The sequence below is a fragment of the Toxotes jaculatrix genome, chromosome 7, assembly GCF_017976425.1.
Source record: "Toxotes jaculatrix isolate fToxJac2 chromosome 7, fToxJac2.pri, whole genome shotgun sequence".
Lineage (NCBI taxonomy): Eukaryota > Metazoa > Chordata > Actinopteri > Toxotidae > Toxotes > Toxotes jaculatrix.
In genome coordinates this window covers 26665684-26775918 of record NC_054400.1, presented here as the reverse complement: position 1 = coordinate 26775918, position 110235 = coordinate 26665684, and the positions used below count along the sequence as shown (strand labels likewise).

The window sequence follows — 110235 nt, the reverse complement described above, 5'->3', positions numbered from 1 at the left end:
TTCTTTCTCTAGAGCCGGTGAAGGAGCTGGAGTGACTAACATCTGCACCCACATCAACAGCAAACAAACCACAACACAACTGCATCATTCACTGTCCCAGTTCCATACCACATACTAAATCTAAGCAGGTTTGTTGAATGCACAGTGGAGTGTTCACACTGAAGAAAAAAAAAAAAAAAGTATACTCAAAGATGTCATTCTGTGAATCTGCTTGGCTTTTTGGTGGACAATGAAATGCAAAGAGAAACTTTTAGAGAAAGGGATTGCACACAATAACAAAAGTTATTGTACTAGGACTGCAAATAATATCAGTAAACATTTTAAAAACAAAATGTACCTTTTATATACATATACATTTTTTGCTCAGGCATATTTTGCTTTCCTTTTGTTAAGTTTAATTATCAGTTTCATTCCAAATTTGCATTTTGATTGACATCTGTTGATGATCGTCTTATATCATTTGTTATTAGTAGAAAATGGTAAAATAGATTGATTATTTGTATATTATCTGCTAAACAATATATTACTGAATGCTGGATTTTGTAGCTGAGACCGTTTATCTCTATTTAAGTTTAAACTATCTGACAACAGATACTGTAAACTGTTAGTATGTTGTATGGAACTGAGACACACCTCATATGTCCACACACACACTTTTAAACGAAAGCAAGAAGTTAATGCCTTTTTGCTGGAGCTTGGCAAGATGCGTTCTGGGAAATGTAGGAAATCCCTTTAGAAGAGAAGTACTGTAGACGTAGGAGATGAGGCAGACTGAGGGAGTCTTGCATGATCAGCTACTTTAATACTGAGACTGTAAGCTAAGCTTAACTTTCTGCCTCAAACTAACAAAATCTCATCTGGCTCTGTGAGACTGGAGAGAACGTGGCAACAAGATAAATCACAACTCAAATCACAAAACATCTACTGAAACAGTACAGAACTACGACCTTTTGACTGATGTCTAACGATGGTCAGAAGTGGATCTGACAGTGCTGGAGGGTGGATTTTTCCTTCAAGTTGTCCGACTGGCCAACAGCTGCCCTGCTGCCTCACTGATCTCTGCTTCCAATTTGAAGGAAGAAATTCTCCAGCTGTCAGATTTTTAGAAACAAACATCTTCACAGCATCTACCAGTCACAGAGCTCTGGAGGACTGACTGCCGATGCCTGAAACTATAATCTGCTCTGATATACGTAGGCTGATTTACACACAAACAATATTTGTTATATGCAACTTGCTTGATACACATGATTGACTTCAATATCAGATTGTCTTTTGTGAACTGTTGATGTATTGCTGAGCTTTCACATCATGGTAAAGGGGGGGGGGGGGGGGGGGGCGGGTGTTAACCTTTGCAGCTGCTGATTGGGTAGAAGGTGTCTGTGGAGGATTTCTTGAAAGACCCCCCCCCTGTCGGTCAGAAGGGGGAAGATAGGGGCCTTGTTTAACCACAGTGACACACACTACAGGGGCCAGACACAAGACCACAGAGTAGGGCTATGCAACAAGACAAAACCCATTTGTCCATCCATTCTGTAGCTTTACATGCTGGTCTCTTCAGATTCAGGCTTCAGCATGAGTGTGACCAAATGTTTTATAGAAAATGCTTTGAAAAAAAAAACCATGCAGACGAAAAAGACTGAAAATACATAAAGGCACAAAGTGTAAACGAGAAGCAGAATATTTAGGACTACAGCAACTTTATACATATATTTGCATGCATAACATTTAGCCACTTTGAAAATGTCAAATGGAAATCCCACGGCTCTAAATGGGAGGAGCTGTTTCCTGTAATAAAAGGGGTTTTCAGAAAGCAACCCTGAATACTGTCAAAGTGATTCTTTTTGTTAAAGAGGGGAACACGTTCTTCTGCAGATCGATCACATCCATTATTTTAAAGTTACGTCACACTAAGGCAGAGAAATCCTCAAAGTTCCTGTACCTTCTTAGACTACGTGGCCTCTGTATAGTGTCAAATGAACCTGTGTCCAGGTCCGGACCAGTGGACCACCAAACACGAGAAGCGATCCAGTCTCTTTCTTTCTGCATCCTATTGGCAGTGTAGATGTGGCTTTTTCTTGAGGAAATACAAATGTTTGCATGTTCTAACAATGTATGTGCATGTAGAAAACTTAGTACTTTTAGATACTATGTGTTATTTTGTTGTTGATTTTTAATATTTGATATAAACTGTGGGGTTTGTTGAAAAAAACTAATTTCTATTAAAAACAGTATTGAACATTGTTGATAGTTCCACCCCATGCAGCAGAGCTGGAACATTCCTTTATTTGGGTCTTGGGATTCAGTGAAATGTTTGTTTGCCTGATTTTCTGTTTCTTGGCCAGACTTTGAATTCTACAGTTGTTTCTACATTAAACATTTTGTATGAAGCAAAGTTCCTTGAAATAAAAAAGAATGAAATTAAACTGTCTCTGATGAGCTGAATGATTTGAGTGTTTGGATACAGCTGTGTTAAAGGGCTGACATTTAATCTGCTGGGTGAGTGTGTGAGTACACTTTGTTGTTTATTTTACGTGTTTTTTTTTCCACCAATCTTCCTTCAATAACCCTTAATAACAAAGTGAAAATATGATTTTAGAAATTTTGTATTGTACGATTTTGTAGAAGCCTCTTTTGCAGCAGTTCCATCTTTGAGTCTTCTTGGTTAAATCTCTACAAGCTCTGCACACCTGGATATGGATCCTCTCAGGCTCCAACTGTTTGGATGGGAAGTGCCACACTTTCAGATTCATGGTACTGTTTGTTTCCCATACATCCTGGATCTATTTAATGGAATGCTCTTACTGTGCTTTTTACTTTAATTACACGGTGTCATCATTTTTATGTTGATTTATCTATATTTTAACATGTTTTCACAGATATAAGTAGAATTGTGTGATTAATTGCAGCCGTGAGAGAAAAGCAGAGGTGCTACTGAGCCCGCCGAGGAGCAGATCCCTAAAGAAGGGTAGCAGTGAATGAGAGAAGAAGAAAAACCAGAGAGTAGAGGTTAGAGTAGAGCCAGAGAGCAGAGGTTAGAGAAGGAAATCAAAAGCAGACCAGGTAAAAAGCAGGGCAGCAAAAAAAAAAAAAAAAAAAAGGCAGAATCAGTTGTGATCAACAGCCTGTCAGCACTGTCAGTGGACTCTGAATTACAAGGCTCTGGTCCAGATCTGTAAGAAACTTGTTCCTCAAGGTTAGAGTGTGAAAAACAGAAAATAAGAAATCCTTTAGAATCAGTTGTACATTTGTTACATATGTGCAGACATATGAGGACATGTAGTGTTGGGTCTCAGAGGACAATGGTGCTACATTTAAGACAACAAGTGAGTTTATAATGTTCCAGACATACTGCAAGCATACAGTGCAGTATATGTGTAGATAGAAGACACACATATGTGGTTACGTTCCACAAACATACGTGTTTGTGGAATGTAACCTATGCGTTCCAAGTGAGCCTGCATGGGTAGCACCATTTGAGTGGATGTGTCTAGCACACAGGAACTGTGTGAGGCTGGGACAATGTTCGCCAGGTGACCACATGTAGGAGGAAGACACACACACACACGCACAAAAAATACAAGGTTTATTAATGTGTTCTGTATATAATGTTTTATCAACCCACTTCTACTGTGTGCAGGGCAACAGAGAAGAGGCGGAAGACAAAGTAGTAACACTGTAATTTAAAATAAGTGTTCAGTCAACAACTGACAAAATTCAAGATGCATGATTTCAAAATTAGGCAGCAATTAACCTAAACCAGAGCAGTGAAGAAAGAACAGGACAGTTGTGAGTGTGTAATATGTGTGGGCTCTGAAAATGACAGTTGCAGATACAGTGCTGGGAGTACAAGCTGTCTATTTGGGTGTTTCGCTATATATCAGTGTGCCATACACAGAAGCCAGTTCCCTCTTTGTTTCAACACAGTGTCACCCTCCAAACAAGAGTCCAGCTGCAGTTTGGAATCGAAAAAAAAAATCTTTTTAAAAATGTTGAGAAAATATAAAAAGGAAGCCTTTAAAAAACGATCCCATAGAAACATTTTTGGAGCAAAGATTGCATCGTTTCAAGGATGTGATGTTTGAAATGTGAAGTTGATTGTGAATATTTCACAAAAATGTTCTCATACCTACAAAAACAAAAAAAGTTCAACAAAACTTAAAAAAAAACTGTTACAGGAGCTTAACTGAAAATCAGGGAAATTATTACAAAAATGTTTTGTTGTCAATTTCCAAGAATATTTTATTTTAAATGTTTTAGGAACTTGGTTGGTTTTTCATGCTTTAGGAATAAAGCACGAAATAAAATAATTAAATAATATAATTATTATTTAATCGTTCAGATTTTAATGTTGGAATAAAATCTATTTTTCCTCATGCTGGATGTGAACACATTTGCTTCCTTACTGCTGCAAGTTTTCTGCAAATATTAATAAAGATACAACTGGAGAAAAAAGTCAACCAGCAGACAGTCTTCCTGTGGGCGGGGCCAGAGTGCACCAGGTGAGAATCACTAAATAATTAGGTCAGGTGTCAAGAGAGACAATGGTTAGAACTGAAGTGTACATATAGTTATATAGTAATAAAATAAAAGCATGGACATTATACTGACAACATGTTTTTTTTTTTTTTTTTAGTAGCACAATATATTCTTTTTTTCATATATATTATTTATATTTACAAATGTGAACGTGCACAAAGCCTATCGTATTATCTTTGTCTCACTTGCAGTTGTCAGCATCACATTCCTAGTCCGGTTTTTGTTTTGAAACGTGACCGGAAGGAGCTTCGTGAAGTCTTGCCAGCTTGACTCTAGCGAATAACATCAGTGGTCAGATCATCAGACCGCAGAGCTGTCGATAATCAATAATGATCAGCAGTGTTTGCGAGAAAAAGGTCCTATGAATGTTTGTCTGCTGTCGTCATTTTTTTGTTGCTGTTGTCCAGAGGAACTATGTTGTCAGTCCGCAAAGTGCACTTTGTGCTGGTGTATTTGGACGTACTTGGATGTACTGTGGACGTGATGCCCTCACACACATGGAGTTTTCAGCGGTCAGGTAAGATTCAGACTCCTAAAAAAAAAAAAAGTTTATTTAGAATGAAAATAGTTGTAAAACACTTTTCTCAACTGTGATATCCTGGGATATCACAGGAATAGTCATGTGATGCTCACTGAAACACATAAACATAATAAATCTACAGAATTCCCTGCAAATGTGTTAGACTACTATTATGTGTTTGCAGGGAAAATTTCTGCTGTAACTCAAATTATTATTTCTTTTATTTTGTTCATTTAAACATAAAACAAGTTCACAATATCAGAAGATACAACTGCAAAGAGGGTTTTTTTTTATTTTACAGCTTGCCATGCTGTTCACTTCACTGTTTGCTTATCAAAGCTCTTATTCAGTCGTTTGAATTATTGAATAGTCAAATCATGTGTTGTCAATGTCTTTATTTTTAAACTTAATCAACTTTTCCTGTTTCCTGTTGAACTCATCTTTCCTCACTCGCCCCTTTTCTGCATCGCGGATATTTCCTGAGCTGAATCTAATCTCAGTCCATGTCTGTGTGGGTCTGTATCATCTAGTTTTCTTGTTTGAAATCTTTATGAATTATGAAGATGAATTTGCAGCCGCTGCCCCTGAATCATGATGCTGAATTGTAATACCAGGTTCTTCCACTGAGAGCAGCTGTTGCAGTACAAAAACAGCTGCTCCTGTAAAACCTGCTGTAAAAGTCCATTTGATAAGTAGACAAAGGACAGCCAGGCTACAGAAACAGGAGCAGCTCTGCCTGCAATTAGTGAAGCTTTCCACAGACATCATTTTGTAATCCAACATCTCAGTGAGATGACTGTGTGAGGAGAGGAGGTCTGCAGTCATGAAGGAACAATGTGAATCACAAAGTGATTCACATAACCCAACACCTCATTCTTACAATGACATGCAGAGCACACATTTCTGTCCATATGTTGAAGAATATTTCTTTAATGTTGAACAACAGCCTCATTCATTTGTCATGTTGTGATCGGTGGATGGAACATTCCTATCATAGTTATACAGGATATGATGTGAGTGTGATTGAAAACTGGACTGGACTGGTTGCATATCTTAACTTGTTTTAGCAACGCAACAGTTACTGAGTTTAAATTCAGTGTGATCTGTGTCTTCTGATGCCACTTGTGCTTTGTCCTCATCCTGTTACTGAAAAAATGTATCTAAAGCATTTCTTTTTTCATGCACCATGCATGTGCTTGAGTGAACATAGCCAGAGTTGACTGAATTAACTCTCATCAGTTGCTCTGGGTATACTCTGGGTTTCCCATCCCAGAGTTTGTTTAGACCTGCTCTCCTGAACAGGCTTCGGACTGGTTTTATATCGGTATGTACCATGGTTAGCCAATGTTATAATTAGCTTGCTGATAAATGAAATGGTAGCACTGCTCCTCATCACCAGCAGTTGGTCCACCTCTGCCCTCAGAACCTACTGTACTGTAGAAATCTGCAGTGAGACTGTCAGGACCGGCTGACACATCTGCTATTAAAGGAGGAATAAAAGCGTTCCTCCCGAGGGAATTCCTTCTTTTGATGTGTGACATGCAGACAGTGTGGGGTTGTCAGCTCTGTTGTATCTCGTGTAGCGTTTGAATGGCACGCCGGGCAGAAAGCTGATCTGTGGGCTCTGCATTCTCCTCTCATGTCGCATCAAAGGGCCTGCCGACCAGCTCACTGACAGCCAGTCTGAGTGATGATGAACAGACAGCCAGTAATTAATGTCACTCGCATTTTATAGCTGAGCCATGAGCGAAGGGAGCAGCTCTGTGTGTATCTGTCAGCTGATTGGGTGTTTGGACAAATGAGAATCGCAAATAAAAAGTGCTTCATGAAGCCAGGACAGTTTGGACTGAGGGGAAAACTGCTCTGTATTTACACTGTTTTCAGTTTCAGTGGGATATTTTGGTAATTAATGGGAGGCACTGCTGTAATGAGGTGGAGATACACATGTATCAAGAATACACAGTTTGACTAATCAACTGTCTGAAGATTGAGATCAGTTGATTAAATGAGTCAAGTCTGGTGTGCTGCCACTTGGTTGCAACAAAAACCTGCAGCCACACGGCCCTTTGTGGAACAGTTTGGACACCTCTGCCCTAACCCAAGTGGAGACAAGATATCAATAAACAAAAAAAGACAGCACAATGAAGAGGACCTACACTCTACCACAGGCTTTTGACCTCATTTTGAGCCCTGTGGAGGAGAGATATGAGGAAGAACCTTCAGTAGAAGAGGAGGGAGTGTCAGAGGAAGAGAACATCACTGAAAATGATGAAGACTTTGCTCCAACTGATGAGGAGGAATCAAGTGATGAAGAAGAGCCTGCTGAAAATTAAGATATTTTCCAGTCCAAAGCTGGAAATGTTCTCTGGTCCTCCATTCCTCCAAGTGACCGACGGCGTATGTTGGATGCAGAGAGGGAAAGGATCCCCCAAGGGCCAACAAGGTATGCTGTTTCTCGTGCTGATAGCATAAAGTCTACATTTGAGTTCTTTATGCCAGAGGAAATTGAAAAGATAGTGCTGGAAATGACCAACAAGGACGGGTGTCGTGCATATGGTGACAGTTGGAAGAAGATGGATGAAACACATCTACAGCGATACCTAGGTCTTTTCATTCTTGCTGGTGTTTACCGGTCCAGTAAAGAGGCTACGTCCAGCCTATGGCATACGCAGTCTGGGAGGGCTTTCGGGCGACCATGCCACTGAAGACATTCCACATCATCTCAAGTGTAATTTGTTTTGATGATCATGACACCAGACCAGAGCGCCATGCCAGAGACAAAGTGGCTGCCATCTGAAAGGTATGGGATAAGTGGGCGTGTCGTCTGCAGCTCATGTACAATCCCGGCACTGATGTGACAGTGGATGAGCGCCTGGTCCCATTCAGAGGTCGATGCGGATTCAAGCAATATATGCAGAGTAAACCTGGCAAGTACGGCATCAAAATCTGGGTTGCCTGTGATGCCCAGACCAGCTACGCCTGGAACATGCAAATGTACACAGGCAAACCTGTGGACGGCCAGCCAGAGAAAAATCAGGGTTCTCGAGGTGACTTCGGAGACACGCCATCACATGCGATAATTTTTTCACATCCTATGCCCTTGGCCAGGAGCTGCTAAGGAGGAAGCTGGCCATGGTGGGAACCGTGAGGAAGAACAAACCAGAGCTTCCCCCTGCACTGCTGGCAACAAGAGGGAGGGCCAAATTCTCTTTCCAATTTTGTGTTCACTGACACACATGCTCTTGTCTCCTACTGCCCCAAAAAGAGAAAGAATATGCTTCTCATGAGCACTCTGCATCAGGACACTGCAGTTAGCACCACAGAGGACAAAAAGCACCAGATCATCCTTGATTATAACAAGAACAAAGGGGGAGTCAACAACCTTGACAAGGTATTGCACTTTTTTCATGTAATATTTATTCATTCAGGTCAATGCATTTCATTCTTGTGTAAGAAAATAAGAATTAATTTTTGACTGATTTGTTGTTTATTACTTTTGCTGCAGGTCACCAGCGTATACAGCTGTAAACGGATGACAGCCCATTGGCCCCTGACGGTATTCTACAACATGCTTGATGTGTCTGCATACAACTCCTTGGTGCTGTGGAGAGAGATGGACCCAAGCTGGAATCAGGGGAAATGCCACAAGAGGAGGCTGTTCCTTGAGGAACTCGGAAGAGAACTTGTGACACCTCTCATGAGACGACGCCAGGCACTGCCAGCGTCTGCCAGCTTGGTCATGGAAGTCCAGCAGGATGCATTGACCTCTGCAGCTTCTCCCCCTCACCCAACTGCTCCTCTGCACCAATCACCCAAAAGGAAGAGGTGCCAGTTCTGCATGAGTGACAACAAAACCAGCACCAGGTGCCAAAAATACAATGCATATATTTGCAAAAAGCATATCTTTGTAGCCTGCCACTCATGCAAATGAAGACTGACACACACACACACTGACTGTTGCATGGTGCAGATACCAGATAAGTGAACATGGATGAGGACACCAGCATCAGGAGTCTTATCTTACTGTTTGATCCTCATAAGCCTTTGAGACAGGTTGTGTGAAATTGATTAGGGCCATAAATATCCACAGTAAATCTTGTGGAATTTCCCTAGATTTAGTGACAAAATGACCAACCCACACTGCAGTGCCTTGGCCCCAATGCAAGGTGGGCAAAAACCTTCAAAAATATTATTTTTTTAATTAAGACAGAAAAAGGGGTAGCTCGCATAGCTCTAGGTTCCCCTTAGGTAATCCTTCGCTGAGGTGAAAGGTATATCACTTTACTGTACAAACACAGTGGGTCAGTGTGAGAGAGTGACAGTTTTGGCGGTGGGGGAAAAAAAATCCCCTTCTGTGTCCATATGTCTCCAGCAAGACTAACAGTCTACAGCCATCTTCTAACAAATCTGTAAGGCTGTACTTTGGCACAGTGGTGCTTTGAGCTATTTGCTAACATCAGCATACCAAAATGCTCACAATAACGTCAACACGTATAATGTTTACCATGTTCAACCGTTTAGCATGTTAGCATGCTAACATTTTCTCGCTGGCAATGGACAAGGAATGTAGTTAATTGGAATGTCATTAGTTTTGCAGGTATTTGGTAAATGTTGAGACATTTCACTCAATGTTTGTTAAAAAAAAATGTTAACCTCACGGTGACAGCAGAGGTAATATCAGAGGACTATCAAAGTCACTACGATTTATTTTCTGGGGAACTTGAATGTTTCTAGAAAATTTTATGGCAATCCATTCAATAGTTGTTGAGATATTTCAGTGTGGGCCACTGACAGACCCACACTACCATCCCTAGAGCCACGCTGGTGGTATGATCGGTCCATCCATTCATCCGTTTTCCACCGCTTACCCAGAGTTGGGTTGCTGTGGCAGCAGGTTAAGCAAGTAGTCCAGACATCTATCTCCCCAGCAGTGTTTTCCAGTTCCTTCTGTGGGACACCTGGGGTCTCTCCAGCATGTTCTGGGTCTACCCCGGGGCCCCCAAACAGTTGGACATGCCTAAATAACCTCCAGTGGGAGACACCCAGAAGGCATCCTGATCAGATGCCTCAACCACTTCATGCCTCAACCACCTTTTATTACAAAGGAGCAGTAGCTCTGCTCCATGCTCCTTCCAGATTTCTGAGCTTGCTTGTATTTGCTGTATCATTTCTCCAGTCACTATCCAAAGTTCATTACCATAGGTGAGAGTAGGAACGTAGATCAGCTGGTAAACTGAAAGCTTTAGCCTTTAGGCTCAGCTTCCTCTTCACCACAAAAGGTGAAGTAAAGTGGTGATGGTATGGTTAAAATTATGTTTTCCAAGCTGAAGTCATACTGTATCTTCGAATAGTCATTTATCTCCCAAATGAACTCAACACTTATGAGCTTATAAGAATCTAAATGATCTCTGCCTTGTCCTTTAATCAACCCAAAACATTTACTTTTACACTTTTCCATCAGCAGACAAAGTCTAAATACAAAGTCTATAATCATCTTCAGCAGCTCTCAAAATAAGAGGATATCCTGTCTTTGCTGTGGGGACACCTGTATATGTTCAACATGAATGATCTGTATTTAGTGATGTGCTTAGTTGCAGCTTTTAGAAACCTGAGCTGATAGCAGCAGGAGGGCTTTATGCTGCTTCCTTGCTTCCATGTCTCTGTGGCCTTGATCTTTGTGACTGATGGCTCTTCTGATGCTGGGCAGTGTCGGCCTCTGTGGATGTTTGGCTCTGAGCAGCTTGTATGCGGCAGGAGGTCCTGGCACCTCCAGGCCAACCAAAAGTCAAGCCCTGCCTGGAAAACACGTCTTAACACTCTGATCTACGATGACCTTGGTGATGAGACAGCATAAATTACTGCCATATAAATTAGTGTTGGTTGTCAGGAAAATGAAATGTGAAAAAGATTATCCTGGTTTGGTTTGATGGATTTTACTCAGCTGTCCCATTTACCTTTAAATTTACCTTTGTCCCATTTAAAGAAATGCTAAACCACCTACAAATACTCATTAACAAAGGTTTCATCAAGGTTGGATTACTAAGTGGGCAAAGCCAGCAACTGCCCTTAGACTCCAGATCTTAGGGGGCAACTGGGTCCTTCTTTTTTATGTAATCTTATAACCCTGTTTATAGGTGTTATTTAGAGTCTGTCCATATCAAGTGTCAAAATCTAGTTCTAAAACCTAAATAAATTAAATTTTTTTATAGTGCTTATAAAGTGCATATTCCACCCAATCACAAGAATATCTGTGTTGTGCATGTTGTGTTAGTCTGATTAATTAGTATATACTTTTGGTAACATGATGAGACAGACATTCATTTGGTAAAATGCAACATGCAAGAATGATATATTCTAAAATAATAGAGGCCTAAAAATAGATTTTAAACTCAGAGCCTGTACACATGATGTGGCCTATACATCAGTACAGGTGTAATGTGTTTTATGTGTTTAGTGCTGCATACAATATTAACAAACACAACTGGAATTGATTAAATTACCACAAACTAATTCCACAAGGTGAACCTGGAACTTTCAGGAGACTCCAGGGCAATTTCCTGTTTGGTAATCCAGCCTTGAATGTAATTAGCCAGAACCTGGAGGCTCCTGGAGCCTAACAGCAGTGTATTTTAACCTAACTTTGTCGTGTGCAAATAATTTTTAACAGAGAGCAACTGAGTATCAATTTTGGTCAAGAAAATTGCCAGTATGTTGGTTTGTGACTTATAGCCATCAGCTATCAGCCCTCATACTTCTCTCATACCAAAACCTAGGAGATACTGGTCTCAGATGTTATAAACAAAAGAATCTTTGGTTCCTTGTAAGACGTTTTGATGAGCAGCTACCAAGAGTGGTAACACTAAAATTCTCTTATTTCTTTAAAATATCACAAATGAACTGGAGTCTTAGTCTAAGCAGTGGAGGTCTCTTTTCTTGTTGGTCATGTCAGGATCAGTCAGAGTTTAAATGTGACACATTCCTTCCACACAGGAATGTGCTCCTTCCTACTGTAGGTTACCTGTGATCCTATCAGACAGTACAGACCCTGAACAGACTGACCCTGTCACTCACACTGACCCCAGCACTGCACTGTATACACTGTGCACCACTGCAGTCGCTCTGAGCTGTGAGCTGTGAGCTCTGGGAGTATTGAGGGCCTGTTTTAAAATGACAAAAATGAACCATTTTCATGCAGCAGTTGTTCCGTGCTGATCATTTCCAACTTTTCAGACGAGTAAATTCTTTCTGATGCACATCTAGTCAGAATCTCTGTTTCTTGTTGTGGTAGTGTGAGCCCAGAGGTTTGAGTGATGCATTGTTTTTATACATTTATATTTTTATGCACAAATGCTATGCAATTAAGAACTCAATGCAGACTGTTAGAGTATTTTTTGCATGTAATTGCCAGAGCAACACAGTATCATAATCCTGTCAGTCTTTAATTTGACATCAGAGGAACTATCTGAATATGTTTTCTCTGTATGCACATGTGGATTTACCTTCAAAAGCTGCCTAAACGACCAACAGTTTTGGAACAGCTCCTGAGGGACTGATTACAGGAATGTTGCTGACAGCTCTACAACAGAATATGCTCTTTCTGTGCTGAGCATCTGTCTCATGCCTGCTGCGAACACTGTACGTAGCCATATATTTAAAACAGTTCTGAGATAGCTGAAGACTGACACTATGGATTAAATGCACAAAGGTATATGTAGATTCCTAACTAAACCTCTGTATGTACAAAGGCAGAAAAGCCGTGTATCTGCATGGCTCTGGTTGTTAAGTTGTTAAGTGTGATAATGCCAGCAGCTTTAGACATTATGTGTAGCTATTACACACAACTGTGGCTAAATATCACAGACATACTATTAATTCATCACATCTGAAAACCTTTGTCTTTGAAATATAGTTTGTTAGGGTGTAAAATTAAACTGGGTATAAATTACATTTAAACTGAGCACACAAAAGTAATTAATCAATTTTAAATAAGATGGACCTTGGAATGATCTGATTTTCTGCTTTATTTAGTCATAAAATGTGATTTGATCTTCATCTAAATCATAAGTACAGACAAACAATACACTTAATTACTTAAGTAATTAGAGTCATTAAAACACACAAACAATTATAATCTCTTGTGTGTTTATTAAACACACAGATAAAATTTTCACGGTGCTGGTGGAAACAGTAAGTGAAATAGTAGCTGTGGACCTGAACCACATTCAGGAGGAATTCTGGACCAGTCTTCCTCACAGAGCTGCTTCAGCTCAGACAGATTCTTAGCAGGTTTGGTGTGTACGTCTCTCTGAGCTCATTCCACAGCAACAGTTAAGGTCCTGGTCTTCAGCTGGTGACAGTCACCCTTGGGCTGTCCAGGTCCAGAGGAAGCAAAACCCCAGATCATTATGCTCCCCCCCATTGTACCTCATTGTTTAGAGGATGTTTTCATGTTAGTATGCAGTGCTCTTTGTGGCTGGACCACAACAGTAAGGCCAGCCTCACAAACGTCTGTGACTGACTGAGTGATGAAGTTACACCAACTTAGTCCCTGCCTGTTCTGTCATCTGACAACAGAAACAGAAAAACATGTCAATGAGAGAAGCTTTATAGTGAATTCAGCTGCATTAACCCTGTAAAACCTGACATAAAAAAACAGTCAGAAAATTCAAATTATTTGGAACTGAGATGTTTATTAAAGCTTTTTGGTGATTATTATACTCCCATTATTATACTTTTTGCTCATGACAATGTTAACTTTAGATACAAAAACAAACATGCCCAATTTGCCCATAACATTCAGACAATATAGAGCATGTCAGGAAATTTTTCTCTTAGTTTTTTTTTTTTTTATATATATAACTTTCTGCAGCCTTTTTATTTCTTTTCGTGGTAGGCTGTGGAACCTGTGGGTTCACATTTCCCACAGGTTCAATGCCAACAAAAGAGGAAATCAGGTTCACTGCTTTGTTGTCATACCATCTTACAGTGTCAAGATTCACTCTGATGGCAGAATACATGTATCAGGTCATATACAACAGGTTTTTACGGAAAGTATTGATCAGTTTGATGAAATAGAGGTCTCAGAAACCCTCGTATCAAATATGATACAAATGGCTTTATAGGGTTAAATGACTCTATATGTGAGCACAGAGAGTTAGACCCTCACTTCTAGGGAGAGTAGCCTCAGAACTACACTATCTCCATTTATAGACAGTTTGTCTGGACTGATGAACATTGAACTCTGAGATCACTTTGTAACCTTCTCAACATTCATGCAAATCAACAGTTCTTGACTCTGACTCTTCTGAGATCTTTCTTATAAGGCATGGTTCACATCAGCTGATGCTCCTTACGTAACTGACTCCTGACTCCAGTCTGTTTATGTTGATGTCATTAGTCCAAAGGTTCACATACCACACCATTGAGTGTTTGAATGATGTTATTTAGTATGGACAACAACAATACAATGGTTTGTGTGTTATCAGTAACAATAGATTGTGTTTTTTAAGTAAATAAATAAATGCAGATAATTTAAAAAGGGTCACTTACTTTTTCTTGCCACTGTGTCTGTGTCACAGTCTGGGTGCAGGGACTTTTAGGTTGCTCGGTTCAAAAGTAACCAGACACTGTAGTAACAGCAGAGACTGTAGTAACAGCAGAGACTGTACCTTTATTGTTGGTTTCTGTGGTGATTGGATATTAGATAGTTTGTGTGGTAAATATTTGAAATGTCAGAAGTGAGAATATGAATCAAATGAGTTTCTCCAGAGTGTCAGAATATCGGTCCTGTGTTTGGTGATCTGTTGCAAGCATCCTGCATCTGCTTATGGAAAGTGATTTAAAATGTTAAACAGATGAACATGAATAGAAAGTGCATGTGTTCCTTCATTATGTAACATAGGTTGTGTGGGTTAAGCCTAACACTGTAGAGGTGTAACATACTGCTCTCTCCTTCGTGTCTCAATATTATTCTTCTGGAAGGGGAAATGAGGAAATATTTTGGGGTCAGTTTCACTGAGGGCAGAGAATGTGGAGAATTTGAAAGTGTATGAATAAAGATCATTGATCTGAGTGAATACAGCAGTGAGGGCTGGACCATACACACAGTGCCAAACAATCCTATTAATGGAATCTTTCAATATCTTTGAGTTATTAATAATCAAATCTGCAAAATACTGACCATTTACAAAGCTGACAAAATGCACCAGGCTGTTGAAATTCCTGTTTGTAACTCTGATACTTCATGTTCTGCTCACAGAGTAAGTTTGTTAAACTCTGTAACTCTGATCCCTATCACAAATACCTTTACCTTAACAAAGATTCATGTGTACAAGATGTTTTCCTCCAGCACTGATGAGATGATATAGGATTATTAAACGTTGGAGTGATGTCGTCTCCCTGTGGCCCTACATTTATGTGGAGCCACAGTTAGAGGTGGATTAAAGCAGCAAAGGAGCTGCTTGTTGATGCATGTCAGTGCATTGATTTTGTTTTGGGTTGTGAGTGATGCCAAAATGTGGTTGACCACAGAACGGTCCTGAATGAGGCAGAACAGCTGCAGCTGCTGTGCAGCTTTCATTATATGGCCAGTGGACAAGGTGTCTTCAGAACTGTACTGTCCTCTTAGTGGTACAAACAGAAGCCAGTCTAACATCAGACTTCAGTTGGATTCTGGCTGGAGACCTCTGCAGCATGTTGGACTCCTCTTTTGCTCCCATGCTTCGTCTCTGTATCTACTTTACGCTCCCACTAGCTAATAATAAAAATATCTTGAAAATAACGAGATGCATTTCATTCATACATGGAAACTTCTCACGCCAAACCCACTGATCTAATGCTGGCTCCTGATCACTGGCAGACAGGTTGTACTGAGCAGCTCCCAGCTACAAATATGAAACAGAGCACTTTGCTGGAATCCTCACCATGCTGCCGGACTGTAGATGAATCAAAGTTAAACAAAAGAGTAACACTGAGGACAGAAGGGTATCCCTCCATGTGTTCAGTCTGAACATCCTCCAACACAAGGGTTGTGTGCGTGCTGCAGTGTTGCTGTCTGGCAGCTCCAGACACACTGTAGCCATGAAGCTGTCAGTGTGTAAATGGGCTCCTGAGACTGAGTTAAGTCCAAACTTACCTCTTATCTTCTCTCAACACATGGAGTCAAGATGAAAGTCTCTCTGCTTTCACCTGCACACATCAAGTCAGTGTGTCTGTCTGTTTTCCATCTGTGTTCCTGTCTCCTTCTCTCACAGTGAGCAGTAACTGGACTTCTCAAACATTTTCATGACTCTGGCCCCTAAACTTGATCTCTTATTTATTTCATATAGTGCATCTGCTAACTGATTTGCTAACAAATTAAACAGTGGGTGTTCTTCCAGTACCAGTGGGTGGATGTATGATTATGCTGCATCTTTCTTAATTTCTTCAGATCCCATTCAAGTTTTATACGTAGTGTCTCCTCTTGTGAACCATGGACATTAGTTTACTGTGGTTAGTCACAGAAGGCAAACAGTATGGTATAACATACCAACAACCAGTACCTTCATATAAAAATGGATGCCTCCACAGCACTTCACTCAGCCTTATCCCACATGGACTTAACAGGCAGCTGTGTGGTAGACTGCAGCTCATGGTCCATAGTTCAAGCTTTTAGTGCATTCTCAGAGCCCAGTCATGTGTGACTGGCATCTCAGTGGTGGAGGAATTATGAGAAGGACAAAGAGTGAGTGACAGAGTGATGAAGTTACTGTATAAATCATTCTCTGGGGAAAAAAGACATGCATAGTCATGACATATCAGTGAAGACATTTTTTACTATGCTCCTTCGTCAGATGAGAATTGTATTCTGGTGTGTGATGACTGTTTCCTGAATCTGAAAATCTTCTTAATCTTAGTATTTGGTTTGTCCCCCTTTTGCTTTAATGACCGCACTCAAGCTGCGTGGACTCTGGAAGTTTGTGCTAAACCTGATGACCCATGTTATTCCAGTATGATTTTACAGTTTCTTGTAGTGCCACAGAATGTTTGGCTTTCTCTGTCGTAATGCGTGTCTCATAAATGTTCGGTGGGGCTGAGGTTAGAAGATTGTGGAAAGAAATGACAGTCAGGACTCCTGGTCTTCTTTGGTTTTCAGATGGTTCTTTCAAAGCTTTGAGGTGTGTTCAAGCTCATTGTCCTGCAGCAGTATGAATCCTTCTCCACAAAGATGCAAACCAGAGGGTGTAGCATGTCTCTGAAGGATGAAGTGGTGCTTCTTCTTGGTGAAAGGAACAACAGAGGGTCCAGATACCTGCCCCAGCTGTATGCCACACACCTGTCTATAAAAATGTAGCAGTGAGACTGCCTATTAGCAAAAACAGAGACTGTATCTCCCTGGTATTGGCTCATCACTGGTTACCAGTGAAATATGGAATTGATTTTAAGATTTTTAATTTTTAAAGTTTTAAAGCTCTGCTTTACAGAGCTACAGTGGCTTTGCAAAGCTATATTTAAACAGGGTAGTGCTTTTAGCTAAATGCTAATATCAGTATGTTAACATGGTCACAATGATAATGCTAACATGATAATATTCAGTATTTGCTATGTTCTTATTTTAGTGTATTGACATGCTTTTGTGTGTTAATCATAGACTGTATAAGACATGGACATAGCACCCGTGACATCACCCATTGTTTTCGGGGAGTCGGTTTTGTGACCAAACCAAGGAGGGAGTTGTAGGTTTCAGCAGTGAGGATCACTTCCGCGTTCAAAAAGCGGCAGTTCCTCGGCTGCCGCTGGGGGCTGGCTCCAGAAGTGAGCAATTCTCCATTGACCCCCATGTTAAAATAGCCAACTTTACAGCCTAAAAAAACATGTTTACAGCCTGGTGTATTTTTTGTTTTTGGTCTCTTTTGATAGTTTCCACCTCCGTGAACACTGTGAGGGGGGTGAATTTTTTTGTACCACAACCGTTTTAGTGTTATTTAGGCTTAATAAATTGGGGCGTGGATACATTCAGTGACAGCCCATAGACAGGCACTGACAGTTAGCTCGTTGCTAAAGCATCGGCTGGGCTAGGCTGCTACGTCCAGAGGCCTCCGGCTACCTCCATCGGGTGGACAGGGGCTGCAGTGTCCGTGTTTGTTTGCCAATGTTCGGATAGGTTTTTGTGACAGTATGGCTTGTTGTAGTGTAGACTGTACTTAATGACCGTCTAAGGAGTTTGTGTTGCAGTTTTTTCGGTAAGTAAATTTATCACTATTTTTACCTGGATGTTTGCGCTAATTAGCATGTATTAGCATATTTCGACGCTGGCTTATGACTTAATTGCCGATTTCTGGTCGCTTCTGATACAGATAGAGGACCGGAGCAGTCCGTTTATTGCGGGAATACTAGGCTACAATTTTATTTCGTCTTATTTTTCTGTTTAAAAAGTCCGACATTGCATGGACAGAGCAGCTCCATCAGTAAGCGGCTGCTGTAACTGTAAGTGGATAGTGGGTGGAGGCAGCGGTGAAAACCGGTAAATATTAAATATTAAACATTTTAATATATTATTATCATCATTATTTTTATCGTTTTCATTAATAATAATGTCAATAATAATAATAATAATAATAATATCGTTTTTAACTTTTTAATATATTTTATCAATATGAAATGATAATGATTCTTTCAGTTAAATAATAGGCTAGAAATAAATTTCCCCCCACAACTCCACCAAACCCTGCAGCTCCATCTAAAACCTCTCTATCTGAAACAGTCATGTTTAAAACACAGCAGCCACATTATGATCTCTGTTTTATGCTGTGTCGTGGTTACACGGGGTCGAGCTAGTCGGGTCGGACTCGGGGACTGTGGTGTGATGGATGTAGCTGCGTGTAGCTGCCGCTTAGCTTTTTAGCCTAGCTGATTAGCTGATTAGCTGATTAGCCTTAGGCTAGCTCTGTGGCTCCGAGCTAAGTGGCCGGGTTCTCGTCCGGCTGACCCGTAGAGTGACCGCCTCTTTGCCAAATATGGAAAGTACACTCCCACTAAAATCCAAGGTGGTGCAGCTCAAATGCCGGCAGAGAACCCGGCCACTTAGCTGGGAGCAACCAAGCTAGCCTAAGGCTAATCAGCTAGGCTAACAAGCTAAGCAGCAGTTACACGCAGCCACATCCACCACACGACAGTCCCCGAGTCCGACCCGAATAGCTCGATCCCGTGTAACCGTGACACACAGCATACAACAGAGATCATAATGTTGCTGCTGTGTTTTAAACATGACTGTTTTAGATAGAGAGGTTTTAGGTGGAGCTGCAGGGTTTGGTGGTGTTGTGAGGGGAAATTTATTTCTAGCCTGTTATTTAACTGTGAAACAATCATTATTATTTCATATTGATAAAATATATTAAAACGTTATATGTATAACATATATTAAAACATTATTATTAATGATAACATCAGAATAATGATAATAATAATATATTAAAATGTTTAATATTTAATATTTACCAGCTTCCACTGCTACCTCCACCCACTATCCACCTACAGTCACAGCAGCACACAAACGCCGCTTACTGACGGAGCTGCTCTGTCCATGCAATCTCGGACTTTTTAAACAGAAAAATGAGACGAAATAAAATTGTAGCCTAGTATTTCCGCAATAAACGGATTCTGAGAGCATGGACATTGTCATTACTCTCGCAGGTTTGGTCATAAACCAAGGCTCTGTTCCAGTCTGTCTCTCAGATGAAGATATATGTCACTGAAAAGGTGAAAACTTTGACCTGCTGGTAGAACTAGATGGTCAGCTGGATTCATTCTCTGAGGACCATGAATAAGCACATTTCATGACAGTCCATCAAATAGTTGATAAGATATTTTAGTTCAGGACTGAATTGGTGGACTGACAGACGATGCCATCCCTAGAACCACAACGTGGCTGTTTCTAAAAACCCGTACAGCATGTCAAAATACATATGTATAATGGTTTTCACAGGTACAGGTTTTAATAAGACTTAAAATGTGTCTTCTGTTCATTTGTATTTTGTGCAGATCAGCTGCTGCAGTGCAGTATGGGTAGTCCTTTTGGCATGAAGTTGTGGCCAGACCACATCTTACGGCAGGTGCTAAGAGTTCCAATTCTGGGGACTTTATTTAGCTGACATCAGAACAGTAATGCAAAGTACCACAAATTGATGTTATGAGCACAGTGCTCTTCTTCATGTTTAGACCTGTTAGGGACCAAACAGTCAAAGGACAAGAAGGCGCAGGTTTACTTTCCAAAAAGATGGGTTTGATTTCACCCAAAGAAACATGTCAAAAATCCAAGTGAATGAAAAGAAGCAACTAACTGCACCTTTGAAACAAGTCACCCAGACAGACCTTTATATTTATTTAAATAATTTTACATAACAAGACCTTGTCTCAACTAACTAACCTCATCAAATGAGACTGGAGGAGACATATATATATTTAATGACTGATCAGACTACTAAAGACAAGAAAGGGAAAACAACATACACAGTAACAAGAAGTCAATACAAAGAAACCCCCCCATGCTGATGCAACTCATGGTCTGGTCCATTTCTTGGGCCTCTGTATTTAACCAGGCTCTACCCTGTGCCACCTCTTTTGGCCAAACCAGGAAGGAGGAGTGACACGGCAGACAAGGTAACTCAGAGACAAAGAACTGAATTAATACAACTTATCTACAATGAACTTTGTAAACCTTATGTACACACCTCATTTACAAAACAGTGTAGTGTCAAAATGTAGAAATAAACACAATTTTAAACCAAAAAACTGTGGTTGTGTTTTATGTAACTTAATGACTGCAAAGAAAACTGTGGTACCTTGGTAATGATTTGGGTGTGGAACCATAAACCTGGATTTGTGTGGTGAGACTGGATGAATATTAGTATATTTCTATTTCAGCTGTGTGACTGTGGCAACCTTATTCTCTGCAGTTATTTTGACTAGTCGTTGTAGGAATAGCACAGGTTTAAGTCATCACATTAACAATGGTTATGTTCCATTCAAGTGTCCCGGTGGACCAGTATGAACAATACAAGGACTTTGAATCTTAAGCAGCTAAATGGAATTCAGCCATCATTCATTTCAGTATATATACCTGTACTTTTTCTGCTGTCACATAATAAGTTATCTTCTGTGAAAAAGGCCTTTTGGCAACTTTTAATCTCTAGTGGGCAAAAGAAGCAGAAATACTTTTTCTGGACTCCTGAAAAATCTATGTTTAACATTTGCTCGTCTTTAATCTGTAGTTTAGTTTCCACTAACTCTTGAAAATTCTTGGTCTTCAGCTTGTTGGAAGCTCAGCTCAGTTGGACACTTTCTAATTCACAGTACTGCTTTGGTTTTTCAACAGAGAAAGTGGATTTGTTGCAGCATTTGTCCCAGATTGTGGTCAGAGCCACCAACGTGTCCTTATCGATGGACAGTCAGAGGTGTCCAACTCTCCAGATTGGCCTTTATGCCAGTCTGATGATGACCACACAACAGGCCTTTGGACCAAGGTACTTTATGATTTCATCTTATCAGATGGAAGAATTTGTTTTTACATGTCTCACGTTACAGTGGCTTGAGTGTCTTTGGGTTTTTGACTGCTAGTTGGACAGAAGAAGCAATTTCAAGACATTGCTTTGGGATATTGGAAATTTCCTATGTTTTTTTAGATCAAACAGTTAATCGAATAATCAAGCAATGACCTGGCAGATTACTAAACATAAAAGTTGTAGCCTTAAAGGTGTTAACAGGTGTATCTCTAAACTGAGCCAGGCTAAGACAGGGTGAGCATGGCCTGATTCTAGCTTTGCATTCAACACTCACTCACGATACTGAACTACTTGTGGTTTTCAGAAAGAAAGAGAAAAAGCTTATTTCCTAAAATGTTGAGCTGTCCCTTTATGACATACAGTACACTCAGATTCACAGAGATCCCAGAATTATTGTTCAAAGCCACGAGTGTCTGTTGATTCAAGTCTTTTCAAATGATACTGTTGTTTTTTTTTGTTTTTATCTGTACAGAACATGTGCTTCTACATAGTGTGTGAGTGTACATGTCTTTCTGAGTGTGTCTTTCCCTCAGGTTTTCTGATGAGTTCAGTCTTCTGCTGGAGTTACGCAGCTCTCAGAAGGAGGAGAGCAGTGTGGTGACCCTGTTAAACTCCTATCATCACATCCACCTGCAGCTTCGCCTCGGCCCACGTTCACTCACCTTCATCTCCACCCAGCATAGAGAGTATGAGTACGTCAGACCTCCACTTTAACAATCCTCAGCTACACTATGATTAAAGACAGCATGTACACTCTGCACCAGAGAATATGGCTAAACAGCTGCTGCAGAACCTTGCTCAGCTACTTTCCATGTTCCCACATCTCAGTAACGACGGCCAAGCCCTCATCTGTCCTCCCTCAATCAAATATAGGTTCCCAGTGGAGTCTCTGTGTGATGGTCAGTGGCACCAGCTATCACTGAGTGTCTCCCCACTTTGGCTGGAGGTGTATGTGGACTGTTCTCTGGTGGAGAGGGTGAACTGGGCCTATCCTTGGCAGGGTATCTCCACTGATGGCCTGCTGATGATCGGAGGCAGCCTGGAGGACATGGAGACACCCTTTGAAGTGAGGAAATGTGCATCAGCTTAATGTAATGGCTGTGCTTGACCACATATTTCAGTGTTTGTTTGGTAGTAAATGATGGTTGTGTAGAAGAGGATGAATTGATTTCACGGACCTCCACTGCCACTTGGTGGCAGTAGAGGAAGCTTGATTGTATTATGTGCTTTCCTCGATTAATTTCTAATCATTACTTTAATGTCATTAAGGAAAACTGACAAATGGCGTGTTTTCTTTAAGTGATTTATATGTTGAAAGATTAAAGTCTTTCTGAAGGACATTTCAAACTTCAGTTAAAGTAGTGATACCACACTGTAGAAATACTTGATGACAAGTAAAAGTCCTGGGGGGTGTTACTGTTGGGGTTTCCCGCACCTGAGGTTTACCTGTGCTTCACCTATCACCATCTCTTCCCGTTGGTTTCCTCAGGGTGCTGTGAGACAAATGACATTTGTGATGGGGGATCCAGACGCTGCCAGAGACCACTGTACTCTCCATCAGCCTGTCTGCAACCAACCAGCCCCAAGTGCACTCTGGGTAAGTACTGAGCATTGAGTTTGTCCCTGGGATTCAAATGAGAGTTTTACTGTCCCAAATGTTTTCAGATTAGATTCAGATTGAAGATATGATGGAAACAGGTAGCCTAATAAAGGATACCATGGGTTGCATTATGGGAAATGCAAGATCTAGTGCTGAAGGAGTTTATTTTTAAATAGTCAGTTTGTTAAATTAAGTCACTTTAGGTTTGACCTTCAAGCAAAGTGGTTTGTTTCCAGCCTGTCTGACCATCTGATTGTGTGTTCATCGCTGTCAGACATTACATGAAAAATAAAAAGGTACTATGCTCTATGAGAGACACAGATGCAATAAAGTGGCCTTTGCTTTAACTGTGCAAGTTACAGTCAGCTGTAGCTTTTAGTTTGTTGTGCATTTTAAATCAGTCTAAGGGATCATCAGGCCTTTTTTTTTTCAGTTTGGGTCGGTGCTGTTTGAATTTGCTGGGATCTTTTGTTTGTCTTAAGAAGGCTGGTGCTCAAACACTGAGACCTTCATTCACAGCAATGCTTCCTCTCCCTCTTTGCTCATTTAGGACGTGGACTCCGGCACGGGGCCTCATGAGTCGTCTAACAGTGCAGAGGAGTCAGCAGATAAGGAGTCCATACATCTGGTGGTGAGTAGCTTGTGCACCGTTGACAAGCAGTTGATGAAATGGTTTAATGTTTTAATAACACTGATTTAGAGCAGAGTCTGGTTGCCCTGTCTGAGTAATGGCCCCCGTGGGGACAGTGGTGCTGTTTGCTCTCATTCTGTGCTTCCACAGTAGATCTCAGAAGTGAGAAGTGACATATAGAGGGAACAACAAATGAATGGCTTTAAGTGTGTTCTGGGAAGTTCATTATAACACAAGTAACACACGTCTTACTGGCTTGTAGTTTGTCCTTATGAAGCTCTGACTTTATATTTCCCAGTGGGAAAGGTCAATATTTCACTCGCAGCACGGAAACAGGGCCTGTATCAGCGCTCAGTACATCACAGCAGTGTGTCGTGTGTGTGTGTGTGTGTGTCCATGTGCAGTTTCTGAGGGATGTGTTGGCTCTGATAAACACCCCTTCAGGGAGGATTATGGTTTGGCCCCTGTGTTCATTCATTACCACTTCTTCTCGCTGCTTCCTCAGTGCTGCTACTATCCACCCTCAAACCATATTCGCCAACTTTCCATGCTTCGACAGAGGGTGTACTTTTCAGGGCGGTGGGACCCTGAAGGTTAGTGGTTCGGAGGATGGCTGTGTGGTTTGGGAAAATCCAAAGGAAAGTGGATGATTAAAGATCTGCTCGCGCCGATCTATTTTTTTGCCTTAACTACAATTTGTACTGGCTTTAAAACATCACTGTTCCATCTAAAGGAGAATGAATGGTGCTGAGAAATTGAAACTAGGTGTCTTTTAGGTGGTGGGCAATAGTCAACAAAATTTCAAACACAATTTTCATGATTTTTTTTTTTTTTTCCTCCATTTTGTTTCAGGTTATTGTTGACACTGTTGACTGCGGTTGGGTGTCATGATGATATGAGCTTCAAGGCTTCACAGGTTTTGTCATACTAATTATATTTATCTCTGTAGTTATATATATAGTTATTATGGTGGTTTATTGGTTTAAAGGTGTCATGTTGAGACTCTAATTGAAGTCCTGATGGGATGGACAAGGCTCAAAATCAGTGTTTAGAATGTCAGGTAAGCAAAATCTGCCCCTAACTTCTCCCTAAGTAATCATTATAATATAATTAGACCGAATAAATAAAAACAAATAAAAATACAATATAAAAATGAATAGAATTTAAACTTGTTTGCATGTGTATGTTGTACAAACAACAACAAAATGCATTGAATTGAACACAGAAGGTTTTTAGGTATAACTGTAGGCCCAAAGATTATCTGACAGTAACATGAACTGGACTGGACACTTTCAGCTGTTTGGCTGAAAATAAAAACTTCACTCCCAAAAGAACAGTTTTTTTTTTCTTCCACAAGTCAGGGGTGAACCTGGTTACCCCCACCTCCATAACCTTTCATTTCACTGGACTTCTTCAGTGTCAAACTTCTGCCTGTACCTGATCATGTCTCCTCCTCCACATAATCATTTTCTCATTCAGACATTCAGAAATGAGTTTCTCTCAGGTTTCATGTCCAGAAGACAGTATTTCTCTTTTAAATGTATGTCCAAGTCCAAATTTATGTGGAGGATGTTTGCACTTGATAGAGCAGGCAGCAACAGTCCTTGTCTTTCTGTTGCTTCTTGAACATTTGACTAGTCCACAGTTTATTTGTGAATTAGTGCCACAATCAAGTTTCACTTTGTTCAGTTCTTTGGTTTAAGAACAAATATCTGCAGAGCTAATTCCCATCAAATGAAACTGTTCTGTAGATCAGTATCTAATAATATGACACAGTGAAGCCTTATGTAGGCTCCAGTATTACCAACCACCTAAGTTTAGAAGCAGCCTTGTTTATATGCTTGTGTTTTACTGATTGCTCGCAGTTCAATCTGGGCAGACATTGCTTGGATGAACCCGACTGGTCCCACTTGGACCGGTCTAGAATTTCAGAGAATTTCAGGCTCGTGCTCTCAGATGATCAGTTGGGTTTCTGGCATGTCAGACATTTTGGTCAGTTGTCGTTGCATTTGGAGCTGTTCCAGGGTCCAGTTTGCCTCATGGCCTCTGTCAGAAGATCCACTGCAAACTGTGGCTCAAACTGTAGATTTCTGACTGCTGTAAACAGACAGATTATAATATCTTCCAGGTCTGGCTCCAATTTTTTTTTCTTTTCTCTTTACTTTCTGTTCATAGTGGAATATCACAAATGTAACCCTGCCTCTCTCTGTCTTTTTAGTCATCATTGTTGAGGAGACGGTGGTCTTGTTTGAATATACTTTATTTGAATCGTCACTGGACATAACTGACCATGTTGTGAGTGTGAACACATATGATGCAGGTTCTGGTCTCTCAGAAAAGCTGATGAAAACATGAAAATGAGTCATGTGAAGCAACACAACATATCTGCTTGTCACTGTGGCAGAGCGTGACTTTAAAGTGGGGCCTGTGCACTGTAACTGTACCATGTCCCAGAAGGCTGTGCTCTTTTTAGTTGGCAGGGTTATCCAGCATCTCAGACCTCAGATCGTATCCTGTAATTTGGTGAAACCAACTTCAAGTCAGTACAGAGTGTGTGAGAGACGAGAAACATTACACAACATTACTGGTGCTGATCTGAAGTAAGTAGCTGTTAAACTCAACTGTGTCTTTTTCACACCTGATATAAACCTTCACTGAGAAAACTCATCACCCTCTAACCTTTGTTGTAATAGAAACCACATGTCATATATACTGGACTGGTGTGGACAGAGTTATCATGTGTCTCTGCAGTGGTTAGACTGTGTATATTTGTGATGGGCTTTGTGTGAGGGTTTTCACTCTCTAACACAATATATACGATGAAAGCCTCACTGAAGAGACACACTGTTAATGTGAAGCCCTCACTCTGACTGCAGCTGATGTTTGTGACCCACAGTGTTTAAGCCCTCTGCCTGGATTTAGGCTGCTGTAGGTCTCCTCTGTAATTCTTCTATATAAATCAAATTACCCTCAGTGAGATTGTTGGCTGATTGTTGCTGTGGTTTCATTCTAGGAAGCCTCTTATTACATGAATGACGTCGGGAGGACCATTCATAATGACTGACAAGTGTAAGATGTGCAGAAGTCAGTCAAAGCCTGTTGTATTAACTTAAGATGTACATTTTCAGATTGTACATGGTGTGCTCTTTGTTTTTCCTAATATTTTATTCATGCGTTACAGTATACATATCCACTTTGATTTCTTTGTCTCTATATGCTTCCATAACATTATATTTCACATTTTTCAGTTTTTCTAATTAGCTCATTCTTATAATAGAGATTTCTGATGGTGTTCAGTTTAGTCACTCCCCCTTCCTGATACCCCCCCATTCCTTTTTGCCTGTGTTTCTTCCCCTTTTGATCCTGCGGTGGGTCATGGATGATTTCATTTTAACATTCGTGGACTGATGCCAGTGGGGAAAGATGTTTTAAAATTCCTCTGCTTCACGGAGATAACAGTATGTCTTAGGGCTTTGATGTGACAGCAGCAGTATCTTTCCTCTGTACAGGAGATAAGCATCCATCCTCCTCAGGGCTGAGTGAATAGCTTGGGGTGTGGTAGCATGCGGTGTGGTAGTGTGTGGTGTGTATGGCAGCAGAGTCCTGGGTGTGTCTCTCTGTTGGCTGTATGAGGGGAAAGGCTGCAGCTCCAGCTCTGACAGAACCAGTTGACTGCATATGGGCTCTGGACTCTGCTTGACTCGAGCACAGCTGCAGTGATTGAGGACATGCTGTAGACATGTGGATTATGTTAACTTTCATGCTGGGCTGCCTTTGGCTGCAGGACTCTCTCCACATGGGACTGATTGTGGATGGGCAGCAGACAGATGTGGTATGTACAGTAAAAGGATGTGAGTGGATGTCAGTGAGAACAGATCAGAAAGTGCAGGGTTGCAGGTTTGTGGTAGTATGAATGAATCAGAAAGGGACTTTCAGTGAACACACAACATGCATCCTGTGACACATGTTTGCCTGGTGTCATGTTCTGATCATTGGACTGATCATGTTTCAGATGGATCTAAGATGACTCTCTTGTTCTTGTCCATGTAGGAGCTAATTTAGCTTTTTGGTCATGGTTCTTAGTCCAGTCTTTATTTGTGGAGGCCTGTTTAAATCAGTCCATATGAACTGCGTTGCTCTCCACCAGCACATATGTGCAGTTGAAAGCCTTATTTTCTTTCTGATCATCGGACGATCTTCAGCAGCGTTCACAGCAAAGGAGTTGAAGAGATTATCCGTTGATCCATTAGATGCTGCTAACACTCCTTGACCTCAGCCTCCCTGCTGACCTCCCTCTGCACTGTGTAGACACATCTTCTTACACAACCCTTCTCCAGCAAAATCCTAGACATGGTGTTTCTCTTAAACCACCCTGCTCATTACGTATAGCTCCAGATAATGGAATGTGTTTGTCCAGCTGTGTGGTTCAGCAGAGGTCATTTCCTCACTGAGAGATATAGATGACTTGATTTATTAAAGCTCACACTCTTGTGAGCCAGGAGTTATAAACGTAAAGTTAAAGAGATAGACACATAACATATTCATTGGACATTTTCGGTGGCATTGCACTGTGGGATTGTTCTGTTTAGAGGAAGAACTGTCAGAATACATGGAACAGGACAAGCACAACACACAGGTGTTCTACATCAGAGTTTAACTGGTATATTTTTTTTTTTCCCCCCACCAGCACAAACAAACCAAACCAAACGGGCATACACACCAGAGTTTGTCTGAGGAATCCTAAAAGGTGCTTCAGTGTTTTTACTCCATTCATTTTCCATTAATCTTGAAAGAGAGCTGTTCAATTCTCCCTATATTCAGCATTAAACCTGCCCCAGAACACACTGGATGTCTGGTGCTCAGTGAACTCCTCTCGCTTCATGTTGGTGTTCATGTCAACAAGCAACGGTGAATGCAGCAGTTATGTGCAGCTCAGGAGCATGTGCCAAAGTTTTTGGTCATTCTGTATCCTCCATGTGCCATTTACTGATCTCTGATTCACAAAAATGGTCACTGATCACTGAAAACTGGGTCTGTAGTTGATTTGTCACTAAATGGAGAGAGTGCGTATATATATATATATATAGATATGTATGCGTATATAGACCATGCTTTGCTGTCTTAGCCCTGCTTGATTTAATTATATTCATTCATTCATTGAGTTTAATGCCGGGGGCCGTACCACCTACCTCACCTGTGCGTCACCGCTGCAGCTCACATGCGTGTCCACACGGCCAGTGTTGCTGCTATGCTGCTGCTACTGCCAGCCCTATCTTTCTGCACTGAGTTTGACTTTGATAATGGCCATCAATAATCATCATCATCTGTCATTGATGAGTGGTCTGAAAAGTTTCATTTACCTTCGTTCAGGGAAAGACAGAGAGCACACTGCAAAACTGCTGTGTTAAATAATTGACATAATATAATGAGCCTACACTGGGTTTCTGCTGACTATATAGCATACATGGAGCCTCCACTTTCTCCTTTAATAATGTACTATTCTTAATATGGGAAAAATTATTCTTTATACTTTTCATGCCTGTGTCATGTTCAGATAACGCCTGACCACTGAAATATCATGAAAGGTGTCAGTTGTATGTAATGTTGCTGGTATAAATATCACTATCAGATATTTTCCTTGTCTATTTTCACTGAAGTACCTGAAACATAGCAAGACTCGACATGCACGTCAGATTCGCATCTCACACAGACTGTGTGGAACGACATGCACAGGTTAGGTAAGCCTGAGAGATGAAATTCAGGGCCAAAAAAGCCCTTTACATTCAATGTTGAATGAGCTGAAAATATACACTTATCGAGGACTTTGTTAGGAACACCTGTACACCTGCTTATTCATGCAATTATCCAATCAGCTAATCATGTGGCAGCAGTTCAGTGCATAACATCCTGCACATACAGTTCAGGAGCTTCAGTTCTGATTTCAGTGACTTTGACTGTGATATGACTGCTGGTGTCAGACGGGCTGGTTTGTTTCTGAGTGTTTCTGAAACAGCTTCACCAAAACTGGACAGATGAAGACTGGACAAACGTAGCCTGCTCTGATGGATCTGGATTTCTGCTGAGGCTGCAGATGGTAGGGTCAGAGTTTGGAGTCAACAGCATGAATCCATGGACCCAACCTGCCTTGTGTCAACAGTCCAGGCTGCTGGTGGTGGTGGTGGTGGTGTGATGGTGTGGGGAAAGTTTTCTTGGTTCACTTTGGGCCTTAATACCAATCAGTCATGGTCTGAATGTCACAGTGTGTCTGAGTATTGTTGCTGACCATGTTCATCCCTTCATGGCCACAGTTCCCCATCTTCTAATGGCTACTTCCAGCAGGATAATGCTCCATGTCACAAAGATAAAGTCGTCTCAGACTGATTTCATGAACATGACAGTGAACTTTCAGAAGCTCCTCAGTCTCCAGACCTGAATCCAGTAGAACCCCTTTGGGACGTGGTAGAACAGGAGATTGGCAGTTTGAATGTGCAGCTGATAAATCTGCAGTGATGATGTGATGAATCATTTGATGAATCATGTGATGAATCATGTCAACATGGAGCAGAATCTCAGAGGAAAGTTTCTAACATCTTGTAGAATCAGTGACGTGAACAACTGAGGCTGTTTGAGAGCAGAGGGGGGAACTACCCAGTGTTTGTGTGGTGTTCCTAATAAAGTGTAGTGTAGGAGTGTTGGGTTAGGATTTCCTTTGTTTTTGATTCTCAGTTATTTCATACAGTGGTCCCTCTCTGCCAGAGATGATGATGAGCAGTGTGGGGAAGATTAGCTGGACAAATGGCCTCAGGTGCAGAGTTACCAAGTGTCTGCTGGCTGAGCGAGCTGCAGTAACAATGGCCGCTTGTCCAGGATAAAGGAGCATTGTGCACTGCTGAAAAAGGGGAATCTGTAATCTGTACTGTCTCTGTATTGTGCCTCTGCTTTATGCCATTCATCTGAGCATCACTATCTTCTCACATTTGTATCAGGTGGTCTTTGAAGTTTGTCAGCTCTAGACTTGTATTAGTGTCCTGCTTTGAAATTAATGATGCTGGCAGATTCTTGAGTTCTATGTGCCTTACTCTCTACACTATACTTCAAACTTTTGCTTTTAAACAGCAGCTAGCTGAGCATCCGTTTCTGTGTCAACATCATTTTTCCTCAGCTGACGTTGAATGTTTTAGTGTTGCGTGTTACCATCTTAACTAAGGCAGTTGCAGCTGAGGCTGAGAGGAATGTCATTAGTTTTTGCAGCAATTTGTTCATCCACCAAAGAACTGGACAAAGTGTTGACCTGATGATTGTGCGAGATGAAGTGCACAGATCACCAAGATCAATAGAATTCATCTGTCAGCAGGCTATGCATGATGATGTATGTTTCCCACTAATGAAGGAGGCTGGTAAGACAAGCGAGGAGCTAGTTTACTGTGCTGTGATTCAGTATTCACTGAGCAAGGCCACTGGCATTCTGAGTCTCTATGTTTGATTTTCTTGGCAGCAGTGACTCTCAGATAATGACTAGAGAGTGGTGTTTTCAACAACCTGCCTACTGCATCTGCTGCTCACACTACTGGTCTTTTGCCTCCTGTTTTCCAGAACTGGAGCTGTGAAACTGTGTGATTGCAGTTTCTTTTTCTGTGTCTCTTTTTCAGGATCATCTGTTGGAGAGAAAGCCTCTTGACTCCACTCATCAAGATGCTGCTGACCAAAGCCAAGGCTTTGATGAACCTCACATTGTGTTGGCAGCTAACGATAAAGACAGAAGAGTTCATGGGGCTGAATCCTCTCCAAGCAGACAAGCGTTAGATGAAAATATCATCCAGGAAAGTGCAGCGGACACAGACTTATATAGTGTAGTTAGCTTAACCTCATCTGATTCTTTAGTGAAGTACAGGAACAGCCATTACCCTCCTTTAAGAATCAGTGAGGCACGGCGGCATTCCAGTCTGCAGCATGAGGAGTCTTTGTCATCTGGACCCACCACTGGAACAGGAAAGATCATCTATGGATCTGACCAGAGAATCTACAGAATCCACGAAGGTCCCTCTGGCCCGGTCGGACCACAGGGAAGAAGAGTAAGCATTTCGTTAGAATGGAGTAAGACATGCCTTGGTCTAGGAATCCTCTTTGGAAGTAAGACACTTCATTGTTGATTTAAATTGAGTCGTCAGAGGGGTGTCTGATTAGAGTCTGAATTCTGTCTTCATGTGGTATTAAAAAACTGGAAATACAAGACATTAACTTAATGGATAAAGCTTGTTCTCGTTGTGAACAAAATCCAACCCATGAAAAGACCAAAACCAACCAATGTGTTAACTTCCCAAACTCTGTCACCGTCTCTCAGCCCCAAACACATTGGTTCCGACTGAAGACATAAATCTTTAGAAACCAGTCACATTTATATGCATATATATACGTATATACAGTAGATATTTCATTTTTAAAAAAGGTTAAATAATTCCTTGAAACAGCTGTCCACTGTAGTTTTCAGTAAACGTGACTCACACAAGAGGAAGGTTCTTTATTTGACACATGTTCAGAGTCACATGGACAGAGTAAAAACATGCAGTGAAATGAAAGGGAATGTATTAGAATATCAGAATAATATCATTAGTGACAAGTGTAGAGTTTGTCCTTGAAGGGTCTGTAGCAGAGATCCAGAGTCCTCTCTCGTCCAGAGTCCACAGTCACGATGAGGGCTGCATCCCAGTGTTTAACCTGGTAGCTAGTGAGGGCCTCCTGTAGCTCCAGCAGAACAGTGTTCGTGTCTGCTTGAGGTGGAATATTAACATCATTAATTTCCTTCCCTGGTTGAACACTGTGGGCCAGTAGGTCATGCAGAGCAGCCATTTCTCTGTGAGACAGGTGATATTACAGTCCCATGTGTCCCACCAGTAAGTGATCCTGCCCTAAGGTTGTCCAGCTTGTTCTCTGGGGACTGTATGTTGGGTAGCAGGATACTAGGCAGTGGTGGACAGTGTGTCCTTGTCCTCAGCTCGTTCCTGTTGGAGATTCATTTTCCTCCTGCGACCTGGAGTGAGTACATTATTTGTAATTGTTGTCAGCTCTCCACAAGATCTTGCTTTGCTGGATTGTTGGATTGGATGCAGAACTTGTAGAGAAACTGTGTGAGTATTGTTTTCTAGTGTTTGTGTCCGTTTGTCGTATGTGACAAGACACAGATCATTTGGAGCTAGCAAGCTGAGTGTAAGTTTAAACAGACAGAGTAAACATGGTGCTGACAGAGCAGGAGCAACATGTCACCCAGTTCAACGGTGTGGCTCAATGATGTGTTTTTAATGGATTTTGGACAACAATGGTGCTCTATGGCACAGAGGCATAAGATCTGTCAGGCTTTGCATACACACACACAACACTTGGTAGTATTATACACTCAGTGTTTGTTTGGAGAAAAGGAGGAGGAGAAAAATATAGAATATAATCAGACTTATCTTTTAAAACGTGCATGAATGTGGGGGCTGTTTTTAGCTGATCTAACAGACAAACAGTCAAGACAGTCCCTATTTTCATTCATTACACGTTGGAATAATAACTTAAGTTCTCCCTCAGCAGTGAAACAAGTTCCAAGATAAAGAACCATCAGCTTTTTGAGTCTCCCGACGTGTCTACGTGTTTTTGTACTTGAACGTCGAATAACCCGGGTTATTCTTATCCTGATCAGCTCTCTAACCGAACCTGTTTAATGACATAAGATTCAATCAAAATTGAATTGTGTTGATGTTAAAATAACTGCTCAACAATATGTTTATTCAGTTTCTTTCCAGGACTGAAATGAGAAGATAGATAAAAGTCTCATGTCTGTGTGAAGTACAGAGCTGGAGTTGGGCTGTTGTCAGCCTAGCTTAGCATAAGGACTGTAAGCAGGGTGAAACCAGACAGGTCTTGGTTGAGGACTCTGTACAGGCATGATGTTACCAAACGTACGTAACCATACTGCGATGACAAGACTCTGAGAAGTTGTGCACTGTCAGTACACTCATCTATTGTCCCAGCACATGACTGAATTCACAATTTACATTCCTGTGTGTGTGTGTGTGTGTGTGTTAATCAGTGTGCTGTAGAGGTGGTGGTTGTTATTTTGTTTAGTTTTCTTTGGACTAGAGTTCTCCTTGTCTTTGTGCCAAGCTGACATGGCCACACGCCTTCTCCTGCTCTGCACTTGATGCACTCACATATTTGACATATATTGATTTTCTCAGTTCACTATTGGAAACAAAACAAAGAAATGTATTTTCCAGAACTTGAGCTATTTCTGTATGATTTTCTAGGGGGATGCACTGTTTAAGGAAACCTCTAGGACAGATGATCTTTTCTTTTCAGAGTATCTTTTCTCAGTGCAGCGAGTTTCCCCTGAGTGGCTGAAGTCATTCCTCAAGTGACCTCTCTTTAATGGGCCTGTACTTTGGTTGGAAGTGGGGGTTATGGTTATTCTGTGCAAACAGTGTGGCTGCATCAACCCATGTGGAACTGACTCACACTGCTTTTTATTCATCTTGTGAAATTACAGAGTACAGAGATTGCTTTCAAAACACATTGCATTAATAATGCAAGAGAGACCACAGTGACATTTTCTCTGTAAGATCATCACTCTGTCCACGATGGCAGACAGAAGGCCTGCCAGTTGTTGCCAGTAAGCCGTACATATGGTTGAAATAGCTGAATGGCATATTGTTCTTACAGGGGTGTGCTGGGAAGGAAGGCTACACTGGATTTAAAGGTGACAAGGTAAGATATGCATGAGTAAGTTTGCCGTTTTGTTTTGTGTTTGACAGCAGCAATTTTGTTTGAATGACAGTTTTCACACAATCCTAAACAAACTGAACCAAACAACAAACACACAAATGTTCATAAGAATCAAAGCAAACTCTGCTCAGTATAAATAGTATAAGTAACTTTGCTGTTTGCTTTAAGAGGGTGATATCTTTTATGTTTCCATTCATGAAATATGAATATGTGTTTTACTAATTGAGTCCTTTTATCTTCTCTTCTCAAGGGATCTCAAGGTATTCCAGGCCTGGATGGTAGGAGAGGGGATCCAGGGCCTCCAGGACCTCCAGGACTTCCCGCTCTTTACCTATGGAGGAGCTCTGAGGACGACTGGACAGCTTTTAGGGTGAGTCTAAATGTAAACACGCAAACCACAATCCAACTGGAACTGCACTGAATCCTTGAGGAACTGGACCATACTGTAGCACCAGTATAGAATACGCATGAGCGTCCTTTTTAGTTCAAGTGTCCTCTCAAGGTTGTCCAACCAGACCAATGTCCCCAGTGTCCTCACCACACTTTGTCTATTCCTGGCTGCTAATGTCACCCTGTCTTAATGCCACAATATTCCCAGCCAGCTCTCTATGATTGAAAACACTTGTTTAGTTAATATAGTAACTATAAGAAGTGTTGTAGTACTGTGGGTTTATTCTAACTTGGGTCTTACTATTTTGGAGTTTAGGTTATTTCCATTCTTTACGATAGCACTGTAACGGACAGAGTAATGACTGAGGTCTGAGAAGAAGATGAGATCACTGTAAGGCTTGAAGGAACATAAATACACAAGCAGTCAGGCAAACAGACAAAGGATCATGCAAGCCACTTCATTAGGAGGTAAAAGGGAAATATCTGTCTGTGTGCATGCAGCTATGGCAGGTGTGATGGGTTATAGATGAACCAGTCATTCGGTCTGTTTAACGCTAACACTGATTGTCACAACATAAAAATAAGACGCCAGATGTAATGAACTGGATTTATCCTGTAATTTAAAAAAAAAAAAAAAATGAAAATCAGTTCACAGCTATACTTTCATAACCCCAAAATGGAAGAACTCGATTTTTAACTGAATTTCAAAGTAATAAAATGAGTGGCAGATGTCACCATGTACAGCTATTACTGTCTACAATACAAAATGAGCCTCTATTCCAGGCACGGCTGAGTAATCCCCTCCCTGTCTGTTGACATTTTAGGTAGATGGCTGTAGCTCAGGCCATATAGCTCTCTGTGCTCACACAGTCTATAATGAAAACTGAAGCATCTGCCAAGCATTGTTACTGGAGCAAATCCAGACCTCGTGCCCGGGTCAGTTCCTGCACTTTGCTTTTAGACCCAAGGAACGAGCAGGGTCGAGCTGGCTGTCAAAGGCCTCAGTGTTGCAGCTCTCTCTGAGTACACCAAAGGCTCTGACTGCTCCTTCCACAGAGACACAGTGAGACTTAGGGAGGTCCAGCTCCCTCCATCAGTCTGAGCTCGACCTTGACAGGCTTGGCCGGCCTCCGCTCATACCCCCCCCAACTGCAGCACCATTGCCAAGACAAATATTACCTGAAGCAGCAGAGCTGGGTGGTGTAAGAAACCTGAAGGTTTCCTGTATGCTACAGTTGACTGGCACTTCTCTGACTCTCAGAGTGCAGTGACTAACAGCCATCATAGCACTGCACAGTGCACCGTATGGAGCTCTCAGCACTTTGTCACACACTCATGTTGTTTGGCTCCATCTACAGTCCCGAGTGTTACACGACAAAGTGTCAGAGCCATGTCAACCAGCTGTGTTCAAGTAGCGGTGTGATCACTCACAGCTGTGATTCTTGAACGGCTGTCTTTTAAGGTGCATTTGCACTGTCAAACTCTGTACTGTGTGGCCTGCGTGGGAGCTTAAAGTTGCAATAGACAATGAAACTGCAACAAAAAAAAAAGAACATCTCATCCTGCCTAGTGGAGACAGTAGTTGCAACCTAAATGCATCACCGATCACTGAGGGGAGATTATCCATAACAAGTTAAAACCCAAAGAGTAAAAATTCCAGTCTCCTGGACAGTTCTGAGCATGCCTGTGGGACTGCACAGAGAGAGTCATTGTGATAGTTTCCAATCCCTATGCCTAAACCACGACCTTTTCATAAAACTCACCAAGAAGTTTTTGTGCGTAAACCTAACCAAACCGAAACCATTCCACAACCTTAACACGTTTATTTTTATTGCCATGATGATGAAGATCCAGTACGCCTGCTACTGGTACTCCTCTTTGGATTGTAACCAAGGATAGGTTAAAACAACCAATATGGTCATTTAGATTGGAGGACCTGATGTGACTAACAGTAACTTAAAATAATTAACTGATTCATTAAAATTTAATTGCAGAATCACTGCTTCTCTGACCTTAACAACATCCAAAAGAGCTATGAACTATGAACTAAGTCCTGACCAATCAGCTCAAAATACACAAATACTCCCGGTGTAAGCGGGCCTCAGATGGACTGTGATGGACTGCTAGTCCCCAGGGAAAACAAAAACCCTGAAAATCTGGAACTGTTAAAAACAGAGAAGAATGAAGTGTGTTGTGAGTTCTTCTGCCTTTGGGAGAGATCCACTCACTTCACATATTGGGAGATTATCTTCAAAGCTGCTGTGAGTCCTGTTGTTGCAGTCAGTCTTCTCAGAGCGATCTTTCAAAGCCGAGTCAGTAAAATATCAACACAAATCAAACCGTTTAACAGTGATTGATAAAACACTTGGCGGGGGGCGGGGGTGTTGGGGGGGGGCGTGGTTGAACTGGGCACCTGACCTAAAAGCTTCAGCCTGCTATTCGTGTGGATGTGATCAAACACTTATCCTGCCTTGCCCAATTTATATTTTGTATAAGTGTTAAAGTGAGCTTTAGGTTTCCTCATCAGAAGGCATGTCTGTTAGTTGTGGGACTCCCAGTTAGCCAAGAATATCTCTCACATCAGTCCTCATTCAGCTGGCACTACCACTTGGTGTTTTTTCTAACACTGATACATACATAAATGTTCTTAGGATGAATCCTTGGTCTTCCCATGATTGAGTACAGCCACACAGAGCTGCTTTCACAGCTGTAAACCTTTGTCAATGTTTTATTTTACAGTAAACCTTCAGATTTTTACCACCTTTATGACATTTAATTGTTACCTTTACAAAGAAAATAGGCCGCGACCTGTCAGATATGTGTATATTTTCATTTCTATTGTTGCTTTTTTTTTTTTTTTCCCCCCCAGAGATCAACCTTCTCTCAGATGCTGAGAGCTGGCTGGCCGGTGAGTAGCTGAGCTTTTAGACTGGATCTGAGTCGTTCAGTCAGAGTTAGTGTCTGATTTATATTTCTCTGGCTCTTAAGGTGAGCCCTGGCCCTCCTGGACCAGTGGGTGAAATGGGAAAACCTGGCCCTCCAGTGAGTTAAACATCCACTATGTTTAAATAAGTAATTCAGAATGATGATATTGTCACTGTGGGTGAACAACATCACCCATGATCTTTCCCATTATTTTGACCCTGCTCTTGTCATAGTTCTCATAGTTAATGTATTTTTAAGGTTGTTATTAAACAGTTTGTATCATTAAGGGTATTCCTGGAGACCCAGGGAACAGAGGAATGCCAGGACAGACAGGAACCATGGTAAATATTGAAACTGAAAATCCTTTCTGTATCATCAGTAGCTGTATTATACCAGGTGACCTAACATTATGTGATTGTATCCTTGTATTAGGGTTACCCTGGGCCAAAGGGCGTCGCTGGCAAGACAGGGAGGTTGGGCAGGAATGGCAATCAAGGAGAGAATGGGTGCTCTGGGCCACCAGGACTACCTGGGCTCCGGGTGAGAACTAACAGGATCAGGTTTAGAGAATCTCTCACTTGTTGCTGTGCCAATGATCAGCCTGCATCATTTGTGAACATCTGCTGTTGTCCAATCAGGGTCCCAGAGGTTTTAAAGGAGAAGGGGCTTTACCAGGGGAGAAAGGGGATGAGGTGAGAGTTTGAGGTGAAACATCAAAATGATGACGATGATGAAGTTTTTTTTGTCATGTACCCCGTGAATGCAGAAAAATGCAACATGTCCTATCCTGTCCAGTTTGCTCTTTGTGAACTAAAATGTATTCTGAAGTTTACCTGCTGTTACTGGGAGGCTTCAGCAGTTAATCTGAGTTAATCAGATCAGGTGGGTAACTTCCTAAATTCTGTATTTTTGTTTCCTTGTTGAGCTGCAGTGTGAGGACAGTAACGAAAGGAAGGACTTGGGTTGTAGATTTGGAGATATCCACTCGATTTGTCTAACTCAAACAGCTGAAGTCTCATATTAGCTACAGATAAGCTTTTCAATTCATTTCTGCACAGAAACAGGAGTGTGAATTCTCTCCTCCATCACTTACACTGAAAGCACATGAGGAAGAGATCTTTGGTAGATAAATAGGAAAGTACTGATATGTACCTGGATGAACTCTGTGTCCTGAACTTCAGGGTTTCAGTGGTGAGCCTGGACCATGTGGAGACAGAGGGCGAGCTGGGGAAAAGGTCAGTATAAAAAGGATTTTGAAATAGTATTTTAATATGATTCTACATAATAGAATAGAATTTGTGGTTGACAGAGTGGTTGAAAACACAATGGACTGCATGTTGTTTTTATGCCTTCTAGGGATCTAAAGGGGAACCAGGAGAAGATGGGCCCACTGGACCTCCTGTAAGAGTGACAGCTAGTTAAAACTATCTATGTTTAAATGGAAATTCTACTAACTTTACACAGAACAGTCAGTTCTGTGAGTAGTGCTGCTTAGCTTGTGAATACAGCGTGAATATAATTTATTGTATATTACTGTTACAATAAAGCTTGCAAGTCATGGGCATTTATCAGTCATGGAGGACCTAATGAAAGATATATTGTGTAAAGTCTAGGATCTGGGCTTTTTGGAGCACTAAGAGGCTCTAAAAGTCATGAAGGTGGAGTACTAAACTTCCCTTCAATACTCTGTATTACTGATGTTAAAGAGTCTCATATAGTACTGTACCATTTATTGCCTACTAATTTTCACTTATTAGCCATAACTATTAGCCACTGTTTGCATGAAGAAAAAATTTATATAGAATATACATTATATATTCCTGTTATTTATTTTATTTTTTGACAACTTTCTACATTGTTCCACTGCAGCACTTCAGTGTAAAGCTGCAACCAATGGTTATTTTCATTATTGAAGCCACGGATTATTATCAGATCATTATTTTCTGTATAAAATGCCAGAAAATGTTGATACATCACAATGTCTTTAAACTCATGTTGACATTTTTAAATGACAGTGTATGTGAGAGTGGGACAGACACTCTCACATACTTAGATTAACAATCACACCCAGCCTCTTGGATGGTCTGTTTTGTCAAATCTGACTGCAGTTTGTACTTATCAGGGTCCTTTGGGTAAAAGAGGCGTTCAGGGGCTGCTTGGACCTCCAGGACCTCAGGTAGGACATTTGTTATTCTGTGCTGATAAGATTGTGTCTTTTATCCCTTCACTCAAATGTCTCACCATGTTCATTTCTCCTTTTTTAATCAGGGAGACTCTGGACATGATGGAATGAAGGGTCCTCCAGGACTAGAGGTGAGCATGCATTAGTGCTCCTACCTGTTTCACAATGTTCGCACAAGTGTTACGTGCTGCTGATGACAAGAGACGACAAGAAACTCTAATGATCAGTTGGAATTTCCTAGGGTGCACCAGGGGCCACAGGCAGCATAGGACCTCCTGGACTGAATGGGTCTGAGGTGAGTTTATATCAGGAGGCTTCATATTCCTTCATATATTCATTCATTTCATTTTAGTTTCAATCAGTAGTGAAATACAGATATGAAGGTTTATGGTGTTTCTCTTTGTCCTGTACAGGGGCTTCAAGGTCCAGCTGGTCCACGAGGTCGTAAAGGCCCTCAAGTATGTCCTCCAGTTCACCTGTTAGGCTTTACATGATGGAGAGTCAGTGCAGCAGTATAATTATTTAGTCGTATTGTATCTCTAACAGGGACCGTCAGGATTAGCAGGAGAGACAGGCTCACCTGGACCTCGAGGGACTCAGGTAACTTTAATCTGAGAATGCTGTTCTGTGATCCTTGTTTAGATTGCACAGTAATAACTGAACTGACAACTCTGATAAGTTCTTCAACAATTTTATCAAATCAGAACTATAGCTGTAAGAAAATCAACTTGAAACAATAAATGGACAAACAGGAACAGGAAACAGGAAAAGTTAGTGGGACTGTGAGGCTTCATGTGAGCTTTCAAAGACCGATTCATGAAACTCTCTCAGCTGCACAAACCTGTTGTAAATCACTCGTTTCACACTGAGGGGGTGTGTGTTTGTGAGATGGGATTTTTAACATAATCAGTGGAACCTAAAACTGTGGTGCTATCTCTAACTCTAAATTCTTTACTATAATTCTAAAATCAAAGTGTTTTCCCTCTGTGAAGAAGGGCAGTCTATCTGTTCATGACTTGTGTGACAGGGCTGGCCCACTTGTAAATGTCACTCATATCTAAGAGAAAACTCTAAATACAAGAAAACTGGTGAGTGCCTCGGATTCTCTTAAATTGCTTGCACCTGCCACTTAAGGCCAAATCTGTTTGTATGACTGGCTCTTGCATTTTGGTCGTGTACCGTGATCACAGTGATTGTTGTTTGGTTTTATGGTTCAGAAAAACACATTTCTGTTGTTTCCAGGCTCAAGTTTGATGCACAATATCTTGTGTATTATGTTTTTTTTTATTGGTTTGTGTTTTGTCAGGGTCAACCAGGCAGCGATGGCCCTTCTGGTCCTAAGGGGGAAATGGTAAGTTTTAATACAATTATCTGAAAAGTTGTGTTTGTTCAGTGAACTAATTTAATCAACCGATGATGCTGATGCCCTCGCTGTCTCTGACAGGGTGAAGTAGGACCTATGGGGATAAAAGGATTGCCCGGCATTGAAGGGCCCATGGTAAATAATGAGTTCGTTATCTCTAATGTTCAATTGTTATTATCAGTAACTAAACTACATATCACAAATACAGTACACTGCTCACATGATCGTCTGTAATTAATCTACAGGTGTGCTACAATAAGTAAAATCTTACAGGTGAACAGTGCTTTTTTTTTTTGGTGTTTCTTTGGCTCTAGAATACGCTCTGCATGAGTTGTTGCCAGATCTGTAGACCTGAGTCACAGTTTCAAAATGTAGGACTTGAGCCTTGACTTGGAAACTCAAGTTTTGACCTAAATAAACATTAGAGCCATGAAACTAGACAGACTATGACTTTTAAAGTATTAATGAAGACTGGCTGTCCCCCATGTGGCTCACATCTGACTGAGTCAGTCCCCGTTTCATACACAGATTCCCACGTCTTTCTTTTCACTATGCTGCCACCTGCTGTTACACCTCCGTGTTCATCACGTGGCTCTGCTCAAAGCCCCATGACTGCTAACACTTTGGAAATACTGATAGCTAATAGTTTTATTTTTGTTCTTTATATCACCAGTCAAAACTACTCCCAGTTTGAATTCCAGCTACGTGAAGAGTGAGCAAACTTGGGAGATGTTAGACACAGCAGATATTTTCCATGTGTTGTTACTATACAAACATGTTCGTATTTTAGGATTCAGCATGCTCTGTCTGCTCTTTCAGGGGATGAGTGGAAGTCCTGGTCCAAAAGGATTTCCAGGTGGCACAGTGAGTTCAATTAAATGTCACTAGAGGCACAAGAAGATGGATTATGATTCATTTAATATATTGATTACTTTACCAATTCTAACCCTAGGTTGGTTGTAACTGACTAATTTTAGAATCAAATGCCAAACATATGGTAAATCACAGCATCTGATTCCTGCCAGGTCAGAACTGTGGGTCAGCTGTCTACACTTACACAGCCAGAGTTTCCCATGCCTTCACATGGCTTCTGTCAAAATGTATTATAAACTGTACTGATCTTGTTTTAATATAGCTGGAGTAGTATTTTCCACGCTGTAGCCAACTGTAGTCTTGACTGAGACAGTACAGACCATGAAACAGACCATACTGTCTTAATATTCCAGCTATCTGAGGCTCAGAGTAGAATTGTTTTATTGGACCTGTCAGTGGACAAACATGCTTGAGGAGCAGGTGTTTACACTCAGTATGAGCAGGACATCTTAACTGAAGACAGTTGTATCTTTTGGCTGCGCAGAAAGACAGTTCAAAACATATAGTGTGAGTCAACACAGTGTACATGATTAGTTACAAACTTACAGGATCTGCCCAACACATTCAGCAGACATGGAGCAACATTATCCTCCCGTTGAAGTCGTGTTTCAGGCCACCTGAAGAATGTAATTCTCTGGTTTGGTCTCAGCCAAACTTCAGGAAAACATTTAGATAGATAGATGTTCCACTGTCTTCACGAGACAGCCAATAATTATCTCTGCCATGTGGTATTAGACAGGTATAGTGGGTTTATCAGAGCCTTTTCTCTGCTGAGGTTGCTGCTGGAAACAACACTGATCAGACCTGACAGTGAACAGCAAGAAGCTGAAAGAAGCAAATGAGGTCAAAACAATTCTCAGTGGGTCTTTGCAATATATTTAGTTTTAATATGAAATATTGATTAATTCAGCTGTAAGTGAAAACCTATAGTTTTATTTTTCAGTCTTTTCTATGGATTAAAAGATAAAGATGAGGTGAATTAAACTGGAAGTGATTTGAGTCAATGGAAAACCATTCTAATGTGACATTACTACTGAACATGTAATGTCATGTTTATGTTCAGGGTTTCAGAGGACTGGATGGTGACAGTGGAGAGGCTGGACCAAAAGGAGACAGAGTAAGAGGAAGTCATCATTGGTGATGGACTGTAAAATGAAACTAAATCCATAAAGCTGAACTTTGATAATCCCCCAAGAATTCAGATTCAGAAGTGGTGATAGAAACTTGTCTCACCACTACTTTATTTTCACCTAATCCAAAAATTATGAATCAATCCTGAATTTGACTGAAGGGGGTGGATTTCATGAGGGATGTGAAAATAAATTTATATAAAATCACTTGCATGCAGACATGAGTAACCTTTAAAAACTTTTATCAAGGTATTTTTTTTTTTTTTTTTTTACATATTTACAGAAAACAAAGGACATCACTGTGATGAGCAGTAACAGTCTCTGTCTAATGCCAGTGAGACTGCTGCTGCTTGTGTTTCCCTAATTTGTCTCATAACCCCATACAGCACCACTTTTAGAACTAAACCTCTGAACTTATTGTTCCCTTAGGGCCTTAAAGGGGTTGCAGGAATCCAGGGTCGTCAGGGAGAGAGGGGTGAACGTGGCATCTCAGGCCCTCCAGGGGTGAGAGGTCAACCTGGGCCCCGAGGAAAAGAGGTACAGATCATGGTCTGATTGTAGGAGGAGATCATGAATGAAAGATAATATGAAACAACATTCCAGCTCTGAGCTAACGAGTTGAAACATCTACTTTCTCATATAATACATATAATACTACTACATAGTGGATTTTTTGTCAAGTTAAAATAAACTGGCTAGTGGTGTTTGGTTGTAGCCATTAGAACTCACATAAGGTTTAAGCATTATTTTAATTTTATGGATTCAAACACCTATAGTGAAGTGGAAGAGTTTATTATATGCCATAGTTCTAATGACTTTTCTTGTCATGCCTCCTTAGGGCGAGGACGGGGAGGCCGGTCCCCAGGGAGTAGTTGGGGAACAGGGGCCAAAGGTCAGAGGTTTTTATTGCTGCCTGGTTATGTATAAGGTAGTAAAACGGAGCCATATCATGTCACAGCGTATCGTCCACAGGGGACATGTTTTTACACAGCATTGCTCTGAACAAAGACTGACAAAGCTTTTGAACCATGTGATGATGATAGATGACCACTGATGTAACACTGCTCCTGTTAGTGCCACTGCTTCTAGTACTGGTAATGATTTTAGTGCCTGCAGTTCAACAACAATATGAACATCTGTGTAGTCTAAGAATGTATAAACAAACAGGAATTAGGATTGTCAAACCATTCATACTAACAACAAATCTGTTTTCATATTTAAGGGCGACAGAGGCACCCCAGGACAAAAGGGGAAGTTAGGACTCAAAGGACAAAGGGTAATTATTACCTGGACATTAGAAACTCACATTAATCAATATCAGATTCTTGCATTGAAAATACATTTATTATTTTAAAAGCTGTTTTTGTTTCTTGACTTCTTGCATACATTGATTTACAGGGTCGCCCAGGGCTCCCTGCTCCGTTTGGTCTCCCTGGTATGCTGGTAAGAATGAACAGATATAAGCTCATCAAGTCTGATTTACCTGTAATCACTAAACCACATTTGTGTATCTGTTTGCATATGTTGTTACAGGGTTTCAGAGGCCGAGTTGGGACTGAGGGAGCAGAAGGAAAGCCTGGTACACAGGTTCCCATTTCATAACTTTTCATCTCATAAAATTCTGTTTTTGCTGCATTTCTTACTTTTATCCAGCTCCATCAAACCATTTCAGTTTTTTTTTTTTTTTTTTTTTTTTTTTAATAACATTGAGACACATTTGTAATGTCGTATGTCTTATATGCAGGGTGTTCCTGGTTCTGCTGGCCCTCCTGGCCCTAAAGGAGACAGAGTGAGTTGTTCCCTTTTAATCCCACTAACAGGGGACAGGATGAGGTTATGATCAGTTCAGCGAGGATTCAGGCACACAACATTAGACTGTTTGTATCTTAGAAGTGCACTGATTACAAAATATACACAATTTGGCTCTTTGCACATCAGTTTTTCATGAAACATTGTTTGGGAAATTGAGCCAAAGCATACATAAAATACTGGAAATTCCCCAGAGGCCAAATCTACAAAGCTTTTAAAATGTGTCTATAATGACACCAGACTAGCATCATCATCATCATCATCATCATGAACCAAAGAAACCCTGATTCTGTGCCTTATTGTTAAAAAGCAGCTCTGTGGTCTCTGTTCACATGCAGGGGCTTCCAGGTGTGGCTGGTGATCCAGGGTGGACAGGTTCTCCAGGAGCTGCAGTAGGAAAACACTTGTTGTTCTAATGAGCATTTTCCCAAACCAGTGAGGTCAGTGTAAGGGTTTAACATACTAACAGGAGCCGTTTGTGCCTTCAACAGGTTCCAGGAAAGCCAGGTGAAAATGGAATACCTGGACCGACTGGGCAGAGGGTGAGCTGATCACGCTGGGTTTTTTTTTTAATTTCAGAAAATAAAGAACAAACAGTTGAACTGCAGTTACTGCCATTTGTGATTCGCTGTGATCATGTTTTATGATAAACATATGAATAATTCATTTTAATGTCTCTCTTTAGGGCTTCACAGGGAAACCAGGGTTGATGGGCCCCCAGGGTCCAGTGGGCATGTATGTAAGTGACTGTTATCAGCTGTTTACGTGGCCACCAATCTGAAGTGTTTTATTTTTGTCGGACTACTTCTTTTTTTTCAGTGTAATCAGCAAACAGTGTGAAGTCTAAAACCATTCCAGGTTTAACCTGCTTGTGTTGCTTTTAAAGTATCTTGAAATGGTTTTGATGAAATTAAATTAAATGAAATAAAATATCTCCATCCATTTTACAGGAAGGTCTGTTTACATGTCTCGGAGAGTACAACCGCTTTTTTAAAACCTTTTTTTTCTACTTCCTTCAACTTATTTTTTTAAACAGTAGAGTATGACAGAGGAAAAGTGTGGTACAGCTTTCCTTAAACAGATGGAGAACAGAACATACAGACATTATAGTAGGACAGTGAAAAACTGTTAGTTGAGGAGAGTCTACCAAATACCATGACCTGGATGACTTTGACTCTTAAGATGTAAGAGTCTAAAAAGAATAAGGAAGAAAGGGTTGGGTTTAAGGGAAAAAGTCAGGATGGACCGGGGCTGAGCTGAGAGTATGGAACTGGGTCAGTATTATTGGAGTGTAATTCTATATTGCTGCAGTATCTCTTATAATCATATTAATGAAAATCGTAGGGATTTCTAACATTTAAAATCAGTAGCAGGTAAAATTACATGTGAATAGAAACATAAAATCTCACCTTTCCCACAGGGTCACCCAGGAGCAGTGGGTCTGACTGGGAGACCAGGTCCCATGGGACAGAGGGTGAGACATGGCTGCTGCTACAGTGTTATAAGCATATGATCTGAATCATAGTCAGTGCAAACAGTAGGTTTACCATTTCTTCCACACTGAACATCCGACATAGACTTCATTTAAGGCCTGTGGTACAGAAACAATAAACATCACATATACAGGATGGATTCCTTTGTAAATCAGTCTTGACTAAACTGAATTAGGTTTTTTTTGTTTCCAGACAGCTGTCAAAGATTTGCTTCAGCAGAAAGTTTCAGATGTTAGCGTTGTAAACTGGTCCACCTGTCAACGTTTGTGTGGTTTCATCATGCTGAAATGTGATTGCAGTGTTTTCTGGTGACTGTTGTGCAGGGAGATGCTGGTGTCAGAGGCCGCCCTGGTAACCCAGGAAAGACTGGACCTCCAGTGAGTGTGTTTGGTGAAATTTACTCTCCACTGAATGTCCTCTGTTATGGTGGACAGAAACTGTCCTGTGTATTGGTTAATCTTGGCTGTAGCCTGTATTGAAATGTTGCCTTCTCAGGGTCTGCAGGGCATTCCTGGTGTGAGAGGGCCTCTGGGACCACAGGTGAGAACATGACTTCTCTAAAAGCCTAAATGCATATTGATCAAAAATCATAATGCAAGAGGGAAACCTGACATTATTTCTGTCATCTCTTCCCTTCAGGGCTTCCAAGGAGAGTTTGGGCCCAAAGGCTTTCATGGACTGCCAGTGAGTAAGCCTTACAGAAACATAGTGATGTTTCAGGCTCAGTATATCCACCATAACAAGTCAGTTCATCCAGTTCTCACTTTGTATTGTCTTGTTTAAACTCCCTGTTCTATTTCCTCTGTTCGTTTCCACCCAGACCATTAACAGTCAACAATTAAACTCAGAAATGAGGGATTCTGGATGTTTCCAACAACTTCTGGTGTAGAACCTACACACCTCTGGTTTACTGGAATCCAGATATGAATACAGATACTTCAGTGAAATAAAGGGATATAAACATAGATACAGATAGCAATGCACTTCAAAACCTGAAGTGCACTGAGCATCCCTTCATGATCCCATGATGAGATACAAAATATCAACATATCAGTGCATTCTGAGATATTTTCCTGTTTGATTAAGCTTCAGTTCTTATGATCAGCTTTATTTAAGTTCTTTTATTTTCATTCCAAATGGTTTCAGGGCCCTCCAGGCCAACCAGGACCAGAAGGCAGCATGGGAAGCCCTGGTCCTCCAGGAAGCCAGGGGCCACAAGGGCCAGCAGGGCCAGTTGGACCTAGAGGGTTTCCAGTGAGTGGGTACTTTTCACCTTTCTCTCCATTATATATTGATATAAAACTCTACCATGCTGTCCTATACTCATACTGTCCTATCACATTGTATTATCATACAGTGTCTCTTTAGTGCAAGATCACTATTTTACTTTTTTCTGATCAGGGAAAACCAGGAATTGTTGGATTGATGGGTCAGGCTGGAGAGAAAGGAGAGCAGGTAACTGGTTTTTAGTATCATTTCCAAACTTGAACACATTGAATATTAGAAAATATTAGGTGAATAGTGCTTCAGTTATCAGCCTTTCAAACCTGAAATGAGTCCAAGCCTTTGCATACAGACAATAGGTGTGTTATTTACTGTTTTTAGGGTGCAGTGGGTCCTGTGGGTGATGTTGGTGCACCAGGTCTGGACGGGCAGCAGGTCAGTTAGCTCCCTGATCACTCTGCAGCTATCACAGTACCATATAATGTCATATACTCATTCCCAATATAGTGTTTTGTGGTATAGTATAATAATGAGGAACCTTGCTTCACATTTCTCTGTAATATTGGTAAATAAGATCGTGCTTGTCGTGTTTAGGGTCCTCCAGGACCAGCTGGTGAAGAAGGGATTCCTGGAACAAAGGGTGACCAGGTCTGTGACACTGTTACTGAATAAAACACACATTTTAAAAATATGATTATGTATTAATGATATTAATGTTTTATTAGAGATTAACCTGATAAAAGACTGAAAGCAGTGTTTCACTGCCCTCTTGAGTTGAATGTTTCATATGCTGATGCGTCTGTAACCACACTAGAACATACAGACCATACAATGGTCTGTATGTTCACATCAACTGCACTTTCATCTTTGTCTGACACATGGATAGGCAAGATGGAGCAAAAACAATGGAGACTGATAGCAAAGGGTTTTGCAGATGGCAGCTTTCAGTTGGTCAGTTTGGTCAATTAAAGCATTTTAAAGTATTTTCTATGTTAACTTCTTCTGGGTGCACAGTTCAAAGCCTTTTTTCAGTACAAAGAACGGTTTATATAAGAACACATCTATCTGAATAAGTAAATCCATTCTTAAAATAGGCAGAGACAACAAAAATCAGCAAATTTCTCTACAGTTGCAATTGTTATTTAGCACAGGCATGGAGTACAGCCAACTGTTGCAACTGTAACCACATCCAGCAGCACTGGAGCCACTGTGATAGCTTTCCACAGTTGTAAAATCCTGTGTGTGAGTATTGTAAACCAGTGTGTACTGCTGTGGCATCTGATAAGACTTTAAACATGGACTTCCTGGATTATATTTCATGTCTCACACCAGTGCAGGATTTTTGATTGCAGGGCTGTATGGGTGAATCTTTCAGTTGACAAACAGACATTCAAACTAGAAACAAAACAGTTGTATAAAGGCTGGATTATGGGGTCTCAGACTTAGTGAAGTCAGTTTTTATATAGCTCCAGCCCATAACCAAAATTATCTCAGGGTACTCTTCATGTAGAGCAGGTCTAGACTGTGCTCTTTATAATATTATTTACAGAGATCCAACATTACCCCTTGAGCAAGTACTTACCTAGTTCTAAAGATGTGTTGGAAAGTATTGATTATAAGTTGTACTGATTATAGTTGTTCCAAATTGCTTCACTGAAAGGCAAAGTAAAAAGGAAGGAAATAAAATAGTTAACATAAGTATTTACTTTAATATTTAACCCCCCTCGCACCACTGGCCAGTCACTGTGTGAAGTAGTTGTAAATGTCAGAAAGGTGTGGGGGGAGAGGGTTTCCAATGCTGACCATCCAACATGCAGTTTGGAGGGAATATAAATCCTGCTTGAGTCTATGAAGGCAGAAAAGTAATAAAATATATTCAGCAGCAGATTAAATAAGTCAGATACTCACAGAGGACAATGTCTGATAATTGTCAAACGTTGTACTATCCTGATAATAACAGGGAGCTCCGGGCCCCCAGGGACCACCAGGGCCCAAGAGACCAAAGGGCGAGCCAGGACCTCAGGGCTCCCAGGGGCTGCAGGGTGAACCTGGCCCGCAAGGCAAAGAGGTTAGCTGTGTTGTTGCTGTTCTATGCAACTTTTCTTTTTCTAGAGCTGCAACGAATGATTATTATAGTAACTGATTAATGTGTCTATTATTTTCTCTGTCAATTTGATCTAAAGCTCATTAGAAAACATCACAATATCTTACAGCCCAGTGGGACTTCATCAGATGTCTTCTCTGAACAGCAGCCTAAAACCCCCAAATATTGAATCTAGTATTATGTAAGACCAAGGCTATCACATTTTTGTTTGAAATATGATTATATATTATCAGAATAGTTCATGATGAATTCCCTGTTAGCTACTGATTGTTGTGCTCGGAGTCCTGTTGGTTCTTTGCCTAATTTTTTTTTTTCTTTGTGCAGGGAGATGTTGGAGGCCCTGGTGTTCCTGGGGATCCAGGTGCCAAAGGAGCAAAGGTTATTTCCACCTCACAGTTGTATGGTTTCTGTACTGCTGTATCTGGAAGGCCCAACATCCAAGGGGTGTAAATACTTTTTACACTCAGAGTACTGCTCAAGTCAGTTAATCATGGAGTGTTTTTCACAGGGATATATGGGGAATCCAGGCCCGTTGGGATCAGAGGGGCCTCCAGGAGTCCCAGGCACACAGGGGCCGAGAGGGTCAAAAGGAGAAAAGGGTTATGCAGGCATAATGGTAACTAAATGAGCCTCAGTACTTTTTTATTCATCAGTCTATCAGCCTGTATCATCATCTGTTTATCTGCTGCCCTCATCACCATGGATTTCTCTTTTCAGGGTCAAGGCGGTCTGAGGGGGGAGGTTGGACCATCAGGCTTCTTAGGGCTACAGGTAAGTTTCCGCCTGCCCCCGAGAAAGTAACTTCATCTCTAAATTAACTCTGATACTTTACTTGCTGTTTTAGTTTTGTGTTTATCTCATTTTCAAAATAAATATAAATTGCTGTTTACTATTCTATTTTTTAATCTTTATTTAACTTTATGGCGCCTCTCACTTGGTGAGGGAGAAACAGTATTTCCATTTGTCTGTATGTCCTGCACATATAGTGAATCTTTTGACTCTTTTGCAGAAACTGCTGTTAACTGGTAACTGCTGTGAATATGCATCTGTTTTCAGGGTTTTCCAGGTATTTTTGGGATTCCAGGGCCTCGTGGGCTTCCAGGACAAAAGGTCAATAATCTCACAGTGTACTGCTTTATGTAAAGCTTTATGTTTAAAAAGAAAAAAATCATACTCAAGACCAGTGTGGTGTTTTATAGGATAGGGTTTGATTTATATATAATAGAGACATTACATAAATACATTGAGAGAATTGCAGGTTACTATAATCATTCCTCTGCGTATTGGCCACGAACCCACTCCTTCCTAACATGACATTTCAGTGTTCTGCTGATGCTTATGAGGCTTCAACAGTGTGAGTTAGCCAGATAAAGTGGGTGTTTTTGTCTTGTGTAGTTTTATTGCTGGTGTTTTTTTCCCCAGCAACAAGTTCTTCCCCTCAGCAGGGGAAACTCAAGGAGGAGGAGAAGTTTATATTAAAAATACTAACTTTGGAATACGATGACTTGATTTGTGTCTCTCAGACTGCTGAAACCTCACATTAACAGTATTTTTGCACAGAGCTGTGGTTGTTGTCGCCTGCAGTCAATCTTACAGCGGAGTCAGATTAGCAGGGCATCGTTTCCCGGCCAGTACGTAGAGAGGGAGTGATCACAGTGACCAACTATTCTTTAAGTGTACATGCAGTATGGGCGTGTGAGTGTTACTTTTTGTTAAACTGAACATGTTCTGTCTACAGGGAGACACAGGTCCTGCTGGTTTGACAGGGGAGCCAGGAACTCCAGGTCCTAAGGTACGGATCAGTCCTGCTGAATAGTCACAGCTGTGAAACTACAGCCTGTGTGTTACCAGAGTTACCTTCACTCTGTGGTCTGTCTATCTGCAGGGGGTGGCAGGAAGTCCAGGTGTGAAAGGTGACATGGGAAAGCCTGGTCCACTGGTACGTGGATGAAGTACATGACAGTATAGTGCTTCTAATGAGACATGTCCCATATTTACTTTTAATTTTCCAACTGCTGTTTCACAAAATCAATGTTGACACTGACAATAATAGCTTATTTACCATTTTCTTCACTTCATTTTTAATTTTTCCAATACTCATTATGTCTGGGTGAAATTTTCCTATCAACAAAGAAGTGAACCTGAACCGCCAAAAGATCAACTCAGCTGACTTTTCCCTTCTTAAAGGATTTACACTCCACTTTACCAAATCATAACCCATGACAGCTGATGTTGACAGGTGATATTTTTGTGCCTCAGGGTCCTGCAGGAGTCACAGGAAGTTCAGGTGGTCCTGGTCCAAAGGGCTTTCCTGGACCTGAAGGGTTGAGAGGAGAACCTGGACAGAAAGGGGGACCTGGAGAGGTGATGAGAATCCCAACTGTTTACACTTTACTGAGGTTTTAGCTCTGTGCACAGAAGTTAAATTTACTGAGTGCTGGTTAGAAAAAAAACAATCATATGAAATGATTTCTTCATTTTATGCAGCCCAGATGATGATGATGATGATGGATCACCTTACTGTTTGCAGGGTCCTGATGGCCTGCCAGGAAATAAAGGACCTCCAGGACTACCAGGACCAGAGGTAAGAGCAGGACCCCCCCAGCTGGAGGGGCATCCTAACAGATGAGGAGCTTCCAGACAATGCTGCACTGAGACATGGATGTTTAGGCAGTGAAGGGATGATTTGCAAATATTAGATAATGGAAAACATTGGAAGGCTGCATGATGCCAGTGTCATCTAAAGGTACAGTTGGTGAAAGCATTAACTATTCTATTACTGGATAAATATTTAGTTTGAAACTAAATTGAATTGAATTAATGAAAGATGCTTTCTGACACACTTCGGCTTCATGCAACCTACCTAGATTTGCTCTACGCAAATCTATTCTTCTTGACAGTTCTTTCCATACGTGATGTAGTGTTAAAATAAAAAAGGCCCCAACAAATAACCTGTTCACTTTCCAGGGTATTGAGGGTGAGATGGGTCTTCAGGGCTCTATTGGCCCTCCAGGACCTCAGGTCAGTGCTGCATCCACACACACACTCACACACACTTACACACATCACATGGGCATGTACTTTATTCTGAATGTTCTTACTATGGGATTCAGCATCTTCATCTGTGTTGCCTTCAGGGACCAAAAGGTAGACCTGGGCTGGCAGGAAGAAAAGGACAAAAAGGTCAAAAGGTCAGCTCAAATCCACTGTCTGGATACATGTACACTTTTGTACATTGATGTTATGCAATTTATTTATTTATTTATTACATAAACCAATTCCATCTAAAACAGGTAAAATCATAGATATATAGAATAACACCAGCCCTTTGCTAAAAACATTAGAAACTCTCAGAAAACCCTGTATTATGATGCTGTTATGACTATGTAGTGTAAAAAAAAAAATGGCTTGAATTTCAGGGAGATGATGGCCAAAGTGGACGTCCAGGGAAGGACGGACGCACTGGGAAGAGGGTATGATGAGAGACTTGATGTCCAACATGAATGTGAACTTGAATTCACATTCTAAACTCTAATGTTTTTCCTTTTAAAGGGGAAAAGAGGGAGAGCTGGAAATAGAGGCATAAGAGGAAGGAAAGGAGAGAAGGTCAGTTGTGGCTGTTGATCCGGACAGTCTGAATGAGCTGTTACCTGCATAAATTTTAACTTGGACTTTAAAGCTTTTGTTTTCAACTCATAAAACAACGTTAAGTCAGTCGGCATTTGAATCTATCTCTGGTTCCTCAGGGGAAGACGGGAGATTTGGGACCATTTGGACTTCCAGGACGACATGGTACATATGTAAGTTGTTTTTAGCTCCATCCAGTTTTTTGGAACTACTGTGTTGTGCATCGTTTTTGATTCCATTTGATCATCAGACAGTTGATCACCTCATCCTCACAATCCCCTCCTCAGATAATCTGGTTGGACAGCCTCAGTGTGAATGTCTTGCTGTGTCTTTGTCATCTTGTGTTTGTCATCCCATCGCTTAACTTTCATCCTGTCTTCTAAATTCTTTCCAAAAAGGGTGAAGCTGGTCTTCGAGGGGTGAGAGGTGAAATGGGCACACCAGGTTTAAAGGTAGGTCTTTAGACTAGATTTTACTCTTTACTTATTCACAACTTTATTTATTTTAATAGTCTGTTCAGCGACCGTGCTAATTCAGTGCAGCAGAGAACACAGTTAATAACCCAATCTCCACATACTCTGCTGGTCAAAAGGTTTTGAAACACCCACATTTGTTATTGAAATTTCATCAACTTTATGTCTCAAAAGCTGGAAAAGCTTGTGATTTTCATAGAAAACAGGCCTTTTTCATGGTGCCAGTGTTCCTGCAGCAGTGGAAGTAAATCAAGCCTTGAAATTTAATACAAACAATTCCTACAGGTGAGCCACCTTCTGCTTATGACTTCCAAACCCTCTGTCTGTACAAAGGCAGCGATGGAACAAACATTTGTTGTTCTGCAGCAGTGATGGGATGGAATTTCTGAACAATGTTTGAGTGATCAGCTGCTGGATGAGTCAGACTTTTAGATTAAATTTAGATTTGAAGATTCCATGATTTTTTTTTAAATCTCCAATTGTTAATTTGCTTTAATTTCACTGAGACTTTGAATTATGTTAAGTTAAATAACAGATGGATAAATGGAGGTGTTCTACAACCTATGACCAGTAGTGTATATGATTATGCACTGTTTGTGAAGTCCATTCTTTTCACTCTGTTAAAGAAAATGCAGACCAGCTGAAGGAGTGTCTCTGGTCCATTCCTGCCTGGTATTAACATGTGATCTGTATCTTGACACATAATATAAATAGCATCTGTGCATTTATACCTTGTATTATTTTGTGTCCTTATTATATGAGACTGGGATCAGATCTCAAAAATTATGGAGATGGAGCAGGCAGATTTCTAACAAATATGCAGTTCCAGCTTAAAGAAAGTAACGCCCTGAATGGGCTTCATTCATTTTAAATACTTTTTGGTGAGGGAACGATTTGCTATCCACTGTACTGCTTGTACTTGTGCCAGGCAACTTAATCTTGCAGGAGGAGGTGGAAGTAATTTTATTTTTCTGAAGGAAGTGGTCACACAGCGCAGATTGCATTTAGAAATGTGAGATTAAATTAGCAGAGCTGTTTCAGTGGTCCCTGAGTTCCCCATGAAGCCAAAATGAGTAGAATTACATCTAACTATATTATATTACTTAACTATACTATATTTGTTTAAGACAATACCTTCTGTATTTCCCACTATGCAGGGAGAGCCTGGAGATGCAGGACCACATGGCCCTCCTGGTCGTGAAGGGTTAAAGGTGAGCCGATGTATCAGTGCAGTGTTCCATGTAAGCTTTCTCAAACAATACACAGCTACCTGATGCTCTCATTATATATTGTTATGTACAGTATATCGTATTGATGTTTCAGGGAATGCAGGGCTCCACTGGAGAGCCAGGAAGAGCTGGTCAGAAGGGAGAGCAGGTGAAATAACACTGTGCTCACATCATATACATCACATCGAACACAAGCCCTTTAAACATTCTAATTACACAGACCACAGTACACAATCAGCTGTGAGACACTATTAGACTGATTTTGATCACAGCTCTTCAGTATAACACCACACTAAATGCTGTTTTGGAGGTGTAGGTGGTTATTTATCATGTAGTGTTGAAATCCAACCATGTAAGCATACTGCATACTGGATCAGGGATCACAAAGTCCTCAAAAAGAGTAAGAAATACTTTGGTGCCATGTCAGTGTATTGCAACTCTTTATGACCCCATTTACTACAGCTAACACATAATTCTATACGTTACATTATGTGCATGAATGGTGACCATTAACAGCCATTGGTTTCCATTCATTTTATTCCAGCATGAAAAACAAAATTTCTAAATGGTAGATTCATGCTTTGTGGTCCACATCAAAAACCATTTTCCTTTCTTGGATGTTAGCCAGACTGACCAGACTTAATTCACAAAATCAGCTACATAATTCTTTTCATGCATAATCTGTGTGCCGTTCTTCAAGTTGCTTAAAAAATCCAGGCTAACATGTTGTTAGGTGTGTGTCATTCCTTTCTGTTCTTAACTGTGCTCTAATAATCATACAGTGGTACTGACTGTGTCCTAGGGAAATATCGGCCTACCAGGTAGACGAGGTTCTCCGGGCCTGCCTGGGCTGCCTGTAAGTCATCTCACTGATTTATATTGTGGCCACAATAACTGCTCTGATGCTGGAAATAACTCTCCTTCCTCTCTTAACATCTGCTCATCTGCTTTTCTGTTTTCAGGGTTTGTTTGGGCAGAAGGTGGGTAAAACCGAAAACCAGACTGATAAACAATCTGATGAAAAATATAGGTTTCTAATTAGATGTTATTTTTGATCACCAGGGCCTGAAAGGATTTGCTGGACCACCAGGCCCTGTTGGGGAGAAAGGCTTACCTGTGAGTATGTGTGTAAGCTGTGCACAGTACAGCGCAGTGGACAAGGGAATAATGCAGTTTGACCAAACTTGTTAAAGAAATGTGACACCGCACCTGCTGACAAACATGGACATCTGTAATCACTAGTCTCATTCTATTTGATAGGGTCCACCTGGCTTACCTGGACCCCCAGGGACCTCCCTGAACCTCACTCTGACTCAACTAAAGGTAAGCATGGTAACAGGATGTCTGAGAGGCAGCGTGTGTCCGTGTTCACATGATGGCCTCTTTGTCTGTCCTGACAGACCTAATACTTTATGAAATTGCATTACATATGTCGTTCTATAAAATACTATAATTCAGCTTATATTATTGTTGTATTTAATATTAAATACTTCATCATAGTATTGTTTTCTCTCTATTTTCTGTGTATATATTTCGTAGTATTGTATAACTGCATATTGTTTTGTGCATGTGTATTATTTACTGTTCATTTAGTGTTTATACTCATACCTGTGTTTATATAAAATATTGTAACTGCCAGTTGCAATTGTTTTTTTTCTTTCACACAGTATATATATATCACAGTATTAGCACAATTCACTTCTATATTCTGTTCTATTGTAATACATATTTTATTTTTGTTTCTTTTCTTTTTGTTTCTTTAAGGGTTTGTTTGTTTTTGCCTGTTTCTTGTGCTGATGTTATTGGTCACATGTTAGGGATTAATAAAGCCTTATCATATTGTATCCTATATAACTAGGGAATGAAATGCTGCAGTTCATGAGCTTTATTCTTTTTTCAGATGCTGAACTTGTTTATTGCATTTATGCTGATGTCTTTAACTGAACTACATCATAGTGTAAATCAAGACGTTTCCCCATTAAATTCATCCAGGCATGTTGTATATCCCTTTTTAATTGGCTTTTTAATTATTGTCTCAGGAGCTCATGTACATGTCAGACAAGCCCAACTCCGTCCTGGTGCAGGCTCTGTTGGACTCCCTTCAGAGAGACCTTCGCTGGTACGTCAACCCACCAGATGGCAGCAAACAACACCCAGCTACTACGTGTCTGGAGCTGTGGCTCGCTCACCCCAACTTCACTAACGGTGAGACTGACACAGGATCTTTCAGTGATGGGGAAAACATAAACTGTTGCTGTTAGTCATCAGGTTGTGTAAATGTATTGTAAAAATGCAGAGGAGCATGTCAACAGACTGTTTATTTGTACTGTGTTGAACATTAAATGTAAAATACACCTTTTTTCAGGGATGTATTACATTGATCCTAACCAGGGCAGCCCAGCTGATGCTTTTCAAGTGTACTGTGACTTCACAGCAGAACCAAAGACCTGCCTGTCTCCACTGCAGCCTCAGGTATCAACAGCACAACATGCCTTAAAGCGTAACTTTCATCATCTGAGTAAATCTGAAAATAGTTTCCTTTCTGGGTCAGTGTTGACACCTATCCTGTCCTCCTGTCGTCCTCCACTGTTCTCACGTCCTCTCTTACAGATAGACTCTGATATTTTGGGAAATACTCTAGTTTGCTGTCTTGTAAAGACCTGCTCTATATGAAAAGTGCCCAGAGATAACTTGTGTTAAGACTTGGTGCTATATATATATATAAATAAAACTGACTTGACTTGACCTTCCAGGAGCTGGATAAGATGATTGATGTCATTGATCATGGACGTGCTCTGCTTAGCACCTACAGCAGGAGAAAACAGCACAAGACTCAGTCAAAAGAGGAAAAATGCATCTTCCAAAAAGTCCAACACGTGTCCTTTATTATTTGATAAACACATCACGTTACTGCATTAACATGAACGACTGACCACAGGTTCCAATAAAAGCTTGGCTGAAGGATTCTGGCACGAATATGTCGTTTCACTGGTTGAGCACGGTGGAAAAAGGCTTCCAGGTGAGTCCCTGATCCAGATATTGCTTTTTTCTTTGGTCTGCAATGGATTTCCACTTATTGTTTCTTTCCTTCTCTAAATCACATCACCTACCCCCGTACCACCAGTTTGAGTATCCAGGTGGAACAGATGTGGTGCAGATGAGGTTTCTGCGACTGAACAGCAGATTCTCCACTCAGACCATCACATACTCCTGCCAGCCAGGATATAGACAGAGCCGCAGAGAGAGGGAAGTCAAGTTCCTGGCTGACACTCGGAGGCAGAGTTACCTGGCGGCGCTGCAAGACTGTGTGGTAAATAACCCTGATGATGATGATGGAGGTTCATAAATCCAAGAAAACAGGGTCTCACTGAGCAGTGAGGACATTTTAATCCCTGTTCTGTTCTATGGAGCTACAGAACAGGTCAGGGGATCACCACAGTCAATAGGATTCTTTGTCTGTGGGAACCATGAATGTTTGTTTGTTTCAGAGGGTAATCAGGGATCACCAAAGTCTGTAGGATAAATAAATGTCTGTATCTTAATCCAGTCACTAGACTGACAAACCCATCACACACACACAGACAAAGAAACAGAAGATAATTTGACTTGTTGTTTTCCAAGTATTTTTAAAAATTGTTTCCTCTTTCACAGATGTCGGAGAAGCTGGAGTCAGGAGAACAGAAATCATCAGTTTTTCAGTTTGAAAGTGAAGATCTCCAGCTGCTGCCTCTCAGGGACCTGGCAGTGTTCGGAAACAACCAACTAACCTGGGAGTTTGGCTTCACCATAGGACCAGCATGCTTCAGCTAGGGACGCCCTGTCTCTGAGCCTGATTGCAGCTACAGAGATCTGAACAGGCAAACTGTGTATTTTTGCCACTTTATTTTTTTTTTACTGTCTTTTATAGCTTGACGTCGTTTTTAAGTTGGCATTGCTATCTAGTTCGAAGTTGTCCAACTTTTTTGCAAGTTATGTTAAAACCAGCCAATTTATTTTGGATGTCTTGAACTGTCTTGTTGTTCTCGGTGTAAATTCTGGGTCAAAATGACCAAGGACAATTTCTTTGAAAATAAGAAAACACTGAGGACAGAAGACACAAAGTGAGCTGAGGATCCTCCTGGAGAAACTTATTCTCTCCCTCTCTGAAGGTTTCCTCTGGACACTGACTGTGTGGCTTGCTCACGTTTTAGACCAGGGATATTTTGAAACTGAATTTCTGGATATTAACTATATTTTTTACATTTTGTTTGTGTGTGTTTGGGTTTTTGAAACATGCTTATTTATGTACATGCTTGACATTCATTTAGTCGTTTTAATTTTGATTCAGGTACATTTTAACTTGATCATTGTGTTCAAGTGACAACATATAGGTGGTGCTGGAAGCTTTGATGCTAACTCATGAGTCATGCAACAAAGGTAGTATGATTACCTCTTCTACTCCGGTCTCTCCATTTCTCTCTGTTCCTTCAAAGGTCAGCAGTGCCAGGTGGTTTGCAATTTGTCTGACAGGTGACGGCACAAATTCCCATGTAAAGCTGAAGTATATGCATAAGCACCACATGAATTGACTTTGCCTTGGCATTGAAAATAATCTCTTTTGATCTGAAGTTTTGCTTTTATAAATGCAGGTATGACTGAGCCCTGAACTCTGATTCACAGAGGGATGATAGCTGTATAACTGAGGTACCTCTACCTCATTACTATTTCTTGGAATCCCACAAAGAATTGGATTAATGTCACTCCATTCATGAGTGCTGATGATGGCTTTGACTTTCATTGAATATCATTGAAAACAAGACCACAATCATTCAAGATAATTTCATCCAGTATTAGTAAATCTGTGGCGGCATGGTGGTGCAGTGATTAGCACTGTCGCCTCACAGCAAGACGGTTCCGGTCTGGGCTCTTCTGTGCAGAGTTTGCATGTTCTCCCTGTGCCTGTGTGGACTGTCCGTTCATACAGCTAGGATTGCGTCTGGAAGGGCATCAGGCGTGAGTTGCTATGGCAACCCCCTGACAGGGAACAGCCAAAAGTGGGGGGGGGGGGGGGGGGGAATTTACTAAATCTGTGCTGGTATTTTTTTTTAAATACCTGGACATTAGTCTAACCAGGGAAGAGTGCACCAGCCAGGTGCCTTTGTGACTGACAGTGTGCAGGATTCTTTGGTTCCTTTTCACTCACAATATTTTGATCCTATGGACCCATTTATAGTGGATGAGAACTTTGCCCATATTGTCACCTACAGTATGTTAAGTGTAACTGTTGTAAATACATTATTTGGCTGTTGTAGATATTTTTTGGATTTGTATTTGACATTGCATGTGGTCCAGGTATTATTAATTCTTCAGTCATCTCTGTGCATCTCCATCTTTTGTTTTCTCCTGTTGAGTTTCTAATTGGTTTTAATGTTAATTTATATTATGTTTATTTCAGGTTATTTGATTCTCAGTGTCTCTCAACATTTCACTGCTGCTGCATAGAAATTAAAAGCTACATTCATATATTTTTCAGCCATTTGCGGCTGTAAGAAAAACTGAACATGCAACAGTAACATTAATGCTTCATAAAGTTGTTATGGTGAAGTTAACAGTTGCCTTTTGGAGCAGTAGCATTTATTTGGATTGGTGTTTGTGTCCACCTGTTGAATATCAGTCAAATATTCACTTGCATTTTAGCTCTGTTTTGATCTCAACCAACTCCTGAGAAGAATATTTGGCTCTTTAATTGCTAGATTTTCCACTGTGTTCACTGTGTGTTTACTTTACTGTGTTTACTGGTGAAAGCTTCTGGCCCTAAATATGCCAATGGCCAAGGAACCAGACATAAATTGAGCCATAAGAAACAAACATGTGGACCAAGTATTTGCCAATTTTGCTATATGGGTGACCAAACCAGGGGCTTCTCACACTGTGCTAGTGTCAGTGGCTAATGACCAATAATGAGTGCTGTTTTGCCTTACACTACTTGAGTGTTTCAGCCAGCATGCTAATTGTATCTCTTACAGGTATACTGAACTGGTACAGTAAACAGGTACAAATTTCAATGCCTGACTATTAATTGAATTAACCTTATGGCAGATCAACAGGTGTGCATATTGTGTGTCACTGTGTGTGCCTGTTATTGTATACATAAAAATTAAAAATGTACCACTTCAGTATTGAAGTGGAATTGACTTCATTGGGATAGTGGGAAAAGCAGCGCACATACGGATTCTTCTTTAAATTGATCAGTGTTGGTATTAATAGTCATGTTAGTTCAAATGGTAATAGTATCTGTAATAATATTAAGGAATTTATCAAATAATATCTAATCCTGCACCATATAATGTATTCCAACAAACTAGCCTGAAAAAATACTAACATTTATATGCTATATTGTGTCTAACTTAATGCTAGTGTATTCAACACTAGAGCCATCACTTTGGTTCACATGCATGATTGTCATCTCAATCACGTCCCCTTCAGGGATTTTTTTTTTTCTTTTTTAATTTAAACAAATAACATAGGTGTGAATCGGTACACTGACTACTGATGGGAGTCCGTGTGTCTTTTGGTATTTGAATTTTCCCTCAAACGCTGATATTAAAATTTAAAAAAGAGCGCTTATTTGCTTTTTGTTTTAAAATACAAAAAAACAAACAAAATTGAAATACGAGGCATTCTATTTTTTGTGGGTCTGAAGTGAGTCCTCGAAATTTAAAAATGACTTAGATTTTCTTCCTCTATTTAACGCAACAAAATACAAAAAAACGCAGAGGCAGAAACGAGAAAAGACGTGTGTGTCACCTGTGGCCTTCCCATCGCAATTACTCAGCAAAATCTCCAGTTATATTTTCACTCCACACATACACACAGAGTGAGCTCTCAGTAGGAAGAGCTCACTTGATTTCTCTTTTATTAGTGTTTAAGGTTCATGAGGCATGTCTTATTGTTTCAGTTCATGCAGAGTAAAAGTGTCAAATCCATTCAACAGTCCTCACTGGGAAATGTGTCTGCAAAACAGTTAAGAAATATCAAAAGAGGCAACACAACAGAGTTTATTTGGACTTACACACATAATAAAGAGTAAAAAACAAAAGCTCATTAAAAGACATCAAACATAGGTGACAAGAAGGGCCAACAAGCTACGGACACAGAAAGTGACCCTGCCCAACAGAATGTAACTGACATAAGATAAGATAAGATAAGATAAGATAAGATAAGATAAGATAAGATAAGATAAGATAAGATAAGATAGCACTTTATTGATCCCACAGCAGGGAAATCCACTTATTAGGCAGCTCACAAGCAAAAACATGAGACAAGAAAAGGATGAAGTGCAGAAGTGTGCATGTGATTCAAGTATAAGGAACAATGTGCAAAAAATAGTATTTACAATCTAAAGAAAAAAGAAAGTAAAGTTACAAAAAAACAGTACACAAAATACAAAAACAGTAAAAACTAGTAAAAACTGGCAATATACAAATTTACATGATGGTGGAGGGGTGAAGAGTAGGATCTTGTGGGAGAGAGAAAATAAATAAATGAATGAATGAAAAAACAAAATGATGGAGTCTACACTGTGTGCCAAATTATTATGTAAGTGATCTTTTCTTGAAAATGTGGACGGCTGCTGTTCAGAAACAAATGGTGCTTTAGTATGATGTATCTAAGGCCCTGAGCTTTAACAAAACCCTTTTTGTTGGAATCTCCAAAGCTTTCTCACATCATTTATCACAGGCCACATGTATATAAGTGTGGTGGAAAAATACTTTCTTCCTGATGAGAAGTCAAATAAAATTCTTTAGACAGTCATTGTCTGTCACATTAAAGTATTAACAAACTTATATGATCAGTGACTACATTCCTATAGGTTTAAGTAGACACATCATTAGCTGATATATGGGAAAATATGCATTTAGCTGTTTTTGTAGGACACAGACGTCCTTAGGTTGATAGCAAGCTGGAGGAAAATACAAGAAGTCAAAACCTAAACATCAACATCATCATCATCATAAAGAGGAAGAATCCAATCAGTAAACAAATCAGCAGACCAGTCTCAGCCAGAGAGGCCATCTGGTGTGTGACTGACCTGTCAATAGACCTTACACTGAGACTTCTAATGCAGGGAATAATACAACATCCAATCAGACTGAACACGCATGCACCAACAAGGATACCAGTGATTCCTCGCAGTAGCGATGAATGGGCATAAAATTACATCTGTAGCACGACGAGGTTCATACCTCAGCGATGGCTTTCACCACCTCCACCTCCAAATGCGTGTCGGGCCGTCCCATTAAACTGCAGCCATTTTCGGCACAAACTTTTCTGATATTTCTTGCAGAAAATCCTCTTCTGCCGCCGCTTTCTTGTGAAATTCGCGCAGAGGTTTCTGCAGAGGAAAGGCCTTGTTTAGCCATGGCTAAAATAATGTGGCTGTAAGGTTCCAGGGACATTTTGGTTGGCGCGCCGCTCTGACAGGAACTAGGCTATCTTCTTCTTCTTCCTGGCTGCTGGATTCCACCGTTCGCCCAAACGCGAGGTTATTATAAATAAAGAACAGTAGGTGGCGACAATCCTGCAGCCGGTAGCAGCAGCAGGTCTCCATTACATAAAAGAAGAAGAAGAAAACAATGATAACATCCGGTCTGTGGACACGAGAAAACCTTTTTTTTTTTTGTTTTTGAAAACGAAAATCAAAGAAGCACTCTTTTTTAAAATTTTTTTTATATCAGCGTTTGAAGAAAAATTCAAATACCAAAAGATACACGGACTCCGATCAGTAGTCAGTGTATTTATGAGTTCTTACCAGGGAGGGGGTCAGGGCTAGGGGCACACATGATAGTATACTATACTATATATACTATCAAAACAAAAATCAAACAGACAACAAACAACGCCCCCCCCCCCACACACACACACACAAAAACAGCACTTTAAACAGCAGCACACTGATTCGTCTTATAATTGTAGTCTTTACGAATTTGAAGAAATTGAATCTGAAGTTTCAAGTAACAGTGTAATAAAAATAATTGAAAAAAATACCGGTAGTTTCAGAATGACAAAAACACAAAGAGTGTTTTGAATTAATTTATTTGGGAATATTATCGTTCAGGGTCCAGAGTATACCGATTCTGGTATTTACGACACTTCGAGGAAATCCGTGAAGGCAGCATGGATGCACCTGAATCATATCTGTTGTTGTCAGAGAGCAGCATCACATTCAGAGCTACAAGTGGATCGCGTTTAACGTCCAGTTTTCTTTCATCGTCTCTTTAATAAGTGTTTTAAACATGAAGAGACCCCCGAGGCTTCTTCATTAACGCTGAGCTAACCGTTGAGTACTGTTACTCTCCTGGTGGTGGATTAGACTGGTCGCACATGTAAAGCTGGAGACTTTTCGAGGTAATGTCAGAACATGTTTTCGTTTTTCTCGGCGGCCGTGAAATCTTCAGTTAAACATGTATTCAAAGAATATTTCTGCTGTACTTGTGTTCGACGTTTGTTTTTTTTACTTCTCGTATCGGTTGTTTTAGGCCTCAAGCCATGCCTCGGTCCACAGTTGGTCTGTGAAACCGCCAAAACGTTACTTCGACCCAGTGACGCGTAGGCGAGGTAGCCGTGGGGGCTACACCAGGGTTTATTCTGTTGTGTGAAAGGTAAAATAACACTGTTCTGTGGTTAAAGCAAAGTAATTTGTAGCCAGTACCCACTGTACAAGTTATAGCTGCTGGATACGCTATGTATATCAACATTCAGTGTACATTTAGGTTAACACTGTTAATTGAATCAGCCTGTTGATTAAACTTTGCGTTGTATGGTGTTGTTTCCAGATGTGGTTATAGCTGGCTGTGCTTTGCAGACCACCAGCATTTATGTTGACATTTCTCCTGAAATGAAACATCCCGAGCATTAGTTGTGTTACTCAGCGTAAGCGCTTGTAGATGTGTTGTGAATTTAGGTTATAGCAACTAAAGTCAATGTAAAAACATGTTATGTAAGCTCTTCCCTGTAAAGTGAAATGCGTGGAAAGTGAGCTGAAGTGGGTCGTAAGTGTACTCTTCATGTGTGACAATTTGGTGTTACTTTGTAATTATATCACAACCACAGCTATGTTTAGCAGCCAGGCTCACATGCTAGCTGCACTTTGTCCCCCCCTAGCTTGTTTCGAGCTGGGTTTAGATCACCACACCTGGAATTTACATCCAACTGTCGTCTCACTCACACTACTCTTGAATGTGTCTCTTCCTCCAGGGCTGGGTTACAGACATGCACCCACCATCTCGACAGGGCTATGTATCCATAAGCTTTGCTGGACAAGGAAGTTACAATAACAGTAAGCAGTGGAGGAGGCAGTCCTGCTGGAGGGTAAGTGGGTTGTATCAGTGAGCTGCTCATAAATGGATTTCCTTTTCTCCTCTCATCCTCACAATGCTCTGGTTACCCCCCCCCCCACACACCCCTGCTAAGACCTGATAACATTACTATTGTGTCCCACTTTTTCCATGGCTGGCTTTAGCTGCTGATGCTCTCCAGTGTATCTGCTGAAAAAGATATGGTGAATGTGAAGAATGCATGATCTGCTTCTTTTCTGTGCCATAATGTAGAGTTGGGTATGTGTGGGTGTGTTTATTATCAGCTCATACAACAGCTTTACGAGTGTTAAATTGTTAAATGTGTTAAATTAAAAAAAAATTGTAGGTTTGAAAAAGTTATGCATGTATTTTATTTGTTAAAGCTCAGAGTTCATAGGTATACCTGTGGTACCATTTTCAAATTGTGCATTTAGAAACTTAATTTATGTCTTCTATACTAATTGTATACTTCATGCCTCTGTGCTTATTGTGTACTGATACGTACACAATATATGTACTAATTGAAGAGTTGAGTGTATGGGTGGAATGATGGTGCTACAACAGAGTGTGATAGTGTAGGACCTTTGCTCCATTCTTAAAGGGAGGCCCAGAGTCAGGTGTGAATGGGAAGCCCAAGCTACAATGTCAGCACAGTAATTTGATTCTTCAGAATGGGCTAACATTGCCTCTAAATGTGTGTTATCAAGTTTAACAGGACATGAACAGTGTTGATAGTGGTGTGTGAATGATCTCATCATGTTCAGGCAGCCTAAGGTGTTCTGGTAATGTACACCATTATTATTACTGTTCATCAGACCAAAAGACTGCATGGTGTAATTAACATGAGCAACAATATGTTATGAAATAAGCCAGTCACAGTACATAGTGCGGGACAGGGCATAGTATTTATGTATGACTGGCTTCACTGGGTTAAGGTCTGTCATTAGAAAGCTGATGGGGAAATAAGTTCTTAGCTGAAACAGCAGTCACGTTAGTTTATTTATAGACAAACACTGGCCAAACTTCTGTACACAGAGATGAAATGAGGTTTCTTGAACATTTATTGTTCAAGACCACAGATTAATTCAGTTTGAGTTATAAGACCTGTCAGTCAAGTTGCTTGTTTGGACAAGAAAAAGCATATCAATTCTTCAGAAACTGGCCTTATTCCTCATCTCCCTCTCTTCTTTGTGCCTGCAGAAGTGGAAGCAGCTGTCCAGGCTGCAGCGAAGCCTCATCCTCTTCATCCTCGTCCTTTTGTTTATTTGTGGAATTGCTTCCTATCCTACTGTTACTGAACACCTCAGAGGTAAGGCTATAGGTACATCAAACATCTCCCACGGGATCTTATGTCTCAAGCACTGGCATGCTGTCAGGGCCTCCTGGCAGCTGGAGTTGCTAAATGGCAACAGAATAATTAGTCTTTTATCTTGTTTAAGTAAAGTATAGATAAGTAAGCAAACACTTGTATGCAACTGAAAACAGAGAAAAGCCCAAACTCTTACACATGCCATAATTACTATTTTTATTCTCAGTGTTCGGTTTAAGTCCATGAAATCAGTAACACCTTAGCATACTTTATAAATCATTCATCAGTTTGACATGTTGCTTTGAGTTTCTAATTGTGACCTTCAGTAACAGATTCACACTCAGTGTTTTTGTATGTGTTAAGGCCTTACAGATGGAGAGCGAGACACAGACAGTAACAGCATCCTGAGACCTGCCATCCCCCATGTACTGCCTGAGCCTGTCAAACACGGCCCCCCAGCACTAACTGAACAGCCCTCCCAGGTTTTTAAATCTCACCTTATGTTCTCTTAAGCTTGTCTCAAGGTTTCTAAAGAGGTTGATGTACTTGGATGTGGAAAACTTTCCTTTGCTGTTTTTAAATTGGGTATTAATGTTGATTTAGACTGACTGGTTGTGATATTTAGTATCAGTAGCATCACAGAGAAGTACAGAATTTCAAGTTATTCAGTTTTTGAGTTGGGTGCTGAGGTCAGGCTTAGCATTTTATTAGGAACACAACCCTCAGGGGCAATTTGGGATTTTGTTTTGCCCGAGGACACTTCGACATACAGACTGAAGGAGCCGGGGATCAAACCCCAGACCTTTCGATTAGTGGACGACCCATTTACCTCCTGAGCCACCGCCTCAGTTCTTTGTGGCATGGACTCCACAATATTTTGGAAACCTGAAATCCAAGTATATTCTTTTTACATTCTGTATTTCACCAACCTCCTTCAACCTAAGCTAAGATGGTGACTTCACCATACATAAAAAAACATCCAAGGCTGCTTAGAACTTTAGATAATTTTAGCCTCAGAGTGAAAGTCTAAGTACATGAGTGGAATGGCAGCTGGTAGTTATTTTAAGCGTAATCACCACTCTGAACAGACAACGGGAAGATGCAGGGCAGACTTATAGGAACAAGGTACTGTATATCATCTAAAATTGAACTGGTTTCCCTTTTGAAGTAACACACAGTACAACAGTAAACTGAAAAGCTCAGTGCTGTCAGTACTAGGTAAGTAATGGTGGCCCACTAGAAGATGTACTGTGTACCTTACATTATGGACATACGCAGATCAGCCACAACATTAAAACCACCTGCCCGACATTGTTTAGCCCCCCCGCCACAGAAACAGCTCTGACCTGTGGAAGCATGGACTCCACAGGACTTGTGAGGATGTCCTGTGGTATCAGGCACCAAGATGTTATCATTTGATTCCTTTAAGTCCTGTAAGTTGCCTTTGCTCCCCATCAGTGAGGCTTGGGCACTCATGACCCTTTTGCCAGTTCACTGGTTGTTCTGCCTTGGACCACTTTTGTAAATTAGTGACAAAGGCATTCCGGGTACACCCATTTTGGAGATGCTCTGAGATATATCTAACCTTACGCTTGCGTATTTTTCCTGCTTCAACTTCAACAAGTGACTGTTCACTTGGACTCAGGTGACTCCAACAACTCTAACGACAGTTGTTGCAACAGCAGGAAACACTAATGAGCCAAGTGATAACAACCAAACAGATAAAATACCTCAGACTTCCCACCAGCTAATCAGAACTGAAGGAGCCTCTAGGATGAAAGGTGAAATGTCTTGAAGATCTACAACCAAATCCACTTGTTCTCCATTTGACTCTTCTTGGATCCCACTACCTCCCACTCTTGTCAGGTGCCATTGTAAGAAAATAATCAGTGTGATTCACTTCACCTGTGGTTTTAATGTCCTGGCTGACCAGTGTATATGCCAAGTGAGTTCATCCAGTTTTAAAAAGGCACATTATCTCCTTCATTGCTAATGGTATCTGTCTGTGGCGATAGCTTTGGTTCCATTTGTCCAGGTTATGACATACTTGTCTCTGAGGTTTCCCCCTCCATCCAATATGTTGGATTTCAGTAAGGTAATTGGTCTTTTTTGTGGAAAATCCTTATCAAGCCAAGTCAGTTTTATTTAACAGAAGTTATCTCAGGGTACTTTTCATAGAGAGCAGGTTGCAAGCACTTGGTGACAGTGGCAATAGACATCAATTATTGTTTCTTTCTCAATAACTTGCATACATGAAATCAAGATTTATGTAGTAAAATAAGTTTCTTGTTTATGTCACCATTTGCTAATTAGAGGAAATTATCCAATAAGAGAGGACCACCCGTCCTTCAGAATCGTCTTCAGAGGAAAGTGAACACTTCAGATACAGTGGTCGAGGACAAGGCAGCTGACAGCAAGAAAGAAGGAGAGGAGGAGGGAGTCATCAGGTGAGACTTGCAGTGTGATCAACAACCACAGCTTGTTTTGTCTATATTTGTATTATTTATTCTGAATCCACTGGTGATTTTCAGCTGGCGTGGGGCAGTGATTGACACTGACCAGGCCACAGAGGGCACCAAGGATGGAGAGAAGGAGGATTCACCTGCCAACCAAGAAGCCAAAGTATCTAAAGAGCCAGGTATCTGCTGTCCTGTTTCCCACTTTCTGTGTTAATTGTGTTCTGTGTTAGTTAGCATTTGAAACACTGTGTAATAAACTGGCATCTTGTGTGTATTCTGTGTTCCAGAAGCTAGGAGGCTGGAGGCGGTGCAGGAAGCTTTCAGACATGCATGGAAGGGTTATAAAGATTTTGCTTGGGGCCATGATGAGCTCAGGCCCATCTCCAAGTCCTACAGCGAGTGGTTTGGCCTGGGTTTGACGCTTATTGACGCCCTGGATACCATGTGGATCCTGGGGCTTAAAGAAGGTAGGCTGTGCCTTCCAACACTAAACATTTAGCTTCTAAGTATCAGATACACACCTCCTGATTGCTTTGAAAGTTGCTATAGAGCCTTCTCCACCCGCTGCTTAACATAGAACATGAAAACAAGAGATGAAACATTTCTTCATTCATTTTAATGTAATCTTAATCTTAAACGAGTTAAATTTATGAAATAATTTCAGATATATTGGTTCATTTATAAGTCAGTGTGTCTTTTTTCCAAATAATTGTTTAATGTTGTGTTGCAGAATTTGAGGAAGCAAAGGCGTGGGTGGCCACAGAGCTCACATTCAACAAGAATGTAGATGTCAACCTGTTTGAGAGCACCATCCGCATCCTGGGAGGCCTGCTGAGTACCTACCATCTGACTGGAGACACCCTGTTTTTAGACAAAGCTGTGAGTCATTTTAAGACCTTAATGATTCTAAAGACAGAGTTTGTACCTTAATACTTAATACAAATACTTGAGCCTTTGTTTCGAGCACTCCTGCTATCTCAGACTGCCAAATAGAAACAAATGTTCAGTGTTCAGTGTAATTCAAATAACTGTACGCATTTTCTCTCCACTCTACACAGATACAAGATCCATTCGTTTTAAAGATAGTATTACACTTATAAAAAAATCTTTGTCACTGCCAAACACCTGTAGTCTTTACACCTCAGCTGTGGTATTTATATTTCCCAGCTCTCACAACCTGTTCTTCCTTACTTTGCTAAAGTGGGCTGAAGTGTTGGAAGAGACATTTTCCATTGGCCTTTGACTCATTTCACTGTCTGCGACTACCACAGACTGTTTGAGAAAAGCATTTAGGACTTTTGGCTGCAACTAACTTGTTTTCCTTATCTAGTAATCAGTTGGTTATTGTCTTGATTAACAGAGAAAGATTGTTTTCTCAGGAGAACGGTCAGAAATCCAGAGAGAGGGAAATGACATGATCATATAAGACAAAGAAACAGAAATTGTTCATATTGGATGAGGTGGAACATACAACAGACTTAAATCATTTAATGGTTTCAGCTTCAGAAATACTACATTTAGCATCTTTGCAATAAAATCCTAATAATGCCAAACCAGTATCAGTGTTCCCTCTAACACGCATGACATTTCATGACATTGACTGACAGTAGCATCTGAGACCGGATGTAATCCACAAATCAAAGGGTCCAACGGTCACTAACACAGAATAACATAAGTAATACAGGCCCCTGTCTGAAACGGCAACACAGCTCAAAGTGGCTGAGTACACACAGGGCACCAGTCATGATATTTAAATAATCTAATTTCAGTGAGTTGTGGTTGACACTGTCACTTCTGGTTTTCAGTGCCTTTCAGCTGTAAATGTCTGCAGTGAATGTCACATGTGCGTTCGTCCTTTACAGAAAGACATCGGCTCCAGGCTGATGCCAGCCTTCAACACCCCGTCCAAGATCCCTTACTCTGATGTGAACATCGGCAAAGGTACAGCCCACCCCCCTCGCTGGACCTCAGACAGCACTGTGGCTGAGGTTACAAGCATCCAGCTGGAGTTCAGAGAGCTGAGCCGCCTCACCCAGGAACCACAGTATCAGGTGATTAACGGACCGGGAGATACAACCATGCTGATCCAGGCTCTGCCCAGCCCAAGTTTTAAGATCGGCACTGAGGCTTAGCTTTCCCTCTGTACCACAGCCGACACTGCGTGTTATGCTTTTCTAACATAACATTGTGGCACAGCACGGACAGATGCCCTTTCCATCTGCAGGTGTTGTTTTAAAAATAATTAGTATGCCGTATGAACTTGGTAGTTCCTGAAGATTATTACTCAAATTCCTCAAGTAATTGTTTCAGCTCCGCATTAAGCTGAACACAGAACTGAGACTGATGGATTACAGCTGAAGGTGACAGAGTCCCAATGAGCCAACTCTTGCTGAGCCCAACAGATGAGAGTTTTAGATCAGCAGAAATGGACAGAGGAATGCTTTTAATGTAAGAAGCAACATCGCCTTTTCTCTGGCGCCATCCCTTATTTTACAGTTTTTTCTCCCTTTGTAGTAAGGATCTAGGAATAGCTAAATTGTGTCGTGAGTGGTTTATCTACCTAGTAGTGTCGTTCTCTGGTTTGTCAGTAGCATTACGGCCTCACAGGGATGCTAGCCTGGCCAGGGTAGCATCAGAGGGATGCTAGCCTGGTCTGCCCTCCACACGACAGGAGAGCTTCTCGTGTAGACTTGGTGCGTTAGCTTTTTCTAGTTTAATCTTTTATGCATTGATACTTTTTGGGTGTGATATCAGCTGCTGCTTTCATTGCCTTACAGCAGCCATGGTCACCTCTGCCATCGGACTGTGGCTAGCTGTCATCTACAGGCTAATAATTTCGTGGGTCACAAGAGATGGGCCACATTCGAACCCAAGAAGTCTTGTTAACATGGTACGTGCCTCAGTCCAAAGAGCCACAAGAATTTGCCTTAAAAGCAACGTTTGAGAAGACACAGAAAAAGAAAACACACATTCTGTGCACAGTGGATTCTCAGGCAGTGTATTTAAAATGCTAAATGCCCTGTCATCTGTATTCTTGGACACTGGAGCAGTCAAAGCCCAGTCATGTTTACTCATATACACATGAAGCTTGTGGCCCAGTTTTGGTGTGATTGGTGCGGCCCAGTTCTTATTGAAAGAACTGAAAATGGTCTTCAGTAAGTCTGATTCCTGTTGGTAAATGTAAATGAGTGGTGAGCGTTCCTGTAGTTGCAGACTGTGGGCGAACAACATTTTTGTATTTATCCATGTTTAAAAAGGGCAAAGCTGATTCCCTAGTTACTTCTTTTCAAATTCTTGTTAGGAGCTTCAGCACAGGGGCTTAACATGCACAGAATTTCAGAATCTCAGCCTGTCAGATCATGAACCCATCAGGCACGATGACTTACCGATAAGAGATGAAAGTGAAGCACCAAGGACACGATCCTCTCGCTGATTTCCCACCCACAGGCTAGCACCCACAAACACCAACAATTATTTCTCTTGGAGCATACAACCCACCTGAACATGCCGCTGCCAGGATTTGTTTTGGCCTGTTGCCAGCCATTTGTAGCTCAGCTCAACCCTTTTCCAGAAATATTGCGAGGACTGGACAAAATTGCAAGCCGATGTAAATAATGCTGGGATTGGTTGAGCTTGTATTCATTTTTGTCTGTAAGATTTGACCCAGATTTGCAAGGAATTTCATTGAAGGTGTAGCAAATATACTTGCCAGATCATAGAGAGTAGTGTATACAGAATTTTAGAATGCAGCATAAAAGTGAGGGTGTGATGAATTATTAGATTATCTTAGTCGTATTCCTTTCTGTATGCAGTAAGCAGCTGTGCCAAATTTGGTGAACATGCCACTAATTACTCCTCTAATGCTGAGTTCAGAGAGTCCACACTGTCTTTCTTTTTAGGAAAATACTGTAGTTGTCCTGGAGGGTACAGAGCACCTGGTTTTGACCTTTTTGAAGAAATCATATGCACTAAGATAGCAACATCTTCCTTTAGGGTGTTTTTGCTGCGAGGTTACTTTGACCCACTTAATGAATATTAGAAAAATGCCCACAGTTTAACTCATTTGACCTCTGGTCTTTATTTTCCAGGCTGTGGTGGCTGAGGTTATGAATCAGATCCACAAGCTGGACGGGAAGCTGGATGGACTCGTGCCCATGTTCATCAATACAAACAACGGACAGTTCACCCATCAAGGCATCTACACACTGGGAGCCAGAGCAGACAGCTACTATGAATACCTGCTGAAGCAGTGGATCCAGGGAGGCAAGAAGGAGAGCCAGTGAGTCAGACTACACACACACACACACACACACACACACACACACAGTGTTTACTCTTACAACAACAAATGTGACAGTATGAACTTTTAGCCCTAAAGGACCATACCAGTGTTTTTGCACAATCAGCCCAGAAAAGGCTACGTCCTTACAGCTTACACTGACAGTAATGCAAATGGAGCTGTCAGCTCTCATGGCCTACAGGTAGACATACTTTCTTCTCTCTTCACTTCATGGGGCTGTCTAACATCTTGTCTCAGTCTTGTCACGTAGCAGTGGTACTGGCTGACAAATTCTTCAGGATTAAACCACATGTCATATGGAGTGAAGTAAACGACTAAATCAGGATTATGGCCCACGCTGTTATTGCTGAAAGTCCTAATACTTGATCTCCTCCGTGTGTCCTTCATGTCTACCCATCCCACAGAGTATGTCAGTTACCTTCTGTGCACTACAGTTGTACACTGGGTTGGCACTGGTGCTGATATCAGCCAGACATGACCTATCAACAGTAAAATCTAAGTTGTGAATTTGTAGCTTAATAGTTGTTAATCCTTTTTGTTACAATGGTGCTAGGTTCATCCCATAGACACATTTATTTAAAATGGACCATGTCATATGTAGAGATAGGGGTGTTAAAGCTATCCTGTCAGCACTGGCAGCATTTGGTTGCTTTGCCTTTGTCAGGAGGACTGATGAAAGATTAATACACTGGAACAACAATCCCCTCCAGACACTCAGCACTGCTCGAGGGCGCAGGCTTAGATTAAGCAGCTTTGACTGTCTGAATGTCCACATTAGTTGGCATGTTTCAGAGGAGAAGACTTAACAACTTCCTCATTCTTTTGGGATTTTATATAATGTCTGGGCTTTAGAAATCATCTTCTGTATCTCTGCTCTGGAAGTAAAATCTTTATTGTATATTACAGTTGGCATCCTATAGCATGCAAGTCTCCTAATAGTTATATTTCTCCACTCTATCAGCTTTATACCCTGTGGACTGTATCACTCTGTTTGATTTCCCTATTCATTGTGTGTGTGTGTGTGTGTGTGTGTGTGTGTGTGTGTGTGTGTGTGTGTGTGTGTGTGTGTGTGTGTGTGTGTGTGTGTGTGATTGCAGGCTCTTGGAGGACTATCTACAAGCAATAGAGGGTGTAAAGAAGAACCTGTTACAGAAGTCTTCTCCTAATGGCTTTACCTTTGTTGGAGAGCTCTCACATGGACAGTTCAGCCCTAAGATGGTTGGTAATATTCAAACCCATCATCAGTGTTCTCTGCTGGCCTCAGTGTTGACCTTAAGAGCTGTTAACCTTGTACAGTTGCACTGAAATCATTGGCGAATGTCAGCTGGTTAAACTGGCTTCAGTGGGCCTTGATGGGCTCTGACATTTACAACAAAAAAAGTCAACACTTTAATGAACACGTTTAAATTTTTGGTCTTTTGGTCAGTGTTATCACTCATTTAACAGATGAATGATAACACTGATCATTCATGTAGAAACTGATCCGGTCAGTACGGGCGACTCAGATGTATTTAACACTGCTGTCTGCTAACTCAGGACCATCTAGTGTGCTTCCTGCCGGGCACTCTGGCCCTCGGTGCTCACAACGGCCTGCCTGCTGATCACATGGATCTGGCCAAACAGCTGATGGAGACCTGCTATCAGATGTACCTCCAGATGGAGACAGGCCTCAGTCCGGAGATCGTCCACTTCAATATGCATCAGGGCAGTATCCGAGATATTGATGTGAAGGTAGGTAGAGACAGTATTGATAGAGTGGGTACACAGGTGATGTTTAAATTAAGCAGATATTTAAACTCAGGCGTATCTTATCATTTACTGTTGGTGTCTCTTTTGTATTGTCTCTCATAGCTTGCAGACAGACACAACCTCCTCCGACCAGAGACAGTGGAGAGTCTCTTCTACCTGTACAGGTTTACCAAGGATCACAAGTACCAGGACTGGGGTTGGGAGATTCTCCAGAACTTTGACAAGTACACAAAGGTAGATAAAAGGAAGGCTGTCTTCACTGGTCTGTCTCAGTCGAGGGTCAGTGGTCTTAGGTGGGCTTCTATGGGACAAAATCATATTCAATGCAGAATGTTTGTGATATATTCCAGTCACCTGAGCTGTGGCTCTGTGTGTGTGTGTGTGTGTGTACATCTGAAGTGTTGGTCAATACATGTTTACAGTGCTAGTGGTAACTGGGATTAGGTTTTATATGGATTGTGTGAACGTGAACAAGTGCCTGTGTGTTTCAGGTTTCCTCTGGCGGCTACACCTCCATCAATAATGTGCGTGACCCAGACTACCCGAGCCCCCGAGACAAGATGGAGAGCTTCTTCCTGGGAGAGACCCTGAAATATCTGTACCTGCTCTTCTCAGGCGACCCCAACCTCATCAGCCTAGACCAGTATGTCTTCAACACGGAAGCTCATCCTCTGCCTATATGGCCTTCCACTGCGTGACGTACACACACACACACACACACACACAGGAATTCAAATGGTATGTATAAACACAACAACACAACATCTCAGGGTTGCTCTGACAACAGGATGAAAGCTTCATCTCCTCTGTATCAGTGAGTAAACAGTAAACAGCCCTGACCACAGATGGAAAAAGCTTCCTCTTCACTGACTGAATCAGCTGTTTGCCATGTGATAATAGCCATTAAGAAATGAGCCGGGTTCAGTGTGTGGCTTGTTTGTGTATTTTGGCATAGGAGGGTTTCTGTGCTCTTTTAACACCCAGACAGAATCAGCACTGAGGTAGAACCTGACCGTCACTTGAACATGAACTGGTCTTAATCGCATGTCGAGGTGTAGGAGTGTCAGGTCGGACTGATACAGGTGTCCCGAAGGCTGATTCTGCTAGTTTCAGTTTCAAGCTGCTTACAGCTGTGCATGTTCAGTTCCTCACAACCACCGCCCCCCCTCCCAGAAAAAAAATTTAAAGTCTTAATTCTTACCCCCACATCATATTCATATTCCAGTGGAAAGGTTTCTGAAACCTATTGTAATCCACTGCTGACACAAAGCCGGTATCTGGAGGTCTGACCCCAGTGCTGGGTGTGAAGGCAGGATGGTTGCCTTTCGTAGCATAAATGTTGCCTGACAGCAGCCACCAGCTGTCTGAACTGAAACCTGAAACTTGGAAGCTGCACCTGCACCTAGAACCTGACCGCTCTGCTGACATGTTTGCACACGGGTGTTAATGTTGCAGGGATACGAGGGGAAAAAGCCAGTTCCTCATCACACTGTATATATAGTCCTCAAGTGCTCGGGCTGGAAATACTCTCAGATGCTGAAGCTTCCTGACAGGGCGTGACCATGCCACAGGTGTGTGTGTGTGTGTGTGTGTGTGTGTGTGTTTGCTGTTCTGTGTTGCATTCATGTCATTCAGGACATGAGGGGATTTTACCACATGAAAATCCTTCCACAGTTTACCAGTGGAGGAAGCAGCATTCAGATCCTTTACTTGAGTCCAGGCATTATCAGCTACATATTTTTGCAGCCTAGTAACCCAAAGGTGTCCTCATGGCCTATGAAAAAAAAAAACTATACAGTAATGTCTTCGTAAAAAGTCCTACCCACTATCTTAATGCTGCAGCTCATGTCTTGTCAGATAGTTTATTTGCTGTTGGATTAGCCAGAAACAAACAGCACTGCTTGGTTATTTTATTTATCAGCTGTCTCTTAAATGATTTTCCAGAAAATTTCCTATCATCGCAAATAGATGTCAGCATCTGAATTTAATAAGACAAACACGTTTGGTAAACATCACCCACTTCTTATATATTATTATAATATATATATATATATATATTTAAAACTTGAAAATGCTTAAATAAAATCTTTATCTAATAACAGTCTGAGGCATGAAGCCCTGCAGGCTGTTAAATGAAAGCGACAGACTGCCTACAGCCATTTAGGCTCTAAGCAGTTTCTCACTTTCACACTTAGGCACGAATGCAACATGGTGGCAACCAGCCACCTGCTCTGATAACGTATTGACTGTGTTGCCCACAGTGTTGACATGGTTTGGTGATAAACTCTGATCTCTGATGTCGTCAGCAATGAAATGTCAGGTGTGGGCAGTGATGTGCTTCTGATAAACTCTAGTCTGGTGTGTTCGCCTGGCAACAACAAACCATTTAGTTGCTTTAAACCTTCCAGCTCCCATATGACATGAATGCTACACGGGACACAGATGAACTTGGTCTTATTCCAGTTGTTGCCAAGCAGCAGATTTCCTTCTGAACTGTGAAGTTTTTGTTTTTTTATGAGCACAGCAGTGGGTTCTTAGCATCAGTGAATTTGATTGTCTCCTTTTTGTTTTTTTTTGTTTGTGCTGAGCAGCTGCTCTTCTCGCTGAATGTTCCAGTTCTTTCTTCTTTTGTCATTTTCTTTGGTAAGGTTTTAGTATTTGTTTTACTTTTAAATGAGAGATATGAACCGTTAGATTTTAAATATAAATTTAACATAATATATTGATTTGTAGTGTATATTTAAAGTTGTAATTGCAGCTATCTTGAAGCAGTGAGCTCGGATTGTGCATTTCATTGAGATTGTGTAGTAGTAGCAGCAGTGGCTTAAGAGCAGCCTGCAGTCATTCCTACAAACACCACTAGTTTACATCGTAGCTGTAGTTGTTCCTTTGAAGAACTGTATGAACCTGAATTGAGACCAAACTCATTTTGTATATTCTGTTTATTTTCCATCACCTGTGCCTTTAATGTTGCTTCAGACAACATTCAAAAGACGAGTGTTAACTTTCTGTCCATTTCTATCCATTCAAGCTGTTTTTCCCTGTGCATACGTTGCCGATTGACTCCACTGTGCACGCTCCATGTGATTACTGCAGGTATAAGTATTTTTTACAATAGAATAATGAAATAAGCATGGATATTTTTTCCCAGCAGGCCCTCCAAGCAATCATTAGGTTTTACATAACCCTCATCTCTACCAGTGTGTGTATTTAAACCCTGCCTACAAGGGCTCTGTGTGATCCCTGCCTGGATGTATTTCAGCATAATTCCTGAGCCAAAGATATGCTGAAAATAAAAATCAACCCCCCGGTGTTCGGGGGCTTGTTTTTAACGAAGAAAAGCCATTTCTCCAGAGCCACATCTTTCAGGAAAAAAAAAAAAACTAACTAACAAAGGAGATATTTTCAGTGCTTTTGATAACAGTGTCACCGATGTGGGCTTTGAAGACTGATGATATGATATTTTTAGACTAAAGTCAATGATGACTGATTGAGTTCTATATTAGTTGCAGCCACTGAAGTGTGATTTGTGGAAAGATTCAGACCAGTACAAGAAGAGTAAAGCTGTAATGCAGGTTTTCTAACTTTAAAGAGTTATAAACCTGATGCTCTGCCTTGGAACAGCTGGTGTAATTGGCGGTGGGAGGCTCCATTATTCATCCATCTACAGTCTACACTGTTCTTCTAGATCATATTTTTGGTAAAATCATCTTTGGTTTTATTGTCATACACTGTCTTAGACAAACTTTGTAGTATTTGCAGCTACTGTTACACAGCTACACGTGAACTGATGTGTTCACATATTTAGATTTACTGTAAATAGAAGCCAGTGGTCATTACAACAATCCCTGAGGAGTGCTGGGTTGGTAAAATGCAACTTGAGCATTAAAACCATCATTCAAGGATCATGTTATTAGTGAATGCAGTGGTTACCAACCCATCACTCCCTGGGTGGCACCTCAGTTTGAGAACCACTGAGTTAAAGTTAGGTTGCAATCAGCACAGCCACTATCTGCACCGGTGTACAGGCACTATTATTACTAATGATATTCTCGACCCAGGATCTTTTCAGTCACACTCTTAGGCAGGTAGGTTTGAAAGACAGCTGTAAAAGTCTGTATGTTTCTCCATCAGAAAACGACGGCTCATTTTATACGGAGTCATTTACAGCAGACTGTAGAAGCTTGAAGTTCAGCAGAGGGAAAGATAAAGATTGTTTTTAAGGAAGTAAACCACTTGTGCAGCATAATCTTCTCTGATCTCTGACTACACCTTCAGTTATCTGTCAAAGAACAGAGCAGAACTTTGAGTCCACGGAGGAGGAGGAGGAGCAGGGGTCTGATCTCTGCTCAGGTTTTCACAGAGTGGAATAAATACTGAAGATTTGACTTTTTTTTTTTTTTTTTCAAAAGTACAAACTGGACTCCTGCAGAGACCTCCTCACAGACACTGTGGCTTTTATGTTGTGCGTCAATCGTAACAGATCCTCCGTCAGCCTGAAGTGTGATCTCTGTCCAGATGCTGTGGAATGGGATTTTATATAAATGTGGAACATGTTAAACAGCTTTGTTCTGATGGAGGCGTGGCTGAGGCTGCACTGGCTCAATGGTTTTGGGTTGTTGTTTTTTTTTTTATTTCAAACTTTCTTAAACATGTTGATGTCACCTGGTGTGTAATAAATGCTGAATCTGCTTTAATTCTGTAAAAACAAAATTTAAAAAAAGTAGAAATTAAAGAGATTTTATTGAACAGAAACAACATTTGAGTCGATCATTGACTCACGAAACAAAGCAGGTCTGCAGTGATGTAGCCATGGTGATCTGGTTCACTTTTTTTTTTTTTTTCTTCTTCTGATGTTCAAGGACAGAACTCAGTGAGACCAGTGGAACCACTGGCTCCCTTTCATTTCACTGAGACGTCCTGAACCCATGGAGAGAAGCATGATGGGATAGCTGGCAGCATGAGATGAATGAACAGAGCAGATAGTTGTTGTGTGGTAACCAGTCACATGCAGCTCCTGCACTGATCTGTCACTTTAGACAAATGATCAAATAACAGTGGAAGCTCTGATCAACTGTATGTGGATCGGTCTGAATTTGGCTGAGTGTTCATCGAGTGTTCCAGCATCTCACCTGTGAATGGATGCTGGTTTTCTTAACCTTCCATGATTATAATGTGAATATCTCGGGGTTCAATCCGTTGTGGTTTCTTTTCCCAGGGCGAGCACACTATCTCGAATCCAATATTCTCTGTAAGTGAACCTAAATTCGATTTTACATAACTCCAATCATGAAACAAAAAAACCTGAACCTGTGCTTCACGGGAACGGTTTTAATCTGCTCCTCTCCATCTTCACCCACTGTGCAATGATGTCTGCTTCTGTTTTCCTGGCAGTGATGACTGACTCTGGATCAGCATCATGAGAGCCTCTGCACAGAACAACAACAGAGAAATGTCATGTCAGATTTTGATTTGTTTAAAGAAAAAAGAAGGTGAGTGTCCAGAGGCCGACAGCTGGCTGTACCTCAGGTCCAGATGATGGGCTCCTTCAGGAATACTGACAGCGATCAGAGATGAGCTCAGGGACTTGCGCACCTGAAGAGCAGAGAGCTGATTAACTCAGACTGAAAACAGGGGGACTTCACAGTTCTCTGAGGTGTACTCCAGTTTAATCTCTTACCCCTCCGTTTGCCCACGGGTCCAGATCTCCATTGGAGAAGATAATGTTGCTGGCTGTGGAGAGAGCTGAACACGAGAGGAGAGCTCATCAGTTCCTCCTGCACTTACAGACCTCCTCCAGACATGGAGGAGAACACGTCTACAGAGGCAAGGGAGTGTATGAGGAGCCCGTGGAAGGACCTGGTTATCTTCATGAACTGACCATCAAAGTCGTGAGTATAGACAAACACAATGTGCTCACAGAGGTGGTGGGTAAAGTAAGTGAACCTGCTGGGAGGCGTCCAAACACACCTATCTCATGTACCCACAATCACATGATCCCTGTGTCTTCATTTCAAAATAAGAGTGCACTGGTAGTCAAGGTAACCTCATCCAGGATTAAAAATTCAATCCTTAAACTGTGAGTGTTTCACATGAGTGGGCTTAACAACTTCTGACCCAGTGTATCAGATCCCAGTTTCTAGATTTACACCTTCAGATGCCAGGATACATCAGGACTCACCATCACCCCAGAACTGGGTTTTGAGCCAGTCTGGTCGTGGAACCACCGCCCAGCGTTTGGAGCAGTAAAACTCGCGGTCTCTCTCAGTGAAGGCCATGGGGGGAAACATGTCCGTCACATTGTTGCTCTCAAAGCACAGATTGATCTCTGTGCAGGCCTGAAACCAGAACAGAATCATTGTTCAAATGAAGCATAGTGAAGTAATTCTGTAAGATAAAACATGGAAACACAATCTAACTGAATACTGTGCTGTGTATGGGAGGATGTAGGAGTACCTGGTAGTCCCAGGCCAGGCTGTCAAAGCCCAGTCCACATCCCGTGGGATCAGCACACTCCAAATACAGACTGTACAGGTCGAAACAGGTCAGCACCCCCGTGCCATTGTACACAATCGCTGCAGGATGGAACGCATGAAGGATTTTTAAATGTCTGGTTACGGGATGTTGTTGTGTATCAGATGTACTGGAGACCAGGTAGATGCTGCACTGAATCATGCTCTTCAATACTTCACAGGCTCCAGGTAGAAACCAGGTGAGCATGAGCTCATAACACACATCTGTGGAACATCTGCTAATGTTTTTAAGCTCAAGGAACAGAAGCATTTGCAAGTAGGTGTGTTTGTACTGTAAGGAATATGAAGACACTGCCCTCTAGTGTCTGCTGACATGAAATCAATCTGATCAGCATCCTGCAGTCTCTTACACACTCATCATTTAAAATAAATAGAACCCAGTCTGATCTTAGCTGCCTTCTCTCCATTAAAGAGACAAACAGCGATTCATCATTTTGTGCTACTGATGATTTTGCTCAGACACAAAAATCGGAGCTGCTTTAAATAAGACAGAGCTCGTGTCTTTTACCTGCAGTGTTCCTGAGGTTAGCGAGCAGGTCGGATCCACTCAGCATGGTTTCACAAGCCACCTGAAAATTCAAAAGTCACACATCACACATCAGTCAGCTGCAGTCCTCTGGTTTAAACACATCTGGATCAGGTCTCATCTGATCCAACAGAACAGAAACACCAGGCTCTCTGGCACAGCTTACATGTGTGCATATATTCATATCATCTTAATCTAAAAATATCTAAACTACTGTCTTGCAGACTTGTTGTCATTCATATGTTTAATTTTCAATTTGTTTTTTTTGAAACTGTTGAAAATGTATTTGCATTGGTAAATTCACAGTATCACTATGTGCTGCAGCTACATTTACCCTCACTGGATAATAACACAACTTTGGACAGTAATGTTCACTACAGCCTGATGGACACTACCAACACTAACTGTCTGTTCAGCTTTCATCAACAAGAAATCCATCAATCTCATATTCAGGCTGTAGTCTGTGTGTGGCTGCAGCCATGTTGGACGTCCACAGCTGCTGTTCCGGGTTCTAAACTGTTGTGCAACGTGGGATGTCTGAATACAGGAAGTAATAAGTGATATGTTTCTGTTCTGTTCTCAGAATAGTTTCAGTCTGTGTGATGTTGCTCGTTCATGGATAGCACTTTAGACTAATGATTTGTGGTTTGGTGTGCATCCTCTCTCACTCTTTGCGTACCTTTACAGGGTTGGCGGGCATGTTGCCCATGAAGTGCGTGCTGTAGGGGTAATCCAGCATGGCCATGAGAGTGAAGGCGTTCCTCAGCAGGCCGTACAACTGGTGGATGTCCTGAGCAGATGATGGAGGTTTACACAGAGTAAACTCTGATTGGATGCGACTATAATCTGGTAAGAAAACAACAATGGTGGGTTTAGATTCCTCGTTCAGAGCTGCTACATCTGGCTGTACCTATGACCTGTTCCTAAACATTTTGGATTTCTGAGCTGATTGTTTACTAAAATGGTTTGTGTTGTATAACCTGAACCAAGGACACGTGTCCACACTGGACAGCTAGGTACCATTGACTCTTCGCTCTTTTGATAGAAGCCCTCAGTCAAGCCGTTACACAACATATATTTCCTCTACATCAGACAGTAGGCATGCTGTGTGGAGACAGTCATGGAAACATCTCCCACCACTCACCCACAATGCAGCTGTAAAGGTGGGTGGAGTCTGTCTAGTTTCTGGGTACCTTCATCACCCCCCATCTGAAATGGGCGACACACTCATCCACTACACTGCTCCAGAAGATGGAGAGAGAGAGAGAGAGAGAGAGAGGCAGGAAGTGGGCCTGTAGGACAGTGTTGGATGATTCACACCCGGCTCACTCTCTCATCAGAAAACTTCCATTAAGCCGAGGGTTTTGCCCCATCAAGGCCAGGACCAGGACCATCAGACACCTGAACAGTTTTCTTTCCCCTAAGGCCATCACTCTCCTCAGCAGCCCATCCCAGCTCGGAGTAAAAGACGCTTCAGAAGTGAAGGTCTTCACTTATTTCAAAGATTTAAAGGAATCTTATTCTGTTCTGGGTCCTTGAAGCTTCTTATATTTAAAACTTGGAACTGCAGTGGAAATATATGGAGTGCTGTGGCATCTCTCTCCAGTTTCCCAGCCTCTGGTAACACTGTTTTCTGTGAGAACTGAAGAGCTGGTCTATAAACTGCTGCTCTCACACACACCTTTATAAACGTCCTATTACGTTGGTTTGGGTGAATGAATTGCAGGGTCTTGGTTTTGAATGTAAATGACCTCAAACACGGTTATGTTTTCTCATTTGTTAGCTATTTAAGATATGCTGACCATATTTCTTTTTAAAACTCTGATCATCTCCTCTTCAGACGGCGTCACCACACAGATTTACCTTGACGTTCGGCTAATTCTTTCAGCTGATGGAAAGCTCCTCTCACAGCATCTCTGCATTCAGGGGCAATGCTCTCAAAATCCTTTGAAAGAGAAACAAAGGTTAGTATCTGACATACATGTGTGTGTGTGTGTGTGTGTGTGTTAATTTAATAAACTGTCACTAAAACAGCTGTAACAGTGGGGAAATATTTAGGAAATGACGGTTAATTACACTCATCTGCCTGAATCACAAGGTGGGCAGTGACAAAAAGAAGGAGCACCCATTCACTTACAGCTGTGACATCTCTAAAAAACTGTTTGGACTCTCCCAGGCCAGCAGTGGACAGGATGGGGGCGCTGGCAGCCAGAGCTCCAGCCACGATGTTTGGATACTTGAGCCTCATGTAGACCGACAGCATCCCACCATAACTGCAGAGACAAGGAGACGGTCAAACAGGATAAAACACCCCAAGACAAGCAAATAAGACGAAATACTAAGAATGTGTATCTTTTATTTTCGAGGAAATCCTGGATCATGTCTCATGTGGACTGAGGAATAACAGGGAATAATCAGAGATGTGAAAGCAAAGGGAAGCTTGTCACTGGATCACTCTTTACAGAGTGAAAGTGTAAGTACAGTTTGTTTAAACCTGGCATCTCATTTCCAGCCACCATTCAGCCTGGATGTGTTAGAGCACAGTAACCTTTCAGAACAGCTGCAGTGTCAAGTTTGGCTCAAAGGATTCATTTTTAAAACTGTGGCCTGCTGCATTAAGACGTGTGTTCAGTCTGCAGGTGATTAAAGGTGGAATCAGTGATTCTCATCCACATTTTATTATTTTTATTGTCCTATAATAAGCTCTATGATGTTTGAGATCTGAACTGCTTGTCCAAAAAAAAACAAACGAGCCATTTAAATGTGTCAACTTGGGCTCTGAAAAATGATGAATGGCACTTATTATTACTATGTTTTGACATTTTATTGATTAAACGATGCTGCAATGAGTTGAATCGACGCCTCTCTGAAAGAGTTTTAGGCTCATGTGTCAAATTTGATGCCAAATCAGTTGAAAAGTTTGAAAGTTTGGAAACCGGCCACTAAAAGGAACTAATTTTAATTTAATAAAAAGAATTCAAGCTTCATATAAACAACTAGTTTGGACTGATCAGCTATTTAGGAAATAAAAAAACATCTGAGAGACACAACAGGTCACACAGGAGGACGACTCTTAGAACAACGTCGGTCAGGTGTGTCCTACCTGCCGCCAAACACGATGACAGGACAGTCTGTGGCTGCCAGCTGCTGTTTCAGCTCAGTGATCATGACGCCATAGTCGGCCAGGGCCTGCTCCACCGTCAGCAGGCTGATCTGAGGGATGCTGAAGGAGTCATTGCCGAACGGCAGAGATCTGCCATAGTAGCGCTGTAAGAGGCGGAGGAGGACAAAGGTGTTCACGCTTGATCAGAGATTCAAAGCAAGTGCAGACAGCGTCACAGCTGCAGTTCACCCCAGCTCCAGAGACACGCATCATACACCCACAAAGAGGAAGTAAATCAAAGTCTTCCACTGTTATCGGCCTTATGAGACTGTTAGGGCCATAAAACTTTTTGGACTTTTCTGGTCACGTAAGCTGATGAACTGCAGGTTTCAGAGTGACAAATTGAACGTATCCAAAGCCTGATATATCTTATTCCTATGTACCACTGCTGTCCAAAAACTATTAGATACACATCAGTCAGCCCCACATACACTGTCCTGCTGCTGATGAGTCAGCTGATCTGAGTCAAACTTTAACCATCCTTCTGTCACATGATCTGCACATTCTGCTCAGGCAGAACTGTTTGATCATGAATCATTTAGTCAAAAATGACACAGCTGTCTGCATTTGACTGCACCGCTTCATGATCTGTCAGTGTTTTCTTACATGTTCGGCAAATATGACGAGTGCCCCCTGCTGAGCAGCCAGCTCTGTGATGAATCCAGAGTTGAGAGCAAATTCCCAGATGTCTCCCTCGTTGCCTGTGTAGAAGAAAATAGGACCGTAGCCTTTCTTCCAGTATTTATCTAAAAGGAGAAGAAAAACACAACACAATGAGTCACTTGCTCATACAGCTGTTATATTTCTAACGGGAAGCTGGTTTTACCTGTGATCAGGTAACGCTGACTGAATGTTCCGTTTCCCATGCTGTTAAAGTTGAAGTGATCCAGAGTCTGACTGAAATATTTCTCTGTGAACTGGGGGTCTGTCTTGAATCCATGATGTTTTCTTAACTGTGAGAATGAATGAAATGTGCAGTATATTAACATGCAAAATGTGAAATGTGCAGCAAATCAATAGGATGAAACACACCAGAACTTTAAAGGGTGAAAAAGCAGGAATTTGATTAGACATTCTTGTTTTTAATTTGCCTTGAAAATCTGCCTGGAAGCCCAGGGAACGCTGCATAACTACTGTCAAACCAAACTCCATTCAAGAAACTAGAAACTAAATCACATCTTGTTATATGAAAACCAAACATACAATAATGGACTGACTTCAAACCTGTGGCTAATGCTAAATCTCCATCCTTCAACTCGGCTTACAACTGACAAACCATTTAACTCTACTGTACTGACAAAACATGAAGTTTCTAATGTGGTTTACATCCACTCAGAAAGACGATTTCTAATAAGCTTTATTAAAAAAAAAAACTCTAAGAGTACTGATTTGTTGGTCACTTTAAGCCAAATCTGATTCATCTGTTACAGTTTTAAGACATAATCACTCAGATGTGTGTAACGTTATTGACCGACAGTGAATCCTGAATGGAGTTTTCTCCAAAGCGGAACTGAGGTTTCTGAAAAATAAAGATAAAGGAAAGCAAAGCTTGAAAACTAAAGCGTTACCTGAAAATGCGGCAGCGCCTCAGCACAGGACAGAGCCACTGTTACCGAGAAAAACAACGCTGTTAGTTTACTCATGTTCCACAGTTTATGTTCACAAACCCCGAGATCAGCTGAGCGCTTCATCAGTCTGCAACGCGCCTGCGCTGATCGTACGTGTCACATGACTGATGTTTTGAACTGTGCTGCGTTTACTTGCACCTCGTATTAATCAGATTCTTTTTTTTGTACGCTAAGAAGAGAAATAACTATCACCCAGCAAAGCTAATGCTTAGACTAATTTATGAGAAAAAATATATATATGTATATTAGTGGCAGCAACAACTAAAGATGAAAATACAAAAACACTAAAATACCATGTACTGAGAATGCCACAGTATACATATACACCATACTGAGGCTTTTGCAAACCACCTTTTACAAAGTCAAAACTTTTCAAATTGTGGTTTAGTTGATAACTTTGATTTATGCTGTGTTTTTCAAAGCATGTTACCTAAAATAAGAGACATGTCCCTTCAGCAGAACATGTAATCTAATTTATTAAATTTATTTAGTTATTTATTTTTTACTGAACTAGTGTGGTTTAATTAACAGTAGAATACACAGTACATACATGATGAAATAGAATAGAATATATTATAAATTAAAAAGTAGAGAAAAATCAGTAAAGGGTGCAAAGAACAAATGCACAATGTTCCAGAGCACACACCTTAAAAACCAAACCAAAGACTGAATGATAATAATGATGATAATAATAGTAATAATAATAATAATAATAATAATAATAATAATAATAATAATAAAAACAGGACTGGAAACTAGTTACTTTAAAAAGTAATATTATACATTTACACATTTACATAAAACACACAAAGCTTACAATACTCCATGCATTATGAAGTTATACTACACTATGTAAATGATGTAGCATGTAACATTTTATAAATTAAATTAGCGAGTAAGAAACAACAGATATAAATTGAAGGCTTTATGTAAAGCTGATTAGATACAATATAATATCAGTCATCAGGTACTGCACTTCTGAACAGGTGGTATAATAACCTTTGGTCGTTAACCTGAGGATCATACTGTGTAAGACATGACTTTTATCTGTGATGGAGTATTTTTACATTGTTGTCCTTTTTCCCCCACAGGTAGTCACGCTATGCAGCATTTATCTGTGGAGTTTCTGTGATGGGTGGGGTCACATACTGACTGTAGCACTGCACTGCAACAAAAAAACAAAAAAAACAAAACACAACCTGTGCAGCAGGTTGACCCAGTGAGCTAAGAACTGAAAATATCAGCTGATTTTCCTTGTTTTTAAACATTATAACCATTCTTATGCTTATCCAGCTGTAGGCTTTGTTTTAGGAGCTGTGAGTTTGAGGAAAGCAATGTCATTTTTCTCCTGACTTCCTTCTCTGAAAAATCCCTCATAAAGGGAGGTCAAAGGTCATGCTGAATAGATCTCATTCAAAACTTCTCAGTAATTCTGTGAAGTAACCTACAGCTTAGCGTAAAATAATGACTCAGTGTAATTACACCCGTTATAGAAACTTACATTTCTATTGTTACTACACAGATAATACAGGATTTCACAGTCACAGAGTTTCTGCACAGCGGCCTCAGGGCCAAATGATGTTTAGGATAAAAGTTGCCAGACTGGGTTTTATTCCCACCTGTGCTCAATCAAATCCTGTGAGACACATGTATGTTGTAATTGTCATGAGTACGTGCCTCATTGGCAGGTGAATTCCAGAGCCCGTGGGTCCTTTCTCGGGAATGTGGACAGAGAACTTCCTTGTAGGGTGGAGACTCTGGAGGAGGCCTTTTTCACTCACTCACTTCCCTGTTGGCACAGTGTGGAAGACAGCAGGCATCACGGCAGAGTCAGACACTGACTGAACTCTCACCGGCCTCTCATTCAGGAGCAAAAGGTAAGCAATCTGAGTGAAGGGGATTTATAAAGTGTATCTCATAACCATGTTCAGCTTGTATGAACTGAGCTGAACAACGTGTGCATATGGGCTCTGGGTCAGGTACGAGGAAGTATTCCAGGAAAACTGTGTAGAATGTTACACATTAACATCGGTGCACATTTTCTGTTGGCTTCTCTTTTCTTTTTCTTTTTTTTTAATCTTTTTATCCAATTCTTTTTCAATTTTTCATTTATTTTGAATCTTTAACAGGTAAAGTTCAGTGTAGGGATTAGTGTATACATATATATGTCTTTGATGCAGCCTACATTTCCTTCATTCTACCTTGTTCCCCTCCATCCTTCCACCTCTCCTTCCACCTCACCTTCTCACCTCTTTATCTTCTTTGTCAATTTGTTTAATTTAACCTGCTTTTCCCTTTTGACTCACTTTGATTTTGGTTTTGAGCTTTATGCATTTTTTCTGTTGGTGGCAAAAATAATGAAGTCACTTTTATTTATTAATGTATTTATTTGCCACAGTGGAAAGTTGCTAATTCACTTAAATAATGTATTTAACCAGGACTACAATTCCGAGGTACTTGTACTTCACCTTAATATTTCCCTTCCATGTGAAAGGTAGTTCAGAGTGAAGAACTGTTATAGCTTCAACGACAACAGTATTACAACTTTTAAAGCTCAACTCAGACCAGAAGTTAAAATATTGCTCACATGTTAATTCATCAGCAATAATAATCGCTTAACATACTACAGTATAAGAAAGTAACATGAGTACTATTCAGAATAGGACTGAAAGAACTGAGTTCTACTTTACTTTTTACTTTAGTTTTTCATTCTAGTCGTTTTATTTACAGTTTATTATTTCCAGTGTAAATGTTTATCTGATATTTCAGCTTCAGCACACATTAGACTTTTTGTTCAGTTCATCCTGATCACCGATATTTTGTACTGTCACTCTAAAACAAGGTTTATGTTCACCTCTGGGTCTGTGTTACAGTTATCCAGGATCAACTCTCACTGCAGAGACAGTTGGAATTCTCTTCTTTTCAAGAGCATTTTAAAGTTATGAGAACGTTGGAAAATAGATTCTATTCTTAAGATTGTGAATAAAAGTAAAAGTGACAGACTTTTACTTTTATATTTCACTGTTCACCTTCCAAGTTTCAGACAAGCTCTCAAAAAAAATCAAAAGCAAAGAACAACAACAAAAACCACCTCCTCTGCTGTATATTGTTAGTCTTTATATTCTCTCCTCTCTTTCCGCTCCTCAGAATGCTTTACACTGAGTTACTGAAGTTGTGGAATGAGTCCGTGCAGGCTGTGGACGCCAAGGACTGGCAAGGAGCTCTGCAAAAGCTTGAGCAGATCAGTGAACCCACATCTCGCACTCTGTTCAACACTGCCTCAGCTCACCTGGCTCTGGAACAGCTGCACCCGGCCCTGAAGGTCAGTGCTTTGTGTGCATTGTGTGCAATATTCTTGGGATGGTACATGCAAGATTGGATGACTCCATATGTCTAAACTGAAAAATTCAGGGATCAAACATTGCACCTAAAACAGAAGTTCTCCTGTGGAACCTGAGGTTTGTTCTGTGTTGTTTACTCTATGAATCTTGCAACTTTTGTGATGTTGCACATCTTTAACCAGTCTGTTCATTATCTATGAACTGCTGTTTGGAAGAATGAGGTGCTTTGTGCCAAACAAAATGGCCCCTGAGTGAATGTATGCCAACAGACAGCCATTAGCATCATTAATGGTTGCTATGGGTGGATACTGTCTCCCAGAAAATCAGCACTGATGTTTGGGTCTTAACAGCTGTATGTGTTTTCTCTACTGAGGCAACATTTAGGCTAAAACAGATGTCTCAGCCAATCCTTGGCGTGGGTGTTGCCACATGGTTGTTTACCATCAGCTCCACCCAGGCTTACTTGCCTATGTCCAAATCTGGATTTGGTTCCTGTAAAGGTGATTGAAAGAAGTCAGCCAAAAACCCAAGCTTCATAATGTCCCTCTGAGACTTCACGTCTTCTTCCAATGTGCAATGCTGTTGTTGGTGAGATCATCTTGTCACTGTAATGTCAGAATTCAAGCAGCAGTCTCCAAACCAAAGCATTAAATCTGTATCTGCATCGGTCTGGCCATCACCATACCTGACTGCCTACAAAAAAATCTTTTTTTCATCCAAACCTAAACTTGTCTTCTCCCCTCTGTAATGTCCAGGCTTTAGACCTCACCATTGCCAAGGATGAACGTCTTGCTGTTGGCTTCTTCCAAAGAGCAGCGGTGATGATGCAAATTGACAGGTAGGAGCCATCACCCCTGCCCCCTGGTGTCCTCTCTCAGCACGTGGTTCAGAGCTAGCAGAGAACAGTGGAAGGCTAAGGGACAATCTGTATCTTTAGGACTTAAAATTAAAAATGCAAAGCACCGTCTGACCTCAGCTTTTATCACATACAGCAACAGAAAAGTTTAGCCTGCAAATGCAGTGTGGTCTTGGAGCTGAGTCTCGTTTTGTTGGACCTGGTGTAGTTGAGTTGGTGTGGGTTTTATGAGCGGAGATCTCTAACTTAAGCTTACTCAGTACGCTCAGTCAGCAGTGATTCTAAACATAGACTTTATGTGAGAATAGAATATGAAGAAAAGCATATGTTTGACAAAACTCACAGTGCAGCACATCAAGGAGTTATTCAGACTGCTATCCTTTATTTCAGTTTGTAGAATAACACATTTGTTTCTTTTCCATGAACACTATCTGGTCTTGTCCTTTTCGTGAGATTCACATGCAAGAAACCTGAAGAAGGTTGAGAAGTTAGGATTTGGAAAAAGGTGCTTCCATGTTTGACCAGTGCTAATCCTGACTCTTTTATTGCTCTTTTATTGAGTGGGGCATTTGGAAAGTCTGGAAGAAGCTCTGAAAAAAATTATGCAACACACCTTATCACTTGGTGGAATGCAAGGAGGGAGCGTGTCTTCACTATTCCACACATTCTGTAGGTGGCACTTGCGGCCATTTTGACTGCTGTTCAGTGATAGGTGCTTTAAAGGTCACATGAAATGCTACTGTTGCTTCCTCAATGTGATATAATTCCTAATGAAGCTGATCAGTCTTATGAGTAAACCTACGACCTGTCAGTTAAAAAAAGAAAGTCAGTTTGATTTGACAGGACAGCAGGAAGGAGGGACTGCTGAAAACCTTCTGATGCCTTCTGTGGTTGAATTTAAAGAAAGCTCATGCATGTATTAAGAATTAGTTTGGGCAATACACTTGTTTGACTTTTTGGTGAGCGTCAGATGAGAAGGCTGATCGTTCTCGAATATTTGTACAGTAAACATAAAGGTAGTTACCTTAGTTTAGCATAACAACTGGAAACAGAGGAAACAGCTAACCTGTCCAAAGACAATAAGATCTTCCTACCAGTGCCTCTAAAGCTGCTGGATTTTGTTTGTGTCATTAACACAAAACCTGAAGAGTAAAAACATCAGATTGTGGTTTTATGGGGGCTTATCTGCCGGACTATTTCTTGGCCAGTCGCTCCCTGGACACTTTTTGTTACTGTGAGCTTGCAAAGCAACCGGGGGGGGGGGGGGGGGGGGGGGGGGGGGGGCGGGGTACTCAACGCAAAGAGTCTGACCCATATCAACCTGTAAAACCAAAATGTGTTTGTTTTACACCATGGTTTTTGTATAGACCTTCTGTAGCCTGAGGTGCTTTCAATTTGAAAATAAGTTGTTTTTTGTGCACTATGAATATAACTATTCTGAATTCACACATGCACTAAACCCCACCCCTCTAACCCCCCGACCCCCAGACTTCCTTCTATATACCTACTGTGAAATACTGAATATTTGATGTTACTGATAACACTATGCAACATCTGTATTCTGTGCAATATCTAATAATGTACAATAACCCACACTACATATCAAACTGTATATTAAACCCTATTTATTCTTCTTGCACATGTACACAGCGCCTCAGAACTGTGCACCTTAGACCTCCCCTTTTATATTTTTATAAATTTTTTTTATTTTCTATATTCTCTTTACACTATACTTATTCTATTCTGTGTTGTATATATTCTACATACATGTTTGGACTGGAGAAGGAGTTGCTTTTCATCTCATTGTACATGTAAAAACGTATAGTGACAGTAAAAGGCATTCTATTCTATTCTATTCTATTCTATTCTATTCTATTCTATTCTATTCTATTCTCTCCAGGTTGGAGGAGGCTCTGTCAGACTGTATCTGGGCTCAGAAGCACATGAGAGGAAACATGGTCATTGACTACAGACAGTTGGGACTGCGATTCAAACTCTACAGCTGGCAGGTCTGACACACACACACACACACACACACACACACACACACACACACACATACACACACACACACACACGTGTCCACACACCTGCATTCACACAGCCATCAGTCTCCACCTTATGTCTTCTGACACATTACAATGAAATAAAAAGGAAAGCCAACCCCATGAGGTCTGTGAGTGGTGAGTAATGAAAACAGAGAGAGCTGTGCTGTGTCATCACCTCCTTTGTGTAGTTCAAATGTCACACACTCCTGGGAGCTAACAAAGCATCATTGATGGAGGCTGAAGAAGAGGTTACACAACATCACATATTTCTCACACTGCAGATAAGACGTGCTGGAGGATGACTGCCAATGCACCTGTGCTGGCAGCTGGTCAGTAACAGCTAAACTGTGGCTGGAATGTGTTCATCAGTGAAAGAAGCAGCTATTGTTTGTAGTGCTGCCATCGCAGGAAGAGTAATTCCACAGCACAGCATTTCAGGGAATTATTGAACAAATTAACAACTGAACACACTAAACTGGAGCACCGAACAGGTTGTCTGACAATTTCTACGACACAGTAAAGAAAGGATAAATAATGCACCCTGCTACATTTCTCTGAGAGTGTTATTCCTCAAGGTGGAAGATTTGTGAAACTGGCACAGGTCTCTGGCTGTTTAAATCACAGCTGCAACAGAAGCATCTAATGCACAGACACATCACCCTGATGAATACTCAAATAATAATGCTGTTTTTTTAGCCTTTGTGGCAGAGAAGCGTTTGCTGATATCACCATCCTCCACTGTCTTAAAACTTCAGTGCATGGAGAGAAAGTAAATTTGGAAAGACAGAAATTTTAGTCAGTCAATCAATCACTGAGTGATTGTACTGACTCCATACAGACAGTTTGTTGTGGTAAATGATGATAAAATCTAAATAAAGTAAAGACAACATCAACATTAATGGGATGGTATTTGTGACGTGTCCCCCAGGTTTTATATAATGCAGCAGCTGTGTACTGTCGGATGGGCCAGTGGGAGCAGGCCGGGGACGTCCTGCTGTCTGCCTCTCAGGAGAAAGGAGGAAGTCGAGGGGGAAACATAGAGGTGGCTTTGGACAGTGTCCTGGTGAGTGTCCCAACTTTCACAACAGGCTGCAGAAGACATGAGACAGACTTTGGTCACAGTTGCCATACTTGATGTCAAAGATAGAAAGGTGAGGAGGATCCAACAGAGAGAGAAAAGTCTGGTCTGTCCTCACTTCTTTAAAGATACAACAAAATGGAAACTTTATCTTCCTGGAAAACAGTGAATCATTGGTTGCGCTCCATGTGGTGATGGTGTGCGACTTGTCACGTAGGAGCAATGACAGGGAAACCTGTTCAAACTGAGCTGGTATTTGCTGCAGCAAAGCTTTGTGGGATGCTGAGGTCCTACCAGTTATGGTAAAAGCTGTAGAGTCGTTTCCTTATGTTTCAGCCCACTGTCAATCAAATCTCATCAAACCACACCCACACCGTCCTCATAACTTAAGCTTGAGTGTTAAACTCTTTATGAATAATAACAAAGGATTTTATTTGTAACCAGCTATTTATAATGCTGCAGAAACCATTTGAAAACAGGCTCACAGGGGTTTCAGTTCCATCTGGATTCAGAAATGGGACAGTGGTTGTCACTGGCCTTTCGTTGTTTATCGTGCTGCTTTTGTTTACTTTGCAGCATAAACTGCTCATTTAGGGGCCTGTTTCACCAAAGTTTGTAACATGGGATCATTTCTTTCACATTTCTCTAATCAAAATATCACAGCTGTGACACATCCTGCAGTTTGGGAGCAAAAAGCTTGTTAAATGTGGCACTGCCACAATGTGTGCTGGGTCTGAACTTGTTAGTTTGTTTCACTGAAAAGAAAAAAAAAACATGCAGACCATACACACACAGTTACACACTTTCACCTGTGGAGGCTGCCCAGCAAAAGGTCAGAGGTGAAAATGAAATGTATGTATTTTTCATAAATTCTCTGACTTTAAGGAGTGATTTTATAACTCCACAAAAGCCCTGTGGGAAAGACAGTCCATTCACACACAATCATGGTGGTTTGCATTTAAAGAAGAACTCTTTACCCTGTTTTTTTAAAAACAGAGGAAGGAGGTCCTGACTCCTCTCCTTGTGCCTGAGGGTGTGGTGTTTCGTCCCAGAAAACAGGACGTGGAGCAGCTGCAGCAAAGAGACTTCTTGGGCAAAGCAAAGGTAGAGTGTCTGCATGATGAACGTGGTGTCACAGGTGTGTGTGATAAACTGCCTAACTAGGCCATGAGGGCAGCTAATACAGCAGCAGGTAACCTGACCATATGATGCTCTATGCACAGGTGATTTCCTCCATGATTCCAAATGATGATTTTGGAGGATTTGAACCTCTGAGGCAGCAGGTAAGACCGACCCCAGAGTAAAGATGTTGTTGTCAGCCTCTCCCTTTGCTAACTGTCCCTCTGTCCTCTCCACAGAAACCTGGTTTCTATGAGCCCAAGATGGATGGAGCTCAGTGAGTATTATCACCAGTCAAACATACCATTCAACATTATACACACAAACATATTACAGTAAAAGTAAAACTGATTTTGTCCTCTCACCACCTGTCAGGGATTCTCGGTACATGCGCGTACGGGTCCCTCACATGGCTCGGGGCCCGGGACAGTTGACTGTGCCTGGAGGGGCCATGGTGTTTTTATTTGGCGAGGAGGACCGGGACGGGATGGCGACTGTCATATATGATGGACAGGTGAGGAGTGAGAGAAGCCAGATCTATAATGATGAAGTGTAAATCTAAACTAACATTGTTTAGATTTAGATTAGCAGAACAACCTAAAAACACAACATTTACATGTTATGACTGAAGAAAAAGTGAACATGGGAGCAACCAGTTGCCTGTTTACACATCCAGCAGAGACAAAGCAACATTATCACTAATTTGGAGACATGTTTCTATCCATCTGCTGAATGGAGATCCAGCATTTCACATCATTGTAGCTCTCTGAGAGAAATAACTGTGTCTCTGGAGGATAAATGCTCCACTGCGCTCACGAGCAACAGTGACATGCTCCAAATCCATATTACACATGAATTCTGAGCAGGTTTGACAGTTCACACTGCAAGAGTGACATAAATAACATAAGCCAGAGGGAACGTATGTTAAATACAGTGATTTTTAGAGAGTTCTGGTGATGGATACTGTTCTCCAACAGTGCTCCAGAAAGATCTGTGAAAGCAGGCATTGTATTACTAACAGTATAAAGCACTTAAACATGCTGTTAAAACAGTATGCTCTAATGAACAGCATGTAGTACATAGTGTATAGAACTCATTTTTTGTTATATTGATTATTTCAACTTTAAATTCAGTTTCAGTTTTCTGTCTGTGAAAAGATGTGCTGATGTACATTCAGATGTTTGTTTTCTTTAAACATCACTTGCTGTCTTTGTCATTTCATTTCTTCTATTCAGTCTGATGCATTGACTGGCTTGTATTTTGTTTTTTTTAAGTATACAGCAAACTGGCTTAAAAAATGATAATGAATGAACGAATGGATCAATGAAACCTGCAGACAGTCTGTGTGTACTGTATTTAAGAAACAGAGTGAATATTGTTATTTGTCTGAGCGTGTGCTTGTGTAAATGCGCTTATATCAGTGACTATAGGGGCCAGATTTTTGAAATGTTGAGGTCAGAAATTGTCCCAGAGCCACACCAACTCACACAGAAATGTTTGATTCATAAGGTGCTGTGTCAAAATATAATTATGGAGGGCTGAATGCTAAATACCTTTATATATCTTCATTTTTGTCTAAAAACATAAAGTGGCTTTATCTGATATTTTTATAAGAACAGTGTATCAAAAAGAAAAAACAACAACAACATGTAAACAGTGTGATGCAGTGAAAGGCGTCGCCTCTGACCCCTCAGCTTCAGAGTGAGCTTCAGCTCAGACGTCTGGTTGTTCTGGTTCATTCACTGCTCTCACAGCATCATTTTCAGCCACAGCAGGCAGCTGTTTTCAAACAGAGGTTCTCTAAAAACCCACTGTACATGACCTGCACAACAAAGTTTAGCAGCTAAAGAGACAGATATGTCTTTCAGTAGTCAGCAGAGACGGTAAAAGAAAGTGAATATTGCACTTATATTCATCAGGTGATTCTATGATCAGAAACAGTGTATATGTCACACACTGTCTTCATGTATATGAAGACAGTGTGTTTTATATGTCAGTGACTGATTTTGAGTTCTTTGTCTTTCAGAGAGGAGTTCTACCAATGTCCCTGCTCGAGCCCACAGATGTCAAGACATCCAAGGGCAAAAAGGAGAATGTAATGTCTTTGTCCATGTAATAATACACTGTATGATGTTTTTGTCCAACATCTCAAGCCTGTGTTGAGAGGAAACATAGCTTTTAGAGATTTAGTGTTTTATCTCTGCTTCACTCTTATAACCGGGCAGAAAAACCAGAGAGTACGTGAAAATGTTCTAAAACAGACTCTGGCTACAGTTAGAGGCCTTCTGCGATCACTGTTCTCCTTTCAGCAGAGGATAAATATAAATTGTTGTTTCGCTGACCTTCCTGTCTTGTTTTCTTCCACAGAGATTTCCCAGTGGGATCCCCTTCCCACCCGGACTCAAACCTCCCACCCGTCCACAGGCCCAGCCCAGCCCTGCAGGTCCTCCTCGTGGTAAAAATCAATCACACTCCTTCAGGTCCTCCTACTCTGCTTTTTTCTTAAATCCTCCAGCCTCAGGAGAGGAAGCCCAACTCCACCTTCTTTCCTCTGATCTGCACCAGCAGACACTTCTCCATTATAAGAGATTAGACTTTTTGTTGATTATTAGCAGTATTTTTGTCTTACCAACTGAAGGGCACAGAGACAGAGATGTCAGATTGTAGGTCAGTGGGTGGGAGTTAAATGCAAGGGTCTGCCCTTCCCCTCCCCTGTGGTATGCACCTTATCCAATCAGCCACCAGACACCCCTGCACAGACTGTCATTACATTTGATGTGGTGAGGCTTTATTTTATGGGGCCATAATTTCTTAATAACTTCTTGAACAGAACTGTGCAATTTGGTGCTAATTAGAACAAATCAGAGGCAAAGTTTGAGACAGAGAGACAAATTTTATCTTTCTGCATGTTCAGCTGAGCTGCTGTGCTCTGACTGAAAGACTGCGTCAGTGGGTGCTGTATATTTTTAATTAAGTTTCATCACACAGAAAAGCAAGGTGACATAGCTTTTTCATCTTATTTTGTCAAATGCATTAAAATGATAGAAGAAAATCTAAAATATTGCAGTTACCATTGTTAAGAACTTCTGTCTCAGTGAACGGAGCTCAGAGAAATGCTGATACATCTAAGCCCTTAACGCCGACTGGATCTGAGTTGGCCAAAAGAAATGCCTTGAAAAAACATCACTATGAGGGGGTGCAATGGTTTAAAGCTAAATTGAGAACCACTGCTTTTTTGCACTGGGAGTGATTCAAAATGAACTAATATGTAGTATAGCAAGTGTCCAGTGTGTCTGTTTTCCTATAACTATTAATAATTAAATAAAGCATTGCCAAAATCCAATTCCTGAGGAAATTTTATGCCGCCATCTGGCCAAAATATAAGTTTGAAATTTCTACATACACTGTTATGTAATCACAAATCTCAAAAAATGCCCACAGTGTAAATTACTTTCTGCTTCCAGACCCACAGTGCAATGTTTAACATTTTATAAATTAAAAAAAATTAATCGCCACATGACTCCACACCTGTCAGTCTTGACACAAAATGACGATTTCAACGAAATGCTCAAAATCTCAATGTAGTTTTGACGTAGTTTCATGAGGCTCATTCACCATGAGTCTCAAACTTTGAGCAGAAAACTAAAGGAGTCCTTGTTCTGATGGTCTGAGGGACCTGGCTCACTGACGTATGGTGAAACCAAGTTTTCTAATGCCTTAAAAGTCTTGCAGGGACAGGGTCTTAGATTTGACAGGAAGTGTTGTGAAACCAGCTCTAGGGTAAAATGTGAAGCTGTGGGATCTTAATAGTAAGTAACTGTGTTAAAATATAAGACACATAATACACCTAATAAACTGCAGTTATTCTTTAAAGCATAGGCTCATATTTCAATTTCTTTTTCAGATATGTCTTCAAACAATACTTAGGTGTCCACTGAAACAGGTTTTACTGACTGTTAGACAGAAATCAAGAAATCAGAAATATCCTCCACAGTTACAGCACACAGTTCCCTTGCTGTATCTGTGTCCCACCATCCCAGTTCAGTAAAGGAAACACTGTCCAAGAACAACACACAGTCTAACTCAGACTGCTGAAGTCTTATATTAACTTCAAATTAACTTTGGAATATATTTTGGAACAAGGAGCAAGTACAGTGGATTCTGTATCTTTCTGTATCTCATAACTTTTATTGAATTTGCATTAGGAAATTATTGTTTCATTCCAGTGTGAACAGGAGGAATTATTACAGAGGGGAAAAACAACTTTCAGTGTACAAATGAACTTTAAGACTTGAAAAATTGAACCTATCCTTTAAACACTGCTGCTGGGGGTGTAAAGGAAACTGTAGCTTCACGTAGTCTTTTTTTACCCTGTAACTCTATTTGCATGATGGAACAGACTCCAAGAACACAGCATCTACCTGCCTAACCTTCAATCAGACTTGTATTGTGTGTGCTCAGACTGTACCTGTGCTGTTTTCCCTGCAGTACGTTTTACCACAGACACTCCACCTCCATCCTACACTACTGCCACCCACGCACCGCTGCCAGCCTCAGAGCCTCCCAAGTACACAGCCAACGCAGCCAGCGACCAGGTAGTATCCCCCACTGAAAAGCCAGATTCATCTGTGCAATCTCACACATCCAGCTTATGCAACGCTGTCTCCTGTAAATTCCTTTTATATACAACTAATCTGCAACAGCCAATATGTTTTATAGGGAACATAATTGCTAACTATATTCAGTTAAATGTAGATAAACAGGTTTTCTGTTTTCTGTATTAAACCAGACCAGGATCTTGACCTAACCTGACCCATGTACTGTGAGCAGTGTCATAGCACAAGAATCCATAGCCACATCTGAATGAATGAACTAAATCAACAAGTGTTAACACATTCATCTGTTGTTATTATCATGGTAATCAGCACCGAAGTGACTTAAACTATTTGAATAAAGTCTGCAGAGTCTAAAATCTCTGCACATCTCGGCTTCTTTTCTCAGCACATTGTAATTACTGTGCTAAGCTCCACTGTGAGGTTTTACAAGGTTATTTCATATCATTCGACAAAGGTGGAAGGAAGCTCTCTCACTCTGGCCCCCACACTGAGAAAGGATTACTGTATTACTGCCTTTCATAATAAAAGATTTCCCTGAAATCATGTCCAAACCAGTCTGCCGCAGCACCAACAGCACACAATAAAACTAAACATAAACCTAAAGGTACAATCAACAGGTAGATCACAGGCTCTGAGTCCTGGAACGACTGGTCTTATTACAGGCCTCCATGTTAAATAATGACTCTGCTGATGGTTTGTTTCCATCATTAAAACTCACCAAAAGTAAATTAGTCATGTTTCACAAGTTGCAAGCATCTTAAAATGATATTAATTTAAATCATATTGACAGCTTGGTGTTAGTGTGGCAAATCTCCTCTCAGTGTGAACTGCTGAACATGACTTGTAGTAACACCTTTCTGGGCTCAGCTTGTCAGCAAAACGAGACGATGGTGATAATGAACCTGCAGCTTATTCACTCTCTGTGGCTGTTTTTCAAACTCAAACGCACAAAGCTGCTTCATTTACCAGCAAGATCACTATTATAACATCAACTGGGCACATTACACACAAATGTTAAACCCTTCTGAAATGCTAACAAGCTTTGGTCTCAGCTGCTGTCCCCATGATAGTTTTCCTTTTATTTCTCTTTTAGTAGCATAATTTTACTTTCTTTAATGATCTAAATGACACTTTTTCCATTATATTTTTTTTCACTAGAAGGCCACCCATCCACAACCTCCAGCCAACTAATAGGACACTGCATTACATCTTCATTTAAAGGACACTTTATGGCCTCTTCTCACTTGTTGGGGTACCTTACGGGGCACTATGACATTTTCTTTACTGAGAGGACGCCCATGAGGCCACCTCACTCCACATTGTCATGTATAGAGGCACTCCATGTGGCACTTCACTCTGATTTATCCATAACTAAGACAACCATTACAGAACGGCGGTGTGCTTTCTCCTTTGTGAGGGCACCTTAGAGCACACTTTATCATGCTTGCTCTGCTGTGGGAGCACCATAGAGGGCACTTTCACTGTATTTTTTTCTCAGTGACAGTAATTCAGAGGCTTGATGGGCTTTCATAGTACTGAAACACTGACCTAGGACTTCAGGGGCTTCCACATATACACACTACGCACATTTTCACATACAGTCAGCATCCACAGTACTTGAAATATCAACACAAGGCCCAAATCAAGACCCTAATCTGGTTTTGCCTGATTTATTTTCATCTCATGGGACAAATATTGTATTGTAGAATCTAGGTCTCATTTATTTCTGAAGGCAATTACATATATACATTACATTACATATATTTTCCCATTTTTACACAGAAAAAGAAACCAAATGTTAGTTTTCCTCTAGAATAGAATGTCTTTCATAATAACCCAAAGCACAAGCAAATAAAGTGGATTCTTTGTGGCCCTTTGACTCAGCACAGGCCATGGTGGTCTATGCCTTAATCCCCGTAGGCCTCTGGGCCACTGGATCACTCCTTTTGCACCATTTTAAATTTGAATGTTACAAGAGAGGAAAACTGTGGTAATCCCAAGTTCCTCTCTAACAGTATGCTGGTTTATATTGGGGGTGGATCAAGGTGGTCATTTCTGCCTAAAGTCCCAAAACACTGGCCCTGGATTGTTACTGTCTCTGTAAAATATCTGAAGTAACTTCCACCACTAAAAGGCAGAATGCTACTACTGGCCTTACAATTCCTATTAGTACTAGTATTACAAGTACTAAACAGAATTATGGGGGCAGTAGTGATGCTAACGCTGCTACTGCTATTACATTATACTCATATAAAAAGTATTCACACTGACTGGAACACATCAAGATTTTTTAATAAAATGTTAATATAATCCTCTGGCTGCATTTACTTTACCTTTTAATGTGTTTCTGCTCATTGCTTCCAGCAGGCCAGCTCAGCTCAGATACAAGATGTGGGCTCTGTGGTGGTGAAGGTCCACTACATGTACACCGTGGCTGTGTCTGTCCCTCTGGACACACCATACCATGAAGTGAAGGAACAAATCGCACAGAAATTGGGCCAGCCTGCATCTCAGCTGCGCCTCAGGTAACCACAGGCCTGCCAACCCACTTCTGTCTCCTTGAATTTCAACAAGTGATGTTTCATTTCTAAAAATATGCTTTTCTTTGTCCGCTCCACCCTGTGGGTCCAGTATCTATTCTAGCTTAGAAAACCTAACATGAGATATAGGACACTGAGGCTGCAGCTCCACAGACATGAGAGGAGTTCATGAAAACGGCACAATAGAATTTATGCAGCATCATCATGAGATAAAAACACGTCACACAAACTTTACAACAGCTAAGGACTGATATCTAAATAATAAAAATCGGGGTTAATAACAAATAACATGCATTGGGGTACTGCTATGATGCTGGTAATTATCTGTGTCATCTTGGAATAAAGTCATTTCATTCATTTTTGATCCTTTGCCAACCTTCCATCTATTCCCCCTCTGTGCCTTCTCTCTCCTCAGACACAAGGAGCACGGCTCTCGGGTGCTGGTTCCACTCTGTGGGGAGGTGGAGCCGGGCAGTACCATACAGGAGGTGGCTGAGGCCGGCAGAGCCACCCTGTGGTGCCAGGTGAGCATTTAAACTCACAATCACACGCACAATGGGAAACTGAAATTGAAACTGACATTAGTTACCAGTTCAAATGCGTATAGTAACAGTGCATCGAAGTCTAGGTGTTTAGGTGCTGACCATGAAGCACAACATCCTCTATTCCTCAGTGAAAGTGCTGTGCTCATAATCTAGTTTGTTAACAAAATATTTAGTGGTCATTCAGAAGGGCTAGTTAAGTTTACAACTAGTAGCCACTGCGGTGTAAGTAGAGACTGGATGGAATATTCACTGTTTTGTTGTTGTTTGCCAAAAATTTTAATTAGCAAATTATCCCTAATAACAGAGAGATTTACTGGCGTCAGTGTAAATCTTTGGCAAACGAAAATTTACCCTCATTCCCCTGTTTTGTACTTCAGATAGAAGACCCCCTGGCCAACCGTACCATCCTCTACCAGATGGTGGCGCTCTATGACTACGCTGCACAGGGCCCAGAGGACCTGGAGTTCAGTGAAGGAGACACCATTGACATCCTGGGTCAAGGTGAGGCCATGCAGGTCAACCTCACACTGAATTACTCGTTAGAAGAATTCAAGTTAAAACTCCTTTGTCTTTGTTGGGCACTTTCGTATGAAATCCTCTCACACTGCTTCATCTTGTGTTCACATGTGTCTCTTTATGTTTCTCTCTTAATGCTCTCCTCCAGTTAATGAGGAATGGCTGGAGGGACACTGTGCGGGAAATATCGGCATCTTCCCCAGCTGCTTTGCCTACAGGGAGAACGCTAACATCACCCAGAGTTCCGAGTTATAAAAGCCGACAAGTTACTGTGAAGTCATCTCTAATAAACCTGTTTACGTTGGCTGTTTATAGCCTCAGAACAACCAAACAACACCCTTATAGCAGCGTACAGTCCACTCAATATTGACTTTATCGTGCTATAAAAATATTTCTGTCCCATGTGGTATCTCTGTAATGTTAGTGAAGTGTATTGTGAAGCATGTCTGTGATACTGAAGAGTATGTTTATATTAAACCTGCTGTAGTTTTCCTATATTCTATGTCCTGTGGTATAACTGTACTATTCCTGAGGGATTCTGTAATATTCTAATGAGGGTTTATGCTGATACCTGTCATGTACCGTGTCAAATACATTTTTTCCTAATTTGGAATCAACTTTATGTTACTGTAATGTTTCTGCAGGGTTATAATGATCCTGTTTTGGTAACTGTGTTTAGTGTGTTACAGCTATGCAGTGCTGTAAAGGCTAATATTGCATCCTGATATGTTTTCTTAATGAAGTTACTGAAGATGTTTATTTAATCTCAGTGTGGTCTTATAGAGAATGATAAGCTGTGTAGAATGAAGGTGGAAAGAATAAATTTTTAAAAAGCCTAAAAAACTGATTGTTGTGGTGCCCACAGCAGCACATTTTGAACTTACAGTGTGAAGTGACAGTGCTGGGACAAACTGTGCACAGTGATTTGCTTTGTTTAAAGTCATTCTATAACAGATTTACTTTCATGTTTTGGGTCATTGTCCTGCTGACCCATCCATGATTTCCATGATTTGCATATGTCACACTCATGAACAGAGGTTTTAACCAGCTCCTGATTCCTTTACGTCTTCAGTTGTTTCTGTGGGATTATTTATCACCTCATTAATCATTCGGTTTTGTGCCTCTAGAGTTATGTTAGTTGGATATTCACTTCTAGGGAGAGTAGCCACAGAACAAGTGTGTTTGAGTGTGTTTGTTTTCCTTCCTTTTCTTAGTACTTATTTAGTATTTCTTACTACAATTTTATTTTTTTATGTTGACCTTCACTCTCCTGATCCCAGGAAACGCTGTCTCATTTTGTCTGCACTACAATTGTATGTACGGCAAAGTGACAATAAAGCCTGATTTGATTTGATTTGATTTGATTTGATTTCTCAACATTCATGCAAATCAACAATTCTTGACTCTAACTCTTCTGAGATCTTTCTTATAAGGCATGATTCACATCAGCTGATGCTTCTGGTGAATAACAAACTCAAAATGTTGGTTTGTTTTTCAGTCAGAAAAGCTTTCAAGTCAGAGCAGCTTGAACCCAAACCTCTGATCTGGTTACACTGATTGGGCTCCAGGTCTCCAGGTCCTGACTCCAGTCTCTTTATGTTGATGTCATTAGTCCAGAGGCTCACATATTCTTTCCAACCCACACTGTGAATGTTTGAATGATGTATTCAATATGGACAAGAACAATACAATGATTTGTGTGGTATTGGTTAAAATAGATTGTGTTTGTTCATAGTTGTAGTGTAGAACACTTTGTTTGGAGGCTCTCATTTAGAGGACGACAATGTCTAGAAACAAACATATTTTGCTGAATCAGTCATCCCAGTCTTCAAAATGTCCCTTCAGAGTCCTGTAGTTGCCCACTGGTGTGATGTCCATGACATCAGCCTTTCATCACCATGGACACAGCTTCCCTATGATGAGGCATGTTGGTGGTAGCATCACTCTGCTGGGCCTAGAAGACTTCGAAAGATCAAATGTAAAATGAATTAAGCAAAGCAAAAGTCTTGCTCTGTGCTTCCTTCATATTAAAGTGTATGTAAAGTGCTTGTAGCAATAAGAGCAACACTATTCATTTTAGTGCTATTAGCAATAGTCGCAACAGTAGTAGTTGTAGTAGTAGTAGTAGTAGGAGCAGTACTGACAATCATAGTAGCAATCGTAGTAGTGGTGTCATCCATACTGAATGGTGAAAGTGTTATGATCAGCCTCTGAAGGGGTTGTTTTTGAATGTTTTGTATGTTTGAATGTTTTGAACTCAGCAGACATTTTGAAAGCCTGGTGGACTTGAACTCTTTTGACTTTTTGTTGAACTCTTTATAGCCTCTTTTTGAACTCTTGTTTGGTTTCTTGAGTTTTGATTTAGTTCCTGTTTAAGTTGAGGTTACGTTACTCTGATTTTGGTTTCTTGAAGTTTGTTTAGTATTTTGTGTGGGTACTGGGAGACCCCTCTTGTGGTGTGCCTATTTCTGTTTTTTTTTTTTGTTAGTACTTCCTGTCTTTGTCTGGTTTCCCTCCTTTTTTGATTGTCTGCTCTGCCCTGATTGGTGTCACCTGTTGCCCATTGCCTCCTGTCTATATAAGTCTCCTTGTTCGCCTGTCCCCTTGTCAGTTCATATGTTGTCCTTTTCCTCTGCCTTACCTCCTGGACTTGTCCTCTCTTCCTTCTGGATTCTCTTTAGTTTGATCACTGCAAGTAAGGACTTTTGAGTTTTTGGGACTGGTGTTAGTTTTTCCTCTGTGTTGGATGATTCTTTGTTTAGTTTTTGTTCCCTGACACCTGCACTTTATCCAGTGATTTTGTGTTCAAATAAAAGGACTTTGCATTCACTCATCTGTTTGTCCTGCGGTTCTGCGTTTGGGTCCTCCTCTCCTGTATTTGTGGCTACTGCCCCCCTTTATAACAGAAAGTAAACTGAGATACCCTGTTCAGGTAGATGTAACAATGCCTAAATGTTAAAAGACTCCATTAGATGATTAATAGTAAATGTCCTGCATCCACATTAGTCAGTTAAAGCTAAGAAATAAAGTTGCATATACACTGGATCATTCTATAACTATCCATTTTATTTTATATACTGATAATGTGTTTTCATCTTATTTTGAAAAGTATCTATTGCTTTCACACAAGTTTAGCTGAGTGAGTGTAAAGTAGCATTAAAAGGAAATCCTGAAATAGGTTATTTTCTCACAGCCACACTTGAAAATGTACTGAATTCCATTTCACCACTGCCTATAAGATAGGGGCCAGGAAGTGGGAAATTAATGTTTTTCAAAACAAGATGGTAATTTGGGCTCTATATGGAATTTAGAGGCACTAATTTGGACATGGTTTCATGTTTTCAGATGAGTGACAAGTGGTGAGGGGCTAGGGCAAGACTAGTGAATTCTTTTTGTGTGTATAGGGTGTGTGTGCATGCCCTTGTGAATTTAGACATGGCTTCTAAACAAATCCATGGCTACTTTCACTTGATCTTTGCTGCCTCTTATGATGCTAAAAGCTACGAACTCATATTGGTACTTCACAAGGTATGTTAAATGTTATACTTAACATACCTTGCCAATACAGCATGCATTCAGGCACCTTTCACATCCTCTTGCATGTCTGGGTGGTGAACTAAAGATAGCCACCCAAGCCTCTGTGTATTAGCTGGACAGGAGGACCCAACTCCCTCAGAACCGTGGGAAGTTCACTGGCTTGGGCAATAATTGTCCGCAAGGGAAATGTCAGGTGCTTTTAGCTGTTGTCACAAATGGTAGATGTTAAAAAAAAAAAAAAAAAGGCTGGAGCCTCTGAGAGCTCCATTCAAATGGCTTATGAAACAGAGGCCTCTAATTACTGCACTACTCTCCCAACGCACAGAATCAACGCCCACCTTCCCCTGCCACAGCTTATGGGAAGCGAGGATGAACACAGTGGGAGTTATATGAGCTTTACATACAGAGTGAAAGCAGTCAGTCAACGAATGATTGTTCTGTGTACAGAGAGACAACACGTCTGACTGCTTTCTCTTTGGTTTGCTGGGAAGAGACAGCAGTCTAATGCCAGCATCCTACATCCTCAATAAAATAACAATTGGAAAGCAGATGTAATGGAATTATATAATTTGGTAATGTTAAAATTCAATTTGAATTTTCCTAACATCATTTATATCTGTGTGAGTGTGTGTATAGAGATTCTATGGCCAGCTCTGAAGCTTATTATTTTTGCATGCTACCATTTGCTAATTAGAAGTAAACTACTCAAAGAATAGTATGATGCTCCCCCCACCATGCTTCAGCATAGTATTAGCTAGGCGATGAGCAGTGCCTGGTGGTCATTTTTTGTCTCGCACAAGAAAACCTTTGTCCTCTGCTCTCTGAGTCCTTTAAATACTGTTTGGCAAACTCCAGGCTGCCTGTCATAAGCCTTTTACTCAAAGTGGCTTCCATCCAGCCACTCCGCCATAAAGGCCTGATTGATGGTGTGCTGCTGAGATGGCCGTCCTTCCAGCAGCTTCTCCCATCTCTGCAGAGGACTTCTGAAGCTCTGTTAGAGTGACTTATGGGTTCTTGGTCACCTCTCTGACCAAGGGTCTTCTTATCTGGTCACATAATTACTCAAGGTAGCGTCACAATGCAGCAAAGATAGGGAGGGCTCAAAAGAACATAGAGGAACAGCAGATTTGGTGATAATTCTCAGTGGGTCCATCAACAGAAAGCAACGTCTTTCATATTACTCATTCTTCATACAAAAAAATAATGATTTGTGCAGCTTAAAAAAAAAAAAAAAGATGTTTACCACAGAGGGACTTATCTGTTCTATTTTACTGCAATTTGTGCAATTTGTGTTTACTACAGTTTGGTTTGAATGCTTTTATCAAGGACAGCTTGAAAGGTTATTGTGAGTCTTTGAATACTGTGAATTTTGCAAACAAGACCACATTGATTTGCTCATTTGTGTTCCACAAAGAACTGTACTCCCTTTATTATAAGACGATGTTCAGAGTACCTTCCATCTCTCTCTCTGCAGACTGTCCCATGTTTCCTGGAGACTGTTTTCTTAATATTTGGGTTTTTTTAATTCAGAGGGAGTGGATTAATATTGTCTCAGGATAAAACTCACTCACCCACTCCACTTAAGGTAAGTCCAAACTAAACCCTGTCCTTTAACATGGCTCTGGTTGATCTCTTTAAGAGTAAGAGGTTCAGCTGTTTCTGGGAGGTGTGTTGATAAAGATGGACATTTATTACTTGGGCTTATAAAAACTCAAAGAGGTGGATCTTCTCTACTTTTTATCCACACAGCTCAGAGGGATGACTGAAAGACAGCAATATGTGAATTTCAAACCCAGATTTTACTATAGTGAGTACTGTGCGCACATAATACTGACTGCCTTTGTTCTGCTTTATTTCAGTGCATATAATAAATGTTATTCCTTCTCTTAAGTTTCACATCCTCAGATGTTAATAAAATACTTCAAAAAGCATTACCCTCAAAGATGTAAAAGAATAATGCTTTGTGTTTGAGGATTTATTTTAGAAGCTCAAAGGATGAGTTTTTACCTTCTTAAATGATTCTTATCATTTAAGAAACAGCTAAAAGGTAAATACATGGATTCCCCACCAGTCAGTTAGAACTGAAGAAGCCTTTTGGATGTAGTTGGAGTAGTCCTCAGGAATCTCATGCAAGTCCAGTTGCCTTTGTGTGTCATTTAGAAATACCATGACCTGGATGACTGAGAATCTTCTCAGACATACAACTAAAAGCTGTTATTTTGTGAGCTAAGAGGTGACAAAGGATAACATCGTATGTTATGTATAGTATATGAAATTTTAAATAGCAAAATCACATTTTGTGAATTGTGATATAATACATTTTTTTTTCAGAAATTCAAATGAGCTTATAGCGGTTTATATTTAAAATAACCTGATGGAAGTGTCTTTGTCATCTGACAAATCAAGATACTTCATCACACTGATGCAACAATCGTATTAATCCAATATGACTGTGAAACAGTTCTGCTCACTGACTTGTGACACTGCCTACATTAAAGCGAGGGCTGCCTCATATAAACATTTACATTGTGTTGCAGTATATGTCGTCATATTTCCCAACCTTATTGGAAGCTAGTCACTGTAGGGTTGTTGTATGAGTGAACTCACCACAGACTAGAGCTCAC

The 110235-nt window shown here is 40.9% G+C and overlaps 4 protein-coding genes and 1 long non-coding RNA gene across 9 annotated transcripts; 4 read left to right on the top strand and 1 right to left on the bottom strand.

The window, feature by feature from the left end:
* The first annotated feature begins 7200 nt into the window (after window positions 1–7200).
* LOC121184953 (collagen alpha-1(III) chain-like) lies at window positions 7201–59221 on the top strand. Its single transcript, XM_041042886.1, has 61 exons — window positions 7201–7363; window positions 7446–7502; window positions 7698–7787; window positions 7921–8106; window positions 8371–8450; window positions 8565–8923; window positions 22131–22289; window positions 22426–22663; window positions 23087–23194; window positions 23748–23828; window positions 31478–31900; window positions 34840–34959; window positions 35941–36042; window positions 37993–38021; window positions 38192–38245; window positions 38337–38444; window positions 38543–38596; window positions 39086–39139; window positions 39261–39305; window positions 40500–40530; window positions 40633–40686; window positions 41393–41437; window positions 41531–41584; window positions 42269–42313; window positions 43386–43439; window positions 43882–43989; window positions 44291–44344; window positions 44675–44728; window positions 44851–44895; window positions 44986–45039; window positions 45197–45241; window positions 45600–45653; window positions 45753–45803; window positions 45947–46000; window positions 46682–46735; window positions 47078–47131; window positions 47250–47294; window positions 47394–47438; window positions 47901–48008; window positions 48156–48209; window positions 48360–48413; window positions 48573–48626; window positions 49939–50046; window positions 50407–50460; window positions 50800–50853; window positions 51821–51874; window positions 51968–52021; window positions 52342–52446; window positions 52613–52666; window positions 53050–53103; window positions 55340–55393; window positions 55506–55559; window positions 56214–56267; window positions 56374–56391; window positions 56474–56527; window positions 56672–56734; window positions 57451–57616; window positions 57777–57883; window positions 58350–58430; window positions 58536–58721; window positions 59063–59221. Exons 1-61 carry the CDS (start codon window positions 7201–7203, stop codon window positions 59219–59221), a joined length of 5313 nt encoding a protein of 1770 aa, XP_040898820.1.
* A 5351-nt stretch (window positions 59222–64572) lies between these two features.
* Window positions 64573–80251, top strand: LOC121184088 (endoplasmic reticulum mannosyl-oligosaccharide 1,2-alpha-mannosidase-like). Of its 4 annotated transcripts, none has more exons than XR_005894266.1 (16): window positions 64573–64798; window positions 64930–65052; window positions 65648–65761; window positions 66949–67057; window positions 67421–67539; window positions 69371–69504; window positions 69589–69695; window positions 69804–69983; window positions 70247–70395; window positions 71379–71567; window positions 73605–73795; window positions 74914–75034; window positions 75353–75547; window positions 75668–75799; window positions 76057–78661; window positions 79978–80249. XR_005894266.1 is itself a non-coding variant. In XM_041041487.1 (15 exons), exons 3-15 carry the CDS (start codon window positions 65663–65665, stop codon window positions 76261–76263), a joined length of 1929 nt encoding a protein of 642 aa, XP_040897421.1. In that variant the 5' UTR covers window positions 64573–64798; window positions 64930–65052; window positions 65648–65662; the 3' UTR covers window positions 76264–80251. The 4 variants fall into 4 exon arrangements, 2 of the variants coding, with proteins under 2 accessions (XP_040897421.1, XP_040897420.1); XR_005894265.1 differs by having other exon boundaries at window positions 76057–79636; window positions 79749–80249; XM_041041487.1 differs by having other exon boundaries at window positions 69807–69983; window positions 76057–80251.
* A 38-nt stretch (window positions 80252–80289) lies between these two features.
* dpp7 (dipeptidyl-peptidase 7) lies at window positions 80290–87483 on the bottom strand. Its single transcript, XM_041041491.1, has 13 exons — window positions 87356–87483; window positions 86614–86740; window positions 86394–86533; window positions 85728–85891; window positions 84762–84897; window positions 84488–84569; window positions 83304–83470; window positions 82607–82667; window positions 82022–82140; window positions 81747–81903; window positions 81246–81310; window positions 81090–81160; window positions 80290–80994 (listed from the first exon to the last, which is right to left on the bottom strand). The coding sequence occupies exons 1-13, from the start codon at window positions 87476–87478 to the stop codon at window positions 80883–80885; spliced, it is 1524 nt and encodes a 507-aa protein (XP_040897425.1). The 5' UTR covers window positions 87479–87483; the 3' UTR covers window positions 80290–80882.
* Window positions 83361–84936, top strand: LOC121184091. Its single transcript, XR_005894267.1, has 3 exons — window positions 83361–83473; window positions 84465–84588; window positions 84801–84936. It is a non-coding gene; the product is annotated as an uncharacterized LOC121184091 (long non-coding RNA).
* A 1656-nt stretch (window positions 87484–89139) lies between the features above and the next one.
* LOC121184089 (NADPH oxidase activator 1-like) lies at window positions 89140–105373 on the top strand. Of its 2 annotated transcripts, none has more exons than XM_041041490.1 (16): window positions 89140–89292; window positions 90563–90737; window positions 91512–91594; window positions 93513–93621; window positions 94589–94723; window positions 95735–95842; window positions 95962–96021; window positions 96097–96134; window positions 96233–96371; window positions 97884–97952; window positions 98225–98312; window positions 100346–100452; window positions 102841–102998; window positions 103429–103537; window positions 103936–104059; window positions 104223–105373. In XM_041041490.1, exons 2-16 carry the CDS (start codon window positions 90564–90566, stop codon window positions 104327–104329), a joined length of 1608 nt encoding a protein of 535 aa, XP_040897424.1. In that variant the 5' UTR covers window positions 89140–89292; window position 90563; the 3' UTR covers window positions 104330–105373. The 2 variants fall into 2 exon arrangements, with proteins under 2 accessions (XP_040897424.1, XP_040897423.1); XM_041041489.1 differs by having other exon boundaries at window positions 102838–102998.
* The last annotated feature ends 4862 nt before the right edge of the window (window positions 105374–110235 follow it).

Bases quoted from the DNA above. Each gene is read 5' to 3' on its own strand.
- LOC121184953 (XM_041042886.1), top strand. From the start codon at position 7,201: ATGAAGAGGACCTACACTCTACCACAGGCTTTTGACCTCATTTTGAGC. The intron at 48,627-49,938 runs GTCTGTGACACT...TGATAATAACAG, and splicing joins CTGGAACAAAGGGTGACCAG to GGAGCTCCGGGCCCCCAGGG. The intron at 57,617-57,776 runs GTGAGACTGACA...ACCTTTTTTCAG, and splicing joins TCACCCCAACTTCACTAACG to GGATGTATTACATTGATCCT.
- LOC121184089 (XM_041041489.1), top strand. From the start codon at position 90,564: ATGCTTTACACTGAGTTACTGAAGTTGTGGAATGAGTCCGTGCAGGCT. The intron at 96,372-97,883 runs GTGAGGAGTGAG...TTTGTCTTTCAG, and splicing joins CTGTCATATATGATGGACAG to AGAGGAGTTCTACCAATGTC. The intron at 104,060-104,222 runs GTGAGGCCATGC...GCTCTCCTCCAG, and splicing joins CATTGACATCCTGGGTCAAG to TTAATGAGGAATGGCTGGAG.
- LOC121184088 (XM_041041486.1), top strand. From the start codon at position 65,663: ATGCACCCACCATCTCGACAGGGCTATGTATCCATAAGCTTTGCTGGA. The intron at 71,568-73,604 runs GTGATTAACGGA...TTTATTTTCCAG, and splicing joins CCCAGGAACCACAGTATCAG to GCTGTGGTGGCTGAGGTTAT. The intron at 73,796-74,913 runs GTGAGTCAGACT...GTGTGATTGCAG, and splicing joins GGAGGCAAGAAGGAGAGCCA to GCTCTTGGAGGACTATCTAC.
- dpp7 (XM_041041491.1), bottom strand. From the start codon at position 87,478: ATGAAGCGCTCAGCTGATCTCGGGGTTTGTGAACATAAACTGTGGAAC. The intron at 86,534-86,613 runs GTAAAACCAGCT...TTCTCCTTTTAG, and splicing joins TCAGCGTTACCTGATCACAG to ATAAATACTGGAAGAAAGGC. The intron at 85,892-86,393 runs GTAAGAAAACAC...CGCCTCTTACAG, and splicing joins TCGTCATATTTGCCGAACAT to CGCTACTATGGCAGATCTCT.